This window comes from Anopheles arabiensis, chromosome 3 (assembly GCF_016920715.1).
Source record: "Anopheles arabiensis isolate DONGOLA chromosome 3, AaraD3, whole genome shotgun sequence".
Lineage (NCBI taxonomy): Eukaryota > Metazoa > Arthropoda > Insecta > Diptera > Culicidae > Anopheles > Anopheles arabiensis.
This window is the reverse complement of record NC_053518.1, coordinates 55352187-55480626: the sequence shown is the minus strand read 5'-3', so window position 1 is coordinate 55480626 and position 128440 is coordinate 55352187. Positions and strand designations below refer to the sequence as shown.

General features: G+C 37.5%; 6 protein-coding genes across 23 annotated transcripts; 3 read left to right on the top strand and 3 right to left on the bottom strand.

Moving 5' to 3' along the window:
* Positions 1-14630: 14630 nt before the first annotated feature.
* LOC120903083 (WW domain-binding protein 4) lies at positions 14631-16909 on the top strand. Its single transcript, XM_040312297.1, has 5 exons — positions 14631-14833; positions 14924-14996; positions 15072-15871; positions 15946-16618; positions 16691-16909. Coding segments are annotated over exons 1-4 (1080 nt in total). The 5' UTR covers positions 14631-14831; the 3' UTR covers positions 16151-16618; positions 16691-16909.
* On the bottom strand, positions 16873-17599 carry LOC120903084 (probable 39S ribosomal protein L23, mitochondrial). Its single transcript, XM_040312299.1, has 2 exons — positions 17202-17599; positions 16873-17130 (listed from the first exon to the last, which is right to left on the bottom strand). The coding sequence occupies exons 1-2, from the start codon at positions 17493-17495 to the stop codon at positions 16969-16971; spliced, it is 456 nt and encodes a 151-aa protein (XP_040168233.1). The 5' UTR covers positions 17496-17599; the 3' UTR covers positions 16873-16968.
* A 5893-nt stretch (positions 17600-23492) lies between these two features.
* On the top strand, positions 23493-24288 carry LOC120902068 (cytochrome b-c1 complex subunit 8). Of its 3 annotated transcripts, none has more exons than XM_040310549.1 (3): positions 23493-23627; positions 23821-24021; positions 24105-24288. In XM_040310549.1, exons 2-3 carry the CDS (start codon positions 23868-23870, stop codon positions 24197-24199), a joined length of 249 nt encoding a protein of 82 aa, XP_040166483.1. In that variant the 5' UTR covers positions 23493-23627; positions 23821-23867; the 3' UTR covers positions 24200-24288. The 3 variants fall into 3 exon arrangements, with proteins under 3 accessions (XP_040166483.1, XP_040166485.1, XP_040166484.1); XM_040310551.1 differs by having other exon boundaries at positions 23499-23623; XM_040310550.1 differs by having other exon boundaries at positions 23567-23688.
* Positions 24289-24474: 186 nt separating this feature from the next.
* LOC120902066 (probable tubulin polyglutamylase TTLL1) lies at positions 24475-27362 on the top strand. 3 transcript variants are annotated; one of them, XM_040310546.1, is made up of 5 exons: positions 24475-25181; positions 25659-26231; positions 26318-26519; positions 26590-26930; positions 27004-27362. In XM_040310546.1, the coding sequence occupies exons 1-5, from the start codon at positions 25129-25131 to the stop codon at positions 27143-27145; spliced, it is 1311 nt and encodes a 436-aa protein (XP_040166480.1). In that variant the 5' UTR covers positions 24475-25128; the 3' UTR covers positions 27146-27362. The 3 variants fall into 3 exon arrangements, with proteins under 3 accessions (XP_040166480.1, XP_040166481.1, XP_040166482.1); XM_040310547.1 differs by having other exon boundaries at positions 24475-25571; positions 25670-26231; XM_040310548.1 differs by having other exon boundaries at positions 24475-25571.
* Positions 27363-30664: 3302 nt separating this feature from the next.
* On the bottom strand, positions 30665-125011 carry LOC120899765 (protein kinase C-binding protein NELL2-like). 11 transcript variants are annotated; one of them, XR_005739097.1, is made up of 16 exons: positions 122544-122850; positions 120449-121239; positions 84571-84681; positions 63615-63765; positions 62647-62938; positions 62344-62499; positions 62055-62277; positions 59510-59686; positions 46909-47064; positions 46132-46392; positions 45906-46071; positions 39843-40278; positions 39516-39767; positions 37559-37579; positions 35888-36011; positions 34801-34909 (listed from the first exon to the last, which is right to left on the bottom strand). XR_005739097.1 is itself a non-coding variant. In XM_040305961.1 (15 exons), the coding sequence occupies exons 2-15, from the start codon at positions 120537-120539 to the stop codon at positions 34115-34117; spliced, it is 3288 nt and encodes a 1095-aa protein (XP_040161895.1). In that variant the 5' UTR covers positions 120540-121239; positions 124851-125011; the 3' UTR covers positions 30665-34114. The 11 variants fall into 11 exon arrangements, 10 of the variants coding, with proteins under 10 accessions (XP_040161895.1, XP_040161894.1, XP_040161893.1 ...); XM_040305961.1 differs by lacking the exons at positions 35888-36011; positions 122544-122850 and adding an exon at positions 124851-125011 and having other exon boundaries at positions 30665-34909; XM_040305960.1 differs by lacking the exons at positions 35888-36011; positions 122544-122850 and adding an exon at positions 124861-125011 and having other exon boundaries at positions 30665-34909.
* On the bottom strand, positions 72480-74848 carry LOC120899766 (UDP-glucuronosyltransferase 2A1-like). 4 transcript variants are annotated; one of them, XM_040305971.1, is made up of 4 exons: positions 74627-74848; positions 73400-74572; positions 73188-73323; positions 72480-73094 (listed from the first exon to the last, which is right to left on the bottom strand). In XM_040305971.1, exons 1-4 carry the CDS (start codon positions 74758-74760, stop codon positions 73032-73034), a joined length of 1506 nt encoding a protein of 501 aa, XP_040161905.1. In that variant the 5' UTR covers positions 74761-74848; the 3' UTR covers positions 72480-73031. The 4 variants fall into 4 exon arrangements, with proteins under 4 accessions (XP_040161905.1, XP_040161906.1, XP_040161904.1 ...); XM_040305972.1 differs by having other exon boundaries at positions 72480-73323; positions 73400-73619; positions 74544-74572; XM_040305970.1 differs by having other exon boundaries at positions 72480-73323.
* Positions 125012-128440: the final 3429 nt, after the last annotated feature.

Sequence of the window (128440 nt, the reverse complement as noted above, 5' to 3'; positions counted from 1 at the left end):
TGCATCGAACGCGTTCGATATGATCCGTTAGTGTTCGATCTGTGTTCTGTTGGTATGTAAATCGTACCTACACAACTGAATTCATCGAACGCGTTCGAACTGGTGTTCGATCTGTGTTCTGTTAGTGTATAAATCGTACCTACACAACTGAATACATCGAACGCGTTCGAACTTGCTCATTTGTGTTCGATCTGTGTTCTGTTGGTATGGAAATTATACCTATACAATTCAATAGATCGAGCCCGTTCAAACGGATTAGTCATTGTTCGCGAATGAACTGAACTGAATTGATTGCGCTCATCATGTTGATCCATATTTAAGTAGTTTTTTAATAGAATCCTTGAGTGTGTATAAGGCATGGGGTACAATATATGCAGGAGACATTTTTGCTAGTATAAGTTTTTTACATGCTAGTTTTTGGTCGGTTTTGCGATGGATTGTGTTGACCAGACAGCCGAGTGTTTAATGTTTTTAAATTATTGGTTTTAACCTCAGAATGAGTACTTCTTTGGCTACAGTATGCGTCTATGGTGGGTAAATGAAAAAGATAACGAGCGTTTTTTGTGAATAAAAACCCCATGAAACAAAGAACGAAAGAATCGTCGTTTGCGTTCGGTTCTTTTTGGTGAGCGAACTAGTTCGTTCGCGTTCGGTGAAAAGAATCGTTTTGCCCATGCCTAGTGTGTATGTAAGTATGTGAGAACACATGTGTGAATCCTCTTGTGGGAACTGCTAAAAGAAGAGAATAAAGAGTGTGAAGTAGCTAGGCTGCCGCAACCAAATCAAGAGAGTGAATTCTCATTTCAATCCGAAAAACTGGGAGAGAGTGATGACATGCGAGAGAGAATAAAACTAGAAACATGAGAGAGGGCCGCACGAAGCGCTTTCGGTTTTTTTTGCCTTCGCGCACATTTTGCTTTATGCGCGCGAAAAAGTGAGAATTGATGAGCGCGATGGCTCCCATACAAAGGCCTTCGGCTTTGCTATCTGGGAAGGTGCAAGAGAGCGATCGACGGCCCGAGGCCTTCGTTTACGGGTAGTGCCGAATGGAGCCGAACGCGTAGTTCAGCACCCGTTACTTAGCAACAGGCCTGAGTAGCAAGGCTCTGCGCTCAGTGCCCAAGATATCTATAACATCTTCCCTTTTTAAATCAGCCGGTAAGCGCTGAACCTACGAAGCAGTCTTCTAGCTCTTGAAGATCGTCATGGTAGTCGAGTCTGCTCGAGAATGTCTTCTACAGCACCCGATGGTGGATGGTCTGCCTCTCCTTGAGCTGCCGGGGATGATGTTGTTACTTCTGGTTGCGATACTGATACCAGCGCCACCGGCTCTAACCCCAGAGAGGGGTGTTGCTCTGCCGGCAAACACCACTCGTCCATCAGTATCTGCAAGGGCAATTGCTACTGATGTTGATCGCACCCTATGGGAGACGTAGCGCGCCCGCGAAGCTGATTCGCATGACGTCTAAGCTTCCGCTTCCCTACAGCGATAACCTCGTCAGCGTTACGGCGCCCAAACTGCGCACGATATTTCCTGCAATCCATTTCCAGGAATTTCCCCGGTAGATTTTGGCATAAACCAAGTCACCAGCCCGCTATTTTGTTGGAATGCATCTGCCGTTAGACTCGGGCGATGGTGCGGGTCGAAGCAGGTAGCGGATCGTCCTAACCGTTCGACCGAACATGAGGTCCGCCGGAGTGCAATGGTCTTATGTGGAATTTAGAGTGCAACGATATGTTTGGAGAAACAGATCTAAGGCTTCCTCCAGCGATGCGTTTCCGGTGCGGATTTTTCTCAGGGCCCGCTTGAACGTGTCAACGAAACGCTCGGCCTGCCCGTTCGATTGTGGGTGGATTGTGGTAATGATACAGGGTTTCGACTCATATAATGGACACTTGATCCACCCGTTGGAATGTTTGAAATGGTAAGGGGATGTTTGCAACGTTGCTATGGAGGTTTGCAGGCATATAGGGGAATCTTCCTGCATAGGAGTTTTGCATCCAGCTATGGAGCGCTCGGTTGTAGCGCTGTAGAAACTCACCTATATTTTTTCAAAAAGCACCGCGTGATGATTTAAGAATTTGAAGTGATTAAACACATGTTTTAGGATCGTTAGGAAAAAATTGTAATTAATCCGCAATAAAATTTATGCATAATAACTATTCACTATGTAACTGTTTCCTACGTCCTATCCGATTCAACATTTAATTCTTCTATTTCTTCACATCATCAACATTTTCTGACGTATTTAAATATGAAGATTCTTCTGGGAGTGTTCAAAGTATTGGAATAAATCGTTTGACAAATGACTACCTTCAGTGATTCCAGGCTGGTCCTTTGAATCAATTATTATTAACGACCGATTCGATCGTAAGGTGTTGTTCCCAGTAATTATCGATAGAGGGCGACACGGCCCGCGTTTAGTGTGGTCAACGTTCAACGCTGATCGGGCCGAGTATTCCCGAACGCTTACGATCGGAGCTGCAGGAGAGAACAAAGTTCATTCTTTCTCCTAACCCCGAGACAAGCGACGGATTTTTAGCTTCGGAAATAAAAATATCGATGCTTAAAAAACGCTTGATTTGATAAAAAACAATTTACTTGGGCTGAAAGAAAGAATCCTGTTGCAGTTCGCAACAGATGTAATGAGGGTAATAAAAGAAGGGGGTAATTTGATTACAAGGTAGTATTGAACACTATTTAAATATGTTTATTTGAATATGAGGAAAAATATCGCTGCAGAGAAGAAATAGTAGCGTAGAGAATGTAACATAGAAGAATTTTTACAGCCAATTTAAATAACAACTCATATATCATTTCCTACAAACAATAAAAAAAAACATGTGTTTAATCACTTCAAACTCTTATATCATCACGTGGTGCTTTTTGAAAAAAATCTAGGTTTAATTTTTACAGCGCTACAACCGAGCCACAGTGGTTTGCTTCAGAGCAATCGGCGGACATTGCTATTTACTGTCAGTGTTTGGCCTATTTTAGTAGCTATTGACTCGACTTTCACATCTAATATAATTACTTAGATTGTTAAATTATTTTGGACATGCAGATGGCGCCACTAGTCGATCTATTTTTAGCTGCAGTCCCGCCATGCAATTGACAGGGATTTGCGAGGGCGCGCGAGGGCTCGCACGCCATACAAGTTCACCGCCCCAGAGCCCTCGCATTAAAGAGCTTGCGAGGCTTGGTAGTTTTTTCCCCTCAAACAATGCGAGGGTTGCGAAAGATTTCATGTACTCGAAATCTTATGGTATTTTAAAAAATCGTTGATTTTTATTCAAGAATTATATTTTGAGCGGTAGTATTTGGCGAAAAGATCACTATTTAGATTTTTGTGGATTTTTGAAAACTAAAATGTCAAAATTCACGTGTTTAGTATGCTACAAATCGCACTGTTATACCTGCTCTCGGGGTGCTATAATTATAACTGCTAAAACTAGGTGTGAAAAAACTACCAAGGCTCGCAAGCTCTTTAATGCGAGGGCTCTGGGGCGGTGAACTTGTATGGCGTGCGAGCCCTCGCGCGCCCTCGCAAATCGCTGTCAATTGCATGGCGGGATGGCCAAGCTACACGTACCGGACGACATCGGACGATGCCATAAAACGTAGGACCGCAGACAAGAGATTCGCGTCGGGCCGGGCCGTGTCGGATTACAGCGGGCCGATTTTGTATGAGATTTGACAGTTGGCGTTAACGGATTTATGGCATCGTCCGATGTCGTCCGGTACGTGTAGCTTGGCCATCCCGCCATGCAATTGACAGCGATTTGCGAGGGCGCGCGAGGGCTCGCACGCCATACAAGTTCACCGCCCCAGAGCCCTCGCATTAAAGAGCTTGCGAGGCTTGGTAGTTTTTTCCCCTCAAACAATGCGAGAGTTGCGAAAGATTTCATGTACTCGAAATCTTATGGTATTTTAAAAAATCGTTGATTTTTATTCAAGAATTATATTTTGAGCGGTAGTATTTGGCGAAAAGATCACTATTTAGATTTTTGTGGATTTTTGAAAACTAAAATGTCAAAATTCACGTGTTTAGTATGCTACAAATCGCACTGTTATACCTGCTCTCGGGGTGCTATAATTATAACTGCTAAAACTAGGTGTGAAAAAACTACCAAGGCTCACAAGCTCTTTAATGCGAGGGCTCTGGGGCGGTGAACTTGTATGGCGTGCGAGCCCTCGCGCGCCCTCGCAAATCGCTGTCAATTGCATGGCGGGATGGCCAAGCTACACGTACCGGACGACATCGGACGATGCCATAAAACGTAGGACCGCAGACAAGAGATTCGCGTCGGGCCGGGCCGTGTCGGATCACAGCGGGCCGATTTTGTATGAGATTTGACAGTTGGCGTTTACGGATTTATGGCATCGTCCGATGTCGTCCGGTACGTGTAGCTTGGCCGTGACGGGTACTCTCTGGTGTAATTTTGATTTTCACTAGCGCACCTGGTGGCGTCTGACCGACGCATTTTTCCAAACAATTTGAAGCCGCTCCAGAAAATACGTTAATTTTCCATGTTTTTTACTTAAATCGGAGGAGAAAAGTTTTGTAAAACGTAGATACACATGTCTTGCACGCAGTGCATCCATTTTTGCAATGGAAAACGATGGAAAAACTACTTAATTTTGAGATCCGGCAGGTCCATTCCCTCGATGACCAAAAAAAGCTTCAACCAGCCGCCACCAGATGTGTTAGTGAAGATTGAAGTTACACTAGCGAGTACGGACAGTATCTCCCGGCCTTTACGTCTGACATACGAAGCAATTTTTGACGAATGTTTGGCTATTTATTTGGTGTATCGAGCTTGTATATGATCATTTCGTCTAAACCCGTCAAACATTGCGAGGGTTGCGAGTTCTATCATCTGCTTGAAATCTTATGGTATTTTCAACAATATTATTTTTTATTCATAAATTATATTTTTTGCCGTGTTATTCGTCGAAAAGATAACCATATCCAGTTTAGTGGATTTTTGCAAAATAATATTTCAAAATTCAGGTGTTTAGTATGCTACAAATCGCACTGTTATACCTGCTCTCGGGGTGCTATAATTATAACTGCTAAAACTAGGGGCCAAAAAACTGCCTAGGCTCGCAAGCTCTTTAATGCGAGGGCGGTGGGGCGGTGAACTTGTATGGCGTGCGAGCCCTCGCGCGCCCTCGCAAATCGCTGTCAATTGCATGGCGGGAAGGCCATTTCGTCGACACTGTATGTACTCGTTAGTGTAATTTCGATTTTCACTAGCTGTTGTGGGCAGCCGTGCCGACCCCTGGACTTGCCGTGGCAGTTGCGCTGCCACCGGTCAACGGCCAGGAGGACGACAGTGTACACGCACATTGTCGCACACACTAAGCAGCGCAAGGCTTAGTGTGTGCCGAGCGCCATACAGGCAGAGTGTGTTTGCGAGCCGATCGAGCAGGAGCTCTCGGCAGGGGCGCTCGGTGCGGCTGGTGCGCGGCCACCGCACTTGCGGTTTTAAAGTGTTAATCGTGTGTTCATTGTGTCTTTTATTTATATATGTACGTTTATAAGTGTTTTAATAAAAGTGTTAATCCTCCTCGCGTAGGGGGGGATCCTACAACGGACCGACGCAGCACGTAGGTCACCATCGCGGTTCCACCATCGCGCAACCGCCATCGCGCAGGATGGGCACGCTCGGGGCTTGCGCGAAGCCCTGAAGGGATCCTCACTCCGCTGCAGCATTATACCGGACAAGGCGAGGGGACATTCCGCTTTGGACCGTCGTCACACGGCATCACCGCCGCCCGCTGCAGCGTCATCGGACACACACTGGTGCAGCATCGTCATCGCGGCGCCACAGCCGCCCTTCTGCCCAGCATCATCGCGGAGCCCGATAAGGTACAGTGCTGAGGCATTTCGGCTGCCCCCTGTGGACCTTCATCGCCGGCGCTCCAGCTGCACAGGTGGATCTCGACGGCGACACCACTGTCGCCCCTGTGCAGCACCATCACATGTGTCCCGAGTGCACAGTCGTCGTGCGCGGCATCACGCTCGCCCGCTGTGCACTCGCATTGTCATCATCATCACCATCATCCTGCGCGCTGCACAGCAGTTCTGTGCAGTGGTACCGGCTGAGCGGTCCAAGCGCGCGCGGCACCACGGCCGCCCCCTGCTCAGCCGCACATCGACGCCCCAACGGCAGCAGCATCCGGAGAGCTGCCTCAGAAGCATCATCGGCGTCTGGTTCAATGGCCTACAACAGGGGTCTCCAAACTACGGCCCGCGGGCCACATGCGGCCCTCAAGAGCTTATGATGCGGCCCATGATGACTTTGCCAGAGTTAATATAAATATTACGTTATTATAACTTTTTCAAATGAAATTGTATGTTTTACTTTTCTTAGACTAAAATCAAGTTTTAGTAACACGAAATTGTCCAAGTATCGTTAGTATTTCGTTATAAAAACGAGAATTAAACGTTTACTCATCAGTTAAAGGTAGCGTCAAATTTTGAAACAATGCGGCCCGCGAGCTGAAAAGTTTGAATCAGAATATATGTTTATTGATATTTTTCTATTAAGTTCATGTGTACATTTGTTTTGCGAGATTTAGCGTAACGCTCGCTTTTCACCGCTGTAGAGCATTTTGCCAAGAGGCAGTTTGTTTTGGTTTTAGAAAGCATGGTGTTAGGCCTAGGGCCTTTTTTTTACGCTATCTTAACTTAAACTAACTTATCTACTTAACACTATTAGATTAGGAACAAGACAAAAAAAAATTCAAAAATATGAAGGAAAGAAGGAAAAATATATATATATGTATATAAAAAGTGAAAAATTCAAAAGAGTGTCCTTAGAAGGGGTGAACCTGATGTTGCGCATTTTGCTTTAAGGCGTTCTGTTATCACATATCCAATTTCATCTATTGGATATGTACTGGTTTTTTCATATAGCTCCTCTAACCTGGTCCAGTAGGGAGCATTTGCAATTAATCGCAAAAATCGGTTCAACCCTATTTGAACACTGCGGATGTTGGTTGGGGCGCTATTTTTCCAAACCGAGATACTATAGGTAGCCATCGGAAGAACTATTTGTTTATAGATCGCGATCTTGTTCCTGTTGCAAAGGCGAGAGCCGCGATTAACTAAGGGATACAATTTTTTAAGCAGGACATTGATCCGTGTTGCCAGCTCTCGGGTATGGTGATGATAAAGCAGCTTGTTGTCCATGAGTAGTCCCAGATACTTTACCCTTGACAACCAAGGGATTGTTGTTCCTCCCGCAGTCAGCTGGTGGCCAATCGGGTTTAGTAGCTGGTGCCTTAGCCGGTGTGGGACAATCATGGCTTGTGTTTTTGCGTTGTTGATGCGGATTCTCCATTCAGCAGCATAGCCTTGTAGTACGTCTAAGCAGCGCTGAGCGCCGCGTCTGAGTTCTGCTGGTGTTCTGCCCTTAGTAGCGATCGCCGTGTCGTCTGCAAACAGGAACAACTGGGCACCGCTAGGAAGAGCAGGAAGCTGAAAAGTTTGGAGGCCCCTGGCCTACAACAACAGCATCATGCTGCAGTTGCACCGACAACAACAACAACAACAATAACAACACGGAACGAGCGCAACGGAACGAGTGGCTGCAACGGAACGAGCGAGCGCAGCACATCGGCTGCCCCCTGTTGCAGCCCGCAACGCTCATCCCGTCGAGCGTTAGACACGGAGGCCGGTCAACTCCCCCCCCCTCCCCGTTTTACACAGCGCTACTTGAGCCGTACGCTTGCCACTCCGGTTTTAAGTACATTAAAACTGCTGCGTTGGCTTAAGCCGTACCGGCTTAATTAAAACGGGGAGATGTTGTGGACAGACCGCTGCCTCATCCTGAGGGCTCACTGTTGACAGCAAGGCTGTCATCCTGTGACGTCCTCAGTGAGGATCGCGGCGCGAGCAGGACCAGTCGTCCTCTCCCCGCATTACGTGCGTGTGTTATTGTATGACATATACACTGGTGGACATAAAAATAGGAACTTTTTTCTGTGACCGAAAGACATAGTTCTTGTCAGAAATATTTGGTAGCCCTGAAAAGGACTGTTTAAGTGGTTGTTGGGAGGAGGTGTTGCGGTGTTCCACTGAGCGAAAACACATTCTAACGGTCAATCTGGTGACCGTTATTCGCTATCACTTCCTGACAGCGTTTGGCCATATCGCCGATGAGATTACGGCATTCGCTTCTGTCTATGCGTTCCCACATAGCCTTGCAGCGTGTCCATAGATCATCGGCTGAACGTGCAGGCTGGTTCTTAAGCTGACGCTTGAGAGTTGACCACAGATTTTCAATCGGGTTGAGGTTAGGACTCAACGCAGGCCACGGTAGAACTTGCACATCCTGGTTTGCCAAATAACATTTAACTGTTCGCGATGTGTGCTTAGAGTTGTTATCATGCTGAAAGATGTAATGCTCTTCATCTCCGAATTGTTGTCGGGCGTATGGCAATATCTTACGACTAAGTATTTTTCTATACCCTTCCGAGTTCAGTGTCCCGTTGATACGGAACAAAGGACCCGTGCCGTGCCAGGAGAAGCAACCCCACACCATTACGTGGCCGCCTCCGTGACTAAGGGTTTTTATCGTATTTTTCGGATGATACGCCTGATTAAGAAAGCGCCAGACGTATTTAATGCCGTCCGAACCATCCAGATTGATTCTGGACTCATCCGAAAAAATGATTTTGCTCCACCAAAAGATGGATGCAGCTAATGTTCTTCGGCAAACCGAATGCGCGCTTCTACGTGGTGCGGCTGCAGCTTACGAACCTTCCTCGGTCTCCGGGCACAGAACCCAGCGGCGTGTAAACGGCGAGACACCGTTTTCGCCGAAAAGCTCCTGCTTGATACGAGTGCAAGTTTTGAAAGGATCCGCCCTGATCATCTCAACAATCCGCGCGTCAACGTCGGCCGTTGTTTTTCGCGGACGACCTGTCGATTTACCCGTAGCCTCGCTACGAATGGCGTTGTCCACAAACGTCCGCGAACGGCCGAACGCCTTGCAGATTGTCTTGATTGGCACGTTCTCACGATACAGCCCCTGAATGTGTTTTCGCTCCTCTGGTGTGCAGTGCTTTCCGCGACCCATGATGATTTTGTGGAATTTTTAAACAGCAACCTTTCACCTTGACCACTGATGGAAGAATGAAGCACAACACGGTTTGGCTCTCCTTTTATACTGCCGCAAAACGCTACCGGCACTCAAAACTCAGATAAGTAGCGCAACAAAAATGAGAGTATAAAAGGCAAAATTCGGCTATTGCAAATTCAGTACGCCTCGAACTGTTGGCGATGACACACCTAGTGAATGCAAAAAAAACACACAAAATTTTTTTTCCTATTTTAATGTCCACCAGTGTACCAAAGATAATGATAAAATATATATATTCTGTTTGTGCCGTACACACCCCGTTTTATGTTTGTTCTGTGCGGACACAACACTAGCGCATCTGGCGGCGGCTGGTGGAAGCTTTTTGGTTATCGAGGGAATGATCATCTCGAATCTCAAAATTAAGTAGTTTTTCCATCGTTATTTGTCATGAAAATGGATGCAATGTGTGCAGAACATGTGCATTTACCTTTAACAAAGCTTTTCCAGTCCAGTTTAAGTAAAAAACATGGAGAAATAACCTATTTTCTGAAGCGGCACCAAATTGTTTAGCAAATGCCTCGGTATTTGCCGCCGCCAGATGCGCTAGTGAAAATCGAAATTACACTAGCGAGTACAGACAGTGTCCCCCGACCTTAACAGTGTACAGTATCGGACATTAAGATAGGACCGGACGTTCATCACCGACCTGGATGCTACCTGACTGCACTGTCTTGTGGCTACTTATGATGAGGAATTCCGTCTTTTTATGGGCGATTTCTAGCCTCATTTGTTGCATCCACGACTCGATTCTGCTTACGGAGTCGTGTAGCATATCTGCTATACAGAACTAATTATAATACACACTATCAGCTATAGACACATTGGAAAGCCAAATCACACCATTGTAACACATTCATTATAACACACTCAGTAAATCAGATCATACCATACACACCCGGAAGAGCTCAGGCCACACCGTTCATATAAAAACAATTGTGACACACTTAACAGAACCAACCGAAACGTACAACATAAGCAGGAACAGTTTATGCTTTATAACCCAAAACAGGAACTTAGTGACAAGAACCATCGTTCTTGTCAACAAAAGACAAACGTAATTAGCTTAGTGAAAACAATAACTTTTCAACATACAACTCGGAACCAAATGTGAGAAACCCTTAACTTCTTTTGAGTATAAATAAAACCAACTCCGATCATGGCAAGTCAGATTCGTTCGGACTGTCAGGATAGGACTATGCCCATCCTACATCTATCGAGTTCTCATTTAAAGAGTTTAGATATGTCCCCCTGCCCAAGGTAAGGCCTCTAAACTCCAACGTTTCCAGTAAGGGAAACCTCCTAAAGGTTTCTATGATCGCCTGGACGATCAAGTGTCGAACGTCCGCTTCGAAGCAGTATCCACCTCAGTTCTACTTAATTCGGCAAACGATGACGAAGGCCACCCTGACCAACGCGAGTTCAAAGTTACTACATGGCAACCGTCCCAAAATCGAACATACCGGGACTATCTCAAAACATACCACATGACGACCGTAACAGTCATCAAACATATTACAGTCGGATGTGAGGAGTTCAATCTCTTCTATTGACTCACCAAGGACAGTAAGAGCAATATCATCAGCAAAACCTATCACTTCAGCTCCTGGAGGAAGCCCTAGGGTCAAAACTCCGTTGTACATAACATTCCAGAGAGTTGGACCCAAAATAGAACCTTGAGGAACGCCAGCGGTGATGCTCATTTTTTTGATTCCCAGATCTGTGTCGTATAAAAGCATACGGTGATCCAAATAGCTTTTCAACAGCCTACAGAGGTACGGTGGAACCATCATCTTGGAGAGAGCTGCATGTATGGCCTCCCAGTTGGCACTGTTGAAAGCATTCTTTACGTCAATCGTAACGATCGCGCAGTATCTGTTTTCTGTCATCTTTTTTAGCAAGGCGCTTCGTCCTTTCTTTAAAACAGCTGCGATCGCTTCACCAGTAGACTGCCCCTAGCTAAAGCCAAACTGTCTGTCCGACAGTCCGTATTCGCCTTCTGTATAGACAACTAATCGGTTGAGTATTAGGATTTCTAGTATCTTGGTGAAATTGTCGATCAATCCTAAAGGCCTTAGTGCTGATGCATCGCCGGTGGGCTTCCCAGGCTTTGGTAGAAGAACGAGTTTTTGTCGCTTCCAGGGTATCGGAAAAAAACCAGTATCGAAGCAGTTCTGGAACACTGATAAAAAAACTTCTGGGTACGCTTTGATAGCTGCTTTCATCGCTTCAATGGGGATACCGTCCGGACCAGGTGCCTTCCCCAGTTTGAGATGGTCTGCAGCCTTCTGTAGTTCATCAGCGGATATTGACACAGATTCAACATCAGGATTGCGGGGTATATCACGTGGAGTTTGTGGCTCATGGTTAGGAAACAACTGTTCAATGATAGTCTTGAGCACGGTTGGGTTCCTTTCCCTAGGTAGGTCTTGGCCGACCATTTTACCCATTAGCGTTCGGTAAGCACCAAACGGGTGTGTGTGTGTGTGTGTGTGTGTGTGTGTGTGTTTTTTTTTTCTTATTGCGCTAAGCGTGGTGTGGTTAAAAAACTACGTATCATACGGACGTCACACGATGCGGCGGTCATACGGACGTAAACTTTGGTGTAAACTGGATTTCAGCCAAACAACCCTATGATCTTTTGACAGGAAGTTTGCGATTTCCCATACAAATCAGGCGTAAACTTTTTGAGTTTATGCCTCGTGTGATGTCCGTATCACAATCGAATCCACTCCTGTCATTCGTTCGTCCAATATGGCGTTCCCGCCAAACGTATAAGCCCACCTAGTCCCTATACCTAAAGTGGATAGAAAGGAGGTGTCGTCATGTAGAACAATTGGGCATCGAGGCTTTAGGGGCGCCACAAATGTGGTCCCTAATTTTTTAAAGAAATGATACGCAACACGCTTTGCGAACTACGTTTTACGTTTTACTAGAGTTCGGTTTGCCGGTCTCGTAGCACAGTCGTCAACTCGTACGACTTAACAACATGCCCGTCATGGGTTCAATCCCCAAATAGACCGCGCCGCCATACGTAGGACTGACTATCCTGCTATGGGGGGGAATCAATTAGTCACTGAAAGCCAAGGCCACTAGTGGGTACAGGCAGGCCTTGACCGACATCGGTTGTTGAGCCAAAGAAGAAGAAGAAGAGTTCGGTTTATTCGTTTTTTTACTAAGCCGCGGAACAGTGAGTTCGGGAGAGACGCAAAAATTGCTGTTGCTCGATCGAGAGTTGCCGGAGAGGAGAATGTGTGTAGCAAGCCACCGGATAACCGAGACGGTGAAGCGTGCTATCACTAGTTGTCTCACTCTAGTTCGCCCGTAGAACATTTTTGGTCGTGGTTCTAGATGTATGCACCAGATGGAACTCTGGTCGCTACAAGGCTTTAGAAAAAAGCACAAAACCAGGATCGACGGCAGTTGTCAAATGCGACGAATATTGCTGGTATTTGGATATGATAAATGAATTGTGTTCGTTTAATAAACATTTGTTTAGCACTAAAAATTTGTATTCTGCATCCACACTCCATAAATCGGCATTTTATACGTTATAATGCAGCTGCTGCCTGTAAACAAATATCGACGGCTGTTGTCAAACTGAATCCCAAAATGGCAACATGCCAAACGCTAAGAAGACATCTCCTCTATATTCTTCCTAAGCTAAGAATCTATATTCGCTAAGAAGACCTTGCCTATACCCACTTTGCAACGACACATCAACCACAACAGCCATGGGAATTCACACGCATACATAAACGAAGATCGAATCCCCGAATTCTTTCATTTTTAAGGCCGGGCTACATTGATCGTACTAGCAAGCGTAATTTTGATTTTCACTAGCGCACCTGGCGGCGGCTGGTGGAAGCTTTTTTGGTTATCAAGGGAATGGTCGTGCCGGATCTCAAATTTAAGTTGTTTTTTTTTACCGTTTTTTTATGCGAAAATGGCTGAAATACGTGAACAACATACAGGCGGTCCCCGAGATACACGGTTAATGGGGACCGAAAACGGCCACAAAATACCGCGTATCTCGAATTTCCGCGTAAGTCGAATCTCGTGGTTTCCAGCTAAAATATCAGGTATTTTCGTGTAATTTTGCAAGTAGGGAGAGGGTATAGTTACTTTATGAATTATTTGATATGATTCTGACTGAATATAACTGTTTTAAACGTTTTGAAATAGTTTTTAACATTCGATCAAAACGGAAATTATTTGGCAATTTAAAAATGGTGTGTCAAATCAGTACAATTTGCTCAAAGAATTGTCAAATTTAAAAAAACCGCGTATCTCCGAATCCGCGTATGAGAGGTACCGTGTATCTCGGGGACCGCCTGTATTCATCTATCAATTGCATAGCTTTTCCAGTCCTGTTAAAGTAAAAAACAAGGAAAAATAACATATTTTCTGAAGCGGCTTCAAGTTGTTTGGCAAAATGCTTCGGTCAGCTGCCGCCAGATGCGCTAGTGAAAATCAAAATTACGCTTGCGAGTACGATCAATGTAGCCCGGCCTTTATTCATTTTTCTACAGCACGGCTGTCAAATCGTTCGCCCATCTGTATATTATACCTACTTTGGGCTGACTGTTCAAATAGACATAGAACGACGGCGTCTCGCGCGACAAAAAGTAGCTCAATTTTGCAAACAGAGCTACTCGTCTCGCGGGACATTTCTGATTGATCCGAAATAATCTAATATTCAAGTTTTTTTTACGAACCAGATTAATGCCAAACGCAAAAATAGATTTGAACACATTTTAACTTATTCTGGTTGTTTTCAAACATAAAACAAGCTGGTTGACTGAGTCAAATGAGCTACTTTGATCTAGGTAGAGTGAAATTTTGAGCTATTTTTCGTTAAAATAAACATAGAGCCGCCTCGCGAGACAATATGCAGTTCTATTTTGCAAACAGAGCTGCTTTTCTCGCGCAAAATTTCTGCCTCAATCGAAACAATTGAATTATGTGTATTTCTACCTACCCCTCGCCTGAAAATTTCATTCTCTTTGTCTGGCGGGTAAGCTTTAACCGCCGACAGCGAGATTAAAATTCAAATTTAAATAATTTTCTTTGACGAGCAATTCTCGGAATCCACACAACTGATATTTTCTACTTATTATTAACATTAAATTTTAACGGATAAAATTTTGAATTCATAACGCATGTAGCTTTTTTCCTGTGCCAGGCAAACAAACGTGCGCGATAAGTAACAAATGAGGATAGCGATCCTTGAAACAGCATCCCAAGCGCCAAAGAATAAGCTTTATCGACTGAAAAATCAAAAATCTGTGATTTTCGGTAGGATAAATGGAAAATCGGTAGTTTTAGGGCGGTCATCTGTGAATCGGTAGGCATATAAAAAATCGGTAGGAATACAGATAAATCGGTATTTCTGGTCACTCTGCCAATATTCTAACAGAAGATACTACTCGAGACCTCGTAATGTTTAGCGGGTCAAGCAAGGCCGCAAACTACTCGAATAAATGTTTCGAGGTGTAAAAATATTATGTTTACCTAAATTGATTGATAGCTTTGGAAGTCGCATAAGATTTAGTTAACTTGTTTGTTGTCATAGTTGATGCCACTTATGTAAATACAGAGTCGCACCTCTACGCAGCCTAAACAATACACGCAATTTTACATCTATAACCTCTTCAGAAAGCTGGAACAGATCTAAAATGTATGTAACATTGTTTACAGATTCGTTACGACAAAATCTAAACAAATCCATTTCACCTCATTTGTGCTATGCGTTGATTTTTTCTTCTAGGGCTGACTACTGGAAGTCGAATGATCGCAAGTACTGCGACTTTTGCAAGTGTTGGATAGCCGACAATAAATCCGTCAGTGTCAATGTGCACTTCAATACGACAAGCAAGACCAAAAATTATTTATCTGCATTTTCTATATTTTCACAGAGTGTTCAGTTCCACGAGAATGGAAAACGACATCAGATGAACGTACAAAAGCGTATTTCAGAGATAAGTCGAAATAGCTACAAAGCTCAGCAGGAGCAGAACAAAATCGATGCAGATTTGAAGAAAATGAATGATGCCGCCATGAAGGCTTACATGCAAGATATTAGCGCTGGAGCTGATATAAGTTCGCGGGAGTTAAACGAAAAGCAGAAACTCGAACAAGTGCAAGAAGCTTGCGGTCAAATCAGCCCTCGTCCTGGACCGTCTGTAAGCAGCTCTGGAAACGCTGACAGCAGACCTGCGAAAGCGAAAAAAGCACGGGAAGCGGATCCATTGTATCTGCCAGGCGCAGAGAGCGAAGAAGATACAGAAAATGGCAAGGGAAAGACTTTGTCTAAGAAACGACACATCGAAAATATTGCACAAGTCGGCAATGGATCGATGTGGGTGGAAGCTGAGACTGATGAAGGGTTTCCCTACTATTGGAACGTGAAAACAGGCGAATCCATCTGGGAAACTCCAAAAGAGGGTTTTATGAAGAAGGAGGAGTATGAAACGCTATCAAAAATTGCATGGCAAAAGCAAAAGGAAATCGCAGAACATGAGGCAAAGTACGAGTTGGAAAATGCTGATGAAATCGCAGCAAGGCTTCGACGCGAAAACATGGCGCAGATTTTTAAACACAACCGTAAAATTAAAGAAGAATTAGAGAAAAGAATAGATCACGGCGAAGTTGCAGTTACTGCACAAATTGAACAATCGAAAAATCCTTACGGAAACTGGGAATCAGTTGAAGTCAAGTAAGTCACCTTACGATTTTGTTTTTGTGTGTTATTTACTTTATTCTACTTATTCGATTATTATCACAATACAGGAAAGAGCGTTCGATTGACCTGCAATTACCGGTTACCCCTGCCCCATTGTATGTTCCAAGTGCAATGCCAGAAAAAATGGAACCAAAATTCAAAGAAAGAGTTATCGATCACATACCACAAGAAGTCAAAGCAACTGTAAGCGACACGTTTACAAAGAAAAGGAAAGTTCAACGAAATGCTCGCACACGTTTAGATGTAGACTAGACAATGGATATAGAACTGAATATAAACAATTGTCTCATTCGCACACTACTCTAGAATGCGTTTCGCTTCTTTCACACACATGCCTTACATCGAGTCGAACACAGGTACATATTTTGTCCACGCTATTGTATGCCGCCATTTTCAGTTATACAGTTGACAGCAGTTGCAGCAGAAGAGCGTTCCCTCGCTGGCTCTTCTAAAATATCCAGTCTTAATCTGTTATTGCTCTGGAATAGCACTCGAATCATAAGAACAGTGATGTTGCGAAACAAACCGTCGATGTTGGAAAAGAATGCGCCAATGGACAACACGCGAACGGATCCAATATTTACACAAGAGGATCGTGAAGCCGAAGCACGCCGCCTAGCAGCATGCATATGTGCGCGTGGAAAAACAACTATACAGTGTTTGCGATGCGGTAACCTGTGTTTCGGCCGTAAGTTCCGGCCCTGTCCATCTCATCCTAAAGTATGTAGCATATGTGGGGGTTGGTCAGTTTGCTTGTTCTAAAATAATTGGAAGGAAATCGTATTTTTCCAGATCGTATTTCTGTATGACATTCGGGCATGTTCGGTGTGTCAGGGAACGTTGAAACACTTGGAGGAGCTCCCAATCGATTTTGAGACCTACCAGAAGTTAATGCGAGTGGGGCCGGCACGTTCATCACCTTAAACATCGCTTCGTTTGATCAAACTATTACCGAATTCATATTGACGAACAACTACATGAAGTAATAAAATTAGTTTTATTAGTTTTGAACTAACATAACTTGCTGGCATAGTTCGGTTGCTAATCTGATAATTCCTAAGTGCTGGTTACTAGATAGAAAACCAACCAGGCGTGCCGGGTCGATCTTTGTTTTTATCTAGAAACTTCTTGTGGTTTTTCTTGGCGTCTTCCAGCGATTTTTTATCATCTTCTATCTTCTGCTTTGCGTCCGTTGGGAAAATGTCCGGGAAAGTAAATTGCTTGGTTCTTGGCTTGAAAAGATAAAATAAAACTAGGTTATTAATGGTCACTGAGTTCATCGGGTACGAATAATGAAACACACCAAAGTGACATAGGCGTATTTGGTATCCTCCTCCTTAGTGATGTATCCCAATACCAAATCTCTTTTCGTGCCACCCAATGCAATCCGCGTACGAACATTTACCACAGGAACATTGTATATTTTTTCCAAGTAGTTTTTCACATCATGCCGGGTCATTTCCATGGAGCAGGCAAACTGCACAACATTTGGGGGCTGCTCATTCGCGGGTCGTACTAGCTTCAGCCAGAAGTTAGGTAAAAATACCCGCAGTTGCGGATTGCCTCGTTGATAAATCGGATACCATCGGGTCGACATTATTTAAAGTTCTGATCGTAATAATTGCGAGTTTTTTTTTATATTTCTGACGATTAAATAACACCATTCGTAAACATGCGTAGATGACATATGTCAACTGATTCTACACATCGTCTATTCTGCGAAACTCGCAAACAAAGTTTGATAGCTCTTTCACCGTCCAAATAGACATACAGCGGCAACGTCGCGCGCGATAAAAAGTAGCTCAATTTTGCAAACAGAGCTACTCATCTCGCGCGAAATTTTTGCTTCATCCGAAATAATCGAATTATCTAGTTTATTTACAAGCCAGATTAATGCCAAACGCAAAAAAATAGATTTGAACACATTTTAACCTGTTTTTGTGTGTTTTCAAATAAAAAACAAGTTGGTTGACTGAGTCAAATGAGCTACTTTGATCTACACGGAGTGATATTTTGAGCTATTTTTCGTCGCGCGCGACGTTGTCGCTCTATGTCTGTTTGGACGGTCACACCGGATGAATGTTATAATTCGAGCATTTGACGAACGTAGCTCAGCCCGGCGGTACCTCAATATACTGAAATAGGTACGTACTTTTGACGCATTTGCGATCTTGACAGAATAAAAAACTTGTGGCCTAACACTGCTTCTAGACGACCCAAAAAATCTTCCGCGACCATTTTTGGCGACACTTTCTTCCCAAGCGAAATTTTTCGGGGATAATGAACATAAACTCATGCCATCTCTTTCTATTCATCAGCTCTACTCTCTCACACGCATCGATGAACTTTTAGACATCTCTTTGTTCATTGTGCTATATTTGAAGGGCTTAAAACTGATAGATAACGATTCATGTTCATGAAGTAGTTATGGTCAAATGGTAATGGTATAATGTTTGTACCATGGTTGACATGAGTTCAATTCTGTTTTTATTGTTTTCATTGATGATTTCAAGTTTCTGATTTCTTTTTAAAACATCCAGCTCCAGTAACTCCAGACCCCTTTACTCATTGTTAGAAATGCGTGTTTAATAGTCAATCTGTTATTTTTATTGTTTTATTTATTTCTTTTGATTCATTTAGTATCAGTACCCCTTCATACAACAAAACCAGCAAATAGCACGATCATGAATAATAATATGGTGGCGCAACTGGCAAAGTGATTCCAAGTAGAACTAGCGATGTGGTTGGTAGCATCCCAAGCGCCACAGATTAAGCTTAAACGACTGGAAAATTGAATATCCATAGAAAAAAATGAAAGCTCCACAGCTTCTTTGGTTTGATCAATAGATGGCCTATTACAACTCATCATTATATTGCTATCCTTTTCTTGCAATGTGTTTCGACAAGTTTCATCTTATCATGACCTATATAGCCTGCTAACTTTCTGAGCAAAAATCAATGTGAATGGTCGTGTGGTCAGATACGTGGGTATCAACACCAACGACCATTACTCAAATCTCATTCGCCTCAGAGCTGGTGGTTTCCATTGGAGTTTAGTATTTAAACAATCGTATCGCCGTTCTAGTTCTAGCGATGCATAACTTCAATGCGAAACCATACAACAGTACAGAGGAAATGAGAAAGCTCTCCTCCAAGCGATGAAGCTCAACTGGTTGGGGTATCCCACCAACAGATAGCGCCACCAGCTTTTTTCGCTATTTTTAGAATGCATGAGTCGTTTGCCGCCTGCTAAACGAAGTCTTTCTATATTCCGTTTAGGTAGAGAACTTGAGTCGTTTAGAAGCCGTTTAGTGGTCGTTTAGTGGATTTGTGGCACTTGGGTTTGGCCCAGTCAACCTACATGCTTTTTGTTTAAAAATATAAAATATGAATTAAAATGTATTCCAATCTATTTTTGCGTTTTGCATTAATCTGGCTCGTAAACAAACTTGAGAATTTGATAATTTCGGATGAAGTAGAAATGTCGCGCGAGACGAGTACCTCTGTTTGCAAAATTTAGCTACTTTTTGTCACGTGAGACGTTGTTTGCTTTACCGTCCAAATATACATACAGCTACATCGTCGACAAAAAGTAGCTCAATTTTGCAAACAGAGCTACTCATCGCGCGCGTCAATTTTGCTTCATCCGAAATAATCGAATTATCTAGTTTATTTACAAGCCAGATTAATGCCAAACGCAAAAAAATAGATTTGAACACATTTTAACCTGTTTTTGTGTGTTTTCAAATAAAAAACAAGTTGGTTGACTGAGTCAAATGAGCTACTTTGATCTACACGGAGTGATATTTTGAGCTATTTTTCGTCGCGCGCGACGTTGTCGCTCTATGTCTGTTTGAACCCCAAGCTCCCAACCACGCTGGTTTTCGCTGGTCTTTTCGGGGATAATTCGTTAACGAACTATCCCCGAAAAGACCAACGAAATACAGATCATTTTCGGGGATAGTGAACACACGTGAAGGATGAACCCATGCAAAAAAGAGCTAAAAATAGAAATGAACATTCGGATTCATTCCCTTCCCTCATATTCCAATTCATGCTCATGCTTCATACTTGATCCCAAGTGCCACAAATCCACTAAACGACCACTAAACGGCTTCTAAACGACTCAAGTTCTCTACCTAAACGGCATATAGAAAGACTTCGTTTAGCAGACGGCAAACGACTCATGCTTTCTAAAAATAGCGAAAAAGCTGGTGGCGCCATCTGTTTGTGGGATACCCCAACCAGTTGAGCTTCATCGCTTGGAGGAGAGCTTTCTCATTTCCTCTGTACTGTTGTATGGTTTCGCATTGAAGTTATGCATCGCTAGAACTAGAACGGCGATACGATTGTTTAAATACTAAACTCCAATGGAAACCACCAGCTCTGAGGCGAATGAGATTTGAGTAATGGTCGTTGGTGTTGATACCCACGTATCTGACCACACGACCATTCACATTGATTTTTGCTCAGAAAGTTAGCAGGCTATATAGGTCATGATAAGATGAAACTTGTCGAAACACATTGCAAGAAAAGGATAGCAATATAATGATGAGTTGTAATAGGCCATCTATTGATCAAACCAAAGAAGCTGTGGAGCTTTCATTTTTTTCTATGGATATTCAATTTTCCAGTCGTTTAAGCTTAATCTGTGGCGCTTGGGATGCTACCAACCACATCGCTAGTTCTACTTGGAATCACTTTGCCAGTTGCGCCACCATATTATTATTCATGATCGTGCTATTTGCTGGTTTTGTTGTATGAAGGGGTACTGATACTAAATGAATCAAAAGAAATAAATAAAACAATAAAAATAACAGATTGACTATTAAACACGCATTTCTAACAATGAGTAAAGGGGTCTGGAGTTACTGGAGCTGGATGTTTTAAAAAGAAATCAGAAACTTGAAATCATCAATGAAAACAATAAAAACAGAATTGAACTCATGTCAACCATGGTACAAACATTATACCATTACCATTTGACCATAACTACTTCATGAACATGAATCGTTATCTATCAGTTTTAAGCCCTTCAAATATAGCACAATGAACAAAGAGATGTCTAAAAGTTCATCGATGCGTGTGAGAGAGTAGAGCTGATGAATAGAAAGAGATGGCATGAGTTTATGTTCATTATCCCCGAAAAATTTCGCTTGGGACAGTAACTGAACGGTTACCGTATTAATACACGATGCGCAATCTCAGATTGCGCATATATTCGTTTTATCAAAACATATGTCATTTCGCTTAGCCAACCCTGAGCTATAAACGTCTTTTCCATACAATTTCAGATTGCGCCAAGATTGCGCATTAATTTTCAAGATTATATGTCCGAGATATATACATATTTTTTTACAGATTAATATATCACACTGATCCGTTTGACAGATAAATATATGCGCAATCTGAGATTGCGCATCGTCTATTGCTACGGTTATGTCTTTTTGAGGGGTTAGGTCAAACGACGAATTGTCAAAATGCTCAAGATACCATAGATAATGTATTTAAAAAATTGATTTTTATTGCTTTTGCTGGGCGACATTGTGGGGGACATCTGTCACTCTCTGCATACAAATTTCATTACGCCGCAACAGCCCTCCCCGATTTTTATACCGTGGCCACCCAAGGTAGATTTAAAAATATCAGGTGGTGGACTCTAGTGCATTTTGACAATTCGTCACTTGACGTAAGGTCCCCAGGATTCAAACTTTGTTTACATTTATTAAATTTGTTCATAAAATTTTTAAATAATCTTTTGTAAATATATCTCATTTTTTCGCTAAAATCAATAGACACACAAAAATGCACATATAAACAAAGAAATCTGTTCTATTTGCTAAGCTTTGTGTGCGGAAACTAATGGTTAACGGTTTTAAAATGACGTAAAGTCCCTCAACTATGGCGACCCCCCAAAGGCCCTAATCCACCACCTGATATTTTTAACTCACCTTGGTGGCCACCGGAAGAGAAATGTCAAGTCGAGAAATGTCATTTTGCTCTGAACAACCTTATCCTCACCTTGTCATTTATAACACCTTGTTAGATACCACCACCTGATCTCATGAATCCACCTTGCCCCAAAAGACCCTTTTCCACCACCTGATCTACTTAATGCACCTTGGTACGAATAACATTATACAGGGTTTTCGAGGATTATATAGACATGTTCATCAAGTTGTAGATTCGTTCAGGCATATATTAGACTCTTTCAGCGAGATATGGAATTGTTCGGAAGTAGGTGTTGACATCAAAATTCACTTAAAAATAATATCTTTTTAAGGAGAACATTCCCTAATTTGAAGAAATTGTGAACTGTTGACTTAAAATTGATGAAGTACTGGATATTGAAGTTATTCAATGGATTTAGTTACGATTTTTTGCACGTTATTTGTTTATATTGCTGTGATGCTTAATCCGTCAGATATTTCGCCTGTCAAATAGTTCATTTCGCTGTATGTTTCACCTCAGAGCGTTTCTACATACACCGAGAATGCAGCTGAGAGATGGCTGTGAGAGAATTAACAACCGGTTTCTCACGCTGGTGTGTGTAGAAGCTCTGAAAAGCGCCGAGATGAGACTTTTCAAATGATGTTGAAAAAATCCATTTTAATCGCTAAAATGGAGTCAAAAAAGTTTCTTTTACTTTTTAATAATATATCTACGATTATTAGACGGCAAAAATGCAAACTATAATTGATCGATCGCTATAAACTGCCAATTCAATTTTTTCTCAGCTCCATCGTTCTTTGCATGCCGAGGAGAATTCTCTCACCGAAAATGCTGTCAGTCGCTGTCAAAGCATACTGTCAGTTATTTTCTCAGCTGTATTCTCGGTGTATGTAGAAACGCTCCATGTACCCTCGCGGTTAGTTTTTTTTTCTCAAACGTGTCGAAAACACAATGAATTATATAATAAATACACGGAATATTACAAAATAACTCACTTCAATCGTTGTTTTAATGTAAAATAAGAACTAGCAAAGCTCAAAAAATATTTTTAAAGTATATTCAATCGAAAAAATGTGGTAGATAAATTATAGATTAGATATTAGATTAGGTGGTAGATACAGGCGCCCCCGAGTTACGACCCTCTCGAGTTACGACGATTCGCAGATACTACGATTTCGATTTTGACAGTTAAAAGTTGTCATTGACAAGAAATTGATGTATTTTTTTGAATATCTGGGCTAATAACCGTTATAAACACATTTCTAAAGATTCCCTATTTTGGATATTTATATTGTTTACCGTGCGCATAAATCCGACAGCTGTTCATGCGTACGGCGAAAGTTTGCAGCGATAGTCAAGTGGATAACCAGTTTCTTTTGCTGCTCTGTAGTGTCTTGTGGTATTTTCGAAATTCATTTTTCTTCATGAACAGTTGTTAAACCTATAGTTATTGATTAAAATAATATTATACTAACGATTAATCGATTCCTGGTGAATTAATTATAAAACTAGGGAATTTCATATTTTGTATATGCGTTTGACATTTCTTGGACCATTATCCGTGCAAATCGATTAACCGGCAATCGCCCGGTCCCGCGACCGAACCGAGCTGCCCGGATAATCGACGCTCTACTGTAAGTGTAAACAACCTTTGAATCCTGGGGACCTTACGTCAAGTGACGAATTGTCAAAATGCTCTAGATTCCACCACCTGATATTTTTAATCCACCTTGGACACAACCATCACCATACGTACTAGAGCAGATTAAGATTGTAGGTTCGTGAAATTCTTTTCACAAAATATAGGTTTACACAATATTACCAAATCAATCGAAAGGGTAATCACTCAAAACATGGCTCTCAATTCCAACTTAAGAACATTTTAGTTCGTCTGTAAACTCTGCTGCAGAAATCGCGGTATCATATTTTTCTTAGTTACATAATGCGCGTTTGTGTTTTCTACATTTCAGCATACTTATTGGTGTTTAGGGTGGTTTAAGACCGGCAACTCAACAACATGGGTCACGGATTTGGTGAACTTGCTAAGGTACGTGGAATTGTCACGCACAAGATTTCACCCTTTGAGCAACGAGCCTTTGCGAATGTCATTAGCAAAGGTGTCCCGAACACTCTCCGTCGAATCCGTTCCCAGGTTTTCATCGTGGCTCCTCGTAAGTGTTCTGTATCAAATTATGTTCAATGAATAGGATCACTGTGAAACACCAATTTAATGTTCGTTTTTTTATGTATTCAGCATTCGTCATGGGATACATGGTTTACAACTATATCGAAAATTTGCACACCCAGATGAATCGCAAGAATCCGGCAGAGTTTGAGAACGATTCTTAAGCTAAATATCTAGGTGATGCTATAGCATATTTGGAAAATATGTCACATGAAGGCATGATAGCAACATAATAAACATATTTCAAATGTGACCAGATTGTTAAAATGCGTTATGAGAAACCAGTTCAGTAAAATGGTGTAATAATAATATCGTGTAAAATTAGTAAACGCTTGCTTGCTATTTTATTCAGGAGGAACTGTATAAAAGCTGTACTGCTTTGTTTTAGTTGTGAAAAATTCGCAGTTAATTGTTAGAATTATCTATTATTTCATCCTATAATGTATATTAGTCACGACTACAGCACGAAATGGTAAATTACATTTTTGTTTAATTTGCGCAATAATTAAATCCTATTCCATTTGCCGTGGTGGCGTTAGTACCACTGATTTAAATATTTGAGATTTTAATTTGATAAGGATTGTATAATTTAACATGTTGCAAATTTGCACAATATGAATTTTATTATGAAGGAACTCAAGTTATCCCAAGTTGAAGTTCACTTGACTAGATACAAATTGCTGTTGTAACTATGGCGACTGAAATGCTTCCTGTTATTTACTTGCGTATTGATTTTATTCGATATTGATACGTTAAACTTGGTCGCGTATCAAATAACGCCAAGCTGCTGTTCTTATAGCACAGCACAACATTTTGTTATTATAACTTATGTTTTTTAGATTCTCATTTCACTTACATTACAAAGATCTGCCGTTTTGTACTAAAATACTATACAATAATTGAATGATTGCTGTTCTATAACTTTACGATGAAATCTATTGCGTATGGTGCGTATTGTGGCCAAGGGTAATGTTTAGTTTATTAATTTTTAAAAGAAGCTTGCTGATCTTTAAGATTTTTGGATTTCGTGAAGGTAGAAATAAATCGAAACGTATTTTTTTTATGAAAGCGTAAGTAATGAAGTATAAGTGAGATGTCGATGGAACCGAAAAGAGTGTCAACGAACCTCGCTACGATGTATGGCAGGTAAGCCAAAACTTAGTTCTACGGCTTGGTTTCTGAACGTATCTAGAATAGTGTTGGGTGATTTGATGTCATGGCGTGTGTAAAATAACTGGCAGTCAGTTTTTTTCTATTGCTTTTTGCAATGTGTTTGTTAAGTAGGCCTGACGAGTGATCGATGTGGGTTAACGTACATACATAAATCAATAGGGTGAAAGGGACACAACTATATTCATAATAAGGGCAGTTTAGTATTGATTCGATATGAACCACTTTTGTGCAAGTATTCTTGCCAAAAATATCATTCTCCTTTTTACTATCTAGTAGGGTATAACACCTATCACCCACAGTACAGTATCAGTTGTAATGAAGAGTAGATGGAAGGAAACAAATATCAGCGAAAAATGAGACGAGGTTTGTGTGATTTGTTACTTAACGTTTTGTTCATCATTTTTATTCTCTTCTCAATTTCGATGGATCACGACTGCTAACATATGCTAGGCTTGCCACAGGTCACGATCGGATGAAAATCTGTTTCTGCACCGATCTCGATAAATCGGTTCTGATAAGCAATTTTGAAAAGCGCGGCTGGGTACAAGTTACGGCGGATGACGATTGGAATTTCTACTGGGCTGGAACTGGCACCTGTCGCAATATATTCAGCGTTGACAGTGGATACCGTATGCACGATAATCAGCTCATAAATCATTTTCCGAACCATTACGAGTTATCAAGGAAAGATTTACTGGTGAAGAATATAAAACGCTATCGGAAGGACCTTGAACGAGATGGGAATCCGTTGGCAGAAAAAACTGAAGCAAACATTCCCGGTGGCTCAAAATATTTGTATTTAGATTTCATACCGATCACGTTTGTCCTGCCAGCAGACTATAACATGTTTGTGGAAGAGTACAGAAAAAATCCTCAAAGTACATGGATTATGAAACCATGCGGTAAGTCACAAGGTGCTGGTATTTTCTTAATCAATAAATTGTCCAAATTGAAACGCTGGTCGAGAGAAGCAAAAACGTCATTTCATCCTCAAATCGGCAAAGAGAGCTACGTTATTTCAAGGTAGTTAAAAGAAGGCAAAAAGAAAGCGGAATTAAAAGAATCCTAATTTAATAATGATTGTTTACTATACTCTATTTTTACACTAGGTACATCGAGAACCCGCTGTTAATTGGTGGTAAAAAATTTGATCTTCGATTGTACGTTCTTGTGACATCATTTCGTCCGCTGAAAGCATACTTGTTTCGTTTGGGATTCTGCCGCTTTTGTACGGTGAAATACGACACAAGTGTTACGGAGTTGGACAACATGTATGTACACTTGACTAACGTCAGTGTGCAGAAACATGGTGTAAGTGTTAATGAATCACTATTTATTATGGAGTTTAACAAACATGATTAATTTTAATAAATTATTCAAGGGTGAATATAACAACCATCATGGAGGCAAGTGGAGTGTACAAAACTTGCGTCTCTATCTTGAGGGTACGCGTGGTAAGGAAGTAACGGATAAGTTATTTGGGTCCATCACTTGGCTCATAGTACACTCCTTAAAGGCAGTATCAAGTGTTATGGCCAGTGATAGGCACTGCTTCGAATGCTACGGTTACGATATCATCATAGACAATACATTGAAACCGTGGCTTGTCGAAGTGAACGCTTCACCGTCACTGACTTCAACTACAGCCAACGATCGAATACTCAAGTACAAGCTAATAGACAACATTCTCAGCATTGTATTGCCACCGGATGGAGTACCGGAGTAAGTAAAGCAAATTCATTAAATGCTTGATCAATTATAATAAAAAAAATGTTTTTCATGCATTGGCTTTCAGTGTCCGTTGGAGCAAAATTCCCAGCCCAGACATGTTGGGAAACTTTGATCTTCTCATAGACGAGGAAATAGCGGCACAGGATGATAGTATACATAACAGTAATAATGGTAAACATCGCTCCAACAGTAATAGATGGAAATAATTGTACGAAAAATAAAATGAATGTCTAAATACTGGTGTTAACAACACGAAGAAAATTTGCCATTGATTATGGAGTATTGCGACGAAATCATTCGAGTTCCCGTAATAGTTAAAACCTTAACATGAAAACGAAAATTCATGAACTAAAAACGAACTACATTCTCAAACGGTTGAATTGTCTTAAATAATGGTATTAAAATTGAAACACGTATGATATATTCCTTCGTTTATTTGTTCTATCGTTCGGGCTTTGTGTTTAATGTTTTTTTTTTATGTTGTACGAATGTGTTTTAGTTTTAACATGCACAAATTTTTAATATATCTCCGAGGTTCTTTTGTATTATGTAGCACAATCAGCCATTTTTAATTCATTAGTCTTTCCTAATAGTTGTTGCTTTCGCTGTAATTATATAATTGATTTTCTAGTTTCGATTGTATGTTGACTTTTGTTTCCTTATGTGCGACTATATTTTTTCCTATCCTTTTTTTGCAATATGTGGTACGCGGTTTCCCAAACGTACGATAATTTAAATATTCTTTCCCAATTAAAGTATTCCAGTTTGGCTTTCACATCAGTTGTGCGAGATTTTCGTTTCATAGGAGTTGCTGTTTTAATTGTTTTGTACAATCATAACATGGAATTTAAACCAAATTTCATGCAATTCATACTGTTAGTTAGTTCCGTAGTTTAATAGGTTGTCAATAAATGAAACATAACTACATATTTATGGTCAGGGAAGTGAAAAACAATCAGGTTGTTAGTAATCTGCAACATATAGTCAGTCATAATACGTAGACAAACATCTACTATTATAAGAGTCATGCAAGAAGGATAGAAAGTAACATTCCCTTTTTTACATTATATTCATATTTCGGTTTGATTGTTGGCTTAATTGTTAAAAACAAATCCATCACACACATTTCAAGTCTGCCACACCGATTGCATTGCTTCCATTGATTTGGAAAATAATGGTTTTACCTTTATATACACCCACACCGATCGCCGTATATTACTGCGCGTGCCTTTTCTGCTGGTTCAAATATAGTGGCTGTAGCATTTGACAGCATCATAACACACAAAAAAAAAACAAAAAATAAATAAAAAAATTATTTTAAATAGCATGTATCGACCATGGTACAAGGTTAAAGAGGATTTTATTATTAACAAAAAAAAGGTCCCTTTATGCCGTAGTACTGAGTAATGTGTAAAGGATAACGGTAAACGAAATTGGAGGTTGAAACAATATATGGTAAAAAAAAACAATCGATTTATTGTATCTTCTTTTCTTTTGGATCTACAGGTGTGTGTGTGTGTGTGTGTGCGTGTGTGTTTGTGTGTGTGTCTGACGCGTATAAACAGCACACGAAATGCTCCTAAGTGCCCACATTATGATACACAGTCATACAAGAGGTTTATTTCTTTGCATTTGTGGGTAGTATTCCGTGTTTAGCTTATTGCCTTTATGATGCTTGAGTTTGCATTATTTTTTAAATAGTTTTGTTATTTCCAGTACCTGATTTCATTTTAAATCGAAGTTTAGTTCTGACAACATGTATCGTTGGTTGGTTGCTTTTATTTTATTATGGCAAATTGAGTTTATTTGGTAGATTTGCTAAGTCCTTATGTATTTTCGCACGGTGTGTGTGTGTGTGTGTGTGTGTGTGTGTGTGTGTGTGTGTGTGTGTGTGTGTGTGTGTGTGTGTGTGTGTGTGTGTGTGTGTGTGTGTGTGTGTGTGTGTGTGTGTGTGTGTGTGTGTGTGTGTGTGTGTGTGTGTGTGTGTGTGTGTGTGTGTGTGTGTGTGTGTGTGTGTGTGTGTGTGTGTGTGTGTGTGTGTGTGTGTGTGTGTGTGTGTGTGTGTGTGTGTGTGTGTGTGTGTGTGTGTGTGTGTGTGTGTGTGTGTGTGTGTGTGTGTGTTTTCATAAAATTTAAACTAATGCAGTGAATTTCTTTATGGTTACATTTTCCATTCTACTTTTCAATTTGTTTAAGTTTCTACTACTTCAATTTTCATTCATTTAATTTATATGCCTTCTTTGTTGTTAACTATCTCTGTACATAAGAATCTCTTAATTTTTATAAAAGTTTTTTTAGGCTAGATTAAGCATAATAAGTTACAATATATAAGCTATTTATGTATACTTAATATAGTCCTTCTATTTGATATATCGGTATACATTACATATAACGACATACAAATACATATATCTCCCCACTTTAAAGATACTCACTAGCTTTCACTATCGTTTGTGAAAAAAATCATGTTTGTCATATTTATCAATCTCTGCACATTCAATTGGTTCATTAGGATTTTAATGTCGCTCAAAATTTAGATTATAGGTGATGCCAAATAAAGATAATTTTAATAGTTCTATATACAGCAAAAATTAACAACATTGAAATGCGAACATGCAATATAAAAATCTTAAATAACCAGAAACATGATGAAAAAGTATATCAAATTTATGTTGTTCATTTCGCTTTTTGGATCGCTATCTTACGAGGAAACATGCAACATACTACACTTTATTTGTCGCTTGGGGCCCCGCCGATTTAGGGACAGAGTACTAGCGACAAGGGCCCCCGGAAAGATAGACGTTGGGGCCCCGAGGCTGGCGAATCATTTGCACTCCCCCCCAGCAATTTTTTCAAGTTTACTGTTAAATATCCCTACAGCAAGCAGTGCAAGAAACCCCCCCCCTAGAACATCATTTACAGGGGGTCTCAACACGTCTTACCGCCTAGGGCCCCCGATACCCTTGATCCGCCACTGTTATTTGTATATAGCGGCGTCTTTAGTCTTTTAGAGATTTAGTTTAAAATTGTTATGCTTGATGTAGTTAATTTGCAGAACTATTAATCCTATTAATTACATTTTTTTTCATTTAGCTATTTTTTCACTGACGATTCTTCTGGCGCTCAAGTACTTGATGCAGCTTCATCGTAATAAAAACATATGGTACTATGTATAAAATATGATCTTACTCTCGTAAGCATAACACATTACAATACTTGAATGTTTGCGACGTTCCTATTTCAATTCAAACTATAAAAAATGGGATTATGCAAACATTTTTATAAAGTAGCACGATAATTCATATGAAATTTTGATGACTTGAACGGAATATAGTATAACATCGCATTCGTTGAAATATGCATATTACTACAAAACATTATTGTCAAACAAAAACCAGATGATGCAACTATTGGTCATTGTTTGTCATTCAATGCTGCTGTTAGCTTAGTCCGTTAAATTTTTATCGTAAAACTCATCTTAATCGAGTTCTTAGTTGTCTTATTCTTCCAAACGATTTTTCATGTGAAATCCGCCTAATTCAATCGGAGGTTTGCTGCTTTTTATATTACAGTTACCTCTTGCATATTGCATATTGGAACCGATTAATTTGCACGTTTGCACGTTATCATCAACATTGTCTTTTCGGCAAATTTTATTCCAAGACGTCGCTAAATACATCGTTCTGTCATCTTCTCTAAGGCTCATTCGTACAAAATTAAAATATTTGTTTTCGTAAATGTTATGTTTTCTTCAATAATAGGAAATAAAATTAGTAAAACTTACAAACTAGCCATGCTGACTATTTTGTGTGGTATCGATAACCCAATAATATAATATTAGGACCGCGTGGTTACAACATGGTTCGGTTTACAATGGGAGGCTTCAGTATCCAGTGTTTTGTTATATGGAGTTGACGGCTTAAATCAAGTCAACACTTCATAAAAACCACACGCAACACGCCTTACGTTTTTAGCCTAGACCAGAGATGTCAAACTGATGGCCCGCGAGTTCTTTTGGTTTTGCCCGCGACCGCTTGAGCCAAATTTTATTTGTAGAAGTATTTCTGCTTTTATAGTATATGTCAGTCAATTTCGAACTCTTGAAATATGAAAGGATTTTCAACTTAGCAGGTTTCTCTATGAATTTTTAGATCATGCATCATCATCAAATCAAACATGGTTATTTTAATGAAACTGAGCTTTCAATTAGGCACAATTTTAGTAAAAAAAATGAAAATTATGTTATACCCTTTCCGTAAGATTAAATTTGTTAGCCAAACAAATATTTGATAAACAATTCTTAAAAGAAACAACTCACGGTTTAGTTTCAAGCTCATATAAAATCCTGAATGTCTTACTCATATGTATGTCGTTTAGGAATATTATTTTTTTATTGTTAAGCCATCAATCAAGGCACTTGGCGACCAATTAAGCAATTTTTATTAGAAAAAGACTTGTACAAATTAACAAAATCACTCAGCCAATAGGAATTAAAAACTTAAGGAATTTTGACACTTTTTTGGTATATTGTTTTGGAAAAGGTTGAACCTTTCTTAGAACATTGAAACTAAATTGGTCATACTAAAGCGTAGTGCATTATATTATATTTCTGCATAACGTTTGAAATCATAAGGAATAAGACGTCGGCACAAACACGTGTTACTTTTGATAGAATGTTACAAACGATCTCTATCAGGCTTTCATCAGGCTATCAAGACCAATGTGATTAGATAAACTACAGGTGAGCTTATGACTCTGATTTTGGTCGCTATAATGAATGAAGATTGCTATGGAGATTGGCAGGAAGGGAATAACGGGTAGTAAGGACTTGTATGACATCTTCCACTCCTCTGTAAAGATCTGAACGGGACTAAACGACCTGTTGTAATTTATGGACTTTAGACATCATCAAAAGTAAGAATTCGCTACTTTAATTTCAGCTCAAAAATATTGATAATCAAAATGACACCAATATCAACCTTTCATTAAAAAATTTACTGCTTTGTATTGGAACTTACGCGTTAGTCATAGCCAGTTTTTGCACATTATTTTTGCGTACTTGTTAGTTGCCATAAAACTATGATGCAAATGTTGGAAATATCAGAGGCCTATGACCAATTGAAAGTAATCTGCTACAGCTAAACTTAAGTAACGTAACTATCAGCTCAAAATGAAAAGAGCGGTTAATCAACTGATTTTGTATCATATCATCATATCATATCATATCATATGTCATGTAAAACTAGGCTGCCACCCGTGCTACTATTTTCAGTGGCATTTTGACCCGCAGGCTCAAATGAGTTTGACATCGCTGGCCTAGACTATTTGATTAAGATTAAAGAGTAAAAATACGCCGATTTGTTTTGTTGCATGTTCGATGTATGTAGCTGATGTATGTTTTTTGGCTACTGCATAAATATTTTGTCCAAGAAGGTTAAAATTTTTTTGAATCGATATTTGAAAATGTATTAATAGTATTGTAATTCATTTAAAAATAGAAAAAACGAAATAAAACGATTTTGAAATGTATCTTTTTTGGTTCACGTTTGGCGAAATCCAAAATGGCCAATCTTGGCAGTTAGCAAATAGGTACGGAAAATACAACCTGAATGATGAATAATGATCCACTGATAGGCTGACATTTAAGCTTTATAATTTATAATAGAAAAGGGGTCATTATTGAAAATTATAAATATTAGTACTGCCTAAAATCGTCTATTCAGAATACTTGTGTGGATAAGGTTGGCTTGTAAATTCCATCGATAGCAAACATGTTGTCTCCAATCGTTCAAACATAGATTAATAACTGAATAACAAACAAAATCAGAATATGTAGCTCTAATAAATAATTATCCTTACAGTTCCCTTTCGTCCATGACTAGAACCAAGCAATTTGTTGAAAACCGTGACTGATGTGCCACAATTTGTTAAACTACCTACTGGAACTGTTCCTTTTTTATATTTATTTTTATTCAAATGGTGCAAAAATACTTCAACTACTGTGTGGAAAGATAGTACAGATGCCTACTAATCAAACTAACGAACACATAGTAATAGTAATGTAATCCGCAACTCATTGAAATGTTTGCTAGAATAGTTTTCTTGTTTATACATCTTCTGCTTTCTATAGCTTACAACGAACTTATATGAAACGTATGTTGAAACACAGAAATTTGTCTAGCACTCGTAACAGTGTATCATATCCACTTTGAAGTTGCTTAAAGTTTTCACCTTGATCCAGACCAACTTCAACGATTATGTTGCTCATGTCAGTTTGAGAGACTGATTTTTTTAAAATTAATTTTAAAAATTCAAAACATGTTAGCATACTTTGTCCTGTGGCTTTAAAACTGGTTTTCTGCTTCTTCGTTTGTTTAATTGCGTTTGTTTATTATTTTTTTATATGACTGAAGGCGGAGTTGGGGAGGAATCTTTCTTAGAATATATGTCGGTCGGTACAAGCATTTGATCTTTAAAATATCAAAACCTGATTGATATCAATATTACAACAGGCATGTGTTTTTGATTCTATTTTGAAATTGTACTTGATGAACTGCTTTAATAGACATAATGGGGATTCAGTGTCGATTTACATGTGTTATATATATTATATATATAGTATTTAAAGTGATATTCATACTATATATAACATACAACTATTGTTAATGTTGAAAGCGTTGAAATATGTTATTGAAGGTGGTTCAATAATCAATCGAATTTTCAATTTTGAATTGAAGACATTTTTTTTTCTTTGACCTGACTTCTTTTTTTAAGACGGCTAAGCTGTACTGCTATTATTTTTCTCCATAAAATTGATAGTAAAATTAAACAGCGATTGATTTGTTTGGCCGAAACAATCTAAGAGTGTTAACTAATGATTAATACTTTGGGTACTGTACTTTATGTTATTCCGTTTTTTAGACTATGAAACTTTGCTTGTGAAAACCCAAAAATATCATAATTTATCGTAGCATTCATCAATGTTAAATTAAATGCGATACAGTTTTCAATTATGTGCGTATGATATCATATACATAAGTTTCTCGAAGTAGCTCCAACGACATAAATTATGATAAATTCGTTGTGTCGAAAATTTTCGGTAAGATCGTAAAGTAATTTTGGAATAGATTTGGTTTGCGTTCGAATTAAAGGGCTGTTTTGCGAACTTCATAACTTCATCCTCGTTCACTACGCTTCGTGTTACGGCGGCTTCTTGTTGCTACATCAGTGTCGAAACCGCTAATCGAATCGATTAACGGTAACTTTTGCAAAAAAGGTTGTTTATTATGTATTTTTGTTCGCTGGCCCTGTGTCGTTGCTGAAGATGTAATGCCTGTTCGTTGTTTTGTAGCAGATGAGACGTGCTTTGTATAATTGTTATGTTCTTCTGAGTTACTATTGCGTGGTATATTTTGTGTATACGTTGTTGCCGGTAGGGAGATGTCTTTACTGGGTTCTGCTTCAGTACCATACTCAAACGAAGTTTCTGATTCGGATGAAATTGTAGGTACAGCCATACCGGCATGTACAATTGCGTCTTGCGCTACTTTACTTGCAGAGTGTGTGGGCGAGGCAATAACAAATTTTTCATCAACGGCCGTTTGTTGTGATCCTCGGTGCTGCGTACTACTAATTGTGCTGCTTCCATATTCTGCCACACTAAATGACGCCTCCCATGTAATGGTTCCGTTTGTTGGTTTTGTTTTGCTGCTTCGGTCAAATCGGATAATATTTTCTTTCGATAAACTGTTGGTCGTCGGTGTCCTGTGAGGAAAACGATAGCTTTGTTGTTGTTGTGGGTGGTGGTGGTGGGGCACCAACATCTTTGGAGTCGTTGCTTGCGATGATTTACGAGTATAAGTGCTAGAGTTGAGCCTATTGTTCGCATGATGCTCTTCCACCATTCGCAGTGCACCACGATTGTCAGCAATACTGCAATTATCGTCGTAACGGCAGGTGATTTTCCCGTTCTGGGTTGTGATAGCAAGTTGATTTTCGAAAATATGGCACACGGTGTTGTCGATGTCAGCGGTATTCCGATGAAAAGTTTGCCGTATTTCAACACGTGTTCAAAAACGAAGGATTGATGATTGAGTTGAGATTTGGTTAGATTTGTTGAAATGCAAAACAATGTTTAGTTTAATAAGTGCATATAGCGCATGACGCGAATAATTTTGTTGGTTTGAAAAGTGTGCATCGGTTGAGTTGGAATGACGATCGGGTGCGGGTGTTGATTAATAATCAAGTTGTTTGGAATCAGATATACAAATTAGTGCAAAAATACCAAATTAAGATTAGAGTAGGGTTTCCGTTGTACAACAAAGAAGTTAACGGTGTGGTCCATAATTGGTATTGTAATTTTATCCAGATCGTTGTTTTGCATTGAATTTTTGTGTTGTGTTGTGCAGCAAGCAGTTTTAGTGATTATGTTGAAAGTTTTTTGGTCGACGATTTTTGTGCATGTGTTGATTGTGTTGAAAACCCCCAGAAAGGTGAAACACACGGTGATGTAGCATTTGGAAAAGGAAAGAATAAGATAACAAATTAAAACAGAATTAACATAGTGAATGCCATTTTTACGATTACACTCGTAACAAGCAATTATTCTACAAAACTTATTGATGCTATATTGGTTTATGGAATATTTAAGAACTTTTTTTCAATACATAACTACGCAACATATCTTAGATAACAATCGCTTGATGTTTTTGTGTCATTGCTATTAGCCAATAAGTGGATTTTACGTAGATGGAAAGGTTGAGTATAATTTAGCTTACGTAGGAAGAGCATTGACTCTTACTATACCATTTTTTCGTTAAAATATTTTGTGTACGAATTTTAGTTCTTGAATATTTCTATTCTGTATTTGTTTTTGTTATGTTCTATACAGTTATAGTCTGATTGCTATAAAGCTTTACATTTCATTGTATCGAATGGAGTGAACATACTAGCCGTGCAGTTATACTGAAACCATGCATTTTATATAAAGTATATTATACACATTCTAATAATATTCTGCGTCTATCGGGTTTAAACTACAAACATATGATACGAAAGGTGCATTAGGTAATACTGAAACGAAGAAAAGAAAGATAAATGGAAAATAATAATTTTTTTTATAAATTCATCCATAAATTTAAAATAAATGGATGAACATAATTCAACAAGCGAACGAAGATTGTAAAAAATGCAAGCTGGCACACATATGGTATTTTCGAGAGATGTACTTATTGAATATTAATATAAAAATTATAAAATTATAAAATGTTAAGCAATACAGCAAAGCCGTTCTACTTCAATAAAAAATATGATAAAATTATGAAATAAACAACTGAAAGGATTGCAGCACAAATTTATTATGACTTCTATTTATGTTTTATTTATCATGATTTTTATTATGACTGGCCTCAAGCCTCTTTTTAAAAACGGCCTCTTTTTAATCATCAGACTCTTTTTAAGCCTTCAACCACAGGTGATTTAAAAACAGGAAATGTCATAAAAATAATATATCATATAAAACAAAATACCTACAGTGATTTTAAAATGTTAATGTTAAAGAGTCCATAACTATAAAAAAAACCACCACAATTATATTAAGGATGCTTTGGAAAGATCTAAATGTGCTTTCACACTCACGCTATCGTATTACGTGATTAGTGTAGGATGTTTTTGTTTAACTGAACTTAATAAAATCATATGCATAAAGCAAAATATTTTTCTGAACTGTAGAATATCAACTCATTCAAGTTAATGACTGAAACAAAAATGAAACATTTTAGATAAATATGAAAGTTGTGCTCATTCACAAAGTACACGTTAATGTAAATTTTTATATTGAATGCAAAATAAAGTTTGTTTTGTAACGACATTTCGATGAAATTGATTATTTAGATCGAATGTGTCAAAAATGAGAACAATATATCGTAAAAACGGAGTGACGTAAATTAAGAATCTATACATTGGCATATGTTCTTACGATTGCGTACATTAATCCATACATGAGCATATTTGCAGATTATTGCAGAGGGTTAATGAAGTGCAGGTAATGTTCTACTGCATGTTCGGCATTATGTAAATATTTGTTTGATTTGTGACTGAAAAGATATAACTTGCAAACTCTTACATGACTTTTGATGTCAAACACATAGTTTCTATTGATGTATTTTATGTTTAGGAGATAATTGAGTGAACAACAATAAATGCAGTGGAAATTTTAGTTTGCATCCTGTCTTTACAAAATTTGGGCTTTGTTTTTGTAGGGCTTGCAAGCTATTGCTTTGATTTATCAAAGTTAGTGTTATCGTATATTTGGTTAATTCAGATGATATCTGCTCTAGTGGAACATGGTTACTGCACATTACTGCAGGATGCTTAAAATCATTATTAAAAAATTATACAAAATATAGCCAAACTATAAATGTTGGCAAACGACAGCATAACCATAATAGTATGAAGAACCAAAAAGTTATAGTAAAGAAAAGTACAGCTTTAAAACAAAATCACATAATAAACAAATATCAACAACAAAAGAAACAACCGAAATCATACAATTAACTCGAATGTTAGTGTATTAAAGAGTGATTTTTTTACCGATGCACACAACACGCGGAATTGCTCACCAGTAGGGCACAGTAGGGGACCTGGAATGTAATTTGTTCGCAGGTTACAGGGTTAAATTAGTTTAGTCATGTATTTTATTATAATTGTTATGATATTAGAAATACAAGATCGGTATGAAATATACAGAAATAAGTTCTAGCTAGCGATGAATATACAGAACTACTTAATTTACCCGTAAACAATTTATCAAAATAACAATATATCATCATTATTCAACACCAATAAATAGAGTGGAGATTGATGTTGAGTGGAGCTTGAAGTAGTATTATTATATGATGAAGTTTCGTATTGCTGCAATACATTATATTAATGTAATACATACAATTTCTCAAAGAACCAGATGCAATCGCACGATGAAACACGTGTTTAATTTACTAATACGTAGATTGCTTCAAAATTAAAAAATGCATGTAGGTATACTACGTACATATAAACCAGTCGTTTCGTTTCACATACCATATTGTTCATCGTTAAATTGCATTTAAAACGTGCATTATAAATTAGATTAGCATTCCTAATTTGGTGGCCATTTCGTGGATCCGTTAAAGCGGGCAAACTTTACAATGTAACAAAACTTTTTACGATGAAAATAAGTCTAAACTATATCTACAATGGCTGGGATCATTGTTTTGTTGAGAAACGTTGACAAATCACATCTCAATGTAACTGTTGCGAATGGTATGCAGTAATCTCACAACCTTTGCTATGCGTCAATGTTCATCGGTCATAAATATGTCCTTACGGCTGTTTCTTAAATTTGAAAAAGATACTTGAATACTCACAACTGCACGTCAACCACAATACAGTCATTATCCGATATACGCCATCGTACGGGACCGAGCACAATAGCGTATCTCGAGTTTTTGCGTACAGCGGATAATTGCTGTATATAAATACGCGTGCATGTTCCTAGATTAATGCTCGGCAAACTTTATGGCCAAAAGAGTCTAATTCTACAAAAATAATCTTTCACTTCCACGAATAGAGCCAAATCAATAATCCAAGTACAACAATTTGTGAATGTTCTATGAATTATACGAAGGGAAGAGAGCCACCATTAAAGCTGCATTTATTCAATGCATTTTTTTAAAGGAGCAAAAAAAAACTAACTTTATCCTTCACCGAATTTTTAGAGTACAAATTTAGTATTTTAAATTAGGAATCTAGTTTAAACTGTACCATCTAAAACATGGTTAACTACGAAGAACATTTTATTATACTAACAGCGGAGAAACTTATCATAAGGTTTTAGACCCGTTACGACGTAGCTTGATTATTACGCCAAATAATCGAAAGCAAAAAAAGAACAATTTGAAGCAGTTTATAGATGAAACTATTGCAATGTACATACTGGAAAGATCGCGCAACAGGAAACAGCGTTTATTAGATTTACAGGCAATACACAAAATAGAATGCTATTACAAGTAATTCATCCTCATGCAAAGTATGGAATATGGATGATTAAGAATGATTTTAGTTGAATAAGATGCATGTATGAGTTAATTATATAATATTAACCTTCGAAATAGGGTCACAAATATATTTTATAACTATGATGCTATAATGTTGTTTGTTGATTTGGATTATGTTAGATCAACCTGGGATCGTGGCCTTGCAACTGCAAATTCAGTATTTTTAATTTGTTCTGCTTTGCTAATGGATTAGTATCATCTTAATTAGCAAAAAAAAACCTGTCCTTGTACAGGGTCAAGCAATACTAATATTAAACACAACATGTATTTGAGAATGTTGACTCCACAGCAAATACAGTAAAATGTAGTTTTAGTCCTAACGGTGTCTGTATTGATTGTTTTCGCAAATATTAACATCTAAACTTGAACTATTTAGTTTTTTTATCAATCTTAAACTACACAAAATAATGGGAAGTATTAATATATGTGGCTCTTGCCGGTACTGCGAATCTAAAACATATTACGGCGAGAAGTCGACACTTACCTTACAGGAACAGGTTGTGCAATCTCTGGACGGATATTTAAATGGTCCAGGTGGGTATACGTGGTTTTCGTATAAACATGTTGTTCCGATACCGACGCCTTCACTGCTACTACTGGTTAATAGTTTGGTAAGGTTCTCAAAACCACACCTATCGTTAGGACATCGGGGACAACAATCTGCCGGTCCGGCCGGCATAGGATTATCACATATTAGTGGAGGACATTCAAGATTCCAGCAGTCAAATTCGCCGTACTAAATTGTTCAAGAAAAATATATATATATATTGTAATCAATTATTGTTTTCGGTTGCCATGACATTGTACCTACCAAACATTCACACGTTTGACATTGATATATCCACTGTTCGCCACTGCGGAACGTGACATGTTTGAGCTCCTGGTGTTGGCAAGATTGTTTCGGATCGCATTGCGGACAACATAGTTCACTCACGACCCCTGGACGCCATGTTGAACAGTTGCATGGAGGTTCCACACAGCTTATAACACCTTTCGTACAGGTACATATTTTGCATGGCGCATTGCTGGGGGATACCTTGTCGCCATCTTTCAGTTCACGATCTTCGAACATACAGCTTAATCTGCAATCCGAATCGTCGTCGATCGGACATTCACATGTGAAGTGCCCTGGTGTGTTTACGCACTGGGCCGTTGGGTGACAGCTGTGCGTATTGAGGTAACACTCATCTATATCTACACAATCCTTGCCTTTGGTTTCGAATCCAGCCTTGCATTTGCAGAAGTACCTATATGTAATTAGTAAATTCAGTCAAATAGATTTCAATATAAATCATACAAAGGTACAGGTTTACGTCAAAAGCAATTTCGATTAAAGTGCTTATTCCATCTGGTTAAGGTGTCTAGATAGACTACAGGTGGGTGCTTAGCTGTAATTTTGATAGCCATGATGGATGGAGATTTCTATGGAGATTGGCAGATAGGGAGGTAGGGTTGCTAAGGACTTTGTATGAGTTGCTAAGTAACTTTGGACTCCTTAGCTGTCATATGAAAATTTGTCAAAGTAAACAGGACCCTGTGGACCCTGGAAACCTGTAGTAATTTATGGGCCTTGCATCTGGTAAAATAAATATTCTAACGCGCCAAGGAGCATCAGGCTTCATCAGTAACACCGTGGGGAAATTTAGCAATTGCACAGAAATGCGCTTGACAACAAGAGAGTGGCTGATATAAACTACATCTTCAAACTTAATATCTCTCTCATTTTCTCCATTGCTATGATGAAATATTCAATGCGCTTTTGCTATGGTGAAATATTCAATGCGGTAAAATAATTGATGTATTGGCCATAACATATCACGTCAAGCAAAATTATACGAAAATTTTCTCGGGAATCGCCTGTACAAGTTAGAACAAACGGAAAACTAAATATTACTTAAATTAGTACATTTTTACAAGTAATTGGGTCCAATGTTTTGACAACTTTATAGCAATAAAAAGTTATTACAGTGTTTGGAGCAAAATTGTAAAGGCCTAGACAAACTTAACATACTTTAGTACTGTTCCATGTTAGCAGTAAAATCTCTCATGATAAAAAAGCTTGAATAAGCTCCTAGGACGTTTGATTTTTTAAAGAGCTTCGTCGATGGACTGGATTTCAAGGACGACGAGTCTACAAATACGCAAATATAGAATAATCATTGTCCAATACTTGGATTTCTGGCATGTTTATGTATCTGAGAAACAGAAAATCACACAAACTTTGTGCAGTGTCTTTTACCTCTCATGATTGAGCAAACAAATGAAATGCAAAATTTTCTTTACAAATACAAAAGTACAAATGAGTAAAATTAAGTTTTTTTTGTTAGGCTTTCCAAATCTGATCTCCAAATCCAAATCTTATAGTACACTTAATAAACCAATTGTAAGGTTGTTACAGTGGTCGAATTGGTCAAGGTCAAGGCAACTAAACCAAGGTAGACCATATCGATCAATACTGAAATTTGGAAAGTCTCGAGTTTTAATAAAGACTGCCAAACAATATGCAAAATATGTAAACCTGATTACACGAAGACTATAGATAACATTAAAATACAGAGTTTTCGAGGATTTTATAGACATGTTCAGCGAGTTGTAGATTCGTTCAGACATATAATAGACTCTTTCAGCGAGATATAGAATTGTTCGGAAGTAGGCGTTGACATGTTCAGTGTTGTCATTTGTTTTGTTTACACCCTGTGCCGCAGCATTAAATTTTTAATTCTTAAAAGTCCTAAAAGTAGTCGCGCAGTAATCGAATCATGAAACCCCTTTTGTGTTTTTTGAACCTCATACTAGTTCAGTTCGTAGCGCCCAATTCGTCGATGGACTGCACCAGAATGCGCTTTACCAACTTAATAACAACACTAACTCTATGGGGCGCATATTAGACCTTGCATACGGAAATTGGTCAAGTGCAACAACTTCTTCGCTCATACACGTCAGCGAGCACCCGCTGCTGCCAATAGACTGCTATCACCCACCGCTCGAATTTGATTTGGAAATCACAGCATCGTCTATGAATCACGCTACCACTGTTACGGAAATAAAGCTCAATTACGCACATGCTGACCTTACTAAACTCAAGAGCACATTGCATGCCGCTTATGACTATTTGCGCGCTAGTCGGTCCACACCGTGTCGGCTGTACTACAATGGTGTTTATGCACTTTATCGACGTTATAATAGAGTCTGCTATCGTCGATATATACGCCACACTGAGCGAAGCTTGCGAAAGTACCCTCGCCGCTTTTGGAGGATAATTGTGCACACTCGCCATTAGATATTTGTGAACTGTTCGCCACGCGTTTCGAGGATAGCTTCATCTCTAACATCACACATCCGGAGGCTGTTGCTTCCACGCTCGTGAACACTCCGGCAGATGCAATTCATGTCACGCTACCTATCGTCACCGAGACCCTGGTTACCCAAAAAATCGAGCGTCTAAAGTCGTCATACTCCGAGGGGCCAGATGGTATCCCAGCGACAATTCTCAAGCGTAGTGCCGTATCGGTAGCTCCTGTTTTAACTAAGATTTTTAACGAATCTCTGCGCACAGGAACCTTTCCATCACTGTGAAACCAACATGGATTCATGCCTAAGAGATCAACTACGACAAATCTGATGCAATTCGTTAGCGGCTGTTATAAGTCCATTGATGATGGTATGCAGGTTGATGCCATTTACACGGACATTAAGGCGGCTTTTGACAGTGTGTCCCACAACATTCTTCTGGCAAAACTTGATAGACTTGGATTATCACCACCCCTGGTAAAGTGGATGAAATCGTATTTATGTGGTCGTTCATACGCAGTTAGAATGGGCTCCCACCAATCTAGATCTATCGGTGCCTCTTCCGGCGTACCCCAGGGCAGCAACCTGGGGCCTCTGTTGTTTCTGCTCTACATAAACGACTTGTGCACGGCACTCCCGGATAATAGTTGCCTACTCTACGCAGATGATGCTAAAATCTATCGTGAAATTCGTGAGCCCGAGGACCATCTTCAACTTCAAGCCACTTTGACTGAATTTGTCTCCTAGTGCAAGCGTAACGCACTAAGCGTCTGTATCGATAAATGCGCCATAATCTCATTCAGCCGTTCAATAGCTCCAGCGCTGTTTAATTATACGCTTGATGGTCAGATCCTCGAAAGAGTGAACTGTGTAAAGGATCTAGGAGTCCTCCTAGATGCTAAACTCTCCTTCGAAGAACAGATAGACCAAGTAGTCGCTAGTGGCAATCGTCTACTTGGCTTGGTCATAAACATAACGCACGAGCTTCGTGATCCTATGTGTTTCAAGACACTGTACTGCGCACTTATCAGACCACTGCTGGAATATGCTAGCATTGTTTGGTGGCCAGCATCTACTCGGGCACTTGCGCGGCTAGAGTCCATCCAACGGAAGGTAACGCGCTTCGCCCTCCGTGATTGGCCGCGTCGTCTCGACTACAGAACTAGGTGTTTGCTGCTTGGAATCCCGCCTCTCGCCGAACGTGTTGAGCACACCAGACTAGCATTTATCACGGGAATCTTAAACGGAACCATCGACTGTCCCGAGCTGCTTTCAAGGATTCACCTCTATGTTCTTGGCAGAATACTCCGTCGCCGACCAATGCTGGCAGTCGCTGAAACCCGAACAACATTTGGCTCTCGCAACCCCCTTCTTTGTATGTGCCGTCTATTAAATTCAGCTGACGATATTTATGAGCCTGGAATGACTATAACGGAACTGACTTCACTTTTAAGTGTTCGGAATGCGTTCAACAATAACAATATATAAATGTTCTGTTCGTTATCTAATGTAATGTATTGTAAACAAATTTTGACTCGAGAGGGCTTCATAGTCCATCGATTAATAAACTAAACTAAACTAAACTAAACTAAACTAAAAAAACCTTTCTGTATTCGTTTCGGGAGCCCAGTTGGATGTCACCTAAATTGATGTTAAGGCCCCCTTTGATGGCGAAGCTCGCTCAAATTCTAGTAGAAAAATCCTTTAGTGGAGTGGCTCAAATCTTACCTCACCAATCGTCGATATCGCGTCAAATTTGAATGACATCTAGGGAATTCGTGAGTAGTTCTGGCGTGTCATAGAGTAGTAACCTTGGACTCTTGCGGTTTTTTTTTTCTATTTTTCAACGACGCTACTACTATAGTAAAGGAATCTGAATGTTTATTGTATGCGCACGATCTCAGACTAACATTTTATTCCAGTGAGGTGTGTCGGTGATTGTCTTGCAACATCGTATCTTTTTCTGACCGGTGCTTGAATAACGAAATATAAATTTCTGTTTATAAATCTTCGTCCATGTCGTTTTACCGTTCTAATTTTCCAATAGCGTATAACTACTGCATCTCCGGTACACAACTGCAACGATGCAGTGTATAAAAAGTCTCTTGGCCGTAAACTTGACTTTTATGTGCACCATAATGAAATTATTAGCCGGTCTGGTGGTACAGTCGTCAACTCGTCCGACGTAACAACATCCCCGTCATGGGTTCAAGTCCTGAATAGACCGTGTCCCCGTACGTAGGACTGACTATCCTGCTATGGTAACAATAAGTCACTGAAAGCCAAGCTCACTTCCCTAATGGGTACAGGCAGGTCTAGACCGACAGCGGTTGTTGTGCCAAAAAAAAAATGAAATTATTGTTAGAGCGAACAAAATGCTAGGATTTGCACGCAGGTAGTCGCGATAATTATCCGACTCACATTGTCTTGTCGCACTCTACAAATCGCTAGTTAGATCCATCCTAGAATACTCCTCAGTAGTTTGGTGCTCATCGTCCTCATTATGGTCGAATAAGATCGAGTCAGTGCAGAAGAATTTCTCCCGTTTATTGTTACGGTTCACATCCTGGCGTAACGTGACAGTGAGAACTAGCTAACATACCCGTTGTTTAATTTTTGGATTCGAATCTCTCGCTACTCCACTCCTTTTAACGCTTAGGGCCTCCAACATCCTAAATCCGCCACTGGCCTTTGTGATGAAGTTCAGGTTGGTCCACAAAGATTTCTGATCAACATTATTCGGTGTCGTTTTCATACAACACATTTGCGGTACGTCAAACATTCCAACTATCGATTCCGAAACCTCTACTATAATTAAATTTTATATTTTGGTCAACTTCAAACATCACAATTGTCAAACAATGTTTTAACACTTTTTAACATATATATAGCAAAATGACTTGTATAGTTGTTATAACTATAAATATATGTATTATGTCTCGAAAGACCCTGTATAGGCCAGAATGTCCGCGTAGACGGCATGTCCGACGCCCAATAGAAGTTGTTATAACTATATTCCACGAATACAACGCGAGAATTAGATTGTCATTGAATAAAAAGATTGAGTAGGTTTAATGAAATAGCACAGTTTTAAACAACCCATAATAAAAAAAGAATTGCTCCTATTCAGTGCTCCATTGGATGCGAGTTTATTAAACGTGCTATCAGAATTTTGCATGAGTTTTGGCGAAAACGTCGGACGACGAAATCGCACGACTGACGATATCTGTCAAATCCCATGTATAATCTTTACATGGCTACCGAAAAAATCGCATCGGATGAGGCACTGCTACGGGCCTTAGGGGGTGGTACGACGAAATCTATTTTTTCCGTCGAATTGTCCCATCCGATTTTATCTGTCAATATTATTATGTACGTCAAACTCTTCAAATCATCCAAATAATCGTAATATGAACCGAAATAGCGTTTGACAGCAGCGTCTGATAAAATCGCTCCAGATGAGGCAATGCCACTACTCTTATCGAATTTCCAACTAAAAACATGTCGACTATAAAGCGTACAATTGTTGAATTCGGATTGTATTGCATTATATTATTATCTGAATTTAATTTTAGTCACTTACCAGCCCGGCATATTAACGCAATCTGTCGTATCCTTACACCGGTGCAAACCTGTTGTACACTCGTCCAGATCCTTTTCACATGATTCGCCAATGTAACCCGTTCGACATGTACAGACATTAGGCGAGCGACATTCTCCACCGTTCAAGCAGGTTTGATTGCAGACGGCTGAAATAATTTAATTTTATCATGTATTGGAAAACTGTATCTAATATAAAAGTAACTTACGCCTACAATCGTGTCCATTGCCCGTGTAACCCTCCTTACATTGGCAATGAAATGAGCCCAATGTGTTAATGCAATCTGCGTCCTCGTGGCAATTGTGCTCGCCAGACTTGCATTCATCCATCTCTATGCAGTTGAACTTATCTTGTCTTCGATAGCCAGGTAAACATTCGCAAATGTACGAACCAAAGGTGTTAACACATCGTGTGTTAAGATGACAGTGGTTACCATTAAGACCACCCTGTTGAGTACACTCATCCACATCTGATCGTAGTTGTTGGTGGGTAGAGAAAATACATAAAACATGTGTATAAGTTACAATTGTATAAAAGATAGAAAGGAATGATCAGTTAAACGACATATCCATCCAAGTTAGACCCCAATGGTTAGTGTATTGTTTACTTATTGTTTACTATATTATTTTCTCATTGTAATTTTAATGTTGGATTTGTTAGATTACTAGTAATTTATCTTTGATTGTAAATTCGTAATAGATACTAAAACAAAGAAATCAGTAGTAGAAAGATGTTTTTAATGATGTATTTTGTATGTATGTCTACTTAAACCGTTAATCGACATTTAGTGAAGTTTATGTTTACGTGTTGTTTCTATATGGTGAATGGATTATTCGTTAAAATGTGTAGTTTATATTCTCGCCATCTATATGTTCATGAATTTATCTATATGTTAAACAAAATTCAATTGATAACAAAATGAAATTAAAAAATTAGAATATATGTATTAAATGATAAAAAAACCAAAAAAGACACAATATTTCACCTTCTGTCGTATGCAACTGTAATGCTTGATCGTGCTTCTTTTTCTTTGAATGTTTGTTTCTGTGAGTAGAATTTTTGGGATGTTGCCGCTTATGACCGCCGCCGCCACCGCCCTGCGGTCGTTTGTGTGGCCGTACTTTTCGCCTATGTGGAGTATCTAAATTATTGAATTTATTTATTGAATTTTCTTATGACGAGAGCTTATTTGAAGGAAGAGTGTGAACTTTGCACCACTTTCAGCAGCGAAAATAGTTGTCCTATATCCAATGAATTCCATCATTGGCATTTTCATCTGTTAGGTGAAAAATCTAAGCATTTTAGGTTGCTTCTATTAAAAGATGATAAAAATAAATTCCAAACTGGTGAGTGTTGGACTCCAACACTTGATAGTTTTGCATGTAAACAATTATGTGCACCAACTACTGAATATGTGTTATGTAGTTGGTACGTTTTTTCCATTAAAAAAATTTCAACATAAAAAAATCTCTACATCTAAGAGATTTTTTAAAGTTTTGCAAAAATCGGGGTTTCTATTTAAACGCATGGTCTTTAATTGAACTGTTAGCCAAATATCAAGCGTTTAAGTTGGGTTATCGTTCAACTATTGATTTTTGACTGTACAACCTCGCTGGTGGATATTTTATAGTTAGGTTGCTATCCAACCAACAAGATAGCTGTTGCAAAAAGGAATACTGGCATTATTTTGTCATAGAGCTTACTAAGCTTAGCCCCTGCGATGTATTTCGTATTTGTAACTACCAAGGTAGATTAAAGGTGTAAGAATTTAGAATCTAGAGCAGACATGTCAAATATACGGCAAACCCTTTGAATCCGGCCCGCGAAGAACTTTGGCAGTTATTTGAATGAAACTGAAATAGATAGAAGATTACAAGCCAGGAAAAATGGGTGTAATAATTTTTATTACTGAGAGACTGATAACTGAGAAAAAAGATTTCAGAATGCAGCCTTAATAGTTCGATTAACGAAGTGAACAGTATGTTACTCACAGTGGCTGTTTTTGGAAAGGTATCCTAGAAGATGGCATGCAGCATTTGTTTCAGTTCTTGTTTGCTGGCGGCACCTGAAAGTTGGACTCATATTTTCCCATATTTTCGTCCATTTTCTGACTTTAAGGCTTTCTGGAAAATTCGAAAACCATGTACCGAGTGGAATGGTACCATGTACCACTTTCTTCAATTAATCGAAGAGGGTAGTCTTTAGCTAGGCTTCTGAAAAAATCAGGCCGATATCTTTAAAAACCTTGATAATCCAAGCACTTGTCCATAAAAAATGCCACATAGCTTGCGAATTTGACGATATAGTGCCATAGTGCTATGATTATTAGTTATCGTTATTAGTCATTAGCGTTGTCAAAATGCAGCCAACCTAACCAACACCGCTTTCGTAGCCGCGGCCTTTTTGTTATTTACATTATGTTTTTCAAAAACTGAGAAAGTTTTTATCAATTTCATGGTTTTCAATGAAAATATTTAAAATGTGCCCGGGAATTTTAGTGTTTTTTGTTATGACTAAGCGCTCGGATAATGGTTTTTCATACATCCTGCTCAGCACGAACGGTGACAACCCCCCCCCCCTCCCCCCCGATACCCGGATAACCGGCGCCCACTATAGTTTATGCTCATGATTGTACCACTTGTAAATCATTCGGATGCAAAATGAGGAAAAGACTAAGAAACTAACTATAAAACATAAACCGATAATATAAACCAAACTGGACCAAGGTGTCTAGATCGACTACAGGTGGGTTAGTAGTGATGGGTGACCCGACCCGGTTCGACTCGACTCGAACTTATCGGGTCGGAGGCATTCGGGTCGACCCGAAAGGTACTAGTAGGGTCAGTGGACACTGTCAGCGCCTACACGCACGGTCCAAAACAGCCGAAGTCATACAAAATCATGAAAAAGTCTGCGCCCTTTTGTTCCGGCGTCCTCGTGAAATTTACCGAGCCGAACCGAATAGTTGTGTGCGATAGACATGTGTGCGTATCAGGTAGCAGCATTTGTACTGCTTACCTGCCGTATACCGCTGTGATACCGAACGAGACGCATAGACAACGCATCAAAAGGACATATGTAACAGTGAGGTTTTTTTTCTGTGTCTCTTTTGCCTTGTCCTTGCCTTTAGATCCTGATGAGTGAAGCATGCATACCTTTTGGGTACGTTCGGGGTATAAGCTCTATCCCTCTCATGTTAATGGTAAAGATAGAATCGTATGCAATCGGCTCTGCAATCGGGCGTGGGCAGGCCCGTGGACGCTGTCTGTTCGCAGACGATGAGTTAAACATGCACACCTTTCGGGTACGTTCGTGGTATAAGCTCTGTCTCTCTCATGTTAATGGTGAAGATAGAATCGTATGCCATCGGCTCTGCATTTGAGCGTGGGCAGGCCCGTGGACGCCGTTTGTTTGCACGCATTGCCTGCGAACAAACGGCGTCCACGGGCCTGCCCACGCCCGAATGCAGAGCCGATGACATACGATTCTATCTTCACCATTAACATGAGAGGGATAGAGCTTATACCCCGAACGTACCCGAAAGGTATGCATGCTTCACTCATCAGGATCTAAAGGCAAGGACAAGGCAAAAGAGACACAGAAAAATTTCCTCACGGTTACACATGTCCTTTTGATGCGTTGTCTATGCGTCTCGCTCGGTATCACAGCGGCATACGGCAGGTGAGCAGTACAAATGCTGCTACCCGCTACGCACACATGTTTATCGAACACAACTATTCGGTTCGGCTCGGTAAACTTCACGAGGACGCCGGAACACAAGGGCGCAGACATTTTCATGATTTTGTATGACTTCGGGTGTTTTGGACCGTACGTGTGGGCGCAGACATTTGGTCCGTTGAATTGGGTTACCACGGACGGATGGACGGAAAAACTTAACACATGATCGTCGCAGTAACGTTGCATTCCATTATTGCGACGACCACAGTGTGCGTGCCACTCAATTTTGAAGGCAGGCATTTGATGATAGTAGCACGCATTGCGTTTGATGATAGTAGCATGATAGTAGCATGTGGTGGCGACACACGATTGGAAGCAAGGAGTAGTACCAATTCAGCTCCATACAAGCCCAATTCGTCTGAAACAAATTGGAGATGGGGTTGATGGAGTTATTATATATATACATGGATATGCAGCCGAAACTCTTACAAACATTACCAATTTTGTTCTTAATGAAGCCCTAGAGAACTCCTAGGAAAATCTTGACCCAAATCATTTAGAAAATCTAGTGAGGAGCATGCCAAAGCGCTTGCAGTTAGTCCTAAGATCCAAAGGGGGGCACATTAAATATTTAATAGTTGTTGTTTGTGTTTAATAAATCAATTTGTTGAAAATAATTCATGTGGGCACTTTTTTTGTCAGTGAGATTTTGACTAATCTTTTTAAAAATATTTTTGGTGTTGGGTTACCTTTGTTTTTTCAGATGTTTTTCATTGCACATTTAAGAGCAAAGAATAAAGATTGTTTAAAAAAATATAGCACAAAGATAGCTTCATTTGAAAAATGAGAAAAATGTCAAAATGTAAGTAGTGGGCACTTTATTTTGCTGGCCACTGTATACTACTATTGTTATTTAAGCCTAAGGCCGCAAATACACGACGCGCGTTTCCGCGGGCGCGTTCAAACGCGTATAACAGTTCCGCAGAGATATCCAGCATGGGCATCTCTGCGTTTCTGAGGTAGCGCGTTCGAATGAAATTTCATTTCTGTGGCTGGATTGTTATACGCGTTTCTGCGGGCGCGGAAACGCGCGTCGAGTATTTGCGGCTGGAAAAAAGCTGAAAGACTTTATTGAATAAATACATAATAATAATACTAATAAAATAGTGAAATATTTGTAATAGGCCAGTATAACCGCCAAGGTTGTTAGGTTATAAGTAAAAAGTTAAACCTCTCTTACCCATGTAACAAATCGTAACGTTCGACGACATCCCCTCTCCCCCATAATAGCGTTACATAACGATGACGCCTAAGGGCACTTGACATGGTAGCAACGCGATCAGCAATGCAACCGTTTAGAACAGTTTTTAGCCTGTGCATATGCAATCCACATCGCATCGTGTTCTACATTGATTGCATTGTTTGGTTGCATTGCTGCAAATTGGTTGCCCGTTTGGAATGGGAGACCAATGCAACATTGTAATACAGTCAACTCTGTCTTAATTGATAGACGATAAAACAGTCGAATAAGAAGGGTTTTCAAATTACAGATGTTGAAAGTGAATGAAAAGTCCATACAAACAAGAAAGAGACAGAATGTGCCGGAAAAAGTGTTCCGCAGTCTTGCGATACAAATCCGCAGATCCCGGTATCGTGTCCCGCAGCCTTGAGTTCTATCCGAAAACCCTGTAAACAAGTATCGTTTACAAAATAGCAACAAAATCCATTACCCCATGTAAGTTAAACTAGCAGCCCTCGATTTTGAACACGGACAAAATATTCTCATTTTGAGAATTGCTTAAAGCTTTGCAAACCAAAAAACCTATTATTATACATTGTCTAAATGTGTTAGGTTTTCCCAAGAAAAACAATAATTTTGTAGCTATATATTTCAAAACTAATATTTATGTGGTACAGGCAGGTCTTGACCGACAACGGTTGTTGTGCCGTTGAAAGGAGAAGAAGAACATTTATGTATCCATAACATATAACAATCTTATTCTACACGTACGTACATAGCAACCGACACCCGTAAGAAACATTGAATCGAATGCAAACTTAACCGTATCAAATTCCGATTAAATTATGGATAATAGCCACATTTTGGGTAGACTCGATTGCACATTGTTTATCGAAAAACATTCTTGCGTCAACTGTCTGCAACCGAAATAGGAATGAAAATATCTACATACACACATTTGGAAACTACGCAACAACTAGAGATGAATTGTCGGAATTGCATTCACAGCTCAAAACTATTTCCGATCATCGCTACTCTGATTCCGGCCAAATCTAACCGACAGTTCCACTCGGTGACGTCCAGAGCCATAAGGAACCGTTGGAGGCGTTGTTTATTGCATGGAGCGGCTAGTTTGCAGTCAGAACTGGCTCCGGTCGTTTCCACCGATTTTGACGATCTCAACGCTTCCGACTGCCGAGTAGAGGCTTCAGTTGCAGCGGCGGATCTAACGGTAGGCGGACTAGGCGGTCGCCTGGGGCCCCGCCGATTTAGGGGCCCCGTAGATCGCCATTGTATAGTATGCCGTATGGACAGAGTACTAGCGACAAGGGCCCCCGGAAGGATGGCCGATGGGGCCCCGAGGCTGGCGAATCATTTGCATCCCCCCGCCCCCGTCAGCAAAAATTTTAGACTCTGCGACTGATGATCGAAGGGGGCCCCGACGGCATTTCATGTTTACTGTGCAATCTCCCAACAGCAAGTTTAGTTTTCCGCTACCACCCCCCCCCCCACCAACATTTACTATTTACAGAGGGCCTCAACTCGTCTTTCCGCCTAAGGCCCCCGATACCCTTGATCCGCCACTGTTCAGTTGGGTCCGGATTGCAACAAACGGTTCTGCACGGCTTAGAATGTTACATCGTTGATACCGATTGGAGCCAGCATTTGGAAAATTACATTGATGAAATATCGTAATATTGGGACGCAAGAAATGTTCGTCAATATTTGATACACTTGTGCATAATGTCGTAATCATACTAGCATAAAAAAATCAGATAATGGGGCCCTTCATGATTCTAGTCAGATTTTTGTATGGAGTTTGACAGTTGGAGGCTGATATCATGTAAACGCTCCATACAAAACCACACACAAAACTAGCCTACAATTTTCAGTCTAGATGGTGTTATGTTTATCCCAAGGTGCATTAAAAAGATCTGGTGATGGAATCCAGAATTAAAGAGTATAGTATGTAGTCCAGGTGGTCTCATAGCATGTTTTTTATAATCAGAATTGAATATCACTTTTTGACAGGACGGGTGAAAACTTTTGCTCAAACAAGCTTTCTGGAGGCTTGACGAATACACAAAATTTTCATTCAGAAGCAGAAGCGATAAAAATCAGCCTTCTAAAATCATACACCTTGGGATAAGCCCACCTGTACATTATATCCACTTAGATAGCTGCTCGAAAACTGCTAGATAATGCAAACAGCTGACACTATGAAATTTCAGCCTACAAACTTAAACGGGAAGGGCCCAATATAAAACATGTATTACTCATTGAAAGCGTTTGTTGCCAAGTTAAAATTATTTGAATCCCACATTCGTCAAGACGAATTAATGTAATTTCTAACCTCCCCAAAAATCAAAACCAAGATGAAATGATTGAATTTAAGATATAATATTTAGAATTAAGATAAAATAATCAAAATATAGAAGCCTTGCACTACAAAGTTTCTCAATACAAGTTTCAGTTATAAGAAATGCACGATCTACCACCGTTAGACCACTTGATCCTTGAGTGTAATCGTAAACACGATTAAATACGATTTTTCTCTCGACCTGTCGAAAGATTGCAAGCAAATATGTTCCATGTTAAAAATCTATTGATGGATAGCTTGGTTTGTTCGAAAAAGACAGACATTTTTTTGTAAAATATACGCTGTAGACATGAGGCTAATGAAGAACATCCGTTTTTTCATAATAGAAATTGTATGTTATTTGGGAAGTACATTAAATATTGTCTCACTTCTTCTTCTTCTATTTGGCGACGTCCTACGCGGACATGCCGGCCTGTACAGGCTTTCGAGACTTAATTCATTACCACACAGCCGGATAGTCAATCCTTGATATATGGGGAGACGGTCCATTCTAGGCTTCAATCCATGACGGGCATGTTATTGAGTCGTACGAGTTGACGACTGTACCACGGGACCGTCCCTGTATCACATTTTAAGATTGTCTGACATAAAACAAAAAAAAAAGAGCAATTAGAAAAATTACATCGCAAATTTGTTAAAAACGAACGTTTCCATATTTGAAGCAAGGGGTGCAAAAAGTCAATTTGTTTAACATTACTTATCTGAAGCAGTATTTAGTATAAATTGTATTGGGGAATATTTTTTATTCTTTGCGGCCCGCGTATCACTAAATATGTGTACTTGCGGCCCTCCGATTAAATGAGTTTAACATAGCTGCATTAACTCATTCAGTAATTTGCCCGAGTGAGACTCGGCAATCTGAGATTGCGCATCGTCTATTGCTACGGTTACGGAGAAACTCTTTTTGAGTGATTTTTGAAAGTGGATGTTGTATCTATCCCAACCTTGTAGCTTTACCTGCCAGATATGTTTCATAAATGTTTCTTTGGCTTCAGATGTATCATCATCAAATTGATTATTCTATTTTACATAATATGTTGTGTTAATTTGTTACGCATGGTCTATAAGTTACGAACAAAATCGTTAATGTTTGCAGGAGTTTCGGCTGCATTGAAACGAATTGGGTTTGTAACGAGTTGGATTGGTATAACACAGTGGTGTTTACAGCGTTACAGTTGATTCTTGTGCCATTTACTTCCAATCGCGTGTCGTCGCTTGCGAATCGCATGCTACTGTCATCAAATGCATATGCCTGTACAATCGAGTGGCACGCACACTGCGACGATCCTGTGTCAAGTTTTTTCGTCCGTCCGTCCGTGGTAACCGAATTCGACGGACCAACTGAATTTCTATTCGGCTGCGCAGTACATAAAAAGCAGCGAGATCTTTTTCAGACCGGCATAATCGCAAATCGTTACCAAGAAGAATTCTCGTTTTTTATTCATTAGTCGTTCGGTAAAAAATCAAACATTTTATTTGGCGTTACGTAACAAAAGCTCTTAGCGTAGCTCTTTTTAACCTTTGACGACACCTCCCCCTATCAGCGTTACATAATGGATGGGTAACACCTAAGGATTTGTGGAGTATAGTTGTAATAAATATACAATTTGTATCCCCAATTTTCTATAACTTATATCGTTGAAAAGCTATAACGTAAACAAAATTACGAGTTGAACCGAACATAATTCGAAAACTACATTACTGAACAACTTCATTTCATTTATATTCCAATATTATATTGATATTGGATTACTTATTAAAAAATTACAAGCATCTCGTTGGCTTCCAGGGTATCCCGATTAGCTGGAATGTAATTTTTTTGAGATTGCCAGTGATATAGTTAACAAAACTCGCGAGTTTATGCTATTTCATATTCATTATCCGTGTATCAGAGTTTTATCTCGTCAATTGTTCCAAAATGCTCATTTTTCAACGGGTGCCGTTCTGCTTCAAATCAACCCACATGTAATTCAAATTTCCAAAAATTTCGATCAATTTCTGTTTTACAATGAAATCTATCGTTGTGGCAATCGTCAACTTGAAGTCTACCTCGTTTTATCACATGTTTAAAGCATATAGTTTTAGGAAAACTATTACTAAATAAAAAAATTACACGATAAAGCTATGGTAGATTTAATTGTAGCGGATTGAGTGGTCACCAGAGGCTACTTCAATTTTGAGGCCCATAGATGGTAAGTCCAGCATTTATTACAGTGGACAATGAGCATAACCGGATGCAACATCTCTCTCCCCTCGCTCCTCTTACTCTCCATGGCGTGCAGGGGGCAGAGACTCAACTTATTACTATAACCTGCAGTGGTTTGCACTGATTTTATCTAAAAACAGTAAAATTCGACTTAAACATAAATACGCAATTTCTTCGCATTAATAGCGTATCTTATGAACGTTTTAAGTGAACGTGAATGAACCGAGCCATTCGTCCCAATAAACGTTAACGTAATTGCGGTTATTTTGTTCTTTTACAAATCTATTCAAAAATTTGTAGAACTATAGATCACGAGGTCTGATCGCCTGAACGGCAAACCAATATTGACCATCTAACTTTAACGCTAGAACCCAATGCGCAGTTCGTAATCGACCGTTTCTTGTTTTGAATAGAAATTTTGGAATTTTGGAGGGTTTTTCTGTTTATTTTTGTAGATAGTCATGAATCAATGCACTCATTTTGTTGATTTTTATTTTATTTCAATGTATCCAAGCGGTTCATTAATTTCTTCACGTTAACTGAATGAACCGTACGGTTCTCGTTCATTTGGCAGAATTGCAACCTGTATTGAGTAGTATTTTTGGAAAATTTAATTCGTCTGTTAAATCAAAAGGTTTTGCTCGATTTAGGTGAGTAGTGCAGAAGTGCGTCCAATTTTAAATAATATAAGAGTCTATATAAGGGGCGGTCTCGTGGTACAGTCGTCAACTCGAACGACTCAATAACATGCCCGTCATGGATTCAAGCCTAGAATGGACCGTCCCCATTAGGCAAGGATTGACTATCCAGCTGCATGGTAATGAATTAAGTCTCAAAAACCTGTATAGGCCGGCATGTCCTCGTAGAACGTAACGCCAAATAGTAGAAGAGTCTATATAATAATAGAAAAAATAATCTTGGCTATATTTATGTTATATTTCCGTAATTTAAATCAAGTTGCCTTAAACCGTGCAACCGTGACTAGCGTGCAAAAATTGCCAATAAGAAGTTAGAAGTGAACTACACACATCTGTCATACTGTATAGTGCGTTTTATACGGATGTCACACGAGGCGTAAACTCAAAAAGTTCCTGGCAAAAGCTTTGTTGTTTATCAACAGCGGTTCTAGTTTGACAGCTACGTTGTGGTGAAGTGAGAGAGAGGGACAGGTAGCATAGGCGAAGCAAACACGGGCGAAATAGAGAGAGTAGGAATGGTTCATCCCGAAGGAGCTTCGCGTGCAACGGATGAACCTGCGCAAGTTAAGTGGAATGACCGCAATCGAGTTTGCGCGAAGTTTTAAAACGGGCATAAAGACGAAAATCGACCTCTTTCTACCATCGCGCCAAGAGAAGCAAGTTCAGTGAATTTTTTAATACAGTTAAAGTGAATTAATAAAACTGAAGTTTCAACTTTTACTTCGCGAAAGAAAGAGCTTTGTTGCTGGACGCAACAAGCTTTATAGAATTGTATGGCTGACAATTAGTTTACAGCAAAGATTACGCTTTGTGTGACGTAGGTATTTGTCGTTCCATGAAATGCCAAACATTTCACCCACGCATGGCGTGAAAATATTTACCGAAAACAGTTTTTGTGTGAATGTCGATCGAATGTCAACGAATATCATCAATTTTGGCTTGAAGGCGCGAATGTCAGAAGAGTTATTTTTTAAATTTATATCGCTACAATTGTTTTATGATTACTAATTTTCTAAAGGACAATGTACACTGCAATTAAAAAATATAGACTTTAGTATAACCAAACACGAAGCAAATAATAGATTCATGTTATGTAGTTTAAATTTAAATATTATTTTTCAAGATGGTGTCAGAAGTGTATTATTTTCTTAAATTAAAGTGAAACATGTCCATTGTGGAATCACATGAAGCGACAGGTAATAATGCGTAGAAAAAAAACTTTCATATTGAGTGCATTAGTTTGACAATATGTTACTTTAAGTTTATATTTAAGTTCTGCACGAGATGACTATGTAAATTAAAGGGATTTCTGTAGAGAATAATAAATTTGGAAAAAAAAATCAAACTTTGTGAAACCTCAATTTCCTCACTTAAATTTCCTGTCAAGTACTCACTAGACAAATAACAAGTTGACTTTTGTTATTACAGGATGTCGTAAGATTTGAGGATAATGTAATACAGTAGAACGTCGATTATCCGGGGGCGGATTAACCGGCGGGCGGCTTAACCGTGCGCATAAATGTGACATCTGTTCAAACGTACGGCGAACATTTGCAACGATAGTCAAGTGGGCAACCAGTTTTTTGTGCAGCTCTGTAGTGTTTAGTGGTATTTTCGAAATTCATGTTTGTTCATGAAAAGTTGCCAAACCTATAGTTATTGAATAAAGAAATATTCTACTAACGATTAATCGATCAATTCAAAGTGAATTAATCATAAAACTAGTGAATTTTATAATTTTTATATGAATTTGACATTTTTTGGACCATTATCCGTGCAAATCGATTAACCGGTAACCGTCCGGTCCCGAGCTGCCCGGATAATCGACGTTCTACTGTATATAAAAAAACACATTTATCATGTGGCATCCTTAATATATTAATATATGTAAAGTAATACCCTATGCTATAAGTATGTTTTTTTTTGCTTGAATGGATATGAAAATGTTAGGTACACGAACTACTACTTACCGAAACATTGATACCCATCTCCGTGGAAGCCCGAACGACAGGTACACGTGTACTTGGTGTTAAGGTTAAGACACGTAGCGTTATTGTGACATGCATGGCCTTTTGAGCAATAGTCCACTCCTGATATGTTAGGAAGTATAGCGGATGGTGTAAATAATTTTTCAGAAAGTATAAATTTTGTCCAAGCATCATTAGTATAGCATCGTTATGTAGCGGAATGTTATTCATAGCAGTTATTCACAAGAACCAAGTAGAACATTAATTAGCAAAATATTGGAGAATTCGATGAAAGAGAAGAAGCAAGCCAAAATGGTTGTTATATCAGACATGAAAAGAAAAATGAATTAAATATTTAAGTAAATTTTGATATGTTGCATACACGGTAATTGTTAGTTTAGAATATTGTATGTGTTTTAGAGCGAAGAATGGTCGAAAATATCCAAAGGGCCTAAATAATATCTCAACGTTAGTCGGGAAAATTTAAAGATCATTAGATACATCTAAACCAAGTACATATGTGTTTCCTGTTTGTTTGATGGATGATGACTTTCGGCCAACAACGGATAAGTGCTTACAGCTAATGTTTTAGTGAAGTGGCACGACGGATGAAATATGCGTCTGGTGAGAAGCTCAAATTGCCGTTTGGATGAAGATGAGGAAAAGCACGGTTTTGTATACAGGATGCGGTTCTTCGAAAATGCGTCGTTTACCGTTGCTTTAAGTCTATAGGTACTGTGAATTTTTACTTCACAATGATTACAACATACTCCATATACATGCGATAACATTCGACTCGATATCAAAGGATTTAGTTATCGGAATGCATCGGATTCTCTGTTGAATTTTCCCAAATTTAGGTTATCTTGTTTATCCACATCCTTGGCATAACTTTCTTGTTCTAGATCAAAGTTTATGTCCTTATGTTGAACTCTGCTGAGTTGATCGTCAATAAGATTCATCTGACCATGCGAACGATCGTTAGTGATGATCAACATGGAGAGAGTTTCACTATCATCGCCCAACGTTTTTTGCTTATCTTGTTGAATGTTGTCAATATCATCGTGATCATCAGTTTGCCGATTATGTATCCTTTGATCGATGAGAAACTCTCTAATAAATTGAGAATTACTATTGGCACTAAATACATTAGCCACCCGTTTTTCATCATTAGTACTTTCAGTGATAGTGTGAAGAGTTCCGCCGGATTTTGTTTTACTTGAGGATATATGTAATTCTGTACTTTCATTATTTTTAAATTGTGCAAAATTATTCACTTGAAAAGAATCAAGTTCTTGGTGTTGCAGTTTAATATTTTTATGGCGTTGTTGATGTTGCTGCTCTCGAGGCTGCTGATGCGTGTCTCCCAAGAAAATGTTATCTTGAGGTGGTAATGTTAATGGAAACGATGAAATACCTTGACAAAATTTGCAGCATTCATCCGTTACTGACATTTGTTGCTCCGGTGGACACTTCAGCTCGGGGCATTGCAGGAATTCACAATGCATATTACCATCTACACACGAACAGTTTCTACAGCCTAAGATTTGGATTTCACCATGTTCAAAGTCTTTCTTAGTAATGTAACAGCTTTCTGCAAATGAGACAAGAAAATATAATGATATAAAATACATACAACTCGAAACTCTTAAGAAAAAGTTGCAAAGCTTGTTGTATCCAATGTTGTTAAATTACGCTCATCATCTATTCCAGTGATTCTCAAAGTGATTCATATCGCCCATTATTTTAGTGGGCGATAACAAGGGAAAATCTACAGATGGGTGTTGGTATTGGTGACTGATGGCGATATATCAAATTTATGTTTTATCTTTTAATGCTTCTGCTTACTAATTTGTCACGTTTTATAAAAACTGTAATGTTGATTATTTTATTGCATTTATTGTTACGAATTCAGCCAATTGTCATGCTTTCAAGGAAGTAAATCCTTGTATTCGATCGGCTGTTAGAATGTTAAACTAGTTATAGTGATCGAAACATTTATAAAACAGAATATGTTACGTATCAAACGCCTTAAGGCAGTCAGACAAATAGACGTTGAAAAGTGCTGTGCACTGTATCTTGTGGGATATATACTAATTGTTAAACTATTGTTAATAAAGTGAAATTTCAAAATCGTTTCGAAAATAAAACAAAAACTATGTTTTGGTTATCATATAAATCAATTGCATAAAAATTTGAAAAAGTAAAAGTAAATAAAAAAGATAAGATGTAGAAAGGTAAAAAACTCCATAAAAATATATTCAAAGATTTAAGAATTATACAAAAATAGATGCTCCTGTGTTGATCGTGAACTCTCTCATAAATGGAAAGGACTTATGTGCTAAAAACTATGGAAACTGTCTTTTGACTTCAATTAGCTTTTTAAGTTCCAATATATTTATTTGGTGGAAATTGTGGTAATCAATACAGTCTTATCAAGTAATTTAGAGATTCTAGCATTCTAACGACAAAAGTGATGATGCGATGTTTATACCGAAAGTCTAAAATATAAGTAAAGTAAACTGTTCCTGACCATAGTCCTGATTATTCTTGTTCATCTCCAATTTCCTGGATAAAACCAAAGAAGGCAAATTAAAGTAAGTCGAAATCTAAAATAATGTTTGGACATTATCAAACATGAAAAAATGATTAATTTCCATCTTTAGACATGCTAAAGCGATCAGTATTATATTCAATTTCAAAAGGACAAAGCGGTCGCCTGAGGCCTCGAGCTAACCATTTCATCATGTTAGAGAAGTAGTTGGTCGATTACAGACTCTTCCCCATTAACTATTGTATTGTGAAGTTGCCAGTCCTTCTCAATGGGTTCGCGCTGAAGCCGATTCTAGCAGTTCTTCACTCCCCGGTCCAGCCTCCCCCCTCCTCTGCTTAACAGCTGTACAACGTTGGTAACTCATGATACGTTATGATTGGGTGCTATCATTAATAAACTCATAAAGGCGGACGTTGGATGAAAATAATTTGAGAACCACTGATCTATATTTCAAAAACCAAGTAATTCCAACCGGTTTTCTATCTATTGAATAATACTTCCTTGTCTTGCATCAGTTGCATATCAATGAACATCAATGTTTCACTGTTTCAGCTTAATACAGCTAGTACATCAGATAATGAAGCCATTGCATTTGCGAGTACCGTTTGGTGAGCAATTCATAAACAAATTAGCAAAGAATTTATGATAGTTCAAGATAAGCGGTTTCCATCCGACTACTCAGCCGATAATAACCAGTTTTGAGTGGAAAATGATGGATTAAAATAGCTGGTAAAAAACTTAATATAAATGATTCAGATGGCAGATATTAGAGATATTCTTCAACATGAAAAGATTTAAATGCTTTAAGATTTAAAGATTTCAATGCTTCAGGTTGCTTTAAACATTTTTCTACATTTTTATTTGCAAGCAACCTGAAATGATTCCTGTTCCGTAATAAGCCATTTAAATGAGTTTGATAATTCAAAATAAAAAATGCGTACCAATGGATACAGGTGACCCACGACATACGACTGTATTTGGGACCGAAGTAGGTCGCGAAACAAGGTGGTATATCTAATGAAGTTGAAGAGTCAACAACTGGTGTCGGTCAAGCCCTGCCTGTACCACTAGAGGGCTTGGCTTTCAGTGACTAATTGATTACCCATTGCTAGATAGTTAGTCCAACGTATGGTGGTACGGTCTATTCGGGGCTTGAACACATGACGGGCATGTTGTTAAGTCGTACGAGTTGACGATTGTATCCCCAGGCCGACAAAAACCGTTTACACGATCTAAAAATTTAAGTTTAGGTGGTTTGGTAACATTCATAAATGTGTATGCGTTACACTTTAACAAATGATATCAGTAAACTGACAAAATCGTCGCTTTGGCGAATTGCTATTACTCGAGTGGATCGTACATTCTCCTGTAACACATTAAAAAAATAGTTAATTTAGAAAGTACTTACTCAAACACACAGGACAACATTCGCCCTCTTTTAATACTGGATGTTTACATTTAACCTCTGGACATGGTCTTGGACCACATTTGACTATTCCTTGCCTGCACTCACAACGACTACATCCAATATCCCAGGCATCTCCATCGTTTTTAGTTGTACCATTTATTAAGCATGATTTTTTACAATCACATTCCTCAATATACGAGACACGCTTCTCTGCTTCCACTAGCTGTAATAAACATCGATTAAATTAGATAAAGAATAGTTGATATACGGATTATTATTGAATACCTACCCTTTTTGTTAACAGTGACATTGTTTTTTTTAATTCTAGTAAAGCATTTTCTAATTCTAAAAATTGTCCACAAGTAGGACATTGTGCATCCATCAACTCACATTGAGATAAATAACCATAAGACCCAGTTATAAGACGTAAATCTTTTAATTCTCCCTGCGTTGTCACGTGCGAATCGATAAAAAGTATACGAACAGTAGAAATATATTAGTCATAAAATATATAATTGAATCATAAATCAACAAAGATATTTGGCATTTAATCGCTCTTCAGATATTTGGAAGAGACAATACTCAAACTTACCTTAAATAAATAATGACTATTTGAGTTCCTTTGTCCGACGAATAATTGCATATTGGAAGCACTAAAATTTCTATCTGGTAAAAAATGTGTCACTCTTTTATACAGTGGATGGCAGTCGATGAATAGCTGCATTTCAGTGCCGCTAACAGTAAGTGACACCTTGTGCTCGATATCGTCCGCAAGTCGATACGGAAATGTTTCCGTTAGAATCTGCGTAACACCCGCTGCTGTTATGTGTGTGTAATGAAAACGTATTTCGTCACGTCTTCCACTTGATTGTAATTCTAAATACCTTAACATTAATATTAATTATTACAATGTTTCGATTAGGATTAGAGAAAAAGAAGAAGAATAGGACATGGCGAAATTTCTGGACTAAACAGAAAATTAAGGAGAAGGATTTGAGATGCCTGCTTAAAACAATTGGATGAGGGTAACATATAGTACATTGGCTTAGAAAATTAAAGTCTTGTGTTCATAGTGAAATCAATGATGCTTAGAAAATCCAAATATTGAATTAAATATTATTTTTAACACTTTTACAAAACATTTACAAAAGCATTTAAATCATCGAATGAAGAAACAATGCGAAGGATAACAAACTTCATAAATTATAAAATATATGATACGCGCTGGTTCTACAAGGACACACTTGAGATACTGTGTATAAAGTAGCAATAATGTAAATATTACTATTCAAGGAAGTCTAATAGACAGAAGCGCCGGTTTCTTCAGGCACGCAGATAGTAAAATAACGGGAATAGTGCTAAGTTTGTTGTATCGTATACATTGTGTATTAAATTTTCATACATAAATGTCTTTCAACATGCTCATCAAACATTAGATAAGATAAGGATAGTGGCGACACATGGTCTGTTTTTACATGTTTTTACCAGGTAGATGAGTTGAGATGGGAAAAGAAAAAAGTAAAAGAAGAGACAACTGGTGCTTTGAAGTTCGAAACCTACCTATTAATTCCGTTGGAAAATGATATTATGGTCCCAGAGTTTGATTGTTCTTGCTTTAGGACAACGGAAAAGGTAAATTCTGAAGATTTTTTCATCTGCTCGACTGCCCGGTGAAAAACCGCAGCCGGAAGAACAAGATTTCGATCGAGACCTGCAACAGATATTTAAAAAAAAAGTGTTTAAAAAGTCAGTTCAACACCCGAGTTATGTGGTTAATAATTCACATTTTTAGAATAAAATTCAAGATTAATGTTAACTTATAGATATTGATAACTTTATAACAGAAGAATGTTACATTAAAAAAATCATCAATAAACATTAATAAGCTCATATAGGGTAAATGTACCTATAGTGGTGGTAGTACCAATAGTGGTGGTATTGCACTAAAATGCGGTTCATACGGAAAATTACAAGTAATTAACTTATTTACGTTAGTGTGAAATGTTCTTTAGCCTTTTACAAAGGATTTAAAAGTTAAATGGGGCCATTCCGTTACTTAGTGACCGAAAAATCCATTATTTTGTGAAATGTGTCAACATTTATCCAAAATCCTTAAGATTTCATAACGAAACTCATTTTTCTGTTAACGTTCTAAATGACCACATAACCACGCAATTACTAGTTTTTCAACATAACTGTTATGAAATGTCATTGTTTTACTAAAATTATTTGTCTTTTGACCATATTTATGCATTTTTAAGTGTTTTTTACCATAGTGCCATTATAGGTACACAAAACAGGCATGTTCCTATAGTGGTCTTAGTTATAAAATCAATAAAAACAGGTCATTTTAGATTTTTTCGAGGATATTTTTGACATGTCGTACTTTTTTCACTAAAAAAAGCAATATAAATGAGTTTTATGTAGGTAATTTACCAAAAACAGGCCAAAATTCGCTTATATGGCAGAGTGAAAAATTGACTTCAAATCAAGCACACTCTTCCGGGTGTAGGTTGACGACAGGTGTGATGCAGTACTTTTGTCGATATTTTCATCAACCAAATTTATACATTTTTTTACGATCAAATTACGCGAGAAACCTATATTATGGCAGTAATACTTGCTATTCATACGAAAACAGCTTTGAAACTAAGTTTCATTGATATTATACACCGTTTTTGATGCATCTTTGTTTACCACCACTATAGGAACACAATACGACGACTAAAGGAACCATACCACCATTATAGGTACAACGAAGCAGTCACAAAAATATGAATTTTTTCGTAAATTTGATGTATTTTATGATAAAAATGGTTGTGATTGCGAAGATAAAACATATTCCAATTGCTATGTGTTAAAATATTCAGAAATTGTTCTTCCTGACACTTTAAATCCATTAAAACACATCGGTACCACTACAAATTGCACCACTATTGGTACATTTACCCTATCATAATAAATGAATTTAAATACTATGAGCAATAAAGTGAACCGACGCTGAATGATAACATTTTAATTACATATTAATATCACCAATGGTAGTGTAAAGCTTGCAAATAAAACACAAACATTACAAAATATTTGTATCGACATATGCTACGTTATGTTATGTCCAGTAGCGTTGTGCCAAATGAACCAGTACCACATGGTTCATTCTGTTCACGTGAAAAAATGAATAAATCGGTTCACAAGAATATAACGCTATGGTTCTTTCCATAAATCGAAAAAAATATGAATAATGAAAAAGAATGCATGCAAACTAGTGATGGGAAAAATGAAGTTTTTGTCGGAATCAATTCCGACTATCTCCAAAGTTTTCTGGAATCGCAATCGGATCCGGAATCAGAATTGGCTAGGTTCCGGCATCTCCATAAGCATAGCCATTTGGGTCCAATGATGATCCGTATGGTCCGTTATGGTCCGTATTGATAGCCGCAAAGAAACAAAATTTACTTGTAAACGAACTATTCTCATGGGGATTCTCAGACTGGTTTCATTTCTGAAATTTCTTATTTCAATTGAAGAACTGATTATCATTCCGGATCTAATTCTATTTCTGGAGTCAATCCTGATTCCTTTACCGGGGTAAATTGCCATTCCCAGGTCAATTCCGAATCTGGAGCCGATTCTGATTCCGGGGCCGATTTCGATCACCGAATCGATTCCGAAGCCGACTCCGGAATCAATTCCGGAATAGGCTCCGGAATAGGCTCCGGAATTGACTCCGGAATCGGAATCGAATCCAGCATCGGAATCGGCTCCGGGATTGATTCCGAACACGGAATCGGAATCGTGTAAGTCCGATTCCGAGCTCCCACCACTAATGCAAACCAAGAAACGGTGAATTTTATACTGCCCCAACCGTTCTAGCGATAGCGATTCAAATGATAGTTGGTCAATATTGTAGTTCTACCGATTTTCGAATAGTGTACCGATTAATAGATTACCGATTCGAATAGTGTACCGACAAACTCTATATGCAGTGGCGGATCTAACGGTGGGCCGTACTGAAATCACGGTACGAAACAAAAATACCGAAATCACATTCGTGTTCATTGGGATGAACGACATTCCCTTTCCTTTTTCCAGCTAACGAGCTGAAATTTCTGCCTGTCACTAGAGAAATATTCATCATCAAGGATGTATCCGTTTGAGAACTACGCTTTTTATGTTTGATGTGAGTTATAATACTATAGTACATTTTAAAATGTCGATTCAAAAGTGTTTCTTGTTCCTCCTTTCTTGGCAAAATATGTATGCTTCAGTATAAAAATTCAATCCTTCTTGAGCTAACCTGATCGAGCCTGCGGCGAATCGGCGTTTGTTTACATGTTTTTCAGGCTGAAAACATCTCGGTTGTAAATTTGAGGATGGTTTTGCACGTGATTTTGTATAGAGTGTTAACATGCTTTCAGAAGTCAACTGTCAAACCCCATACAAAACAGCTCGAAATTAAAATCCTCCATTAGCAGAATCAATCAGAGTTTTCAATCAATAACTTTTGTTCGGTTCGATTGTTCTGAAGTTCGATAATATCACCAGTTAATAGATACGAAATACTAGACAAAAAAAATCCTAGCCGTAATTTAAAGACCCAAATCGACCACGTTCTGATTGACGGAAGGCAGTTCTCGGCTATTATCGACGAAAAAACTTATAGAGGTGCAAACGTCGACTCGGACTATTTCCTGGTCATGGTACAACTACGCCAGAAACTCTCCGTGGTTCACAACCAACGGAGTCAGGACACATCAAGTCTCAACATGGACCGGTTGAAGTGTGCTGATGTAGCGGAGGGGTATCCATACACGACAACGCTCGGGGAAGCTCTTTCGGCCGACAACAACATCGCTGCGATGCCCCTCGCAGAGAGAGAAAACGGAATGGTTCGACGAAGAGTGCAAACGAGCACTATCCGAGAAGAATGTAGCGCGCGCCCGCATGCTACGGCATGAAACGCGTCAGAACGTGGAGAACTATAGACTACTGAGGAAACAGCAAACCCTGCTCTTCCAGGCCACAGTGCCGTTTTGAAGAGTCAGATGAACAGGTGCTAGAGCAGCTAGCCGAGTCGGGGGACACCCGCTTGTTCTATAGGAGATTGAAGGTGGCACGGAGCGGGTTTGGTCCTAAAAACGCAATGTGCTGGGATGCGGAAAGAAATCTGCTAACAGACGAGCGGGAGGTGATCGAAAGGTGAAAGTGCTACTTTGTTGGACACTTGAATGGATCAGAGGCAGGAGAGGCTGGCGCAAGTGGCAGAACAAGCCAACCACCACAGCAGCAGCACAACAGTAACAACAGCGACAGCATCAGCGCAAACGACGAGGTGTCTCCGCCTTCTCTGGATGAGATTGCCAGCGCCATCAAGCAGTTTAAGAGCAATAAGTCTGCTGGCAGCGATGGACTGGCGGCCGAGCTCTTCAAGATGGGACCGGAAAGGCTTACCGGTCTTATCGTGAAAATCTGGGAGCAGGAGAAACTTCCGGAGGAGTAGAAGCTGGGTGTAAATCGACCCAGTCTACAAAAAGGGCGACAGGTTGGATTCCTCGAATTTTCGAGCCATAACGATCCTTAATGCCGCCTACAAGATACTGTCGCAGATTCTGTTCTGCAGACATGCGCCCCTTGCTACAAATTTTGTCGGCAGCTACCAAGCTGGGTTTGTTGGAGACAAATCCACCATCGACCAAATTTTTACTCTACGGCAGATCCTCCAGAAGTGCCGAGAGCGCCAGATTTCTACGCACCACCTGTTCATCGACTTCAAGGCGGCCTACGACACCATAGACCGGATGAAGCTATGGAACATCATGCATCGGTACCACTTCTCTGGGAATGGCACTTCCCTGAGTCCTCTACGGACAAGAGTCCTGGACTATCCGAGCGGAGGATGCAAACGCTCTGGGCGTGTTTGCGCGACGCATCCTCCGGACCATCTTTGGTGGTGTGTTTGAGCATTAGATTTGGGAGGAGAAGGATGAACCACGAGCTTGCTGAACTGTACGGCGAACCGAGCATCCTGATGGTGGTGAAGGCTGGTAGGATACGATGGCTGGGGCATGTCATGAGGTGCCGGACTCATGCCCCACCAAGAACGTATACGACAGCGACCCCCAGTTCGGCATAAGGCGCAGGGGAGCACAGCGAACTCGATGGCTGGACCAGGTGAAGCGAGACCTGACGGAGATCGGGTGTCTGCATGGATGGGATCCAGCATCCTGAAGAATGATTGTTGACCGGACCATGTCACATCGACGTGCTCTATCGTGAGCAGACCAACAAGAGAGAGAGAGAGAGAGAGAGAGTGAGAGAGAGAAAGACTAAAAAATTTACATCAACTTGACTATTGCCGCAAATGTTCGCAACGATTGAATAGCTGTAAAATTCATGCACACGGTTAAGTCGCCCGCCGGTTAATCTGAGCCTTAATAATCGATGTTCCTTTGGGGGTCGCTTAGTTGAGGAACCTCACATTATTTTAAAACCGTTACTCATTGATTTCCGCACACAAAGTATAGTAAATAGAACAGATTTCTTGGATATTAAGTGCATTTTTGTATTTTTATTGATTCGAAAAATGAGTCCCATTAACAAAAGGGCTCATGGGATATTCGTCACGAATATAAATAAGTAAGTGTAACAATTTACTTAAATAAGTAAGTGTACCAACTGCACTCGAATCGTCCTTGCATCTCTTTGATAATGAGCAAAGCATGTGAAAATATGTAAAATAAAAGATTTCTTAGTTGTTATGCATAAATATATCGGAAACACAGTGAACTACTATCCATTCATGAAATAACACTGGTTTTTAAAGTTATATAATACAATACTAATGTTCAATCTATGTTTTAATGTTAAATAAGAATTCACATAGCCTGAATAAGTTTAATTAGTAAATTAAATTGAATAAATGTTGTAGATAAAACACATTAACAAGTCAACAATGCTTTTAATCCTGGGGACCTTATGTCATGTGACGAATTCTCCTTCACCTGGTTTCCTTAATGCACATTGCGCTTCACAGTAAGATGAATTGTAAATGTTCTAATACGGACGTCACACGAGGCGTAAACTCAAAAAGTTTACGATTGATTTGTATGAGAGAGCGTAAACTTCCTGTCAAAAGATTATAGCGTTGTATGGCGTAAATTCAGTTTACGCCAAAGTTTACGCTTCGTGTGACGTCTGTATAAAACAAGGACTGTGTAGGAACGAGGTCTCGTAATGTAGAACAATTTGACAAGTAGAAAAAGTTTGTTACAAGCAGTTTGACATATAAGAACCCTTTCGATCAAATTTTAATTGTGATTAAAATAATAAATCGGTCTTGTCACTGCAAGAAAATTATTGATTGGTTCATAAGTTTACTGGAATAGTATGTATGCCTGTTGTAATAGTGAATGTTTGAGGGTATGATGAGTTCTCAAGGGCAGAAATGGAATTTTATACATTTTTTCTCTATAAACAACTTAAAGGATTATTAATACGTTGAAAGCATATATATTTTTTTCTACCTTTTTTATATGAAGTCTTGTTTACATCAGGTTCAATATTCTTATAGTTGAATTCCACTCGTTACAGAATCAACATAGGACTATGCGAATTTATTTTTTGAGCCATGATAACTTCTTTTCAACGCTCCGTGACATGCAGATTTCAATTCAATTTAACAAATGTAATAACACTATTAGTCATACCTGACAAATAGTTCATTTCGCTGTATAGTTCACTCTTTGTGGCCACACGGTTAGAAGATCCCATCTAGTCATACACACCTCCAAGACGACCAAGAGTGACGAATAGGTCTAACTCAAGATAGCTAGATACACTTCAAGTGGGTTCTTAGCTCTGTTTTTGGTAGCCATGATGGATAAAGATTTCTATGGAGATTGACACATAGAGAGCTATGGTATTTAAGGACTTTGTATGAAACTTTGGATTCCCTGGCTGTCAAATTTGTGGCTACCAAATTTGTGGAAGTACACTGGACGGACCGACCTGTAGTTATTTGCATGGTTCCAAGTCAGTTTCTAATGTGAACGTAGTTATTCACCGCGTGCAAGATCCACATCACTCTGATATTTCATTTCCATCTTGATAATTTCTAATTTAATCACCATGATTTTCATCACATCTCAAGTTGGATTGAGTTTGACAGTTCTTTGGGATGTGTTGAAAATCATGTATAAAAACTTAAATTTCATTATGAAGCGAATACACCGTTTGACAGCTTTTGAAATACATATATTATTAGCTGGCCCGACAAACTTAGCTATTAAAAAAAAAAATAATCCATTATTGATTTGTTACTTGGGATAGTTGTATCGTGCACGTATCCCTTCAGGATCCGATAACCGAGTGTAAACCGCCAGGCACCTCACACCAAGTGTCAAAGTGCCGTATACAACACAACAATCCTGCTCTTTGTATGGGAGTTAGAAAATCATTATTAAATTAAGTTTGGTGTAACATCTGAACGATGTTTAATTCTTAAAACCTATTCTCATATCACCATAAGGTGTGTGCAAAGTTTCGTTCAAAATGATCCAGCCGTTTCGGAGGTTGCTCGCAACAAACACCGTGACACGAGATTTTTATATATATATACAGTAGAACCACCGACAAACCGACGTGAAACTGGCGTTACAAAAGTGTCCCACACGAAAGTACTGTCATTTACCAGTGAGGCCAAAGTGTATGAATATCAGGTGGTCTCATAGCCTGTTTTTTATAGCAAAAGCAAACGTCACTTTTTGACAGCATGGGTGAAAACATTTCCCCAAACAAGCTTTCTGACGACTTGCCTTACACACAAACAATCTTAGAATCTTCGTTATTTGCACTGAAATACCTTAAAAAGCACTCAAAATATATGTTACTGTAAGCTAAACCAAATCTGAACTAATTAAAATCCATTTTTGGATCAAAATAATGCCGTCGATGAGGACACCAATGTGTACTACGTATGTGTTGCTAAGAACAAAGCGAACGGTTCCTATGGAAATTCACTTCACCCATTCTGTCAAAAGGAGATTTTTTTTATTTCGAAATTAGTTGTCAATTTGTATGGGACGAGACCACCTGATATTCATACACTTTGAGTGAGGCGATCACTTCTGTCAAAGTAAGCTCTGTTCACTGCTGCTTCGATGTAAACAACTTTTCTAAATACAAATTGCGAAGGAAGTGTGAGGCAAGATTTTGTGAGAATTCTTGGACAAAACACCCAGGAAAATCATTTTATAAGTTTCCAAATCAATGCAAAAGATGTGAGAAGTACAGTTTCTTCTCTGTGTCAGTGTAGTAAGCGAATCATTATAGAGATGGCGCTAGTGTTTAACGTATTTTCATTTGAAATAAGGAGACAACTTTTGAAGCTCATTTTGTTCGAAGTGTCACGTCGGTTTGTCGGTGGTAGAACGTCGATTATCCGAGCAGCTCGGGACCGGACGGTTGTCGGTTAATTGATTTGCACGGATAATGGTCCAAGAAATGTCAAATTCATATAAAAATTATAAAATCCACTAATTTTATGATTAATTCACCTTGAATCAATCGATAAATTGTTAGTAGAATATTATTTTAACAATAACTATAGGTTTAACAACTTTTCATGACCAAAAATGAATTTCGAAAATACCACTAGACACTACAGAACTGCAAAACTGGTTGTTCACTTGACTATCGCTGCAAATGTTCGCTGTACGTTTGAACAGCTGTCACATTTATGCGCACGGTTAAGCCGCCCGCCGGTTAATCCGCCCCCGGATAATCGACGTTCTACTGTAGATTATGTGCACATTCGAAAGAGATTTGGAAACCCCTGTATTATAGGGTTTTTCAAGTCAGTTTCGAAAGTAAACATTGTTATTCACCGCATCCAAGTTTCAAACATAATTTTAAACACATAACAAATAACTGTCAAACTCAATCTAGCTGAAAGCCGCGTTTAAAATCATGCTGTAGAAATTAAAAATTATTATGATGGAAATGAAATGTCATATCGACAACATTTTGCAAGCGGTGAATAACAATGTTTAAATTCGAAACTGACTTGGAAAATCCTGTAATGAGTACCATACACAGAAAAAAAACACCCAAAAATCTTTGATATTCAGAAGTATTTGGCACAAAGAAAACTGTAAATTTTGAGCAAACCAGTATGTTTGGTAAGAATTTTTGTTGGGAGAACACATTTGAACACATACTTGACTCTATTCAATTATGAAAAAAAGAGCACCTAAATAAGAAAAAAACAGTTACAAAATTAAAACCCCGTTCACTTCGAGCTTGTGTGCGTGTAGAAATGAACGAGGCAACTGTCAAAGCCAAGATCTTTGCATTAGTGCAAAAAAGAGCTATGCGTCGACCTGTAATCCTGTTTGGACTTTGAAACCTACGCTGAAACAAATTAAATGACGTTTCTTAAGTGAGTAGATATATTTTCAGCAGCAAAATATTATTATAAAAATTGACTATATCGTAAAATTTCAAAATGTAAAAAAATGCGTTTCAAAATGCGTCTTGTTTTTGTGTGTTATTATTTCAGTAAAACTTAGAATAATTTGACAATTGTGGCACATCTCCACTTATCGGACATTGCGTATAAACTGTTGTTTATCCAAATATTTATAAAGAATTGATGAAAGCCAGCATTTTTCCTTAAATATTGAGCATTTCTGTAGAATATTCCACTGTTTTATTTTTTTAAAGAGCACTTTTTGTTTTTTTTTTAACACAGATGAAAGTTTTTCGACTGATTTCAATCACAACGAATGGATTTCTTTGCTAAACCAATAAGAAATGTGCCTCACTAGCTAAGGTTTAATTTGCCCAGTGAACACCTTTGTATTTTATATTTTGATTGAAATCAAACAATCCCTTCAGTGTGCAACAATTGACAAATTACCCTATTTGTTAGGGACTCTAACCGTTGGTTAGAAATGGCTTTAGATCTTATCAGTGATGTTAAGGTGTTTTCTTCATCTTATTTTTTCGAACAACTCTAGCAGTCATAAAACTGACACAAACCTGTATAATACGAAATAACAGGAAATTTATACATATAGATATAATTATCAGGGTTGACAATACATCCAGAGAATTCTTTTCAATATATCCTACTTCATTCAAATCATCTAACAGTTGGATGGTTCCGTAGTTTCTTAACACCCATTCTACAGTCCAAAGAGCTTTTCTTTGAGGTGTTATTTGTTCATCACGAATGGTTTTTGCGATTGCTGTAGCTCTCTGTTTGTACCTAATGAGTAATGAAAAGTAATCAATAATAATCACACAAATTAGGATACTCTTTTGTAACGACGATATACACGTACCTTTCATTGTGGATGATGCCAAGCAAATTACCTTTTAATGATACTGGGTTTAATTCTTCTAGATACAGCTTCTTGCCTATTCCCAGTTTCTCTATGCGATGAACATTTTGGTACTGATCACCATAATTTGGAGTACCAAGCATTGGTATACCGTGCCACATTGCTTCTTGAATCGTCAATAGCCCTCCATGTGTAAACAACACATCAACCATTCCACTTCCTAAGATATCATTTTGAGGAAACCAATCTGAAGTTATTACATTTTCTGGAATAAGTCCTTCAATTGCTGGTTTTTGTATATCAACTTTCCACAAAAAAATAAAGTTTGGCAAAAGTTGTGCAACAGTAATTATGGTCTGTGCAATAAAGTTATTTAAACTGTCAAGCTTTAGATTACTTCCAAAGGATATAAGCACACATTTTTCATATGTTCTATTTGCATGTTGATATAAAAACTCTGGAAGCATTTTTGGAGCAGTTATGTGCAACCCTCCGACGTTGACAACACGCCAAATTTGAGGTTCTGGTGTTTCTAAAAGAGTTATAGAGTTCATTAGTACTACCACTGCGGTAGATTCTAAGCGAGATACTGATGTTATGTTCTGAAAACGACTTTGAATCAAACTGTCAATTCGAGGGTCACTGTAGTACCTTTTAAATAAAAATTCATAGGTTGTTAACATATAATTGTAGATTCTATCCAGATACCCAAATGTTTCTGGTGGATCACGAAGAGAGCTTGGTATAAAACCTGGGTACGTAAGAGACCCCATGATGCACTCTACACTCGACAGAATATTAGAAGCTGAAGCCATAATTAGCGGAGGGAAATTGAATCGTTTTAATAAAAGTAGTAAACAAGGACCAGCCAGATGGTCATGTATAATAAGATTGAATGTAAAGTGTTTTGGGTAGTTTAATAACTTAAGAAATTGTTTAGATGCAATTGAATGTTCACAAACCATGTATTCGAGCTCAAAAAATGAAAAGAGTAGTTCTAAAGGAGACATGGAATGTAATGCCAAATAATCTACAGAGTGGTCCAATGATAATGCATTGTCAACGCCATCTAGTTTAAGAAAATGAAGATTATTTTGTTTTCCCTCTTTATAGATGTTCAATAAGGTGACGTTGTGACCATTACTGGCAAGTATGGATGAAAATTGTTGGCTCCTAAAATTTAAATTTCATAAGTTTTTTGGCTTGGCGTGTATTTTCAATACTTACCAAAGAAAGTGACTTGGCGATGCAACGGCACTTATGTAAAGAATGTTGCTGAGATTCGTACCACGAATAGATATCACAAGCAGCATTATTAAAAATATTATAAACACGATTGGTAACTGCGATACATTATTCATTTTTATGAATTGCTGCCTTTCACTAAATCTTCGTCTTATCTAACGAAAATATGCAAGAAGACTGATCCGGTTGATGTTAGGATGACAGATAAACAGATAGGATAAAGTGATCGCTCCGACAAGTGAGCTTACTTAAATAGCCCTGAATGAAGGTGAAGTGGCATTTCACAGCGCGGGATGTATGTATACGTTTATCTCATGAATGAGTTGCTCGTAAAATAAAACATACATTTGAATATGTTATCATTTGATTAAACATCCTGTATATCTTATTACAATATTTCATACTTTGAAATATTTTTAATATTGATGTTATTTATAGCAACGTAATTTTTTATCATATTACTATTCATATACTCATATACTATTCATATCATATACTATTTACAAAGACACAAAATACAAAAAAAAACATAATCAACCAACATTTGAAATCTTTGTACGATTTGATTGGTGTTTGTTTTATTTCTTTTGCACAGTCTGTACCTACACATATTTTCAACAGTGTTTAAATTGATAATTCCCTTAATGGTACTAAATCGGTCGTAGCTGTCGCAGCGATGATTTATTAGTAACGATGGTATGATCGTTTGTATAAACATAACAGTTCAAGTCAATATGAATAAATTGCCTTAGAAGATAGACGTAATTCAAATCAGTATGCATGGATTAAACATGATTGTTATGATAGTTGTACTTCATTTTCTGGGACTAACGAAGGTTCGTTGACCATTTGTACTTCTCTGAATTATCGGCACCACACAACACCATAGTCAATACTATATAGTAAGGGATCTCGGGTAACTTTGAGGCTTTTTGATAATGCTCATTAAATCATCTTTAACACTATCTTAAACAAAGGGCGCTAGGAATACATGTATGGACCGATTGACAGGATTTAAAATGAACATTTAAGGACTTCTACATTGATTACAGCATTGTTGTTTCCTACAATATGGATGATGTATTTTGCAAATAGACTTAGGATAGGATTCCTCTTGCTGGAATAAATATTGTTTAAAAAGACAAAAGAAGGGATTGGAAAGTCAGGGTATCGTCATAAATTATCGACCGTATTGCTTGTAGTAGAGTACTCCAGCCGGTCGGTCTGGTGGTACAGTCGTCAACTCGTACGACGTGCCAACATGCCCATGATGGGTTCAAGTCCCGAATAGACCGTGCCCCGATACGTAGTACTGACTATCCTGCTATGGTAACAATAAGTCACTGAAAGCCAAGCTCACTTCAGTAGTGGGTACAGGCAGGCCTTGACCGACAGCGGTTGTTGTCCCAAGAAAAAGAAGAAGAGGAAGAAGAGTACTCCAGCAACTGGCTATTCTCGAGCATTCAGCAAACTTATGCTCCAATGTCTCTATTTGAGAGCAATATGGGCATGTTGAAGCTGCCCGATGTGAGCAATCCGTGTAGAATTTTGTTATTTAGTCGATGGCTGCTGATATTTTTCCAAATTTAACACCAGTTTAAGAAGCCTGTCCACCATAAGCTGACGCAGGGTGTTGGTTGTAATCCGTGTTTGGTTGTTGTGTTGACCTCCGACCTACAGATAACCTTATTCGGCAACGGATCGATTAACTAACGACGTAATGGTAGTAATGCTAAGGATATTTAAGTCTGATCCCCCTACACTTCTGGGGTCTTAAACAACCAAAATCTACAGAAAGTTTCACGCCTCTCTCTTTCTCTCTCTCTCTCTCTTTCTCTCTCTTGTTGGCCTGCTCACGATAGAGCACGTTCATGTGCCCGTTTCACGTGCGTAGAGTCAAACCGAGCAAACTCTAGCATGAGCATGAGTATGATGGCTCAAACAAAAACAAAAGCGACCACCTAGCCAGCGAGAGCCAAATGCGATTTGTATTTTGCCGACCATTAGGATGAGATCATCCTAACAACAAATCGATCAAATAATTAGTATCTAATCAGCGGCGGATCTGACGGTAGGCGGACTAGGCGGTCACCTGGGGCCCCGCCGATGTAGGGGCTCCGTAGATCGGTTGTCAATAGTATGCAGTAATTATAAAAATGGACAGAGTACTAGCTACGAGGGCCCTCGGAAGGAGGAAAGAAGAGTTGATGCCCCCTGTAAATGGTGAGTGGGGGCGGGGGGTTGAAATGATTCGCATTTCAACCCTCCCGCCCCCACTCATCTTTTACAGGGGGTATCAACTCTTCTTTCCGCCTAGGGTCCCCGATACCCTAAATCCGCCACTGAATCCAATAAATGTCAAATTTCAATGTAAATACATTCAGAATTCAATAATTGGACGCTTTTTAATTGGCGGCCTTTTTAGTTGAACGCTCGATAGTTGGCAGACAGATTAATTACAAAGCATGCGTTTGTATGAAATACCCGGTTTTTTGAAAAATTCAAAACAATCCCATGGCTTGCCTAGAAAACAATCAGAATTCTTTTGTATGGAAAAACGTGCCAACTAAAAGGCAAATATTCAATAGTTGGCAGGGAATCGAAGTTCAACCAGTAAATTCTAACTGTACAAAAAAGGAGATAAAAACTCTGCTGAGAACTACCGCGGTATAACCACCTTGCCTTCTTGTGCCAAGGTGTTTGAGATCGTCATACAAAACTCGCTAATGTATCACTGTCGTTCTTATATTTCTACACGCCAGCATGGTTTCTTTCCTCGACGCAGTGTTACCACAAACCTGGTGGAATTCGTCTCCAACTGCCACGCAGCCTTTACTTCCGGAGCTCAGATGGATGCAGTATACACTGATCTTAAGGCTGCGTTTGATCGTGTGAACCATCGCTTGCTGTTGGCTAAGCTCACCCGGATCGGTCTCTCTACTCCGCTGGTGAATTGGTTCAGGTCCTATATCTCTGAACGTAGCTACTACGTACAAATCGATGGTGTCTCCTCTAACGTTTTCGAGAGTTCATCTGGCGTCCCTCAGGGCAGCAACTTGGGACCACTGCTGTTCTCGTTCTTATTCGTCGACATTCGAGAGAGCTTAATGACCCACTCTGCCTGTTAACTCTGTATAAGTCCTATGTTCGTTCCATCCTCGAGTTTAGTTCTACAGTTTGGTGTCCGTTCTCTAGTGTTTGGTCCAATAGAATAGAAGCTGTCCAAAAGAGAGTTACTCGTATTGTCCTACACTTCACTCCGTGGCGTAATGTAACCCCTCGTCCATCGTATCATACTCGTTGTTTGTTGTTTGGTTTGGACACACTTGCTAGGAGACGTGATAATGCCCAATGTACGTTTTTGTCCAAACTTATTGTCGGTGAGATAGATTCGACAGAACAACTGGCTAGAGTCAACATAAATGTCCCTCCTAGAGTGTTCCGTAACTACAGACTAATAAGAACTGACCTTACAAGACGTGCATATAGCGAGAACGACCCAATGACTGCGATGGCCCGTAAATTTAATCAGCGTTACATTTTATTTGACTGGCACCTACCTACTAGATTCTGTTGATTCGTTTTGTCATTGTACACTGCGTTAGTTATTTAAGTTTTAGTTTTAATTCAGTGATAAGGCCGCTTGTTTGGCCAATCACTTAATACAATAAACAATACAATACAATACAATACAATACAATACAATACATGGCCTAACAAGTTTTTACGAGCTCTGTTTCCGTTTCCATGCCTATAACATGGCCAGCCCACCGGAGCCTGGCGAGTTCGATGCGTTGCACGACAGTAAGATTGCCGTACATCTCGTATAGTTCGTCATTATATCAGCTCCTTCATTGTCCTTCCACACATATTTGAGTACCGGTATTATATATGTGCTATGTAGTCCCAGCTTCGTTCGTCGCGGCAGGTTCTTTAAGGTGAACTTATTTCTCAGGCTGTAGAATGGCCGGTTGGCAGCCAGGCATGCCTACTTCAACACTCCTCCTCAACGACGATACTCTGTAAATTTACCTCTTCTCTCATTTTCTGTAGGTTTATCTTTGCCAGACGATTTGTCAACATGTCTGCAAACATATCATCTGTCGGACAATACTTCACATTATAAATTCCTGACTTAAATAAATCTTGAATGATTATATCTCGAGTCCATATGCTTCGTGCATCTGGTTCCTTCTTCAGGGCGTAGCATACTTATACAACTCTGATTATCCTCATAGATCCTCACAGGGTGCTTTATATCTTCTTGTATTCCACGCATTAATTTCAGAAGCCACAGGAGCTCCTTGCTAGCTTCTGCAAGCGCGACATATTCTGCTTCAGTTGAAGACAACATATCACACTCTTGCTTCTTTGCTGTCCAACTAATTGTTCCACCGCCAAGCTTAAACAAGAAATCAGAATTTTATTTTCGGTCCGAACGATCGCTAGCCTAGCCGGCGTCGGCGTAGCCATCGAGATGAACGACTCCTCCTAGCTTCAGCTTTAACTCTGAGGAGCCTTTCAAATACCACAACGCTCGATTGGCTTCGGTACAATCGATCTCCGTTGGTTTGCTAACTTTCCGACCGAGGATGGAGGCCGTTATTGCCAGATCAGGACGTGTGCATACGGCGATGTAGAGCAAAATTCCCACCAGACTTTAATATTTTTCAGCGGTGAGTACTTCCTTCTCCTCCTTTTGCTCTGCAGTGACGTAAACCGGGTCCATCAGAATCGGCGACGATTTCGCTTGATTCACTCTGAATCGAGCAACAATCCGGTCTATGTAAGATTCTTGGTTCAACAGGAAACTTCCATCTTTTTATCGCTCCACGTCGATGCCCAGGAATTTTCTCACATTACCGAGATCTTGAATTTTGAGTAAAAGTAAGGCTCAGCCCTCCGTTAAACTTGCGTTACGCGTAACGCCTATTTATCACAAACCCAAGCAGCATTTTTGAACACCTGTATCAACCGCCGTGGATGAGCAAATTAATAGAAAATCATGCCTTAATATTGATTATTTTTATGTGATAATTAGAAAAGCAGCAAATTTAGAACAAACATAAAAAAGTACAGCAATCGCTATTAAAGATAAAACTAATCGGCAATTCATGAGTATAAATAAATTATAATAATATTATTAAGCTATCATTTTTAACAGCAAAAGAGTTGTAACAACTTCAACATTTACAATTAAAACAATCTTGCCTGAACGAATCTACAACTCGCTGAACATGTCTATATAATCCTCGAAAATCCTGTATACATTAAAAAGGGTTGGAATAAAAAACAAAAGATTATTCATTTATTAACCCAGCTATTGATAAAGCAGGATAAAGAAAAATATACAAGTATTTATTAACCTCATTAACCTCACTTTAAAAAAGAGCCCTAAAGTAATTTGAAATTTATTTATGAATATTTCTAATATTTTATATGTTCATAGGAACTCATAGGAAATGTTACTCCAATTGAAAGCTTTTGGGGTGTTTATGAACTTCTTTCTTTCAGATTATTTTTCATAAACCATAGTGCAACAATGAAAAAAATTAAACCTGTTATTTACTTGTAATTTAAAAACTTAATTCCGTAGGTATCGATTCGTCTTAAAGCAATTTAAAATATTTTTCATTTAAATAATGTACACTTAACACTGCTAAATATTGTACACTGCCTGGGAATATTTTAAGGAATGTAGCGCTTCTCCAATGTAACGTAAAGGGCTGAGCCTTACCGAATTTTATTTCCAAATATCTGCGTATTCGTTCGTACTCCTTGTCACCATTGGTAACAATCAGGATGTTGTCAACATACGTCAGAGAGTAAAACGAACGCCAATTCACCCGAGGTCTTCGCAAATAGACAGTTATCAGCTTCGGTAGCTTCATACTGTAACTGGTGCAACACGTCCATGATGGTCTTGTTCCAGACCCTTCCAGCTTTGCTTAAGGCGATACAAGCTCCTCCTCATATAAATACGCCGTCTTGATATCGACGTGATTCACCTGCATCCCGCGTCGTGATGCTACCGACAAAAGTGCTCGGAATGTGCTAAATTTCTGACTACAACCCTGAGCGACGTGTCGAGCATTTTATCTTGCGACATTCCCGTGCTCGTCCAGCTTCTTCTGGAAAACCCATCGACATTCGATTGGCTTCCGGTTGGAGGGCAGACACATGAGATCCCAGGTGCAATTTTCATGTTGCGCATCAATTTCCTCATTCATTGCGGTCTTCCGATACTCCCACTCAGAGCTTGCTAGCGCTTCTGCTAGCGTCCGTGGTTTCCATGATGTTTGAGCGGCTATTTTGCTTTATTTAGCGAATCGTTCAAGTGATACTCCTCTGTTGACTCTACTGGATACCCGAATCGATATACTTGATGTTGTCGGTTCACTCGGTGCGTTGAGGGGGCGTTCAACGGTATCAAGTTGCTCGGTGAGTGTAGCATCGTCATCGGAAGATGCATCACCTGTATCATCCTCATAATCTAACGTTAATTCTTCTGAACTGCTATCCACTAGCTCACCGAGAACGTCCCCTGCAACGATAGGAAGAGAATTAGATGCGGAATTTTCGATCGGGGAAAAATGGTATTCAGTAAAATTTCCATTTTCGTCCTCTTCTTCTCGGCAAACGCTAGTTTGTAAGAATTGTGCATCTCGGCTGTTGACGATCTTTCCGGTACTTCGATCTAGGAATCGAAATGCTTTCTGTTGCGATGAGTAGCCAAGAAAAGCAATCTTTTGTGCTGCTGCATCGAACTTCGATCGATTCTGCTTCGGAATCCTCACGTAGTCCTTTTCGCTATGAAAGTGTAATTTTCACTTATTCGATCGCGCCTTTGCCTTGGGTGGATTTTTCGTATATTTCGGTTCGTTCTTAGTGTTCCTGGTGTCTGCTTCCTGGTCGCTCGCTAGTTTCCGACACTCACGCTGCTTGTGCCCTGGTTTCTTACAATAATGACAATAAATTGTCTTCTTATACGAACCAGTTTTCAGGACGGACTCGGAGTAGCTTTCCTGCTTCGTTACTTCGTTAAACGAAGCATCGGCAGCAGCATCGTTTCCTTCGGTAGAAACTTGCTCTCCCTGGTCTGCCTTGGCGATGTATTTCCAAAGATTCTCACAAATTAGCAGTAGTTTGGTATTGAACTTCTAGCTGCTATAGTTCGTTACATTCTACTTGGGGACTTAAACTTTTTTCATTATTTCTTCAGAAATGTTTCGCTTCTGGGCCCATAACTTAATAGAGTTAATATAAGTCAACCTTCTTGTTCTGAGGTAAAATTGTAACTAACTTTATTTTCTGATAGCTTAAACATATAACTTATTAATCACCTGCTATTTATCGTACTTGCCCTTTTGGATGTAGCATACAAAATACATGCCTGCTTCAACATTAATAACAAATATCAATGAATATAATGAAATTTAAAATTCAACATCAAACGTTGTGAAAATGTATTGTAAAATGGCCTTGCCATAGTGCAAAATGTCATGAGTATCACGAGATTTTCACCAACGAAAACAATGAACATATCCGTGGTACCTTGATGCTCATTGCTGATACTCAATGAAAGTGAGTCGTGACATGCCGATTACGACATCCGAGTGCTTGAGTCAAAAGCGATACCATGACTGACAAGCTGAACTTAATACCGGTCGAGTTAAACAGAGCGAGAAACCATGCTCATTTTGTTTATTGGAATCACTCGCTCGCACCGCATATCTCCCACGACTATCGTGATGATCACCGACTGAAAATGTCGTGACCAAGTGACTGACCAACAGTTAGTCGCACACAATGTCACCAAGCTTGTGATGGTCGCCACAACTGTTTGAGTTTCACCTATCATCATCACAGTAGAGCTCGTGAGGCTGACATTATTTTGTTTTAAGCCGGAATTTAGGCCGGTCTCGTAGTACAGTCGTCAACTCGTACGACTTAACAACATGCCCGTCATGGGTTCAAGCCCCAATTAGACCGTGCCGCCATACGTAGGATTGACTATCCTGCTATGGGGGGAAATCAATTAGTCACTGAAAGCCAAACCCACAACAGGTAAAGGCAGGCCTTGACCGACAACGGTTGTTGAGCCAAAGAAGTAGAAGAAGAAGCCGGAATTTGTCATGAATATGTCTGAATAGAACTGATCACATTTTAAAAAAATGATGACAAAGTGGCTGACCAAACCGTTGGTTCCTAAAATGTCACGAAGTGTGTTTTGTTCTCACCAGTCGTATTGAGTACCATCTCTGGTCATCACAATTGAGTACGTGACGCAGACATGGAGTATGTTTCAGTCAACATGGATTTTGACATCAACATTTTGCAGCACTGATGGTCATATACCAAATGTCAAATCACATCAAAACAAAGGGGCAAAATGGACCACAACATTGGACTTTAGGCGTTGGTTTAAGCTCTTGCATCTAGGCAGAATTGTGGGAGTAGAGATTTTAGTTTACCATTAAAATGTGTTTAGGCCGGTTTCGTGGTACAGTCGTCAACTTGAACGACTTAAAAACATGCCTGTTATGAGTTCAAGCCCCGAAGAAGAAGAAGAAGTAGAAGTAGTTTCGATCAGACATTCCAATTTTTAGGACTGAGAGAAAAACTCTCAGCCCCACTATCTGATCTGAAAATAGTTATCTGAACGTAGAGTGAACGCGCCCACGGCCTGCCCCTGATTTTTTTCAATTGTTGTATGACCTCGTGAATTTGGGCTGGCAGTGGGTGTTAATGTAACACTTCCCTTACACTTTTCCTCCACACTTATGCATACCTTTTATGGTGCTTGATGTTGACTCATAGAGCATTTAGATTTGCACGTTATGCGAAAAATTCGTTATAAGGAGTATTTGTTATGAGGGATTCCGCTGTACTTACATGTATAAGTATTATATTACGTGAAATTTCATTGCTACTATTTATTAACAGCATGCATCAAAATAACACACAGTTCAGAATACCGGTAGATTCATCAATGCCTTCAACTTGGCTTGTTTGTTGAAAAGTATGCGAATCGCTGATTTAAACAATAAAGATTTCGCCCCCTTCATATTTATCACAAAAATGCTAACAAACAGCCCAACCCTGCCACGGGAATATTACCCCAAATCAACAATCCAATAAGAATGTATACATTTTTCAGAGAACCTAACGTGAACGCATAAACAAAAATCTATAGCAAAAGTATCATATAATCACCTCCCCACAAAGCTCGCCAAAAATATAGACGGAGTCTAGACAGATTTGTAAAGGGCACAAACATAGTGGTGCCAGTGTCTAGACTTCTTCCTGGATAAATGTACAGCCAATTCCGGTTTATGTATTTCATACATAACCCATGGCCCTTGGACAGTCTATAAGTCTGTCCGTAGGTAGTTCAGTTGGGCGATATTCCATTCTTATTAGTGCTTTAGTTCGTTTTTATCGACAACTACAAAAAACATAAAATTTAAAACAATTTTTTACTGAGCCCTGATGTTAAATTTTTAATATTTCAAATATATTTTAAATAAATTAAAGGTTAGTTTAAATATGTTATACACCTAGGGAAGTTGTATTCCTTAGAGAATATTTAATATCTAATAACTCTATGGGGTCAAATAGACTATCAATTAAATTTTATACTGAAATAAGAAGAGTTAGTATTCATATTAGTATTTTTTTCAATTATTGAGCAAAAAATCAAAGATAACCATTTTGAGGAGTATGGAACTGTTCAACAATGAAAGCTAAACTAAGCTAAGAAAAATATCCGCGTACTTCATGGAAACGTAGCTCCCTAAGCATATCTCTGGGTTTAATAAACACTCTCCAGATGCTAGAACCTGGTAAAGTAGAATACTTTAAGAACTAAAGAAAGAAAGTTTTCATAATTATACTGAATATAATAACATCAATTTACAATTTACCTGATAAATGGAAAACTCTGGATTGCGTAACCGTTATCCCAGGATACTGGGATATATTTGATTGTATATTTAGTGCTTCCAATAGATCGATGCCGGGATCCAATGCACCACCTGTCGATTGAAAAATTTATAAGTTGCAGTTAGTAGATGCTGTACTCTGATACAAAATCGTTCATTACTCTGGACTAATAATAACATTAAAGGGTTTCCCACGATCTATTTGTTGGTTCCCATAACTTTTTGGTTCTTGCATATTTTTTTGGTGTGTTCCCTCGATTTTTGGGTTATTCTCAGAATTGTTTTGTTCAATTGTATTGATATCCATTCCGTCAATACCAATAAATTATGGGAGCGATCCAAAAATCTATGGAACACGGTCCAAAGATCAATCGACCAATAAATTGTCAGAAACCCTGTATATGAGGAAACATTTTGACTGTATTATAGATGGTCCAATTACATCACGACATGCAAATCCAAAAATGTGATAAAGCTTCTAGCAACTTAAAGGTATGCACTTTTAATTGATATTATACCGTTATGATTTGAATTACGGACAGCTTCAAATACCGAAATACCGAAAAAATACGAAATAGATATTTTCTGTTGGTCAGTTCACTCTCAGAGGCATTCTTAGCAATTTTGCTTCAAACCCACGCCAGTGTTATTTCTTCGATAGTTAATCGCATCCAAGTGCATTGTAATACATCAAAATCTATTGTGGAACTAGTTATCATTGCGAAAACAACATTGTTTTATAATATTGTGCTCTAAATTTCATTAAAACACTTTTTTTTTTTAATTTTGTCCTGAAAACGAAGGAAGTTTTTTAAATCTTATATTTAATTCCGGACAGCCAAAGTAAATTTTTATTAATTGCTTAAAAATATATTTTTGCGGGTTCCACTCTTTGGTTCCATTTATCTAGGAGTGCGAGAAAAAAACAACATACAATCCCCGTTGCATTTAAAAGTGTCGTTCTGTCGGTCTAGGAGGACTCCGACATCCAGAATCAAGTGTCTAAACCCTGAAACAAGTTAAAAACTAAAAAGGTGTAGTTTGTGTGCTGATTTGAACATTATGAAAGGAATTTTGAACCATGTCCGGAACCTGAATAAAATCGTCCGTATTTTGAAACATGAGCTTGAAACTGTCCGGAATGTGAATCAAAATATCGTTCAAGATTTATGATATTTTACAATGTATCAAATAAAATTTTAAGGAATGTACAGAAGGTTTGCTTTAGTAAAGTAAAGTAATATAGATGTTTGAACAATAAAAATTGAATTAATATGAAAATATCAAATACCAAAAATGCCTTAAGTGTCCGTTATTCGAATAGGTTTTTTTTTAAATTAATACAGGCAACATAACAGTGTGATACAACAAATGAATACATGTTCTCTCAGTCAGTAACATTAGAAGAGTAAGTAATTCTAAGAAGAAGTAAGAAGAGTGGGTCATACAGACCATACTAAACTTCTCAGAAATAATGTATTCCTTTACTTGACTTTTTTGTACAGTAGTTATTAAGTTTGATGAATTTTAATATTTTTTAAATTTCATCACCTTTTAGCCAAACACATATGAAATGCTGGATATAGCAATGATATAAGCATTATCAAATCATTGAACCAGACAGCAGTAGTACCAAAAGCATTCTTGTATAAAACAGTTTATGAAAAGCAAGTAATGATTTCATATTGAAGGGCACCTCTTGCGTTTTCGTATATTTTGTGTATCTTTGTGCATATGTTTTTAATTTTTTTATAGAAAATCAATTAGATAAGAGTTTAGAACATATTTCATAAAATTCATTAAAACATTCCCTCCTAAACCTATATTATCTTAGTAGAATATCTCAAATGCTGAACTATATATGAATGAAATCCCAGCTATAAAGATATTTATTTATTTTAAGATTGTGTTGCTGGCGTAGTAGCTTTTAGTCAAATGATTAGCATTGTTCTTCTATTCATGCAAAAGTGTTAAGAAATGTTCTACAAGTTTAATTCAACAATGTTACGAATGATGACAGTCCGACAACGACACCATTGTGCTCTTTAATAATATCGCCAAATATGTACCCTACACCAGCACAATATACCCACGTGATTTTATTGCTATAATTTATGTCGTTTTCAGAGCGATTTGTTACAGTAGTTGAACACGTGCGATATTCCCGTAAGACTTTCAGACTTATCGCAACTAGTCGAAATAGTATCGGAGTATCTTCATAAATTATGCCTGTGATTTACGTCGTTACAGATGCTTCCTAGTTACATTTATACGATATAGAACAATTCATGATTCAAATAATTGAAAATAATAGTCCAGTTAATAATTAATTACGTTGAAATTATTAATCGTTAGTAGAAATTATGAGATTTACTAATAATGTTTGGCCATTTATTAACATTTGATGAGCATTTGATTGTAAAAACCTAAAGAATATTTGTTACAAATACAATTGTTGATTGTAATTTGTAACAACTTGTAACAAATTAATGTTAAGCAATTTTTTTGTTTAACACAATTAATCAATTTAGATAAAATGATTTTCGATTAAATATTTCGTATCACATAATAGAAGCGACATAGTTTAAGCAATCAATTTGGAAACGAAAAGAAGTTCCTAAAAGAAAACAAGAGAAAGTTGAGTTAATAAAAGAAAATAAAACTTCCAACACTACAATAAATCTATTTATGGTCACCCTCGGGGCGCCAGTCAGATGTACTGATGATATAGCTGCTTTGCAGCTTTTGCAAACAAACCGACTTCCTTGCAATGGTGTTTCTTCTTTTGAGGGGTTGTCATGCGTAGCAAAGGTGACTATTACAGTGAGAAAAAGTTTGTTGCGATTCGAGATTCATATAAGCTTGTGTGTTATAGTGCTATATTGCTGTGAAGGGATTTGCAGTCATTTATATGTTCATATTAATTATTTTCGACGTTGCAAATTTTTCAATGAATATATTTTACTGGCTGCGTGATACTATAGGCCGGCATAACCTCGTTATTATTCAATGTAAATTATCAAAAGACATGTGGCGTCCATACATTTGCGGGAAATAGTGCATGTGAATCATTACAAAGTTTTAGTAGCGAAGCTAAATATGAGAATATATTACTGTCTAAAATTCGAAGGGTTTTTCAAGTCAGAATTAAATATCAGTTGACGCTTAGAATTTGATTACCGTGAGGCAAATTTGTATGACCCTTGGAAGCAACTTTTCGTAAAATATCTGTTCCTGTCGTTGAATTATTTTAAAAACTTTTTCATTTTGTTGCGACAAAAAAGTTTATTGGTGCGGAAAATTCGGAAGACATAAAGACAAAAATAGAGATTAGGTGCTTTTCCATGGAAAAATTGTTGGATGACAAATCCTTTCCCTTCCATGGCAAAAAGGATTCGCGAACATTTTTCTGTTTCCTGAAGTGTTTCTTTCTTCGTGATTCAAGAAAGTATACGACAGCGACCCCCAGTATTGCACGAGGTGCAGGGGACCACAGCGAGCTCGATGGCTGGTTCAGGTAAAGCAAGGCCTATTGGAAATCAGGTGTTTACATAGTTGGGAGGTTGGTTCTAGCAATCTGCAATCTTGGTGAATGATTTTTGACCGGGCCACGACGACGAGCGGTATCGTGAGCAGGCCTACACGAGAGAAAGAGAGAGCAAGCAATTTTGACAATTTTGGTAATTTTTTTGTTTCCACCGTATGGAAAACACTTTAAATCCTCAGACACATGATCTCCCATGTGCAGAGATCCAGAGATTCAGCTTAAGTCTAGGTGGCTGGATAGATCACAGGTGGGTCTTATCAGTGATGAGCAAAATGAGGCAAAATGAACTTAAATTCCGAACACGCCGCAACGCCAAGTACAGGGCGTTCTGTTCTTTGTGCGTTAAATGATGAGTCTGAATTTTTTACAGCATGTTGACCGCAAGTAGAATGAGGTTTGTAGAAAAATTGAAGATATACAAAATTATACATTTTTTTAATTCATTACCGAATTGAAAAAATGTTGTTTTTAGTATTTTTTTCAGTTTGTGGTGCTAGAATAAGAAAAGATTTTTTTTTTCATTAAAAGTAAATAAAATTTCCTTTGCAATGATATATTATTCATCCTCCTACTATAAATTTTTACACCAAGTTTGATTAAAACGTCTCTGAGTCATGGTCACTGTCCAAATCTGACGAAGCCTTCTTGGCATGCGAGAGGAAGATGCTTAGAAGGCTTCTTGGTCCCGTGTATGTGGAAGGATAATCGAGGAGCCTTTATAATGACGAGCTATACAAGATGTACAGCAATCTTACTGTCGTGCAGTGCATCAAACTCGCCAGGCTCCGGTGGGCTGGCAATATTGTACGCATGGAAACGGACGACCAAACCCATAAAGTCTTTTTAGGCCGTCCACAAGGACAGAGGAGCCTTGGTAGGCCTAAATAGAGGTGGCAAGATGCCGTGGAGCTGTCCGCCATTCAGGCCGGGATAACGGACTGACAGACGAAGGCGTGAGATCGTGAGCGGTTTCGGACACTCCTGAGGCAGGCCAAGAGCGCAAAGCGGTTGTAGCGCCGGCTAAGTAAGTAAGTAAGTAAGTAAAGTTACGGGTCGAAGTCTAGGGTACGGACTAAACCTCATATGAGTACCACCCGCATCTGGGAGCTACAAGTCGAACGATGTAAGATAATTTTGGACTTATACGAAAAAAATCGGCAGCTCTGTTTCCCTGCGAGAGCATATTAACTGTTGATCCTGTATAAAATTCCAGAACAGACCAATGCATTAGTTATCTCATGGTAAAAGACGTGGCTGACGAGCACAAGATCCTGTATTTAAACAAGCATTTTGCTAGCGTTTGGTGTTAGGATAGGTGGCTTCCGATGGCATAAAAATAGATCCGGTGTTCATTCCAGAAGGCGACAAGGTCAGCATGGAGGTCTACATAGGGTTTTTAAGTAAGTATGTTATTGTGTGGACCAAAGAACAGTACTTTCGAAAGCGTTGTGTTGTTTGCAGTGCAAAAATTGTTTTCAGTGCAAAACTTGTTTGCAGTAACATCTTCTGCTCTGGGCGAAAGATATGTCCGCTGGATTACACTATATGGCGCGACATGAAGGCCAATTCCTATTTTAAACGTCACCCCAGTACAGCAAGCCTCAGACAAACATTGACCCGTGCCTGGAGAAAAATGGATGGAGACTATACAGGGTTTCGAGTCATATAATGGAGTAGTTCAATCGGTTAAGAGAATGTTTCAAACTGGTAGTGAAATCGTTCAAGCACTCTGTGGAGGTTTGCAATCATATTATGAAGTGAGTACCGGTATAATAGCTGCTATGTAGTCCCAGCTTCGTCCGTCGCAACAGGTTCTTTGAGGTGAACTGATTTTTCAGGCTGTAGAATGACTGGTTGGCAGCGCGCAACTCAGCTACCATGCTATTGTCGTTGCTGACCTTTGACCCAAGATAGCTGAATTGTGGGACGACTTAAAAATGCGTTCACCTATCTGTACGTCCCGTATACGTAGGTTCTGATTATTTACAGGGTTTTCGAGGATTATATAGACATGTTCAGCGAGATGTAGATTTGTTCAGGCATATAATAGACTCTTTCAGCGAGATATAGATTTGTTCAGGCATATAATAGACTCTTTCAGCGAGATATAGAATTGTTCGGAAGTAGGCGTTGACATGTTCGGTTATACTGTAGAGCTGTCACTTTCGTACCCCTTGGACTGCAGCTTGGGTCATTCTCATCAAAAGGTAAACAAACGGTTTTCGTAAAAATATGCTTGTTTTAACTAATTCATGTATTAAAAAGCTTGGAGAATGATTATCAACTACTTTTAGGACTTTTAAGAATGAAAAATTGAACCCTGCGGCACAGTGTGTAAACAAACCAAATGACAGCACCACAGAATCGCTGAACATGTCTACGCCTACTTCCGAACAATTCTATATCTCGCTGAAAGATTTTATAATATGCATGAACGAATCTACAACTCGCTGAACATGTCTATATAATCCTTGAAAACCCTGTATCTGCAATCCGAGGTTCTCTGTCGCCTGCTTGATCCCTTCAAAGAGGTATGCTATATAGGAGAGCCGCAGACCAATGATTTATATATAATCAGCGTATCCCAGGATCTGGGTTGACTTAGGATGTATGCCAAGTCGAATAGGAGACAGGCAAGCCCGTCCTTCTGTCGCAGACCTTGGGTGTAGAAAAAGGCTCTGAGAGTTTTCCATTCTTCTTCACCTGGCAAGTGACGTTGGGCATAGTTATTCTAACTAGCCTTATCAGTTTGGCCGGGATTCCAAAAGAGCTTCGTAGAGTTTCGTACAGTTGTACGCTGGCTATGCTGAGGCCACATGAGGTGAAATATACAGCGAAATGAACTATTTGACAGGCGGAATATTTGACGGATAAAGCATCACAGCAACCAGCTAATGTGCAATGTAAACAAATAACGTGTACAAAATCGTAACTAAATCCATTGAACAACTTCAATATCCAGTACTTCGTCAATTTTGAGTCAACAGTTCATAATTTATTCCAATTGTTCTGCTTAAGAAGATATTATTTTTAAGTGAATTTCGAAAGCGGATGTTGTGTCTCCCCCAACCCTTTAGCTGTACCTGTCAGATATTTCACGTGTGAAATAGTTCATTTGCTGTATATTTCACCTCATGTAACCGCGCGGTCAGAATTCAATATTTGAACGCTTTTTAGTTGAACGCTCGATTATTAGCTTACAGTTCAATCAAAAAGCATGCGTTTGTATGGAAAACCGGTTTTTGAAAAATTCACAAAAATCTCAGCCTGCCGAGAAAAATTTCAGATTTTTTTGTATGGAGAAAGGTGCCGATTTAAATGTATCGTAGTTTAGAAACCAATTCACCGATTAAAATGTATTTTTTAGAGATATTCGTGAAAATGCAATATCTGTTTTTGTTCCTATTTTCGGCAGCTTGGTCCTATTTCCGGCAGGCTGTGATTCTATTTTCGGCAACGCGAATGCAGGTCTGAAAATGTTTTAATTGCAAATAGATAGACAAAAATGTTCAAAACAGTTTTAAACTCTCACTTTCCTAAGATTGGTGTTGAAAAGTACTTCAATTATTAATTTTGAGGTATCCATTTTAGTCATTTTGAGGGCAGTATTTACGGTCGCTTTGATGTGAATTGCAAACTAAGTAGGCATTGAAGAAAAGAGACAGTACAGAGAGAGAAAAGAAAAGAAAATAGGCTGCAGAGTACGGCTCCGACTGGCTCACAAATTACTTTTTTTCTCTCAAGTTATTGGAATATTTACAGTGAAATTGGTGATATTTGATACAAGAAATATTGTTTTATGTTTCGACGTACGCATTGTAGTGTTCTGGTTAAGTTTTAAATTATTATTCAGAAAAATTAAAAGTGTGTTTTTGTTTCAAGTTTCGGCAGGCGCCCACAGCAGTTATCTGTCAAAAATCAACATTTACCGTGTACCTATTTTCGGCAGCATTTAAAGTGAATAATTACCTGTTTTAAGTAATTTTAAAATTCCAACCAGGCTAGAATAAATTCCAAAAACTATAAAATCTTTCATAAAACCAAACTTTAATTGTGTTAGTGCTCTGGTTCTCTTTAATAATGAATCCTGCCGAACTATTGGCTGACATCAAATCTGTCGAAAAACTGTGAACTCTGCACATTTTGTTTGTTATTTTGATAAATATCCTGGGAAAGTATGTGACACTTCGTATATAAATAATAAATGAGCATATTGCTATTTCAAAAATATATGTTGAGGTCAATTTCAACACGTTTTTGCGTAATTACACCCTGTTGTTAGTTACCCTGCCGAAAACAGGTATACTGCCGAATACTGGTACAATTACCCTATTCAATAGTTGGCAGTCTTAATGTCCTCACCAATAGGTAAAAACAGTTCCACTAAGTGTTCTAGAGAACTGTCCAGGGTGCCGCAAAATCAGATAATAGGTGGCCGACTTTAATAGGTGACCGCCACTGTATATCGCCCTTAAGGCGCACATAGCTACGTACAGTAAGTGTTTGCTAACATGGATATTTATACTTTATAGTTAGCGGACGATGTTCGTTAACTGACATGTAATTATAACCATCTAAGCAAACAAAAAAAGGAACCTGTTTCATTCCCATGCCTTTTCTTTTTCCATCCGCATGCGTACGTAAACATACAATGCCGGATGTTTTACGTTTGACGTTTAAGTGATTTTTAACTGGAATCCATCCCAACTAGCGAACATTCAGTTATAAAGCATTTCAATTAAAAAGCATCTAGCTAGCGAACAATTATTGTACTTTCATCCCTGTGGAAGGAAGCCCTATAAAGGTTTGATGTAATTGGGTTAAAAATTTCTGTTATCTGTTCTGTATCTGTTTATAATTATTATTTATATGGTGAAACGACCTACCGAATCATCCATCAATTACGTAGCGCAAAAATTGAAACTTTTCGACACCCTCTTCCCCTAGTGTAACAAACTGTACCGTTCGAAGAAGCTCCCCCTCAAACATTGTTGAACAGATTAAACTCCCCTCCAATAGTTTATTTTTTTAATAAAATCGGATTTTTTAATTTTTTTTTCGCAATACAAATTTACATTGATAATTTTTGAAATGAAACAAGATACTATTATAATATATTTTACATTTAAAAAATGTCCCATACAGCAATCGAGTTCAAAAAGATTCTGATAATCGGATTCTCACTGCCGTTTGCAATGTTTTTGCATTACCATCCTCAGTAGCATATTTCGTGTAGTCATCTTCCTTGTCCTCCATAAATGAGTTCATCTTTACAAAAATGTTTCAGGTTTTTTACGAATGGCTTGGTTTTCTAATTGGCTTCAGATATTAGATTGGCTTTTGATATGAATCATCATAAAATTAATTATTCTATTTCACATAACATGTGATGCTCAATTTGCTATGTATGTCTTACAAATTACGAATACAATAGGTACAGTCTGCAGGATTTTTAGCTGTATTATCTGTATTATGATATATGTATCCATAAAAGTACGACCAATGATCAACTCTGATGAAATAAGGGCTTACTGCATTAACTACATCTTCAGTTTGTTTGATATTAATTGGGTATCAAAGGAATTGGATTGATATTACACCTGTTTTCGGAGTTACAGTTGAATCTCGTTCCATTTGTTTCGAATCGCGTGTCACCTGCCGTCAATTACATGCCAATATCATCAAATGCCTTTACAATCGAATGCGTGCCACTGCGGGCGTCGCAGTAACGGAATACAACGTTATTACGTAGATCCTATGCTAAGTTTTACCGTCCGAACAAATCCAGTAATAGGTTCAATCCTCGTATGAACCAGTCCCCTAGCACTGACGGACTATTCGACTGCGTGGTAATTAAAAGTTGCGAAATCCGTTTTAGACCGCCATAACCGCGAGGGTCAAGAATAAGAATCATCGTTGTTTTTTTGAAACAAAAAAAAAATCAAGCAATTTATTCAGCATTTCGTAACAAAAGTTTAAATCCCTCTATCCCCTTTGTAACAAATCGTAACGTTTGATGACGCCCCCTCTCCTCCCTATCTTCGTTACGTAAATGATGGGTGACGCCCTATGCTTATCATGTTGGTCTACGCAGGGTTCCTATACTTATTGAAAGGCACACAACAGGACACAAGAAACAACGGTCCTGTCTTAATCGATCACGTTTGTAAAATTTGCTTTTATCAAACAGACCAGTGCGTCCCAACGTGATAATATGTGGGACATATGGTCACTGTGGTCTGCACGAAAATTTGGTGAATTGAATTAAAAACGATCCCTATCAATCGGAACCTTAGGAATGAAATATTAGGTAAGGGTTAACCATGAGAGAGGAAGTAGTATTTAGTTACTTTAGTATTAGTAAATGACTGTGTGCCTCAGCATATAAGATTTGCGGACACTCCTCCCATTCCGCATTTTTCTCATTCTTTTTTGTCTATTTTCGTTATTTTTGCCATTATTATTGATCAATTTTCTAGAAAAAAACAGTGGATTGTTTTAGGCTTTCCTTTAATATTTCTCGCAATTGACAATTTCCATTGTTTTGTACACCCGATCTACTTGTATTTTCGTTACTTTTTGTCATTATTATTAATCCATTTTCTAGAAGAAAAAAACAGAAGATTGTGTAGGCTTTCCTATAATATTTTTCGCAATGGTAAATTCCATAAGACCTAAAACACGTGTTTTCCTTCTGAATCTTCAATGCAGATTGGTTTTTATTGTAAGGAATCTACGACTGCTAATATCCCTTGATATCGCGAATTGCATATTGATCGTTTGGCAAACAATTGTGGACAACATATAGGCCTTTAAATTTATCTATTAGTTTCTTATTCGTGTTTGGACTATTATCAACGTTACGAATCATAACAATGTCACATTCATGAAATACATCAGCTGGATTATGCTTCTTAGCAAATTGTTCTTTATTTACTCTTTGAGATCTGGTTATATGTTCGAAAGCCTGGTTTCTAATGAATTTAAAATACCTTTGGATATGTTCCTATTTTTCTTCCAGAATTTTAGTTAATTTATCAACAATAGTGCCACGCTGATTGGTACCGAAAAATAACATTGACGGGGTAAACTGTGTGGAAGAATGTACACTATTGTTTAAAGCATGTTTAATGCAGTACAATTTAGAACTCCAATTAGAATGGTCATCTGGATTTGTTGTTTTGCTTAACATTGGTCGAAACACTCTGTTTACCCTTTCCACTTGTCCATTGGCCTGGGGTGAGGAGGAGGAGGAGGAGTAAGAACAAGAGTGACTACGCGGTCAGATAGAAAATCACAGAATTCATTAGAGAGGCATGTAGCTCTATCACTTTCGATCCTTTTAGGGCGTCTATAGTACGAAAAATATAGCTCCAATGCAATACATACACTTTGACTGCTAGTTGAAGTTTGTGCATAAAATTTAGTGAATTTTGTGAATGAGTCTATTATATTACAAGTATAAACTTTTATTTTATCGATGGTAAAGGGCCTGAATGGTCAATGTGTAGAGTATCAAATGGAACAGGAATCTTTGTAATACTATGCAAATTGCGTACATTTTTTCGTGCTGGTGCAGCATAAACAATACATTTCAAACAGTTATGTATAAAATTGTGTAGGGGAAGGTAGGTAAAGACGAACACGTTAAAGGAAATGGCAAAAATATAGGGATGGATAAGTGCAACGACCATGAAAATGTACATATTTTATCTTACACTCATGTTTTATCAGAAAATGTGTTGAAACTTTTAAGTTTCCATCGATTTTTGCGTTTTTTCATGAATGAAAAACATGATTTTTTTCGTACGGTTTTGAAATGTTCGGGTAAGACGGACACCTGATATGAAAGATGGACACCATGAAAGGTAAGATGGACACCTGTAGAAAACGTTGGAAAGTGAAGCGTTTTACAGTATTTTAACAAATTCAATCGCTTTCCACGTCCTGCTACGTTTATAAACCAATTCTTGGCCTATTGCAACGACGATTCATTCAGCCGTGGTTTTAGAAATTGTAAGCGGCGCTTGCAATATATCGTAGAATGCAGCATCTAAAGCTTTATTGAAATATCGCGCACTAAACATTTTTGTCATAATATTAGCTTCTTCTTCTTCTTTGGCTCAACAACCGTTGTCGGTCAAGGCCTGCCTTTACCTGTTGTGGGTTTGGCTTTCAGTGACTAATTGATTTCCCCCCATAGCAGGATAGTCAATCCTACGTATGGCGGCACGGTCTAATTGGGGCTTGAACCCATGACGGGCATGTTGTTAAGTCGTACGAGTTGACGACTGTACTACGAGACCGGCTTATAATATTAATAAAATAATATTAGCAAAATTGGTTAAATCCATAAACAAAATAAGTTTTGAATCGTGCGCACTCTATGTATATCTAATTTGAATACTGCGGATCTTAAGTTCTGTAACTTGTAACGAGAGAGCTATGAGTGCGTTATTTCCTCTAAATTGTATCAATCATGTATCTTTGACATCATGCCAAATTTGAACATCGTAAAACACCGTGGTAATATGTATACCATGTCTATACAGCTTTACATCTAAACAAAATATCTGTAAAAAAAATGCTACAGATAATATCTTCCAATGCCGCTACTTCGCGCAACTTTGGAAGATATTTTAATGATAGCATACAAAATTCAATAAAACAAAGCGTTATCTGGTGAAGTATGAGTAATATCCGTGTATTTCAGATGTTTAGGGCAGTTTTTTAAAGGATTTTGACCATCGAATGTGATGATCAATGATGACGTGATGATTGATCGTCGATATTTCGGCATGTTGCTATTAAACCATATGTACCATGGAATCATTATTTTATTGCAGTCAGGATACGTAATATATTATGTATAGCCTCCGTATTTTCGTTACGCAGTCAAAGAAGAACATGTATGGGATAGAAAACATTCATATTTTGTTTAGTTTAGATTTTCAACACTTTAATGAACCTCAGAAAGCATGTTCACAATGACTTTTATCCCGCTTTTTGTTCTCCGGTGCCCACGTTTCTCCGTGTTCTCCGGTGCCCACGGTGGATACGTTTCAATTTCAATAATGCTTTGGATACCGTATTCTACGATATAATACAAATGGCGCTTATAATTCCTAAATTCACGGTCTAATGAACCGCCGTTGGCCATTGGCCATTGACCTAGAATTGGTTTATGTACATACCAGGACGTTGAAAGCAATATGATATGTTAAAATACTATAAATCTCTTCAATTTCCAACATTTTTTATGGGTGTCCATTTTACCCTTCATGGTGTCCATCTTTCCCATACAAGTGTTCGTCTTACCCAAACATTGAAAAACTAAAAACCATATTTTTAATTCATGAAAAAACCGAAAAATCGATAGAAATTTAAATGATAATAATGTATAATGGATAATGTATCTACATTTTCATGGTCGTTGCATTTATACATCCCTTGATTTTTACCATTTTCTTTAACGTGTCCGTCTTTACCTACCTTCCCTTACAGGTCGGTCTCTCCAGTGTACTTCGACAAATCTTCATGTGATAGCTTGAGAGTCCAAAGCAAAATTTATGCAATATGGAGATCGAGTCCATTACGTTTGATTAAAAACTGTGTGAAAGTTTGAACATTTAGACGAAAAAGTTTCAATCGTTGCATCGCTGCATACATTGTGTGTTGTGTTGCATGCAGTGTTCTCAATGTATTTTGTATCATTTTTACAACCTTTATTTATGTATTCTATTTAAACATTAACAAACAAAACTGATTTAAAATTGATGAATTCCAAAAAAATATATAAATAAACAGCGATTATTGGTAATAAAAAAAGTACTTTCCGAAATTATGACGATATCATGTGCACCTCAAGAGGGCGAATGATAGAGGTTCTTTATTTTAGTTGTTTTTAAGTGTTGAATTACTCATGAAACTAGAACTAGAAACTCCACGCTACGCTCATGAGATGGATATGTATACTATATTTTGTACAGTACAAGTACAATTAGCCCTAAAAATGGTTTTGGTTGTTTGCAAATGTTTGTAAACAATCTATTTGTCAATGGTGACCAAAATCAATATATGCATCGACCTCTATATTATACATACTATGATCCAAAGATTCCAACAAATTCCTTTGCAACCATAAATCCCTATCTGCTAATCTCCATAAAAATCTCCATTCACCATGTCTACCTAAATCAGACCCAAGAACCCATCTGTAGTCTATCTAGCAACATTGCCTGTATCCCAGTACATACATAGCATACGTCCGATTTCGTAGCCGATTCCAGAGCCGAGTCTGATTACTCCCAGTCTTTTTTATTTTTTTGTTATTCAGTAGGGACGGCTTTGCCGTATTGCTTAAAGCCAGTCTTTTTTATCATATCAATAGATTATATTCACGTAGTCTTAAGCTCGATGTCCCAAACATGAATAATTATTTTTTTATTCAAACACTCGCAAAAACGGATGTTTTGGAAGACTTTTCCACATGTTTGTATCCAAATATGTCCTTAATATTTATATTTATTTGAGTCACTTTGCGATTTGAGCTGCAAAATTCATCTCACTTGAGACGTATCTCTAATCTGACATGCTACTTCATTTAGCCCGAAATAATTTTCTATTCCGCCGCACTCATTTTCCTCTATTATATGAAGTCTTTTCACAGGGGATGTTAGTTGGAGACTCATAATTTTTTTACTTTAAAATTATGACAAACAATAATATCATCTTCAAAACTACTCTGATATTTAAATTGGTTAATCCGGAACGTAGAGCGCTTAGCCCAGGTTATGTAATACACAGATGACCACCCAATATTGTCGATGGGCCAATAATAACTGATATCAAATGATTTTAGCACCATATTGGCCAATATTGGCATGCTACGTGTTCATTTTGCTATGAAATGACGGCTGTCCGACTTTCAGTGAACCGCATTTATTTATTATACATTTTATATCTTGTATCATATTTATGCATGGTGTTCAGAAATTCAAAAGATATCGGTGTCTGACTTTAGGAGGCCGCCACTGTGCAGATTGCCAACGACTTAACAGTCGCACCTCATAATAAACATAAACATTTGTTTAAATGAAATAAATTATTAATCGTTATTGTCATCTCTTGTGTGACATGATGACACATAACTCTCTCCGGTTAAACATTTCATCAAGCACAACAGGTGTCTCCTATCGGATGATAAAATACGATCAGCAAGCGTGTCTCAAAATTGATCAAATATAAGGTAAAGAAGGGCAATCTCTTATTTCGTTTGTTGGGCGGCTCATAAAATGACACAAAAGGGTGCTAATTCGTGATCATATCACATTTCGTTTCATTTTCCTCCTCACTTCACATTGAACAACGTTTAACAGGATTCCAAAATAAAGGCAAGCGGCTCATCTCGTATACAGGACTTCAGACTACAGTTTGTCAATGCGGTTTAGATATTTTACCACTTAGTTATGCGTTGTTGTTTCTGCGTGGTCACCACCAATATTTATTCTCACAAGTCAACGACAGCGTAGTAAAGCGCCATAAAATAATAGCCCGACGGCCGTATAGATAAGGACTCGTTCGGATTCCATTCGACAGCCTGACGCACCGTTAACTTATGTAAAAAGGGCACAAAAACCTGTCAAAGATCAAGACTCTCACACTGTTGAATACGATCATCCCAATGCAAACCATCTTCACCAGGTTTCCGATGTTGCTTTACCATTCAATTTGACGAAAAAAAAACTGGCTTCTTTTATGGTCAGAAACAATCTGTTGTTGATGACATACCTTGTTCAGTTTGTAGGCTCCTCATATAACAAAATACAATAAAAAAATGAGAAAAAAAACTCCCAGCACCGTTGAACCTTTTAGCAAAGCACGTTTTCATCGTATCGATACATTTCTCCAGCTCCGTCTCTTTCGCTTTCTTTTATTCATTTTGTCTACATCTTTGTTTTCTCTACACCCTCGATACAAGTTTTGCTGCGGAGTTTTAAGTCCAGAATAGAGTATCCTAAGCTTAGATTCTGATTAATGAATCGAAAATTAGAACAGTGGTACTGTTTCATACTTATCATCGGACAAACAATGTCAATAACAACATTTTTATTTCAAATTACAACTTTTATTATTAAAAAAATCACTCATTTGAATAGTTTTCCAAACAAACTGAAAAAATATATTTAAATAGCATCAAGCGTAGCATATTTTAATAGGTGTTTTTACTAAACTCATTTTCTGTTCGAAAATATATTTCAAACGCTCCTTTTACCATGTAAAGGTAAGGAAAGATAAGCATACTTTGGTAGATCTTTTTCGACCAAACCAAGTTATCCACAGCTAGACGGATAGCAAGATTCTTTGATTGTAATATCTTGACAAGCCCAGAGAACAAACGTGTTTATTCGTCCTATAACTTATTTCTTCGATTATTCCGATTGCTCAAGTGTTCTGACGTTGGTATATTGTGGTTTACCTATAACACATGATTTACCTAGAAAGTAATAATGTTTCTAAGTTAAAAAAAGCTTCTAATTAAGTGAAAAATAACATGACATACATTCAAATGTGTCTGAAAGTCCTTTACTCGCGTATAACATCACCCAGGTTAAAGGTAATACGAATCAGGGCTTAGGTTTTTTTGTCTAATTTTCTAATAATATTTATTACTTTTTTGTAGATGACATGACATAAATTGCATTCATTTTCATTGATATAGAACGATTGAACTACTGTTGCTGATACTATTATCTACTACTATTATCTACTATCTATTATGTGTACTTTTATCTACTATCAAATATCTGCTATGATTAAGAATGAACGATAAACAGATAAATTTACATTATCTTCTAAATTATATTACAAACTCATGCACTTTTATAACCTTAAAAATTATTGTTATTACTTACTTACTTACTTACTTACGCGCGCGCGCGCGCGCGCGCGCGCGCGCGCGCGCGCGCGCGCGCGCGGTTACTTACGCGCGCGCGCGCGCGCGCGCGCGCGCGCGCGCGCGCGCGCGCACGCGCGCGCGCGCGCGCACGCGCGCGCGCGCGCGCGCGCGCACGCGCGCACGCGCGCGCACGCGCGCGCGCGCGCGCGCGCGCGCGCGCGCGCGCGCGCGCACGCGCGCGCGCGCGCACTTGCGCGCGCGCGCGCGCGCGCGCACGCGCGCGCACTTGCGCGCGCGCGCGCGCGCGCTTACGCGCGCACGCGCGCGCGCGCGCACTTGCGCGCGCTTACTTGCTTACGCGCGCGCTTACTTACTTACTTACTTACTTACTTATTTACTTTCTCATCTACTTATTTACTTGTTAACTATCGACTTTTAAAGATATTCGCAGTAAGCGGCTGTCAAAATCATGTTTCGAACATGATATTCATGGTTACTATGACACGACTTTCCAAGAGCGACAATCATTTGGGCAATAACAATCAATGCTTTTGCGATGACATGATTGCAACAAATTAGAATGAATGTCATTTGACATGTCAAAGGTCAAGACTCTCACACTTCCTCACTGACTCTCTCACGCCAAAACTGCTTAATCGTGCATTTACCGATACTTAGCTATTAGACCACTCGATATTTTCACTCAGTCAACCAGAAAAATGTTATTCATTTACAGGAGTATAGAAATTCACACGAAAACACGAAAAAGGACCTATTTTTGATGAAGGTCTAGTTCACTTCAAGTACGAAAAAATTAAAAAAAAAACCTAATTACTGTACCCGAAAAATATCTCGAGTCAAACGACATTGTTTCCGTGATTGTCGAATTAAAGCGTGAATCTAGAATGTAATGCTTCAAAAAGTATCATTTTGTAAAATTTTATGTCGACAACAATTAATGTTCTTAACACTGATTCCGATAATACAATTTGTTTCATTAAAGATTTATAGATATTAAATTAGCATTTTTTATCTGTTCTTATAACCTTTTTCTCGTTTTTGCTGATAACCGATGTAATACTGTTGGAAATATCTCAAAAATCCTCGTTTAGAGCTGATCTATAGTACTTGTTATGCTTGAAAAATTTGCTTTTTTCATCGACAACTGACGATTTCTTACAAACGACATTATTGACAACTTAGTTCCCTAGAGATAAGGGAAAGCGGAGCAAAAAGGAACTGCGAAGTATTTTGCTCTGTATGTAATTGGGTAAACCAATTTATACTGATAATTTGACAGTAATCGATGCTTCAACGTCTTATTCATGAAACAAAAGTAGTAGCCGATGTATTAACAACAAATATAAATGAACCTATAAAATGAAATTTAAAAATCAACATTGAAAGATATAAAAATTGTGCGCGGAAAAATGCGGGGCTTTGATTTAAGCTCTTAAATCTAGGTTTAAATTTTACATTAAATTCACGGCACAAACGTGAAAAGGGATCAGAGTCGCTAAAGCGGGTTCGACAATTCTCTGCGTCAAGTAACGATCTGACGCGAAGCGATCGCGGTGGGACGTAAAAGTTGAGGCTGGAAAGCAGCGCCGGTGAGTCAATGGAGTTTTCCAGCAGTCCCACGACAAATAACCTCTGGGCGTTACGATTCCGTCGCTTCAGTGCAACAAATTTTACAAATTTTAAGTTTAAAAGCCTTACCTTAAACTAAAATAGTTACTTTTTTCACGTAAATCAAGGATTGTGTAGGGTAAGTGAACCAATTGTGGCTATAGCACCAATTATGGCTATAACGAACACTATTTTCGGTCTAAAACATTCTATTTGCATTCTAAAACCATGGAAGGATTTTTTATTTCAAATATGAACATTTTTAACACATTTGTGCTTCATTAGTTCCGTGCTGGCCACTTCCGTTTGTTAAATATCACCCTTGTAAAATGTGTGTTTGGCATCTCTTACCATTTTGCTAAGAGCAGTACTGTAGGATATGAACGATTTTCAAGTACCTAACCATAATTCTATCTCAAAATCATCATTTTGGTGTAAAATATTAGTTATTTAACGACTTCATATAAAAAATTTACAATAATTACATCGAAAATATGCCTTTTGTGCCTCCATAATTGGTACAACTAACTTTTGGTGCACCAAATTTCGCAGTATACCATGGATGCTTTGCTGACAACTGTCGTTTTGGTCGTAGTGTGTAGTTTACAAATGAAAAAATCGGGGTTTTTTATATTATTTTGCAATATAAAGTGTTAATCAGTGGCGGATCTAACGGTAGGCGGACTAGGCGGTTGCCTGGGGCCCCGCCGACTTAGGGGTCCCGTAGATCGCGAGTCTATAGTATGCCGTATGGACAGAGTACTAGAGAGAAGGGCCCCCGGAAGGAAGAACGTTGGGGCCCCGAGACTGGCGAGTCATTTACACCCCCTCCCGCCAGCAAAAAATAGAGCTTGTGACGTATCGTAGAGGCTTCAAGTTTACTGTTCAATCTCCCAACCCAAAAAGTATCTTGGACAGAAGATAGTCGAAGTATGGCTACGATTCTTCTTTTAAACAAACAGACCACCCTGATTTGTACTCCTCTTCGTATCGCGATGAAACGGTAGCTGGCTTCGGTATAGCTTCCAAGTGAAATGAAGCATTCTGAAGGTGATGTGAAGTATGTTTAAGAACGATGTAATCAAACAGGTGTAAGAAAGTAATTTTTTTAAGGATTATCCTCCCATCAATTGTGCGATTTATTGAGCGTGCCTATCAATACAACCAGTGATAGAAAAAGGATATTTGAACATGTTTATTTTACGTATTTAATGGTGGTTATATACTTATATTGGTGCAGTGAACTTCTTCTTCCTTTATTTGAGTTAAAAAAATGTCACAAAATAATTTTTGGTGTAAATATGCACGAATTTTGGCATACAGTCACAATTGGTACAGCTAAGGCAAATTGCTAGGAACACTTTAGCCATAATACCTGAGTACCTTGAGATGCAATTTTGAATTGAATTTTTCTAGTATTTTGATAAACTTTGAGTTAAAATTAAAAAAAATACCCTCATGTTCTACACATTGTAGGCTACAAGAAAACATAAAGACTTTTAACATTTTACTTAGAACCTATTTTTACAAAGGTAAAATCGGTGTCTTGATGACAAATTATAGCCATAATTGGTACATTTACCCTAGATATACATCTTTCTTGCTCTTATTATTTGCTAAATTTTTACGAAAGCTTGTTTTCGAGGCGGTCAAAATTACATCATTTTGAGTAATTTTTATTTCTTAATTTAATCAGTTATCTACAAATCTTAAGTTATGAAATGTTCATGGTGTGCATCACACATTGAACATTTTTCAATGATTAAAATTCAAATTAAAGGTGTTAATTTGCCAATATTTTGGTGACCATTTCAGTTCACCTACACATTTTGCCCCACTCAACGTTTATAAAACGATGAAATTACTCTAATGATTTTTATTCGAATTAATTGAAGGAATCAAGGAACATACATTGAACAAGCAATACATATCATATTTAAAGGATATAAAGGATGTGGTAGAAAGTAAAATAAAATAAGAAGACAGAAATTGAAATTTGTTGCACAAACAAAATGTTTCTTTCATAAACTTTGTTATTGTCGTATTCTTGACGAACTTCGAAACAAAACAAAAAAAAAATTAATCGTATGCTAATGACCGCACATTTCACCTGATGCCCAAAACCTGATTTTTTGACAGGTCAAAATTTGTGCAAAACACTCCTGCGCTTTTCGATGGAAATGCCTATCATTTTAAAAATAACGGTTGAAAAAAAAAAATTTCGACGCACGAGTTAGCAGTAGTTTGAAGTTAGCAGTAGTTAGCTTGGAATGTAAACAATCAAGCACATGAAGAATAAGCTGTTTTGAATATTCTGTTTACTAGTAACGTCATTTCGAAATCGTGCTTATATTTTCGGCCCCATCCTTGTCATAACATTCCTTACATTTATGGATTTTTTTATGTTTTTCAAGATAAAAATCACACATAAATATCATTAAAAAAGTTAAGAAAACAGTGCTCATGTTTATATTAAAATAATATGTTTTAACTCTGCTTTTAATGGTATCGAAATTTATTACTATTAAGTAATTATATAAAAGTTTGTCAACCAACACAATTTCTAAAATTCATTTTTTATACTTAACAGGTTGGCTGATATGTCCCCAATCTAACAAAGAAAAACACATTTTTTTTGTCAAAATTCGTTTTTATTATTCAACATAGTTCCCTTCAAGAGCGATACAACGATTATAACGACCTTCCAATTTTTTGATACCATATTGGTAGTACTCCTTCTGTTTTGCCTCAACATAGGCCTCAGTTTCGGCGACCACCTCTTCATTGCAGCCAATTTTTTCCTTGCGAGCATCCTTTTGAGGTCTGAGAACAAGAAAAAGTCGCTGGGGGCCAGATTTGGAGAATACGGTGGGTGGGGAAGCAATTCGACGCCCAATTCATGAATTTTTGCCATCGTTCTCAATGACTCGTGGCACGGTGCGTTGTCTTGGTGGAACAACACAATAACAAAAGTTGCTTGACAAAAGACGCCCTGTCTCACAAACTAATTGACATACAAACGTCAAATTTTGACACGAATCATTTGAAGGCTGGTACTATATAAAAATAATATGCAATTAATACTAGCGGCGCCATCTATGTGTCAGACCGGGGACTTATCAGCCAACCTGTTATATGTTTTGTTTCTCTTTATATTTCAATTATCCTAAATTAATCTATCGAATCCATGGAAACCCATATCGTTGAATATGAATAGGCCTGGGGCAACACCGACTAGATTTTGTAACAACGTAAATGCATTTGTACGACATAATAATGTTAGGTTGAAAATCCTTAAATTTTTGTACTAATAGACTGATGTGTTCTGTACATGCTATATTCAATTCAATGAACGGGGAAAACATTCATCTATTTATCTTTTTTTTAAATAATTGTGGAATTACCATCTCGACAAAGATTTTCTCACTCCAGTATGCTCAAATAACCTGTTTTACACCGTTTAAGCACATTACTTTATTATGTTTATGCTGGAATATTCCTAACAACAGGTGCGAAATAAGAATAGCACCGCGTGAAAACAGATTTTCTTAATTTAGTTTCGGAAAAATCAAGAAAATCCGTAAATAGCCGAGTATTCCTTGTTGAAACGAATTTTTCAAAACAATCGTTAAATTTCAAACATTGTTAAAAAAGACGAGACTAACGAATGCTACACAACGTCACACATGTCAATATTGCAATCACATCGGGTGTTAGCATCCACACTTGCGAGAAGATGTATTCGTTTTTTAATTATGCTATCATACAATGCCGTCTCTATTGAACCATTAGTCCGGAGCCGTTGGTTCGGAACCGTTGATTCGCCGCCGGCTCCGGAGCCGTTCGAGCGGAACCGTTGGTGCGGAGCCGGTTCCGGAGCCGTTGGTACGCTCCGAATAAGCGTGAATACCAGTTTGACGTGCGATAAACATGAACACCAGTTTTTTAGGTTAATCAGAGCTCTTACAGCACGTCCATGGCAAAGCACTTACTATTTGAGAAGATGTGCCATTTAAAATTTTGTTGTTAAAAATAAAAAGTTGGAGAATATTTTTTTTTGTTGAAAATTTAAATTGAAATGAAAACGAAATTATCTAGAAGAAACAGTTAAGGCCGGGCTACATTGATCGTACTCGCAAGCGTAATTTTGATTTTCACTAGCGCATCTGGCGGCGGCTGGTGGAAGCTTTTTTTGGTTATCGAGGCAATGGTCATGCCGGATCTCAAAATTAAGTAGTTTTTCCATCGTTTTTCATTGCAAAAATAGATGCAATGCGTGCAAAACATGTGTATCTACGTTTTACAAAACTTTTCTCCTCCGATTTAAGTAAAAAACATGGGAAATTAACGTATTTTCTGGAGCGGCTCCAAATTGTTTGGCAAAATGCTTCTGTCAGCCGCCGCCAGATGCGCTAGTGAAAATCAAAATTACACTTGCGAGTACGATCAATGTAGCCCGGCCTTTAAACCCTTAAATTATTTATTTATTTATTATCAGGCGCTACAACCGCTTTGCGGTCTTGGCCTGCCTCAGGAGTGTCCGAAACCACTCACGGTCTCACGCCTTCGTCTGCCAGTCCGTTATCCCGGCCTTAATGGCGGACGCTCCCACGCCATCTTGCCACCTCAGTTTGGACCTCCCACGCCTCCTCTGTCCTTGTGAACGGCCTAAAAAGACTTTATGGGTTTGGTCGTCCGTTTCCATGCGTACAACATTGCCAGCCCACCGGAGCCTGGCGAGTTTGATGCACTGCACGACAGTAAGATTGCTGTACATCTTGTATAGCTCGTCATTATAAAGGCTCCTCGATTATCCTTCCACATACACGGGACCAAGAAGCCTTCTAAGCATCTTCCTCTAGCATGCCAAGAAGGCTTCGTCAGATTTGGACAGTGTCCATGTCTCAGAGGCGTATGTGAGTACTGGAACTATATAGGTACTATATAGTCCCAGCTTCGTCCGTCACGACAGGTTCTTTGAACTGGTTCTGAACTGAGGTGAACTGACTTTTCAGGCTGTATAAAAAGACCAGTTGACAGCCAGAATTCTTGCGCCCAACTCAGCTATCATGCTATTGTCGTTGATGACCTTTGACGCGAGATAGGTGAATTGTGGGACGTCTTTTAAAGTGCGTTAACCTATCTGACGTGACGTCTACGTAGGTTTGGATTATTTATTGGTAGGACCACAGATGTTGCCACCATCAGTTTGGTCTTTGTCTCATTTATCTGCAATCCGAGGTTATCTGCCGCCTGCTTGATCCCTTCAAAGACTTATGCTATATAGGAGAGCCGCAAACCAATGATGTCTATATCATCAGCGTATGCCAGGATCGGGGTTGACTTATAGAAGATGTTTTCCGTACTCTCCACCCTCGAGTCGCGGATGGCCCTCTCTAGTGCCAAGTTGAGTAGGAGACAGATGAGTCCGTCCCAATGGCGCAGACCTTTGGTGGTAGTTTTTTGAACTGAGAGTTTTTTTCCATCCACCCTCACCTGGCAAGAGACGTTGGTCATAGTCATTCTAACTAGCCTTATCAGTTTGGCCGGGATTCCAAAGGAGCTCATGCCGTCATACAGTTTTACCCTGGCTATGCTATCATATGTGGCTTTGAAGTCAATGAAGAGATGCATACCGTCGTGTCTGTATTCAGCCATCTTCTCCAAGATCGGCCGCATGGTGAAGACCCTGTTATAGTGCTAGATAAAGTTTATTACTCGTTTATTATGTCGTTATAAGCATGGATTGCTTTACTTATGGCTGGATTTTCGCCATATTACATATTGCAGTAATCATGTAGTCAGCCTGCTGTCCAGTACTGAAATCCGATGAAAAATCATTTGGCTATCCTTGTTTGTTCCTTGTTTATACAAATATATAAAAACCAAAAGGTAAGGCATGCTAACATCCCTTATTTGTGAACATTTGGAAGAGATCGAGTATCGCTCGCTTTAGTTTATATTTTTGTCTATTCTTCTTCTTCTACTTCTTCTTCTTCTTCTTTGGCACAACAACCGCTGTCGGTCAAGGCCTGCCTGTACCTACTAGTGAAGTGAGCTTGGCTTTCAGTGACTTATTGTTACCATAGCAGGATAGTCAATCCTACGTATGGGGGCACGGTCTAATCGGGGCTTGAACCCATGACGGGCATGTTATTACGTCGTACGAGTTGACGACTGTACCGCCAGACCGGCCCGTATTTTTGTCTATTAATTATCGATAAATTGAATTAATTTGAATCAATAACATAAATTTTCATTCCAAGAATGTTCATTGTGTATTTCAAAAACATGTTTGATATGCTACGATCTAAAATTTATCAAGGCTTCAACTGGTGCTATTTGTATTTCGCACCTTGTTTTAGCAATATTCGTGCATTATTGAAAAATGTAACATCAATATATTAAAGTTATGTGTGTGAAAGGTGTAAAACAGGTTATTTAGGTTATCAGAGTGTTAGAGCAAAAAAAATCTTCATTGGCATACGCGCAATTATTTAAAAAAAAAACATAATAATGCTATTTTATTTTTGCGCAGTGTACTGGGGCGGACCCGTCGTACAGTTGTCATCTCATAAGAATTAATAACATGCCCGTCATAGGTTTAAGCATCATATGAACCGTTCTCCACTATAGCTAATATAAGATTTTTATTAGAAGGAAATCTTGAATACGTTCGTATTAATGAAAACATATGTACATAATTCATAAACTAGCAGTATTGGAAGAACATATCTGTTTAAACAATTTTCACCTTCTGCTGAAACCAAACTATTCTGCATAAAGAAGACATAAATCAATTATAAAGCGATTAGGGCAATGAGATATCTGTCATGATGAGGGTTATTATTTAGCAATTAGGTTTAAAAAACCTGTTTTATTTTAAATTAGCGTATGTGGTCGTCTCTCAAGAAAGATAATTTACATTATTGCTCTGCATCTTATTGGCTTGCCAACAGTTTATTGATAATAATGATTAATAAACTATGGATATATTTTGGTATCCGCTGAATTTAAATTGAAGAGAAATATTTATTTTAATCTTACACATAGAATATAAACACATTAGCTATTCAAATACCATATTTCTTTCTAGCTACTTAAGAGGTAAATAAAAGGCGTTATTTAAAAACCAACAGTTTGTTAGAAATTTTCCAGTGAACGTACCTTATTTTACAGAACAACTGCATTTTTTCTTTGAAAAGAAACTTGCAATTTCTCAAATGCCGATGAGAAGATAAATTATTTCATTATATGCAGCATTTATTCATATATGCAAAGATAGCATTATTTGCTCATTGCTGGATTCAAGTATTCAACAGAAGAGACTGCCACGAGAAATGCCAAAGAAATCAATACAACAAACTCTATCCACTTCGTGACAGAGTTGATCACTCAAGACAGAGAATGTTACAAGATAACTCATGACAAGAAGTGCCGCCCATAGTCTGCAAGGCTGACAAATCACCCATGAGACTTTCTCATCTGGTCCTGGTATTGATTATTCTTTTCAACTTAGCTGTATCCAACTATTTCCGATGCTTTGGCGAATATTGTCTTCTGGAATAGAATATACTCGTTTTACTTTGGTTTCTTTCACTTGCTGAAGCATTGTACTGTTGTGCAAATGATCATCAGAAGCATTTGCGCAAATACATATCGCGAGTTCATATGAACCGTCGTGTAAAAAATCACATCAATCATTCTGAATAATAAGTATCTTTCTCTTTCCGCTTGTTTGCACTAGTGAACTGTAGAGTTTAAATTGAGTTGACGAGGCTTGACTTAGCATTCATGTGGGCACGTTGAAAAACACAATTGATGAATGTCATTGTTTACCTGAATCAGCCTTACTCAAGATTAACAGATTTACAGTAATTTGTCAAACTGCATGACGCTGTCAACAACAACAAGTTTTGTTTATACAAAAGAACCCAAGCTAATTGTGCATATGTCAACGCGAAGGGAAAGTAAACTTAACAAATGGCTTTGATAATAGGCTCACAGCATATTTTAAACACAGCGAAACTTCTTTAAGATGTTCCTTTACAATGCACCAACAGCTTAGATAATGAAATATAAATCACGCATTTTGGGGTGGCAAAAAAGGAAATACTGAAAAACTGAGTTTATAGTATGTTTCCACTGTCAGAATATTAGTAGTAAACACTATCAAAATTGTATGAAGTTCAAGTTGGTTCGATCAGTGTTTCATCACTTGCGAGAGTTGAGCAGCTTGGCTTCTAAAATCTATCGCATAAATCTATCAATCTATTCTTAAAGCTATCTAAATGCATGCCTTTACAATCGTTTCCATTAGAAAACATGTTAATATTGACATTGTATTTGTATACATTTACACGAATCATTTCACAAAATAAAGAACAATCAGAGGGTTTTGATCAAATTTATTTCTATATTCCTTTATTTGATGTAGACATTATCAACAAATCCAAACACGCAAAGCATTAGGGTAAATGTACCTTAGTGGTGGTATTGCACTAAAATGCGGTCCATACGACAAATTAAAAGTAATTAAGAAAAATTTAACTGAAAAAAAGCAAATTAAGTAATTTATGTTTGTGAGAAATGTTCTTTAGCCTTTTACAAAAGGTTTGAAAGATAAATGGGGCCGTTCCGTTACTTAGTGACCGAAAAATCCATTATTTTGTGAAATGTGTCAACATTTTTCCAAAATCCTTAGGATTTCATAACGAAATTTATATTTCTTTTAACGTTCTAAATGACCACATAACCACGCAATTACTAGTTTTTCAACATAACTGTTATGGAATATTATTGATTTACTAAAATTATTTGCCTTTTGACCATATTTATGCATTTAAAAGTGTTTTTTTTACCAAAATGCCATTATAGGTACACAAAACAGGCATGTTCCTATAGTGGTTATAGTTAAAAAATCAATAAAAACAAGTCGTTTTAGACTTTTTCGAGGATATTTTTGACATGTCATACTGTTTTCACTGAAATAAGCAACATACATGAGTTTTATGTGGATAATTTTCCAAACATTGGCCAAAATTCGCTTATATGGCTGAATGAAAAATTGATTTCAAGTCAAATGATGCAGTACTTTAGTCAACAAACAGTTTCTTCTATCAAATTTATACATTTTTTACGATCAAATTACGCAAGAAACCAATATTATGGCAGTAATCCTTGCTATTCATACGAAAACAGCTTTTCATTGATTCAGTGATTCAACTAAGTTTCATTGATATCATACAATGTTTTGGAGGTAGCTTTGTTTCCACCACTGTAAGAATACAATACGACACTATAGGAATCATACCTCCATTATAGGTACAACGAAGCAGTCACAAAAATATGTATTTTTTCGTAAATTTTATGTGTTTCATGGTAATAATGGTTGTGATTGCGAAAATAAAACATATTCCAATTGCTATGTGTTGAAATATTCAGAAATTGTCCTTCCTGACACTTCAAATTCATTAAAACTCATCGGTACCATTACAAATTGCACCAGTATTGGTACATTTACCCTATACAGGGTTTTCCAAGTCAGTTTCGAATGTAAACATCGTTATTCACCGCATGCAAAATGTTGTTCCACATCGATATGACATTTCATTTCCATCATAATAAATTTTAATTTTTACAGCATGATTTTCAACACGACTTAAGCTGGATTGAGTTTGACTTTTTTATGTGTTGAAAATCATGTGTTGAAACTGAAATTTTATTTTGAAGCAAATACGTCATTTGATAGCTGTTGAAAAGCATTTAGGATGCAGTGAATAACTATGTGCACATTTGAAAGTGTCTTGGAAAACCCTGTATTTATAGCTTGTAAGATGTTTCTGAACAGTTGTCACGTGGTATATTTACATCAAAATGAAATTTAAATGAAATTCTTCCTCATGATTTTCAGCACACCTCAAAGAACTGTCGAACTCAGTTCAGCTTGTAATGTATTGAAAATCATGTGGGAGAACTGAAAAATATTTGTGATGCAAAACATTTGATATCTGTTGAAAAACATCTCGCAAGCAATGAAAAATGTTGTTTACATTGGAAATTGACTCGGAAAACCCTGTAAAAGTATTATAACTAATTTCAAACAAAAAAAACGAAAAAGTTTTTATGCATGCTAGTTGTACACAATTGTTGAAATTAAATATGGCGAAACGTATTTGGAATTTGGGTATAGAACACACAACACAGATGAATATGGACAGGCTGAAATTTCAGTTTTCTAGTTGAAACTAGAGAATATTTTTGTAAAACTACCATTTTTGCTTTTGACTATTGGTCTCAGTCGGCTCTTATTTTGTTGTTGTTGTAATGATAGAGATATAATTGCGGTTTGTGTCGTCTACTTCTAATTCTACTAATTGAAATCATTATAATATTCAATGTGAAAATCAGTTAATTCTATGCTGAAAATATGCTCCTGAATCAAGAATTTAAAACTGTACAAGGTCACCAAAAAATCCATAAACGCGACGAACAAAAAGAAAAGAAGAGGATAAAATTATACAGGGATTTGGAACCTCTTTTTGTTAATTAGGAAGAATTTATGCTTCCGTCGAAAATTTATCTATTCAACTCAAACCGGTCAAACTGAGCTTCAGATAAAGGTGGTTGATGTCTAGATGTTGGTAGGCTTTTGACGAGTAAAGCCGCGGAGGTATAACATTTTCAGAGAGGAATGGGATCATCAATTATAGAGTTTATTCTGATAACAGGCACAACATTTACAGGTATATATATCTGTGATCACTAGGTGATATATAATTTAGTAATTTTGCAACATCACTAACACCAATGCGTTTATTCAGTCGTGTGAATATATTATTCGGTTCACTAGTGCAACAATAATAGAACTGTAGAAGAAGATGAAGGCATTAAATTCGTAACTGAGATAGATTAAAAGAAAAACTTAGAGCTACTTATAAAGTCTAGTATTGTGCACAAAGCGCAAAACGTAAATGCAATGCAATATTGACAATCATCATCTTACTCGTAATAGTTTAATTCGGTACCTCAGAATGTATTATTGGATTCAATTTTTGATGATAATTATTTTTATGTAAGATAAGGCCTACTATGACTTTCAATTTTTTATCAGAAATGACAAAATCTTTAGCTTATAATTGTACTTAGGAGCGGTGTAATTATCATATGTTATTTTGTTTTTAGAGTCGAATTAAGGATTACCAATATTTACTTAACAATTGTTTGTTTTAAATAATTAATTTTAACTGCTCCAGGCTAGTTTATCAGGCTACGATTACGGAGCCTACCTTTGCTTACTCAAACGACAGCTGGTTGAGGGTAATTTTTTCAAAAACTTTTCAACAAGCCACAATTATCGCTAGAATTTTATTGAACGATTGAAATCGATACACCATAAATTTGAATTAAAGTCTGACATGTTATTCAAATTATCAACGGACTGCTACTAACTACAAAAATATTGCAATTAAATAAAAAAAAGAATTATAGAATTTAAACGGACGGTCCCGTGGTACAGCCCTCGAGGAGCATACTAATATAAATCCATTAAACTAAACCCAAGTAGCATTGGGCCCAAGACACAAATATTTTATAATTTTGATATTCGATTTTTGTTTAGCATTCTTATATTGCTTGAAATAAATGTTGACCGCGTAGAGTACAGATGAATGCACTTCATTTAAACTATAGAAACAAAAAAAAATGGGGAATGTTCAGCCTGGTCAAATCGCCTACTGCTTAAAATCGCTAGATTTATGCAATGCTCTGCACCTTTTTGCTCAGTAACAAACAGAAACTTTTCCTAAAAGCAGCCATAATTGAAACCACCATTGGTGTGGTTCTTTGGTTGTAGTTGCCAGAGACAGCATTTTTCTTCAATGAAATCGAAAAAAAAACTTTGCTAGCATTTTCTTTCACTTCGCATTGCTTTGCACTTAATTTGAGCTCATTTTCGAGATAAGCTTGCAAGTAAATCGATTCAGTTGATTGATTTTTTTTTATCAAATAATAAAGCATATTGCATTACATTAATTTACGAATTTACGCTGAACGCATTTCAAAATTATGATCATGCATTTTTTATATGACAAAAATATGTTTGTCAACAATAAACATGAGATTAACATAAACAATCGAGAATAAAAAACAAGAGATTTTTTTACTAACAACTTAATTAGTTTTTGTAAGCAATTAGATTAATTGTTTGTATTAGAAACTATGTCAACTGACTGATAACCATATATTGCGAGTCGCATTTCCGCAGTTGAACAACAAAATTAAATGAATTTCACAACATTATCTAACGCACGCCATCTGGTGGCTGGAATCAAACCAAATGATCTGTAGAACACCTCGATATAGCTTACTGCTAAAACGTTCCATCCCAAGTGACCAGTGACTGAACAAACCTTTTTCATGTTCATTCGTCGTTAGTTTGCTGGGAAGGCTGATTTACATACTTGTGAAATTCATCGCTCAGATCTTCCAATTTAAATCACAACCAATTTGCTTCATTTTAGATTTAGGACATTGGAGTTTGTCTAATAGAAGCAAACACACAAAGGCAAATAACAATGTTGGCGAATATTACAATATTAGTTATGATATTGTAACAATAATATATAATGTTGTAGAAATATTCAATATTTATCATCTTAGAACTTTTATAGGAACAAATATAAGAATCGCGCTATTTTCCATTCGAAGCACCATAAATCGTCTTCAATCTGAATATTGTACGGCAAGTCTTAAAACAAATAAAAAACACAACATAAAACAAGGGAGGAATATGAGACAATTAAATTTGTTGATCTCTCTGCATTCTTCATATCGTTGTTGTTCATATCGTACCTTTCCAGACTCTAGCAATATAAAAATGTACCCATGCTTCAGCGAATACATTAAAAAAGATCCGATTTTATTCGTAACACATTATTTAAATATTCAGACTGTTTCAAAACCTTCTCCAACGAAACAACATCGAACAGCATTAGTGAAATCACTACAACGCATCTCACCACCTCAACGTGTTTTTTCTGAATATTCGTTCGTTCGTCTAGAGATAAGAAACTAACGCTACGTTATAGCAGAGATTTCCAAAAGCTAGATTGCACCAGACGGAGCTAAAAAGAGTTCCAACGGAATTGGAACTACTTCGAGCAGCTTTTAATATTTTATTAATTAATCTGTCGAATCTTTTTATTTTTTTATTTTTATGAGGACCGCAATTGAATGTTTTGAATCCTTAAATACTTTTCATGAAATATATTTTCATGAGAAGCGCCATTGTACGTTTTCATTAAATATGTGTTCACACAATACATTAAATACAAAAATGCTTATCTTAAAACGAATTTAAATATTCTCATCACTTGATCACTCATTTGAGTATATACATAATCATACATATACATACATATAAATATAAATTGACTATATAAATATATATTTATATACATTCAATTAATTTATCTTCATCATTATAGTACCCTTTGTACTATAATATATAATATATTTCATTGATATATAAATGAAATATAATATATATTTCATTTACATATGATACAAAGTTTTGAATTTGGGTTCATAAACTCTTGTGATACCTTTGGATATGTTCGAATTTATACTTTATATTTGCTTAAAGCCGTAAAGAAGCACAACTTTTGCTAAGAAGAAAACCGTCTATATAATAATCGATCTACGTCAGACAGTTTTTTGGAGTGTTTTATGTCATAATATACCTATTCTCAATGTTGTGTTATTTGCTTAAGCGTAATCCTATGTATTGTTAAGTTTCAAATCGTTTTGGTCGTGTTTGGCACATCATTACAGGGCATCATTACACTCCAAAGTCCTCAAAAGTTGATTTTTTAGAGAAAAATCAAATGAATGAATCTGAAAGCTAAATTGCTAGCGATTATGCAAATCGAAGTATCGTTGCAAATTGGGTACATATATGGAATTTAACATAAAACCATCTTTTGGATAAAATGAAATACTTATGAATTATTTGAGTAAAAATATTATGGATAACACATACTACTACTGTTCAATAGATGCGCGAGTAGAACCGAAAATTTTGAGATTGAACAGCGAGAAAAATGTCGTTGGTTAGTTTCGCATCATCTTTTTTGCGATACTATTCAACGTGATTAACAATTGTAAACGTTCGCTTAGATATTCTTTTACGTGTAATGAATGATTTTGTTTCAAAATTGCATGCGTGTCAGCTATATGTTTTAAGCAGTTCGATACTTGGATCAACTTTAATACAGTTCGCCGCGTTGTTGAAAGTATTTTGAATTAATTTTTCATTCCATTCCTTGGAACCAGCGTTAATAACTTAACAGCTACGATAGGCATACATATGTGGTCGGTGGTACAAATGTGTTAGTTTATAAGAGAATGAGAGCTCAAAAAGAAGCTATTGGGCAGCAGCATTACGAACCGCTAGTATGAAATCAATAGGCAGTGATAGCATTCGATTAGCATATTGTAGTTCGACTGAATTTTGGCCAATTGGTGGCAACTATGATTCAATATAGCCCACCAACTCATCTGCTATGATACTTTCTGAGGAGCCGGCATTTCGAAATAAGAAGCCACAAACGATTCAAATCAATCCCCATCAATCGAATATTCATAAGCCAGCAGCTAACAAAATGTGTGAAAATATCAAACGATTTCGATCCACTGATCTTATGGGAATATTCTATGGTTTCCGTATACTACATATTAGCCATATTGAAAATGCACACAATATGCCTTTCAAAATTATTAATTCAATCCTGTAAATCAATCAAAGCACGAACGACAAATAGATTATCGATCACTATAGAGAGATAAAACACACAATTATGTATAAAACCATCAACACAGTCGGCTTCTTAAAATAGTGTGTTGTATTTGTCTCCATGTTTACTTATGTATATATATTTTTTAATTAATCATTACATCTTTTCAACGTAAATATGTTATGCCCATAACAGTGGCGTGTTACAGTCGTCAACTCGAACGACTCAATAACATGCCCGTCATGGGTTCAAATCTAGAATGGACCGTCCCCCCGTAGCAAGGATTTCACTTATACGACTTATGTGGTAATCAATTAAGTTGTTGTTGCATATCCGCGTAGGACGTAACGCCAAAGAGAAGAAGAACATGTTGTACTGAATTATCCTTCAAATCAACAATTATTCTTATTATTATTCTTTCAGTTAATCTTACTCTCGCCATCCCAGCAACACACAAATGCTTGATGTGTTTCGTTTTGTAAGTAGCCTGCAATTTTTTTATATTTTTTTTCACGAAAGTCATTTCATTCACACTTTAAGATGAAACGCTAAATCAAATCATTTGTCATTTTTTATTTGTATCTTCTTCTTCTTGAGTATCAGTGACTAATTTATTATCCATAGCATGATCATCTTTCTCTTTCTCTTTCTCTTTCTCTTTCTCTTTCTCTTTCTCTTTCTCTTTCTCTTTCTCTTTCTCTTTCTCTTTCTCTTTCTCTTTCTCTTTCTCTTTCTCTTTCTCTTTCTCTTTCTCTTTCTCTTTCTCTTTCTCTTTCTCTTTCTCTTTCTCTTTCTCTTTCTCTTTCTCTTTCTCTTTCTCTTTCTCTTTCTCTTTCTCTTTCTCTTTCTCTTTCTCTTTCTCTTTCTCTTTCTCTTTCTCTTTCTCTTTCTCTTTCTCTTTCTCTTTCTCTTTCTCTTTCTCTTTCTCTTTCTCTTTCTCTTTCTCTTTCTCTTTCTCTTTCTCTTTCTCTTTCTCTTTCTCTTTCTCTTTCTCTTTCTCTTTCTCTTTCTCTTTCTCTTTCTCTTTCTCTTTCTCTTTCTCGTTATGCAAAATAAATTAAACTATTGCTGAATGATTATTCGCGTCACAAAGGCATTATTTTTTGTCATTATTTGATTGTGGATCGTGGATTAAAAAAGGTACGAATTGAAAATGTTTTCGCCCCAAAAAGGTGTTTGCCAGCATATATATAACATACTTTGATTGAACACAACATCTAACAGAAAACAGTCTACTTTTTGCATTTTATTTCATGTGTACCCCTATGTTCATTTATTTAGTCATGCGGTGCACAAATTCCGCAAAATTGTACTCTTAGATTATTTCGCCCAATGTTCTCAGGACGAATTAATTAGTTGTCTTTATCTTTTGCAGTCGTGTCCTACTGCAAATTCTTGTTGCATTCGCGCCGTTCAGAAGGAATTGAAGGAACAGTTTGAATCGATGCGAAGAGGTACACAAAAAGAAAAAAAAACCGCACTAAATCACGTGTTCTTGTCGTCGCCTTACCACGTTCTTCCAATGCACGCCTCTTGGAAGAAATATATATATATATATATATATATATATATATATATATATATATATATATATATATATATATATATATATATATATATATATATATATATATATTTATTATATATATATGTATATATATATATATATATATATATATATATATATATATATATATACATAACACGAAAATTTTAAGCACTGAAATTCCCAAAATACGCTCTTCCAATACGATGTTTCGTTTCTCGTATTTCATATCCTTTCCTGGTTTCTATTCTTCAAAGATTTCTTGTCTCGCTTCATTCCCTTTTATTTAGCTCATGCCCAATTCTATGCTCCATACCTCCTTTCTTGTTTGACTCATAGCATGTTGCGATTCGATTTCTTTCGCAAACACGTGGTCACATTTCATGCAAACAAAAAAAAAACACCCATACATATCCAAGGTTGTTCATGAATGACACTCTCGCGTGCTGTCGGTTTTCGTCCATGCTACAGCACTGTCGTTGCTGCGCTGCTTCTAATACTGCTAGCACAAGGCATTTTGGATAAAAAACGATACATTAGCATTGCTGAAACGCCAGACAGAAACCGAAACCATTGAAACCTAATAGTTTTGCGGACTTGAATACAGTAGCTACTAAAAGCTGAATAATATCAAAAGTTTGACTCTTCTTCGCCTAACATCGATTTCATAAATCCAAAAATTACCAGTAATGATAAAGCTCTTTATACAATTTATACAAACTAAGACAAGATTTAAAGGCCTCAACTTACTGTAGAGGAATCTTACATTTAAGGATTTAATTTAAACTCAAACTTTTTACAATCTTTTAAAATCTCTAGAAATGGGAAATAGCAGTTATGTGTGCATTTATCAATGTACATCGCTAGCTATAATAAATTCATCTATATTTTTTAAGATAGATAAAATATAGCATACACATACATGGCAACAATATAGGTTGTAATCAAAATTGTTTGATATTTTCAACATATTATTGAAATATATTACACGCTGCGGATCAAATTCATATTTTTATCGTGAATCAGAAAAATATTCTTCAACGGAATTGAATTGAATTGAAGAATTGAAACTAATAAAAATGCGTAGCAAAAATTTCTAAAAATCTTGTAGGAAGCTGCTAACGATCTACGTCACCATTAGAAACAGTTGACTTTTTTATAGGAGTCGAAGCAAATAATTTATCATTGGTCTGGTTTTCATTCATAAATTAAGCACATTCATTTGAAGAATATCACCTGGAATATATAAATAACACATCGTGAATTCGGCACGTCACTAACGTCCACACAACACATACAGTAAAGTTTTCTGTCCCAGTTTTATTATTCATCTTAAGACTACATATCATTCCACAAATGAAAAATTTAGAAAGAAGATCATCGGTAGATTTTGGAACGAAAAAAGAAGGATGTTTATCGGATCAGGTGAAAACCAAGAATCTTACCTGTACCGGGCAATAGCAGGATGGTCAGGATCACTGCCAATGCCTGGACACATCGCCAGGATGTATCGCAATTCCAGAGATGCTTGGTCATGGCAGAGCTACACGAATCGCGGCTGCCTCAGCCGGTCGGGCTCCTTACGATAGAAATTTTGCACGTCGAGCACCATCACAGTTCAACAGTGCGTTGAAAATAAATTGCTTTTCCTGTCGCGCGTTTACTCCACTTTCGTAATATGCGAACCAATTCGACTGAGATTGATCAAAACCATTTGAAACAGGCCCACAATTCTCGGCAATGTAATGAAATCGGTCGATCGAATCGATTCCAAACGGAATTCACACACCAAAAATCTTTCAACATAAAACTGCATTCACAACCTTTATCACTATAAATCGAACCTAATTTCTACAGAATATCGACATTACGACATAGAACACTGATGCAAGGAATACAAGGAATACACCAATTCAACCATTGCTTTGTATTTCACAATACACTAATACACAAACATAGATACACACATTTTATAACTCTTTAACAAAATCAAACTTATTGGAATGATATTGGAATACACATAACACACATGTTAAAACACAGCTACACTGAAAAATCACATCCAATCTGAACTAGATTGAGCACGTTTTTGTGAATTTCTTCTAATGTGTTTCACCTTTTTATTTCACCTTTAATTGGTTCTCTGCAGCTTTCTTACGCAGTCCGTTTCTGCGTTTCGATGACTTTATCGGTTGAGCTAATGCTGCAAAATGAGCCTTGTTACCCAAACAAGCTTCTGTAGAACCGGAATAGAACATACAAAAGAAAGATTAACGTACTTATTCCTTCGACTTTTTTCATTGCTGTTTCAATCGAATTTTTAAAAAAGTCATTCGTTCGTATAATCCTCGTGCCGATTCTTTCATCTATTTTTTCCGCAGTAACCTTATGTACTGCTTGTGTGTATATACATAGCGCTAACAGTACGTCGATGCAGTCAAAAAGCGCTTGCTATCTAGTGGGGAATTTGGCGATGGTTGGTTGTTTGGGTCAACGGTGCCGCTCGATAATTTGCACGAATAACTCTTTGAGTTATTCTCAGTCTGCGGTTTGTGCAGGTGTAGTTTCTGAATGTTGATTTTTCATTCCAACAAAACCAGTTTTGGGCATTTTTCATTCCTTTTCATTTTCATTCTCAAACACCGGTACATATTTTTAACAATCGTTCGAAGTTTCAAAAGCAATTCCTCGACATCGAATACCTCTTCAGCACCAAGTAAAGATTTCATGCATTTATTTATCTCATGAACTCATGAAATATTTGGCCTGAATTAACATTAGATAGCAGTAAACATTCATTATTATTTCAACATTCCACACATATATTTCAAATATCGTTAACACAGCACATCTAGTTCACTGCATAGGATGTTTTTTTTATCCTAAGAACATAACACATCCATCCAATATACAATGATGAATATAATTTAACATTTTCATTTATATCAACTATATTAAAGATATTATATTGAACCTACTATGTCCATGCTAACATACAGCATGAACAGTATGTTATGCTGAATTCACTGCAATATTTAACAATACTTTTCACTGCTCAATAGCACGCTTACAGAGGATACACATTTAGTAACGCCAGGAAATATTTCACTTCACTGATCCCTTTTTGTCAGATTTGCAACCAACATGGTTAAAACTTCAGAAAACTCAGTTTGCTATTATACAAATTTGCTTATACAATTAAAATGCTAAACATCTTCCAACCGATGCTATCAAAGGCAGTGATATTTTGCATGAACTAGTTCAGTACGATATTATGCTGCATATTACTTATACGCTTAATGTGTTCGTTCATAGGCAGAATGGTCGATATTGGTGTAGCAACTAGCACAAAAATTGATTTTTTTAACACATCACTCGTCAGGAAACCTCTCGATGGCCTACTTCATGGTTGTACAGGGCGACATGAGTTTGTGTTGTAGTTGTTTCTAAATTTCACTCTCACTTAAAGTCTACTAAATTTACTATTATAAATTGCTGGGAACACTATCAATTATCATCAATCTAATTGTCCAAACTTACGTATACCGCGCAGGATAAAATTCTTGCGCCAATTGCATGCGATACGCAACCCAACGCGGTACGACAGGTCTTCTTCAAACGACAAACTGAACAAAATTCTTGCGCCAAACGCGTTTGATACGCAACCAACGTTTGTGCGACAGGTCGGGTCTTAGTCGGGGAACACTTTAACTTTTTCTCTTTCCGTTTCTCTCTTTTCAACTTGCTTCTACCTCGTTGACGTAGCGTAGATTGCACATTTCATTTTGTTGAGCAGACAAGAGAAGCGCGGCTTTGACCAGCAGTAAAACAAGCCCATAGTTCAGATCACATCCATACCAAGTAAGAAAGAGAAATGAAGTTGTTTCTCTTTCAAACATTGCTTATTTCCTTTCCCTTTCTTAAGTGAAAGAATATCCAAACTCTCCATGAGGATAAGAAAATAGAGAGTATCGTCACGTTTTCTCATTCGATTGGCGTTCGGCTTTTCAAAATATAAATCAAGAGCAGATTCGCTCACAACTAAATGTTTATCTCTTTTTTCGCTCGCTTCTCATCATATCTACTTTTCGCCTGGAAATTCAGCATGAACAATGGTATTTTGTTGTTTGTTGATCTGGTCATCATTTGTATATGTTTTTTCATTATGTTGCATTCATCCATTTTAAAAATACATCAAATATTTGTTTTTCTTAATTTGTATAAAGAATAATGATCGCATACATATTTATAGTTCTTTTTCCGGTACAAAAACGCATATGTCTCCTGTTATTTTCCAAACATGAATATTTATAGTATAAACAACGTTTGTTATAAAATGAATACATTATCGAAAAACTGGTTCTAGTTGAAATACACATTGTCATACATTGTATAAACATAGTTGATTCTCGGAGGACATGGTTTGCATGGTTATACTGTAAAATTTGAAATAATATTGTTATTCCGAACCAAATTTGGAACCAAAAAAGGTCCCGAGGCAAGGCAAAAACTCGTATGATGAATATATTTCCATGCACGGTTTACAACCAAAATAGATGTGCCAAAATCTAGAATATCGTATGTTTTAACTACAATACTATTCTAGGAATAAACATTCAGGAAAAAAGGACATTCACGGTTATCAGAAATAAATTTTAAAAAATCTGTGAATTTCAGCAAAATGACAACTTTAAACTGTCTAAATCGATATTGCCGTATCTGCGTCGGAACTGAAGAGAATTGTACGTCGTGAGATTCCTGTACAATGGTTCTTTTAATGTTTTAAAAAGATAAAAGAGGGTTTTTCATTATATAAGGCATACATTTTACTATTTGAATCACAATGCTATAGACATAATTATAGGAACCGCAGAGTCAAAATAACGCTGAAAAAACTTGAAAAATGTCCGTAACTACGGGAAATGATTCGGGTTGAAGTCGAATCACGTCATATATTTAAAGGAGCCGAGGTGTTTAACAGTAGCCCACAAAGCCACCATTAAGTCGCCTTTTCGATTTAGATATTTCACAATTTTATCTTCATGATTATTTTAATGTAAACATAAACTATCCAAATGCATATTTACTACATACCATCTGGTATAATATTACCGACAACATTAAAATATAATGTATTTCAGAAATGATAGAAACCAGGTAAATTATATTAAGTTAATAAGGTTTAATTGGTTCAAATTTGATGTGATTTGAAAAAAATAGAATAGAATGAAATAGCACTGTCCTGTGTATGCTTTTCGAACACTTCACCATAAATAAATAAATAAATAAATAAATAAATAAAGAAATCAATAAATAAATAAATAAATAAATAAATAAAAATAAATAAATAAATAGCTAATTTTCAAGTTAATAAAGTTTTTCGCACGATTCATTTGCCATAGAGTTACAGAAATAAAAAAACTTTAAAAATTAATGTTAATTAATATTTATTGATATGAGCTAATTTCATATAAGTAGTTTTGTGGTTTAATATCAACTTCGAAAATTCCGTTAAATATTTTATCCGTTTTTATTGCTGTTATCCACTGTGCTGCGACATGCGGAAAAAAACGCTATGTGAAGGAAAACTCCAGGAACACCGGTACATTAATGCAATTTTCACCGTACAATATGACACCGTTCAATGATGTATATCTACATAGGCTTATAGAATGAAGAATGCGGGATCAATGAACGAGAATTAACAAATTTGATGCACTTTATTTTCAGTCACAGTTTTTTTTTTTTAATTTATACACGCAAGTCGATGCAAATGTACTGACTAGTACAGTTTTCCAACACTACAAATCTACGATACTGCACTTTTATATAACTTGGTATATTTACACGTATTTACATCGTTACGTTTAATGGTCACTCTTAAACGTGGAAATAATTGTTTCTATTTGTTTCCATTGACAGTTAAACGGGATAAGGCTTTTCTATAGAATATTATCCATAATATTTTATTCTGCCCTCGTGGAGTTTCACCTACTTGCTCTTCTAGTTCTAGTAGTATACTGACGCAATATTTACGCAATATTGTCTCTCATTTAGCAGTATCCTTTTATCTCTCACTCCGTTTTCTGAGAGAATTCATTTTTCCCGACTCGACTTAAAAAGGGGTAAAATTCATGGTATATACCCAGCATGTAATCAGTATGCCATTCGTAAAAAAAAAACAAATTTTCCTACCCTTGCAACAGTTTTCTCTGATGCACTTAATTTTTCAAACTTAACCCACGACAAATTTATGTTATTTTAACATCGTTTTTGCTGATTTTTACAAACTTTGAACTTTCTATATATTTTCTTGTACAAATTGTACTCATTGCACATTTAAATTCTTGAACAAAACTATATTTTTAAGGTTTGTGTTAGACACACAACTTCCAGAACATTGAACAAACGTTTTTATTTGTGGTGGTTAAAAACAAATCAAACAAGCTTTGAGAAATCACATTACATGTTTGTTATACTAATTTAATATTCAAACATACATTAAAGAAAAATAATGTTACCATATTGGTAATGGTAGCATGAAACATAATTCAAAACTTTCAGTATATATGTAAAATATATACATATATATATATATATATATATATATATATATATATATATATATATATATATATATATATATATATATATATATATATATATATATATATATATATATTCATTTGTATATATATTTCTATATATATAAAATAATATATAAAAATAATATATATATATATATATATATATATATATATATATATATATATATATATATATATATATATATTTTTTTTTTTTTGTATATCAGAAGGTACAACAGAAACAATCAGAATGGGTTGTGCAACATTTTTCAGATAATTCGTGTAGCGTTTGTTTGGAAGTCTGTCGTCTCCCATGGTTACTAACCAGTACTGCAATGCCATGCAGGAGCCGTCTGTGGTCTAGGAGATTACTTGCCTAATGTGCGTTCAACGTAGTCGGCCGCAGCTACATACATATATACATTACTACATACATACAACCAAATCAAATATCAATCTGTTGATGGTCATTTGCCAATGAAACAGGGTCGTACTATGTAGCATTTAATAGCATGTATTGCAGAGCCAGTTGACCGCTGAAAGCATTTGTGTACACCAGACATGTCAAACATACGGCCCGCAGGCCACATGCGGCCCGTAATGGCTCCTAATCCGGCCCGCGAATGCTCCTAATCCGGCCCGCGATGAACATTGGCAGTTATTTGAATGAAGCAGAAATAGATTGTAAATTATAAGATAAGAAAAACGGGTATAATAATGTTGATTCACTGAGAAAGAAGCTTTCAACATTCAGTTTTAATAGTTCGATTATCGAAGAGTGAAGTAAGTTACACATAGTTACTTGTTTGGGAAGGTACCCGCGAAGATGGCATGTAGCAAGTGTTTTAGTAGTTGTTTCCTGAGAGCACTCTAAAGTCGGATTATCAATATTTTCATCCATTTTCCGTCATGGAGTTCGGAAAATTCGAAAATAATGTATTGAAATACCACTTTCTTCACTTCATGGATGAGGGTACTCTTTAGATATGGTTCTGCAAAAATCAGGTCGATATATTTAAAAACCATTAAAAACCAAGCACTCAAAAAAGGTAAGAGCTGTATGAGATCGACTGTATGCTGGTAGTCTCTTTTGCTCAACAAAATGACCACATATCTATCCAATATTTGTCGATGTTGTGATACATTTTGATTTATCGTTATTAGTCATCACCGTTGTCAAATTGCAGCATTTGTACTTCGTGTATCATCGTGTGAAGGCAATATACGAGGTTCAAAGAACTGTCCAGGTAGCCGGGAAGTTAGCAGATATCCAAAGCAATTGAATATGAATTATTAAATATCCAAGTAGGCACGAACGCCACTGAAGTAAAGCATGAGTAAATTCATGAATTTCATTAACTTTTTATTGGAGGCTACGAAAAAAAAAATTAAATAAGATTCTAGGTTCAGGAATAAGTCCTTAATGATATTTGCCGATTGAAAGCACTCCCATCCCACCGCCATTTAACAGTGGCCTGCTAGAATATTTTGCATCGTAATCCAGCCCGCGACCCAAAACGAGTTTGACATCACTGGTGTACACGAACTCGGTCAAACAACTAAAAATATTTGGAACTAGTTAACAGAAAGTGAATTATAGAGGATGAAGTAACGCGCTTACCCCTAAATGTACCCGTGTATATTCTTTTACTGTTCTGAACCACTGCAAAAGGGTCCTAGATTACTAACCATGAAATAAAAATACTCCCGCAAGAAGGTGGATGGTAGAAATTGTTACAGAGTGATTTACTTGTTTACTAGTTTTAGTTAGCTAAACTCTTATAACGTTAACGCTCTTTCACAGTGTGATGTAATACGTTGGTGTGTACAATGGCCACCAATGAAATGATATTTATTTATTAACTTCTTTTAACTCTTATTTACAATTGATGTTTACATATTTTACCGAAAGCGAAGAACTAGATTACGATGTATGATAAACAAAAAACGGTTCAAAATGCTAAGGGGAAACATAAATGTTAGATTTTTTAAATTTTATTTACCTTAAATCATGCCTAGGCCAACAATTTCAAAATTAAATTTGTGTTGCATTTATTTATTCATTTATTGCACTTTTATGCACACGTATATTCGCTAATGAACCAACTAGGCTACTACAGATTGGATAGCATGACAGCTAATGAACTTGAACAACTGTAATATTTATCATAAGGTAATTTTGTTGGTAAATTATGGACAATCATGTGTATAACATGCGCCCCTCGTCCCGATCACTCCCAAAAGAGCATTACAACTTATTGTTTCGTTAGTGTAGTGTCTAGTTACCGTTGCTAATGTTTTTTTTTGTATTTAACCTACAGTTAGTGTCAACTCCAGACATCCAGGATGTTATATAGTGGTGACACCCTAAAGTCGAACACCTTATATTTTCACTTTTCTGCTAACTTTGAGTACGCTTTTACGCTAATTTACGCTAATTATCGGAAAACTAACATGACAACTATTTACAGAAGAGAATACTCTTAAGTAATGCTCCATCATAAAAACAGTTCTATATTTAAAAAAGACCAAGAAAACGTGTCAAAACCATGGCGTATAATTTACTAAAATGGCTCACTAAAAGCTGGATAGGCCCTATTAATTAAAATGACGTTAGACTTTAATTTCAAAAATTGTAAAGTTCCTTAAAATTTTAGATGTCAGAAAATGACTGGTACGTACTGTATGGCTTCTACTCGTTGACAAATGGTATGTTTTTCATTTCGATAAGGAAATAACTTGACCTTGTCCTTCATCCTGGTGAGATAATACTTGAAGTCTTCAACAATCAACCTCATGCTGACTTCAGACTAGAAATTTAGACCCATTTGAAATTATTTTTTTTTACAA

Coding starts and splice junctions, on each gene's coding strand:
- LOC120903083 (XM_040312297.1), top strand. Junction 14,997..15,071: donor GGATAGCCGACAATAAATCC/GTCAGTGTCAAT, acceptor ATATTTTCACAG/AGTGTTCAGTTCCACGAGAA. Junction 15,872..15,945: donor TGGGAATCAGTTGAAGTCAA/GTAAGTCACCTT, acceptor ATCACAATACAG/GAAAGAGCGTTCGATTGACC.
- LOC120903084 (XM_040312299.1), bottom strand. CDS start 17,495: ATGTCGACCCGATGGTATCCGATTTATCAACGAGGCAATCCGCAACTG. Junction 17,131..17,201: donor AATACGCCTATGTCACTTTG/GTGTGTTTCATT, acceptor TATCTTTTCAAG/CCAAGAACCAAGCAATTTAC.
- LOC120902068 (XM_040310549.1), top strand. CDS start 23,868: ATGGGTCACGGATTTGGTGAACTTGCTAAGGTACGTGGAATTGTCACG. Junction 24,022..24,104: donor GGTTTTCATCGTGGCTCCTC/GTAAGTGTTCTG, acceptor TTATGTATTCAG/CATTCGTCATGGGATACATG.
- LOC120902066 (XM_040310546.1), top strand. CDS start 25,129: ATGTCGATGGAACCGAAAAGAGTGTCAACGAACCTCGCTACGATGTAT. Junction 25,182..25,658: donor CTCGCTACGATGTATGGCAG/GTAAGCCAAAAC, acceptor AACATATGCTAG/GCTTGCCACAGGTCACGATC. Junction 26,232..26,317: donor GAGAGCTACGTTATTTCAAG/GTAGTTAAAAGA, acceptor TTTTTACACTAG/GTACATCGAGAACCCGCTGT.
- LOC120899766 (XM_040305970.1), bottom strand. CDS start 74,760: ATGAATAATGTATCGCAGTTACCAATCGTGTTTATAATATTTTTAATA. Junction 74,573..74,626: donor TCGCCAAGTCACTTTCTTTG/GTAAGTATTGAA, acceptor TTTAAATTTTAG/GAGCCAACAATTTTCATCCA. Junction 73,324..73,399: donor GGCATCATCCACAATGAAAG/GTACGTGTATAT, acceptor ATTACTCATTAG/GTACAAACAGAGAGCTACAG.
- LOC120899765 (XM_040305961.1), bottom strand. CDS start 120,539: ATGACCAAGCATCTCTGGAATTGCGATACATCCTGGCGATGTGTCCAG. Junction 47,065..59,509: donor ATGCTGCAAATTTTGTCAAG/GTATTTCATCGT, acceptor TCAATAATTTAG/ATACTCCACATAGGCGAAAA. Junction 37,580..39,515: donor GCACAACCTGTTCCTGTAAG/GTAAGTGTCGAC, acceptor ATTACATTCCAG/GTCCCCTACTGTGCCCTACT.